The following is a 140,923-nucleotide window of genomic DNA, read 5'->3' on the forward strand; positions in this document are numbered from 1 at the left end:
CTTGGCTGTGCACGAAGGAAATCCTAGAAGAGTGCACAGGAGCTGGAGCAGCTGCAAATCACGCGGTACCCAGCAATGCAGTCTAGCGTGGGGAGGCAAGGACTTACCTCCACCAAACTTGGTCTGAGGAGTCACTGGACTGTGGGAGTCACTTGGACAGAGTTGCTGAGTTCCAGGGACCACGCTTGTCGTGCTGAGAGGGGACCCAGAGGACCGGTGATGCAGTCTTTTGTTGTCTGCGGTTGCAGGGGGAAGATTACGTCGACCCTCAGGAGATTTCTTCAGAGCTCCTGGTGCAAGAAGGAGGCAGGCTACCCCCAGACCATGCACCACCAGGAAACAGGTGAGAAAGCCGGCAGGATGAAGCGATACAAGGTTGCAGTAGTCGTTGTTGCTACTTTGTTGCGGTTTTGCAGACGTCCTGAGCAGTCAGCGGTCGATCCTTTGGCAGAAGGTGAAGAGGGAGATGCAGAGGAACTCTGGTGAGCTCTTGCATTCGCTATCTGAAGAATTCCCCAAAGCAGAGACCCTAAATAGCCAGAAAAGGAGGTTTGGCTACCTAGGAAGGAGGATAGGCTAGTAAGAAAGGTAAGAGCCTATCAGAAGGAGTCTCTGACCTCACCTGCTGGCCCTGGCCACTCAGAGCAGTCCAGTGTGCCAGGAGACCTCTGAATCCAAAGTGGCAGAGGTCTGGGGCACGTTGGAGGAGCTCTGGGCACCTCCCTGTAGGAAAGTACCATCTTGCCTGGCATGTTACCCCCATTTTTCACTGTATATATGTTGTTTTAGTTGTATGTGTCACTGGGACCCTGGTAACCCAGGGCCCCAGTGCTCATAAGTGTGCCTGAATGTGTTACCTGTGTAGTGACTAACTGTCTCACTGAGGCTCTGCTAATCAGAACCTCAGTGGTTATGCTCTCTCATTTCTTTCCAAATTGTCACTAACAGGCTAGTGACCATTTTTACCAATTTACATTGGCTTACTGGAACACCCTTATAATTCCCTAGTATATGGTACTGAGGTACCCAGGGTATTGGGGTTCCAGGAGATCCCTATGGGCTGCAGCATTTCTTTTGCCACCCATAGGGAGCTCTGACAATTCTTACACAGGCCTGCCACTGCAGCCTGAGTGAAATAACGTCCACGTTATTTCACAGCCATTTTACACTGCACTTAAGTAACTTATAAGTCACCTATATGTCTAACCTTTACCTGGTAAAGGTTAGGTGCAAAGTTACTTAGTGTGAGGGCACCCTGGCACTAGCCAAGGTGCCCCCACATTGTTCAGAGCCAATTCCCTGAACTTTGTGAGTGCGGGGACACCATTACACGCGTGCACTACATATAGGTCACTACCTATATGTAGCTTCACCATGGTAACTCCGAATATGGCCATGTAACATGTCTATGATCATGGAATTGCCCCCTCTATACCATCCTGGCATAGTTGGCACAATCCCATGATCCCAGTGGTCTGTAGCACAGACCCTGGTACTGCCAAACTGCCCTTCCTGGGGTTTCACTGCAGCTGCTGCTGCTGCCAACCCCTCAGACAGGCAGCTGCCCTCCTGGGGTCCAGCCAGGCCTGGCCCAGGATGGCAGAACAAAGAACTTCCTCTGAGAGAGGGTGTGACACCCTCTCCCTTTGGAAAATGGTGTGAAGGCAGGGGAGGAGTAGCCTCCCCCAGCCTCTGGAAATGCTTTGTTGGGCACAGAGGTGCCCAATTCTGCATAAGCCAGTCTACACCGGTTCAGGGACCCCTTAGCCCCTGCTCTGGCGCGAAACTGGACAAAGGAAAGGGGAGTGACCACTCCCCTGACCTGCACCTCCCCTGGGAGGTGTCCAGAGCTCCTCCAGTGTGCTCCAGACCTCTGCCATCTTGGAAACAGAGGTGCTGCTGGCACACTGGACTGCTCTGAGTGGCCAGTGCCACCAGGTGACGTCAGAGACTCCTGCTGATAGGCTCCTTCAGGTGTTAGTAGCCTATCCTCTCTCCTAAGTAGCCAAACCCTCTTTTCTGGCTATTTAGGGTCTCTGTCTCTGGGGAAACTTTAGATAACGAATGCAAGAGCTCATCCGAGTTCCTCTGCATCTCTCTCTTCACCTTCTGATAAGGAATCGACTGCTGACCGCGCTGGAAGCCTGCAAACCTGCAACATAGTAGCAAAGACGACTACTGCAACTCTGTAACGCTGATCCTGCCGCCTTCTCGACTGTTTTCCTGCTTGTGCATGCTGTGGGGGTAGCCTGCCTCCTCTCTGCACCAGAAGCTCCGAAGAAATCTCCCGTGGGTCGACGGAATCTTCCCCCTGCAACCGCAGGCACCAAAAAGCTGCATTACCGGTCCCTTGGGTCTCCTCTCAGCACGACGAGCGAGGTCCCTCGAATCCAGCGACTCTGTCCAAGTGACCCCCACAGTCCAGTGACTCTTCAGCCCAAGTTTGGTGGAGGTAAGTCCTTGCCTCACCTCGCTGGGCTGCATTGCTGGGAACCGCGACTTTGCAGCTACTCCGGACCCTGTGCACTTCCGGCGGAAATCCTTTGTGCACAGCCAAGCCTGGGTCCACGGCACTCTAACCTGCATTGCACGACTTTCTAAGTTGGTCTCCGGCGACGTGGGACTCCTTTGTGCAACTTCGGCGAGCACCGTTTCACGCATCCTCGTAGTGCCTGTTTCTGGCACTTCTTTGGGTGCTACCTGCTTCAGCGAGGGCTCTTTGTCTTGCTCGACGTCCCCTCTCTCTTCAGGTCCAATTTGCGACCTCCTGGTCCCTCCTGGGCCCCAGCAGCTTCCAAAAACGCCAAATGCACGATTTGCAGCTAGCAAGGCTTGTTGGCGTTCTTTCGGCGGGAAAACACTTCTGCACGACTCTCCACGGCGAGTCGGATCCGTCCACCAAAGGGGAAGTCTCTAGCCCTTTTCGTTCCTGCAGAAACCTCAGCTTCTTCTGTCCAGTCGAAGCTTCTTTGCACCTGCAGCTGGCATTTCCTGGGCATCTGCCCATCTCCGACTTGCTTGTGACTTTTGGACTTGGTCCCCTTGTTCCACAGGTACCCTAGATTGGAAATCCACAGTTGTTGCATTGCTGGTTTGTGTCTTTCCTGCATTATTCCTCTAACACCACTCTTTTGTCCTTAGGGGAACTTTAGTGCACTTTGCACTCACTTTTCAGGGTCTTGGGGAGAGTTATTTTTCTAACTCTCACTATTTTCTAATAGTCCCAGCGACCCTCTACAAGGTCACATAGGTTTGGGGTCCATTCGTGGTTCGCATTCCACTTTTGGAGTATATGGTTTGTGTTGCCCCTATCCCTATGTTTCCCCATTGCATCCTATTGTAACTATACATTGTTTGCACTGTTTTCTAAGACTATACTGCATATTTTTGCTATTGTGTATATATATCTTGTGTATATTTCCTATCCTCTCACTGAGGGTACACTCTAAGATACTTTGGCATATTGTCATAAAAATAAAGTACCTTTATTTTTAGTATAACTGTGTATTGTGTTTTCTTATGATATTGTGCATATGACACTAAGTGGTACTGTAGTAGCTTCACACGTCTCCTAGTTCAGCCTAAGCTGCTCTGCTAAGCTACCATTATCTATCAGCCTAAGCTGCTAGACACCCTATACACTAATAAGGGATAACTGGGCCTGGTGCAAGATGCAAGTACCCCTTGGTACTCACTACAAGCCAGTCCAGCCTCCTACATTGGTTGTGCAGTGGTGGGATAAGTGCTTGAGACTACTTACCACTCTTGTCATTGTACTTTTCATAAGAGAAAAATATACAAAACAAGGTCAGTGTATATACACATAGCCAAAAAGTTTTGCATTTCCTCTTTTCACTCTTTTCTAAGTGCTGAAAAGTACTTCTAACTTTCTAAAAAGTTCTTAAAAGTTTAAAAAGTTTTTTTTCTGTCTTTCCAAAAAGTTCTGAAAACTTTTTTCTCTTTTTCTATCACTTTAACTCTCTCTAAAAATGTCTGGCACAGGCCAAAATGTTGATCTGTCCAAACTTGCATATGATCACCTTAGCTGGAAAGGAGCAAGGAATCTCTGCATAGAGAGAGGTTTGAGTGTAGGGAAGAATCCTTCCTTAGAACTGTTAATTAACATGCTTAGAGTACAGGATAAGGCCATAAGTGCCCCATCTGTAGAAAAAGTAGCTAATGGTTCTCAATCTGATCCAGGGACTCCCCCAGGAAAAGATTCAGGAAAGAAACTTCATAGCCTGCCCATTACTAGACAGTCTAGCATAGATGGTAATGATGATGAGCCACACCAAATAAATAGTGTTGTCTCACATCATAGCAAAAGCATATATTCTCACCATACTGGTAGTAATGTTTCTGTAAACCAAGCTGTTAGGGTGCCTTCTGTAAGGGACAGGTCTCCTTCTGTTCATTCCCATCATAGCTCTGTTTCTAGAAATGTCCCTCCCACCAACCCTGATGACAGAATGTTAGAGAGGGAACTCAATAAGTTGAGGGTGGAACAAACCAGACTGAAGCTTAAAAAGCAACAGCTGGATTTGGATAGACAGTCTTTTGAATTAGAGAAGGAAAGACAGAAGTTGGGTTTAGATACCCATGGTGGCAGCAGCAGTATTCCCCATAGTCATCCTGCAAAAGAGCATGATTCCAGGAATCTGCACAAGATAGTTCCCCCTTATAAGGAGGGGGATGACATTAACAAGTGGTTTGCTGCACTTGAGAGGGCCTGTGTTGTACAGGATGTCCCTCAAAGGCAGTGGGCTGCTATCCTATGGCTATCATTTAGTGGAAAAGGTAGGGATAGGCTCCTTACTGTGAAAGAAAATGATGCTAATAATTTCCAAGTTCTTAAGAATGCACTCCTGGATGGTTATGGCTTAACCACTGAACAGTACAGGATAAAGTTCAGAGAGACCAAAAAGGAGTCTTCACAAGACTGGGTTGATTTCATTGACCAGGCAGTGAAGGCCTTGGAGGGGTGGTTACATGGCAGTAAAGTTACTGATTATGACAGCCTGTATAACTTGATCCTGAGAGAGCATATTCTTAATAATTGTGTGTCTGATTTGTTGCACCAGTACTTGGTGGACTCTGATCTGACCTCTCCCCAAGAATTGGGAAAGAAGGCAGACAAATGGGTCAGAACAAGAGTGAACAGAAAAGTTCATACAGGGGGTGACAAAGATGGCAACAAAAAGAAGGATGGTAAGTCTTCTGACAAGGGTGGGGACAAATCTAAAAATGAGTCTTCATCAGGCCCACAAAAACACTCTGGTGGGGGTGGTGGGTCCAAATCCTCCTTTAATCAGAACAAGGAAAAGAAACCATGGTGCTATTTATGTAAAATAAAAGGCCATTGGACAACAGATCCCAGTTGTCCAAAGAAAGGCACCACAGCTCCTACCACTACAACCCCTACTGCTACACCTAGTGTCCCTACTAATAGCAGTGGTGGTGGGAGCAAACCTACTAATAGCCAATCCAAGGGAGTAGCTGGGCTCACTTTTGGTAATTTAGTTGGGGTTGGTCGGATTAGGGAGACCACAGAGGCTACTTTAGCCTCTGAAGGGGCTATTGATTTAGCCACTTTGGTTGCTTGCCCCCATAACTTGGAGAAGTACAAGCAACTAACCCTAATAAATGGTGTTGAGGTCCAGGCCTACAGGGACACAGGTGCCAGTGTCACAATGGTGATTGAGAAACTGGTGCACCCTGAACAACACATACTTGGACACCAGTACCAAGTAACCGATGCTCACAACATAACATAAAGCCACCCCATGGCTGTTGTAAATCTCAACTGGGGGGGGGTAACTGGTCCAAAGAAAGTTGTGGTAGCTTCAGATTTACCTGTAGACTGTCTATTAGGGAATGATTTGGAGACATCAGCTTGGTCAGATGTGGAGTTGGAGGCCCATGCAGCAATGCTGGGCATCCCAGGGCATATTTTTGCTTTGACAAGGGCTCAGGCCAAAAAGCAAAAAGGACAGGGAAGCTTGGATCCTGGAACAATGGACCAAGTGCTCCCTAAAGCTAGGGCTAGTAGAAGCAAACCACTTCCTACTATCCCTCCCTCTACAGTGGATTCTACTTCTGAGGAAGAAGAATTCCCTCCCTGTGCAGAACCTACACCAGAGGAGCTGGAAGCAGACACTGCTGAGCTTTTGGGTGAAGGGGGGCCTGCCAGAGAGGAGCTGAGTGTGGCACAGCAAACCTGTCCCACATTAGAGGGTCTCAGACAGCAAGCTGTCAAACAGGCTAATGGGGATGTCAGTGACTCTCACAGAGTTTACTGGGAGGACAACCTCTTGTACACTGAGCATAGGGATCCTAAACCTGGAGCTGCCAGGAGATTAGTGATTCCTCAGGAGTACAGAAAGTTCCTCCTAACACTGGCACATGACATTCCCCTAGCTGGGCACCTGGGTCAAATGAAAACTTGGGACAGATTGGTTCCATTGTTTCATTGGCCTAGGATGTCTGAGGACACAAAGGAATTTTGTAAGTCCTGTGAAACCTGTCAAGCCAGTGGCAAGACAGGTGGCACTCCAAAGGCACCCCTTATCCCACTGCCTGTGGTTGGGGTTCCATTTGAAAGGGTAGGGGTTGACATAGTTGGCCCCCTTGACCCTCCTACTGCTTCAGGCAATAGGTTTATCTTAGTGGTAGTGGACCATGCCACAAGATATCCTGAAGCAATTCCTTTAAGGACCACTACAGCCCCTGCAGTGACAAAGGCCCTCCTGGGAATATTTTCCAGGGTGGGCTTCCCAAAAGAAGTAGTATCAGACAGAGGAAGCAATTTCATGTCTGCATACTTAAAGGCCATGTGGAAGGAGTGTGGTGTAACGTACAAGTTCACAACACCCTATCATCCACAAACAAATGGACTGGTGGAGAGATTTAATAAAACTCTCAAAGGCATGATTATGGGACTCCCTGAAAAACTCCGCAGGAGATGGGATATCCTTCTACCATGCCTCCTTTTTGCCTACAGGGAGGTACCCTAGAAAGGAGTGGGCTTCAGCCCCTTTGAACTTCTTTTTGGACACCCTGTTAGGGGTCCACTCACACTTGTAAAGGAGGGTTGGGAACAACCTTTAAAAGCTCCTAAGCAGGATATTGTGGATTATGTACTTGGCCTCAGATCAAGGATGGCTGAGTACATGAAAAAGGCCAGTAAAAACCTTCAGGCCAGCCAAGAGCTCCAGAAGCAATGGCATGATCAGAAGGCTGTTTTGGTTCAGTACCAACCAGGGCAGAAAGTGTGGGTCTTGGAGCCTGTGGCCCCAAGAGCACTCCAAGATAAATGGAGTGGACCCCACACAATTGTTGAAAAGAAGGGTGAAGTCACCTACTTAGTTGACTTAGGCACTGCCAGGAGTCCCCTTAGGGTACTCCATGTCAACCGCCTGAAACCCTACTATGACAGGGCTGATCTCACCCTGCTCATGGCAACTGATGAGGGACAGGAAGAAGACAGTGATCCTCTACCTGATCTCTTCTCTTCCACAGAACAAGATGCTCTTGTGGAAGGTGTAGTTTTGGCTGATTGTCTTACTGCTGAGCAGAAAGATAATTGCATAAATCTCCTAGGACAATTTTCAGAACTCTTCTCTACTGTGCCAGGCACCACTTCTTGGTGTGAGCACACTATAGATACTGGAGACAGTTTACCTGTCAAAAGTAAGATCTATAGGCAGCCTGACCATGTCAGGGACTGCATAAAGCAAGAAGTTCAGAAAATGTTGGAACTAGGAGTGGTTGAGCACTCTGACAGTCCATGGGCTTCTCCTGTGGTACTGGTACCAAAACCCAATTCTAAAGATGGAAAGAAGGAAATGCGGTTTTGTGTAGACTATAGAGGTCTCAACTTGGTAACCAAAACTGATGCTCACCCTATACCCAGGGCAGATGAGCTTATAGATACACTGGCATCTGCCAAGTATCTAAGCACTTTTGATTTGACTGCAGGGTATTGGCAGATCAAATTATCAGAAGATGCTAAATCTAAGACTGCATTTTCTACCATTGGAGGACATTACCAGTTTACTGTAATGCCTTTTGGTTTGAAAAATGCACCTGCCACTTTTCAGAGGTTGGTGAACACAGTCCTGCAAGGGCTGGAAGCTTTCAGTGCAGCATATTTGGACGATATAGCTGTCTTTAGCTCCAGCTGGGATGATCACCTGGTCCATCTATGGAAAGTTTTGGAGGCCCTGCAAAAGGCAGGCCTCACTATCAAGGCTTCAAAGTGCCAGATAGGGCAGGGTAAGGTGGTTTATCTGGGACACCTTGTTGGTGGGGAACAGATTGCACCACTTCAGGGGAAAATCCAAACTATTATTGATTGGGTTCCCCCTACCACTCAGACTCAGGTGAGAGCCTTCCTAGGCCTCACTGGGTATTACAGGAGGTTCATTAAGAACTATGGCTCCATTGCAGCCCCTCTTAATGACCTCACATCCAAAAAAATGCCTAAAAAGGTATTATGGACAGCAAACTGTCAGAAAGCTTTTGAGGAGCTGAAGCAGGCCATGTGCTCTGCACCTGTCCTGAAGAGCCCTTGTTACTCTAAAAAATTCTATGTCCAAACTGATGCATCTGAATTAGGAGTAGGGGCAGTCCTATCACAACTTAATTCTGAGGGCCAGGATCAACTTGTTGCTTTTATTAGTAGAAGGTTGACCCCTAGAGAAAAGCGTTGGTCTGCCATTGAGAGGGAGGCCTTTGCTGTGGTCTGGGCTCTGAAGAAGTTGAGGCCATACCTGTTTGGCACTCTCTTCATTGTTCAGACAGACCACAAACCTCTACTTTGGCTAAAACAAATGAAAGGTGAAAATCCTAAATTGTTGAGGTGGTCCATATCCCTACAGGGAATGGACTATACAGTGGAACATAGACCTGGGAGTAGCCACTCCAATGCAGATGGACTCTCCAGATATTTCCACTTAGACAATGAAGACTCATCAGGTCATGGCTAGTCTTATTGTCCTTCGTTTGGGGGGGGGTTGTGTAGGAAAGTACCAACTTGCCTGGCATGTTACCCCCATTTTTCACTGTATATATGTTGTTTTAGTTGTATGTGTCACTGGGACCCTGGTAACCCAGGGCCCCAGTGCTCATAAGTGTGCCTGAATGTGTTACCTGTGTAGTGACTAACTGTCTCACTGAGGCTCTGCTAATCAGAACCTCAGTGGTTATGCTCTCTCATTTCTTTCCAAATTGTCACTAACAGGCTAGTGACCATTTTTACCAATTTACATTGGCTTACTGGAACACCCTTATAATTCCCTAGTATATGGTACTGAGGTACCCAGGGTATTGGGGTTCCAGGAGATCCCTATGGGCTGCAGCATTTCTTTTGCCACCCATAGGGAGCTCTGACAATTCTTACACAGGCCTGCCACTGCAGCCTGAGTGAAATAACGTCCACGTTATTTCACAGCCATTTTACACTGCACTTAAGTAACTTATAAGTCACCTATGTGTCTAACCTTTACCTGGTAAAGTTTAGGTGCAAAGTTACTTAGTGTGAGGGCACCCTGGCACTAGCCAAGGTGCCCCCACATTGTTCAGAGCCAATTCCCTGAACTTTGTGAGTGCGGGGACACCATTACACACGTGCACTACATATAGGTCACTACCTATATGTAGCTTCACCATGGTAACTCCGAATATGGCCATGTAACATGTCTATGATCATGGAATTTCCCCCTCTATACCATCCTGGCATAGTTGGCACAATCCCATGATCCCAGTGGTCTGTAGCACAGACCCTGGTACTGCCAAACTGCCCTTCCTGGGGTTTCACTGCAGCTGCTGCTGCTGCCAACCCCTCAGACAGGCAGCTGCCCTCCTGGGGTCCAGCCAGGCCTGGCCCAGGATGGCAGAACAAAGAACTTCCTCTGAGAGAGGGTGTGACACCCTCTCCCTTTGGAAAATGGTGTGAAGGCAGGGGAGGAGTAGCCTCCCCCAGCCTCTGGAAATGCTTTGTTGGGCACAGAGGTGCCCAATTCTGCATAAGCCAGTCTACACCGGTTCAGGGACCCCTTAGCCCCTGCTCTGGCGCGAAACTGGACAAAGGAAAGGGGAGTGACCACTCCCCTGACCTGCACCTCCCCTGGGAGGTGTCCAGAGCTCCTCCAGTGTGCTCCAGACCTCTGCCATCTTGGAAACAGAGGTGCTGCTGGCACACTGGACTGCTCTGAGTGGCCAGTGCCACCAGGTGACGTCAGAGACTCCTGCTGATAGGCTCCTTCAGGTGTTAGTAGCCTATCCTCTCTCCTAAGTAGCCAAACCCTCTTTTCTGGCTATTTAGGGTCTCTGTCTCTGGGGAAACTTTAGATAACGAATGCAAGAGCTCATCCGAGTTCCTCTGCATCTCTCTCTTCACCTTCTGATAAGGAATCGACTGCTGACCGCGCTGGAAGCCTGCAAACCTGCAACATAGTAGCAAAGACGACTACTGCAACTCTGTAACGCTGATCCTGCCGCCTTCTCGACTGTTTTCCTGCTTGTGCATGCTGTGGGGGTAGCCTGCCTCCTCTCTGCACCAGAAGCTCCGAAGAAATCTCCCGTGGGTCGACGGAATCTTCCCCCTGCAACCGCAGGCACCAAAAAGCTGCATTACCGGTCCCTTGGGTCTCCTCTCAGCACGACGAGCGAGGTCCCTCGAATCCAGCGACTCTGTCCAAGTGACCCCCACAGTCCAGTGACTCTTCAGCCCAAGTTTGGTGGAGGTAAGTCCTTGCCTCACCTCGCTGGGCTGCATTGCTGGGAACCGCGACTTTGCAGCTACTCCGGCCCCTGTGCACTTCCGGCGGAAATCCTTTGTGCACAGCCAAGCCTGGGTCCACGGCACTCTAACCTGCATTGCACGACTTTCTAAGTTGGTCTCCGGCGACGTGGGACTCCTTTGTGCAACTTCGGCGAGCACCGTTTCACGCATCCTCGTAGTGCCTGTTTCTGGCACTTCTCTGGGTGCTACCTGCTTCAGCGAGGGCTCTTTGTCTTGCTCGACGTCCCCTCTCTCTTCAGGTCCAATTTGCGACCTCCTGGTCCCTCCTGGGCGCCAGCAGCGTCCAAAAACGCCAAACGCACGATTTGCAGCTAGCAAGGCTTGTTGGCGTTCTTTCGGCGGGAAAACACTTTTGCACGACTCTCCACGGCGAGAGGGATTCGTCCACCAAAGGAGAAGTCTCTAGCCCTTTTCGTTCCTGCAGAAACCTCAGCTTCTTCTGTCCAGTCGAAGCTTCTTTGCACCCGCAGCTGGCATTTCCTGGGCATCTGCCCATCTCCGACTTGCTTGTGACTTTTGGACTTGGTCCCCTTGTTCCACAGGTACCCTAGATTGGAAATCCACAGTTGTTGCATTGCTGGTTTGTGTCTTTCCTGCATTATTCCTCTAACACCACTCTTTTGTCCTTAGGGGAACTTTAGTGCACTTTGCACTCACTTTTCAGGGTCTTGGGGAGGGTTATTTTTCTAACTCTAACTATTTTCTAATAGTCCCAGCGACCCTCTACAAGGTCACATAGGTTTGGGGTCCATTCGTGGTTCGCATTCCACTTTTGGAGTATATGGTTTGTGTTGCCCCTATCCCTATGTTTCCCCATTGCATCCTATTGTAACTATACATTGTTTGCACTGTTTTCTAAGACTATACTGCATATTTTTGCTATTGTGTATATATATCTTGTGTATATTTCCTATCCTCTCACTGAGGGTACACTCTAAGATACTTTGGCATATTGTCATAAAAATAAAGTACCTTTATTTTTAGTATAACTGTGTATTGTGTTTTCTTATGATATTGTGCATATGACACTAAGTGGTACTGTAGTAGCTTCACACGTCTCCTAGTTCAGCCTAAGCTGCTCTGCTAAGCTACCATTATCTATCAGCCTAAGCTGCTAGACACCCTATACACTAATAAGGGATAACTGGGCCTGGTGCAAGGTGCAAGTACCCCTTGGTGCTCACTACAAGCCAGTCCAGCCTCCTACACTCCCCTGGGAGGTGCAGGTCAGGGGAGTGGTCACTCCCCTTTCCTTTGTCCAGTTTCACGCCAGAGCAGGGCTGGGGGGATCCCTGAACCGGTGTAGACTGGCTTATGCAGAGATGGGCAACATCTGTGCCCATGAAAGCATTTCCAGAGGCTGGGGGAGGCTACTCCTCCCCAGCCCTGACACCTTTTTCTAAAGGGAGAGGGTGTAACACCCTCTCTCTGAGGAAGTTCTTTGTTCTGCCTTCCTGGGCCAGGCCTGGCTGGACCCCAGGAGGGCAGAAACCTGTCTGAGAGGTTGGCAGCAGCAGCAGCTGCAGTGAAACCCCGGGAAAGGCAGTCTGGCAGTACCCGGGTACTGTGGTAGAGACCCGGGGGATCATGGAATTGTCTCCCCAATGCCAGAATGGCATTGGGGTGACAATTCCATGATCTTAGACATGTTACATGGCCATGTTCGGAGTTACAATTGTGACGCTATACATAGGTAGTGACCTATGTATAGTGCACGCGTGAAATGGTGTCCCCGTACTCACAAAGTCCAGGGAAATTGCCCTGAACGATGTGGGGGCACCTTGGCTAGTGCCAGGGTGCCCACACACTAAGTAACTTTGCACCCAACCTTCACCAGGTGAAGGTTAGACATATAGGTGACTTATAAGTTACTTAAGTGCAGTGGTAAATGGCTGTGAAATAACGTGGACGTTATTTCACTCAGGCTGCAGTGGCAGGCCTGTGTAAGAATTGTCAGAGCTCCCTATGGGTGGCAAAAGAAATGCTGCAGCCCATATGGATCTCCTGGAACCCCAATACCCTGGGTACCTCAGTACCATATACTAGGGAATTATAAGGGTGTTCCAGTATGCCAATGTGAATTGGTGAAATTGGTCACTAGCCTGTTAGTGACAATTTGGAAAGCAGAGAGAGCATAACCACTGAGGTTCTGGTTAGCAGAGCCTCAGTGAGACAGTTAGTCATCACACAGGGAACACATACAGGGCACACTTATGAGCACTGGGGCCCTGGCTGGCAGGGTCCCAGTGACACATACACTAAAACAACATATATACAGTGAAATATGGGGGTAACATGCCAGGCAAGATGGTACTTTCCTACAGATGCCATCCTTGGTGAGACTAGAGCTCAACCGGAGTTCCGATACCAAAACGCAAAGTTATTGATATTTCTGGACTACTCCCGGGAGGTCCAATCTAAAAGACGCTCTTATGAACAGGCCAAGCAGACACTAAGGGCGCTGCAACTGAAATATATGCTTTTGTTCCCGGCTCGACTTGAAGTGCTGCATGCTGGTAGAAACTATTTCTTCGACACACCAGAGGCGGGGTGGGAATGGGCCATGGAGGGGCGCCCGCTTCGGGGAGATGCGGGGGGGGGGGCGTTCCTCCTCTCTCTGAGCATACAACTGCTAGTCACTCAAGAAGGTGGCGGGGGAGCTGGGCCGTTCTGGGGGCCCATGGGCTGGATCCCGTCGCAGGAGACACAGGTTTCGGAGGGCCTCGCCATCCCTTGGAGGGGGCCTTCCCTCCCTGTCGCCCCCGGGGCAGCAGGACACCTCCTGGGAGTCGGTGGCGTCGGGTGGCAGCCTTTGGAGGAACCGGAGGGGTTGAGCCAAACCCCGCCTATCTGACCATCTGACACGGGGCGAGCGGGCACTGTGTGGACCCACCAGCAGCATATATATGTGATCCGATCCACGGGAGGGGTCCACCACTCCATGACAGAGACTCGTCTTTTGTTTTTTTTTCCTACTCCTTTCCTTTTGGTTCCTTTGGGGATTTTGGGGCGACAGATGCTTTTCAAGTTGGGAGGGGAAGTATAGGGAGGGGAAAGTTGGGAGGGTTATATCGCTGCACTATTGCATTGCTATGTTTGTGTTTGTTTATTGTTCAGCACTAGGTACACACAAGTGTACGAGCGATGGAGTGGAGGCAGCCGGGACCCTGAGAGGTGCTGGACTTAGGCCGTGGCCGGGGCCTGCCCATCTATGTAGGTCCTTTGGGCAAACATCCCAAACCCTCCATGGCACGAACGAGTGTGGGGTTCCCTCTCTCCTTAATGCCACATGGCTCCATTGATAAAATCTCATGGAACGTCAATGGTCTCCTGGTTAAAATTAAACCAGCAGCTGCACTGCGCCGGGGCAACGCCTCCGTCCCTCAGTCCCACTCCTCCAGGAGACACACTTGATGGGAGCCACCTGCCCATTCCTGGCCCGCTATGGTTTTGACCGAGTATACCACTCAGGATACACCAGGGGAGGGGGTGGCGATACTCTTGCACCGCAACTATCCCCTGGTACTGCAACAGAAATGGTCAGACCTGCAAGGAAGGTTCATGCAAGGAAGGTTCATGGCACTGGCAGGCAGGGTAGATGGCCACAACATTAATTTACTCCGACAGAATTAGATGTTTCCACACCATTACCACACTACTGACTCAAATGCCTGTGGGCCCCACTTTCCTCGGCGGGGATATAAATGCTGTCTTAGACCCATCACTAGACACCACGGGCCCTATATCTGATGTGCGCAGGAGACGTTCCTTGTCCCTTGCCAGGTGGATGTCCAGTACTGGTCTCTGCGACGCATGGCGGACTTGGCACCCTCACCACCAGCAGTACACTCATACCTCTGCAGCTCATCACACTCAGGCCCGTATTGACATGATTCTTGCCCCAGCGCCAGATCTGTCCATGGTTGCTCAGGTCCAGATCCTGGCCTGGGGCCTCTCTGATCATGCTCCCGTCTCTCTGACCATTGACCACTCCGACCTTGGTCTAAGGCCCCTGTGGCGGATCAATGCCTGGTTCTTGCAAGATGAGACATACTGCACTGATTTCAGTAACAAGATCAATCATTACTTCCGAGACAATGAGGGCTCGATCCAATCACACATCACACTTTGGTCTGCGGGCAAGGCCGAAATTCGTAGCAATGCCAAGGGTCTACTGAGACAACGAGAGAGAGAGAGAGAGAGAGAGAGAGAGAGAGAGACGGGCCCAGGTAGTGTCCCTGGAGGCCCGGGCGCTTCAGCTAGAGTGGGAGCTGATTAGGACCGGGGGAGGAGTCCGAGCGGGCTCTGGAGATGAGCGCCAAGAAATCAGCACTCACTCCTTGGAAGAGGCAAAGCAGATTTGGCGGGCCTCCCAGGCCCAGATCTATTGCTGAGGGGACAAAACAGTAAACTTCTCTATTGGCTGGTGACTAGAATGCAGATGGGGCGCGTGATCCCGGAAATATTAGACAATCAGGGGTCTATCTGTATGGCCCTGCAGCACATAGCGAATAGGTTTGTCCAGTACTATGCTGCCCTCTACACGGCAGGCCCGCTGTCCACAGGAGTTCTTGATCCTCTGTGATGCAGGCAGTCCTCTGGAGGTTTTTCAGAGGACGCTGGACCTGCAGGACGCGTCGCTTTTCTTCTGCAGGTTCTTTGAAGCAGGAGACAGGCCAGTAGGGCTGGGGTCAAGTCAGTTGTTGTCTCCTTTCCTTCTCTGCTGGGGTTTCCGTTGAGCAGTACTTCTTCTTGTGAGGTCGTCAGGAATCTGACTAGCTTGGTTCAGGGAGCCCTTAAATACAAGATTTTGGGCCATTTTAGGGGTCAGATGGCAGTAGCCAATGGCTACTGTCCCTGAGGGTGGCTACACCCTCTTTGTGCTCACTCCCTTTTGGGGAGGGGAGCACATTGCTATCCCTATTGGCCCTGATCCTCCAAACCAAGATGGAGGATTCTGCAAGGAGGGGGGTCACTTCAGCTCTGGACACCTTAGGGGTGGTCCTGGCTGAAGTGGTGACTCCTCCTTGTTTTTCCTAATTATCCCTCTGGACTTGCCGCCAGATGTGGGGGCTGTGTCCGGGGGTGGGCATCTCCACTAGCTTGAGTGCCCTGGGGCGTTGTAACACGAAGCCTGAGCCTTTGAGGCTCACCGCTAGGTGTTACAGTTCCTGCAGGGGGGAGGTGTGAAGCACCTCCACTCAGAGCAGGCTTTTGTTTCTTGCCCCAGAGAGCACAAAGGCTCTCACCCCAGGGGGTCAGAAACTCGTCTCAGTGGCAGGCTGGCACAGACCAGTCAGTCCTGCACTGAAGGATTGGGTAAACTACAGGAGGCATTTCTAAGATGACATCTGTGTGCATTTTTTAATAAATCCAACACTGGTATCAGTGTGGGTTTACTATTCTGAGAAGTTTGATACCAAACCTCCCAGTATTCAGTGTAGCCATTATGGAACTGTGGAGTTTGTTTTGACAAACTCCAAGACCATACACTTAATATGGCCACACTGTACTTACAATGTCTAAGAATTGACTTAGCCACTGTAGGGGCATATTGCTCATGCAGCTATGCCCTCACCTGTGGTATAGTGCACCCAGCCTTAGGGCTTTAAGGCCTGCTAGAGGGGTGACTTACCTATTACCATGCCCTGAGGGGGATGCCCTGTCGACTTTGCCTTTTTCTCCCCACCAACACACACAATCTGTAATGGCAGTGTGCATGTGTTAGGTGAGGGGTCCCTTAGGGTGGCACAACACATGCTGCAGCCCTTAGGGACCTTCCCTGGTCACAGTGCCCTTGGTACCACTGGTACCTTTTACAAGGGACTTATCTGTGTGCCAGGGGTGTGCCAATTGTGGAAACAATGGTACATTTTTAGTGAAAGAACACTGGTGCTGGGGCCTGGTTAGCAGGATCCCAGCATACTCTCAGTCAAGTCAGCATGAATATCAGGCAAAAAGTGGGAGGCAACTGCAACAAGGGCCATTTTCCTACAGTGGGGGACTGGATGATCCCATAACCCTGGAGGAAATTGGGAAGGCTATCACGAGCCTGAGACCCGCGAAGACCCCAGGTTCGGACAGGTACCCTGCAGAATATAATACAAAATTCAGAGACCTTTTGCTGACGCATCTGCATGGCCTGTATACAGAGGCATTGGAGAGAGGGGCCTTTCCCCCGATTTGGTCCAGGCCACAATAGTGGTGCTGCCCAAGTCTCAGCCCCCCTCTACATCATGTGCAGATTATCGACCGATATCACTTATAAACAGCGAAATTAAGATCTTCGCTCACACATTGGCTGCCCGCCTAAAGAAAACCCTATGACACTTGATCCATCCCGATCAATGCGGCTTCATCCCCGCATGCAGCACCAGACACCATTTACGGAGGCTGCACATGGCCCTGGCACGTAGACACGAGCTCTGCTCCCCACTAGCCCTCCTCCTTATTGATTTCGAGAAGGCGTTTGACAAGGTACATTGGGGTTACCTGGATGGTGTCCTTCAAAGGGTGGGATTAGGAGGCCCCTTTCGACACATGGTCCGCCTGTTATACCAGGTGCCATCTGCCCATGTCTCGGTGAACGGGAGACTTTCTGAGGTGTTCCACATTGGGAGAGGCACGAGGCAAGGTTGTCCTCTGTTCCCTCTCCTCTTCACCCTCGCCATTGAGCCACTTGCACAGATGATCCATAGAGACCCTGTCAAAGAGGGGTGGTGATGGGGGTGGGGGAGGGGAGGATCGCATTGTGCTATATGCAGATGATGTTCTGCTCTATCTGTCACGGCTAGAGCTGAGCGGACCCTGATGCCTTCAGTTGTTGCGCATTTTCAGGGAGGCCTCGGGCCTTGAGGTGAACTTCAAGAAATCCCTCCTGGTCCCACTATCGGAGTCTCGTGACCAAATTGATTGGCAGCAGACCATCCCTATCCGTCGCCTAAGTTTAATGTATTTGGGCTTAAAAGTGGCACTCCAACCGAACTTAACATGGGTCCTTAACCTCACCCCTCTTACCCGGAAAGTGAAGGCGGAGTTGGGTGCTGGTGGACGCTGCCGCTCAATGTGATGGGTTGCATTGCCCTCTACAAATGCTCATTTTACCTCGATTCCTCTATATTCTCCAAATCATTCCTCTCTGGCTCCCTCGCCAATGGTTACGACAGGTGGATACCATGGCTCGCTCCTTCATGCGGCAAGATGGCCGGCGGCATTTAGCAAGGGAAACATGCCAACGAGATGTATATGATGGAGGCCTAGCCATGTCCAACCTCTGCTGGTACTATTTAGCTGCCCGACTGCTCATCATTAATGAGTGGCTTACTGGGGGTGGGATGACCCCAACCTATCGTCTTTAGTTATCCACAATGGGGTTCCCACGCCTCATGAATATGGGATATGGAAGCCCCGTCCCTACGACCATCCCCGAAATCACTAGCCAGGTCTTGCACGGTTGGAGGGTCACCCGGAAACTGACAGGGTGGTGGGGGTCGTATAACACACCTTACTCCCCTGTGGCGTGGTCAGTGGTTACGGGAAGTTGCCAGCTTAGAAGGGTTTTTTCTAAATGGGACAGCATAGGTATAACCACGGTAGGAGATATCTGGCAAAACACGCACATGATGTCCCTCCAGCAACTTCAAGAAACATATGCTCTGGCCCACCTTGTCTCTTACACTCGCCCTTGCCCCTCTGCCTCTTGCAGCTCAGTGTCTTGCTCCACAGCCTGCTCTGTTTTGCTCCCTGCCACCCTGAACCGAGGCACTTACCATCTCTCCTGATCCCTAGCCCTTCTGTCTCTTGCTCCATAGCCTGCTCTGTTTTGCCCACTGCCACCTTGGCTCTTGGCACTTACCATATCTCCAGATCCCTTGCCCTTCTCTCTCTTGCTCCACAGCCTGCTCTTTTTTGCTCCCTGCCACTCTGGCTCTTCGCCCGTAGCGTCTCTCCTGATCCCTTGCCCTTCTGTCTCTTGGCCCAAAGCCTGCTCCCTTTTGCTCCCTGCCACCCTGAACCGAGGCACTTACCATCTCTCCTGCCCCCCTGCCCTTCTGTCTCTTGCTCCATAGCCTGCTTTCTTTTGCTCCCTGCCACCCTGACTCTTGGCGCCTATCATCTCTCTTGATCCTTTGCCCTTCTGTCTCTTGCTCCATAGCCTGCTCTCTTTTGCTCCCTGCCACCCTGACTCTTAGTACCTACCATCTCTCTTGATCCTTTACCCTCTGTCTCTTGCTCCATAGCCTGCTCTCTTTTGATCCCTGCCACCTTGACCCTAGGCACATACTGTCTCTCCTGATCCCTTGCCCTTCTGTCTCTTGCTCCAAATCCTGCTCTATTTTGCTCCCTGCCACCTTGACCCTAGGCACCTACCATCTCTCCTGATCCCTTTCCCTCCTGTCTCTTGCTCCACAGCCTGCTCTCTTTTGCTCCCTGCCACCTTGACCCTAGGCACCTACCATCTCTCCTGATCCTCCATAGCCTGCTCTCTTTTGCTCCCTGCCACCCTGCCACTTGCCACCTACCATCTCTCCTGATCTCTTGCCCTTCTGTCTCTTGCTCAACAGCCTGCTCTCTTTTGCTCCCTGCCACCCTGACTGTTGGCACCTACCATCTCTCCTGATCCCTTGCCCTTCTGTCTCTTGCTCCAGAGCCTGCTCTCTTTTGCTCCCTGCCACCCTGACTCTTGTCACCTACCATCTCTCCTGATCCCTTGTGCTTCTGTTTCTTGCTCCATAGCTTGCTCTGTTTTGCTCTCTGCCACCCTGACCCTAGGCACTTACCATCTCTCCTGATCCATTGCCCTTCTGTCTCTTGCTCCAAAGCCTGCTTTCTTTTGCTCCCTGCCACTCTGACTCTTGGCCTACTATCTCTCCTGATCCCTGCCTTTCTGTCGCTTGCTTCCCATATCTGTCTCCTCCTCTTTACCTGTCTTTTGCTCCATACCCCATCCTTACTCCATACACTTCTGACTCTTGATTCATGTCCATACCTCTCCTGCTCCATATACCTTATCTCTTGGATTCTACCTTCCCCCTCTGCCTCTTGCAGCTCAGTCTCTTGCTCCACAGCCTGCTCTCTTTTGCTCCATGCCACCCTGACTCTTGGCATCTCCCATCTCTCTTGATACCATACCCTTCTGTCTCTTTCTCCGTACATCTGTCTCTTGCCCTGTACCCCTGTCTCTAGCTCCCTACTCTACTCCTCTGTCTCATACCCTCTGCCTCCCACTCCCTGGCGCTGTCCCCTAGTCCCCAAACCTCTGACTCTTGTTCCCATGCAACATTCTTTCCTGATCCCCTCTGTCATGCCCATGCCCTCTGTCTCTTACTGTCCACCCATCTGACATTGACAAAGCCAACAGATGTCACATAGGCGAAACCTATTGGCTTTGCCAATGCTTGTTTAAAAAAAACACTATGATGCAGTCAATGTTGGCCACATCATAGAGCTTTTTTTTACCTTCCTTCACCCTCCCCATCCTGTTTCTTCTTCACCCCTCCCACCCCATCCTGTTTCTTACCTGTCCCTGTTTCTTCTCCCCCTCCTATCCCTGTTTCTTTGCCCCCACACCGCCCGTCCATTCCCCCCCACTTACAAAAGTTAAAAGAAAAAATGCCATGAAGTGCCAGCGCTGGCCACTTCATAGCCGTTGTTTAACTGTCCCGTTACCCAACCCTCCCCCACCAACTGGATAGACCACAGCGCACAGATACCCATAGGGGTGACAGTACTGTGAATACAAATTGAATTAAATTGAGATCATTACTTTTTATAATAATAAGATAGTATAACAATAGGAGAACAGTGAGAAAATGCTGTTTCTTCATGTGCAATGTCTTTTTTTGCTAAAGGAGGGCATAGTTCATCTGTGACAGCAGACAGACTGTCATGCACGCCTTTGTTACTAGTCGCCTCGACCACACCAAAGCTCTTTTCGCTGGAATTTCAACCGAGCTCCTCAAAGGACTCGAGACCATGCAGAATTCAGAAGCCAGACTCATCCTGGACCTCCTCGAAAGGACCAGCATCACCCCTCACCTCTGAACCCACCACTGGCCGTCCTACATCAACCATCGACTGAGCTTGTATGGCCTGCAAGACAACTATACTCCGCCTCCCTGCACCTCGCACACACAAGGGGGAGGCCGCTCCTTCTCCTGCACAGCAGCCAAGTCCTGAACGGCCTCGCCGCAACCTCCGGACAGCTCCCTCCCTGGTGGACTTCAGAAGGAGACTATCCCCTGCATCCATCGCAGCCGCAGCGGAGGCCGCTACTTCTCCTCCACAGCAGCCAAGTCCTGAAGGGCCTCCTGCCACCTCCGTACAGCCCCCTCCCTGGTGGGCTTCAGAAGGAGACTATCCCCCAAATCCATTGCAGCCGCAGTGGAGGCCGCTCCTTCTCCTACACAGCAGCCAAGTCCTGAACAACCTCGTCGCAACCTCCGAACAGCTCCCTCCCTGGTGGGCTTCAGAAGGAGACTATCCCCCGCATCCATCTCAGCCGCAGCGGAGGCCGCTCCTTCTCCTACACATCAGCCAAGTCCTGAACAACCTCGTTGCAACCTCCGAACAGCTCCCTCCCTGGTGGGCTTCAAAAGGAGACTGCCCCCGCATCCATCACAGCGGCAGCGGAGGACGCTCCCTCTCCTACACAGCAGCCAAGTCCTGAACAACCTCGTTCCAACCTCCGAACAGCTCCCTCCCTGGTGGGCTTCAGAAGGAGACTACCCCCGCATCCATCACAGCGGCAGCGGAGGTCGCTCCTTCTCCTACATAGCAGCCAAGTCCTGAATGGCCTCGCCGCCACCTCCGAACAGCTCCCTCCCTGGTGGGCTTCAGAAGGAGACCTCCCCCCGCATCCATCGCAGCGGAGGCCGCTCCTCCTGCACAGCAGCCAAGTCCTGAACGACCTCGCTGCCACCTCTGAACAGCTCCCTCCCTAGTGGGCTTCAGAAGGAGACTATCCCCTGCATCCATCGCAGCCGAAGCGGAGGCCGCTCCTTCTTCTACACAGCAGCCAAGTCCTGAACGACCTCGCCGCGACCTCCGAACAGCTCCCTCCCTGGTGGGCTTCAGAAGGAGACTACCCCTGCATCCATCGCAGCCGCAGCAGAGGCCGCTCCTTCTCCTACACAGCAGCAAAGTCCTGAACGGCCTCGCCGCCATCTACGAACAGCTCCCTCCCAGGTGGGCTTCAGAAGGAGACTACCCCCCGCATCCATCGCAGCGGAGGCCGCTCCATTCTCCTACACAGCAGCCAGGTCCTGAACGGCCTCGCCGCAACCTCTGGACAGCTTCCTCCCTGGTGGGCTTCTAAAGGAGACTACCCCAGCATCCATCGCAGCCGCAGCGGAGGCCGCTCCTTCTCCTACACAGCACCCAAGTCCTGAACGACCTCGCCGCCACCTCCGAACAGCTCCCTCCCTGGTGGGCTTCAGAAGGAGACTACCCCTGCATCCATCGCAGCCGCAGCAGAGGCCGCTCCTTCTCCTACACAGCAGGCAAGTCCTGAATGGCCTCCTGCCACCTCCCAACAGCTTCCTCCCTGGTGGGCTTCAGAAGGAGACTACCCCCGCATCCATCGCAGCCGCAGCAGAGGCCGCTCCTTCTCCTACACAGCAGCCAAGTCCTGAACGGCATCCTGCCACCTCTGAACAGCTCCCTCCCTGGTGGGCTTCAGAAGGAAACTACCCCCCGCATCCATCGCAGCCGCAGCGGAGGCCGCTCCTTCTCCTACACAGCAGCCAAGTCCTGAACGACCTCGCCGCCACCTCCAAACAGCTACTCCCTGGTGGGCTTCAGAAGGAGACTACCCCCGCATCCATCACAGCCGCAGCGGAGGCCGCTCCTTCTCCTACACAGCAGCCAAGTCCTGAACGGCCTCCTGCCACCTCTGAACAGCTCCATCCCTGGTGGGCTTCAGAAGGAGACTACCCCCGCATCCATCGCATCCGCAGCGGAGGCCGCTCCTTCACCTACACAGCAGCCAAGTCCTGAACGCCCTCCTGCCAGCTCCGAACAGCTCCCTCGCTGGTGGGCTTCAGAAGGAGACTACCCCCGCATCCATCGCATCCGCAGCAGAGGCCGCTCCTTCTCCTACACAGCAGCCAAGTCCAGAACGGCCTCCTGCCACCTCCGAACAGCTCCCTCCCTGGTGGGCTTTGGAAGGAGACTACCCCCCGCATCCATCGCAGCAGCAGCGGAGGCCGCTCCTTCTCCTACACAGCAGCCAAGTCCTGAACGACATCGCCACCACCTCCAAACAGCTACTTCCTGGTGGGCTTCAGAAGGAGACTACCCCCGCATCCATCACAGCCGCAGCGGAGGCCGCTCCTTCTCCTACACAGCAGCCAAGTCCTGAACGGCCTCCTGCCACCTCCGAACAGCTCCCTCCCTGGTGGGCTTTAGAAGGAGACTACCCCCGCATCCATTGCAGCCGCAGCGGAGGCCGCTCCTTCTCCTACTCAGCAGCCAAGTCCTGAACGGCCTCCTGCCACCTCCGAACAGCTCCCTTCCTGGTGGGCTTCAGAAGGACACCTCCCCCCGCATCCATCGCAGCGGAGGCCGCTCCTCCTGCACAGCAGCCAAGTCCTGAACGACCTCGCCGCCACCTCTGAACAGCTCCCTCCCTGGTGGGCTTCAGAAGGAGACTATCCCCGCATCCATCGCAGCCGCAGCGGAGGCCGCTCCTTCTCCTACACAGCAGCCAAGTCTTGAACGACCTCGCCGCCACCTCAGAACAGCTCCCTCCCTGGTGGGCTTCAGAAGGAGACTATCCCCTGCATCCATCGCAGCCGCAGCGGAGGCCGCTCCTTCTCCTGCACAGCAGCCAAGTCCTGAACGACCTCGCCGCCACCTCTGAACAGCTCCCTCCCTGGTGGGCTTCAGAAGGAGACTATCCCCGCATCCATCGCAGCCGCAGCGGAGGCCGCTCCTTCTCCTACACAGCAGCCAAGTCCTGAACGACCTCGCCGCCACCTCTGAACAGCTCCCTCCCTGGTGGGCTTCAGAAGGAGACTATCCCCTGCATCCATCGCAGCCGCAGCGGAGGCCGCTCCTTCTCCTACACAGCAGCCAAGTCCTGAACGACCTCGCCGCCACCTCCGAACAGTTCCCTCCCTGGTGGGCTTCAGAAGGAGACTATCCCCTGCATCCATCGCAGCCGCAGCGGAGGCCGCTCCTTCTCCTACACAGCAGCCAGGTCCTGAACGGCCTCGCCGCCACCTCCGAACAGCGCCCTCCCTGGTCGGCTTCAGAAGGAGACTACCCCCGCATCCATCACAGCCGCAGCGGAGGCCGCTCCTTCTCCTACACAGCAGCCAAGTCCTGAACGGCCTCGCCGCCACCTCCGAACAGCTCCCTCCCTAGTGGGCTTCAGAAGGAGACTACCCCCGCATCCATCGCAGCCGCAGCGGAGGCCGCTCCTTCTCCTACACAGCAGCCAAGTCCTGAACGGCCTCGCCGCCACCTCCGAACAGCGCCCTCCTTGGTGGGCTTCAGAAGGAGACTACCCCCGCATCCATCGCAGCTGCAGCGGAGGCCGCTCCTTCTCCTACACAGCAGCCAAGTCCTGAACAGCTTCGCCGCCATCTACGAACAGCTCCCTCCCTGGTGGGCTTCAGAAGGAGGCTACCCCTGCATCCATCGCAGCCGCAGCAGAGACCGCTCCTTCTCCTACACAGCAGCCAAGTCCTGAACGGCCTCGCCGCCACCTCCGAACAGCTCCCTCCCTGGTCGGCTTCAGAAGGAGACTACCCCTGCATCCATCGCAGCCGCAGCGGAGGCCGCTCCTTCTCCTACACAGCAGCCAAGTCCTGAACGGCCTCGCCGCCACCTCAGAACAGCTCCATCCCTGGTGGGCTTCAGATGGAGACTACCCCCGCATCCATCGCAGCCGCGGCGGAGGCCGCTCCTTCTCCTACACAGCAGCCAAGTCCTGAACGGCCTCCTGCCACCTCCGAACAGCTCCCTCCCTGGTGGGCTTCAGAAGGAGACTATCCCCTGCATCCATTGCAGCCGCAGCGGAGGCCGCTCCTTCTCCTACACAGCAGCCAAGTCCTGAATGGCCTCGCCGCCACCTCCGAACAGCTTCCTCCCTGGTGGGCTTCAGAAGAAGACTACCCCCCGCATCTATCGCAGCCGCAGCAGAGGCCGCTCCTTCTCCTACACAGCATCCAAGTCCTGAACGGCCTAGCCGCCATCTCCGAACAGCTCCCTCCCTGGTGGGCTTCAGAAGGAGACTACCCCCCGCATCCATCGCAGCCACAGCGGAGGCCGCTCCTTCTCCTGCACAGCAGCCAAGTCCTGAACGGCCTCGCCGCCACCTCCGAACAGCTCCCTCCCTGGTGGGCTTCAGAAGGAGAGTACCCCCGCATCCATCGCAGCCGCAGCGGAGGCCGCTCCTTCTCCTACACAGCAGCCAAGTCCTGAACGGCCTCGCCGCCACCTCCGAACAGCTCCCTCCCTGGTGGGCTTCAGAAGGAGACTACCCCCGCATCCATCGCAGCCGCAGCGGAGTCCGCTCCTTCTCCTACACAGCAGCCAAGACCTGAACGTCCTCGCCGCAACCTCCGGACAGCTTCCTCCCTGGTGGGCTTCAGAAGGAGACCTCCCCCCTGCATCCATCGCAGCCACAGCGGAGGCCACTCCTTCTCCTGCACAGCAGCCAAGTCCTGAACGGCCTTGCCGCAACCTCCGGACAGCTTCCTCCCTGGTGGGCTTCAGAAGGAGACTACCCCCTGCATCCATCGCAGCCACAGCGGAGGCCGCTCCTCTTGCACAGCAGCCAAGTCCTGAACGACCTCGCCGCCACCTCTGAACAGCTCCCTCCCTGGTGGGCTTCAGAAGGAGACTATCCCCTGCATCCATCGCAGCCGCAGCGGAGGCCGCTCCTTCTCCTACATAGCAGCCAAGTCCTGAACGACCTCGCCGCCACCTCCGAACAGCTCCCTCCATGGTGGGCTTCAGAAGGAGACTACCCCCCGCATCCATTGCAGCCGCAGCGAAGGCCGCTCCTTCTCCTACACAGCAGCCAAGTCCTGAACGGCCTCGCCGCCATCTCCGAACAGCTGCCTCCCTGGTGGGCTTCAGAAGGAGACTACCCCCGCATCCATCGCAGCCGCAGCGGAGGCCGCTCCTTCTCCTACACAGCAGCCAGGTCCTAAACGGCCTCGCCGCCACCTCCAAACACCTCCCTCCCTGGTTGGCTTCAGAAGGAGACTACCCACTGCATCCATCGCAGCCGCAGCGGAGGCCGCTCCTTCTCCTACACAGCAGCCAAGACCTGAACGGCCTCGCCGCAACCTCCGGACAGCATCCTCCCTGGTGGGCTTCAGAAGGAGACTTCCTCCCTGGTGGGCTTCAGAAGGAGACTACCCCCTGCATCCATCGCAGCCACAGCGGAGGCCGCTCCTCTTGCACAGCAGCCAAGTCCTGAACGACCTCGCCGCCACCTCTGAACAGCTCCCTCCCTGGTGGGCTTCAGAAGGAGACTATCCCCTGCATCCATCGCAGCCGCAGCGGAGGCCGCTCCTTCTCCTACATAGCAGCCAAGTCCTGAACGACCTCGCCGCCACCTCCGAACAGCTCCCTCCATGGTGGGCTTCAGAAGGAGACTACCCCCCGCATCCATTCCAGCCGCAGCGGAGGCCGCTCCTTCTCCTACACAGCAGCCAAGTCCTGAACGACCTCGCCGCCACCTCCTAACAGCTCCCTCCCTGGTGGGCTTCAGAAGGAGACCTCCCCCCCGCATCCATCGCAGCCGCAGCAGAGGCCGCTCCTTCTCCTACACAGCAGCCTGGTCCTGAACGGCTTCCCGTCACCTCCAAACAGCTCCCTCCCTGGTGGCCTTCAGAAGGAGACTACCCCTGCATCCATCGCAGCTGCATCGGAGGCCGCTCCTACTACTACATAGCAGCCAGGCCCTGAACGGCCTCGCCGCCACCTCCGAACAGCTCCCTCCCTGGTGGGCTTCAGAAGGAGACTACCCCTGCATCCATCGCAGCCGAAGCGGAGGCCGCTCCTTCTCCTACACAGCAGCCAAGTCCTGAACGGCCTCGCCGCCATCTCCGAACAGCTGCCTCCCTGGTGGGCTTCAGAAGGAGACTACCCCCGCATCCATCGCAGCCGCAGCGGGGGCCGCTCCTTCTCCTACACAGCAGCCAAGTCCTGAACGGCCTCGCCGCCACCTCCGAACAGCTCCCTCCCTGGTGGGCTTCAGAAGGAGAATACCCCCCGCATCCATCGCAGCCGCAGCGGAGGCCGCTCCTTCTCCTACACAGCAGCCAGGTCCTGAACGGCCTCGCCGCCACCTCCAAACACCTCCCTCCCTGGTTGGCTTCAGAAGGAGACTACCCACTGCATCCATCGCAGCCGCAGCGGAGGCCGCTCCTTCTCCTACACAGCAGCCAAGACCTGAACGGCCTCGCCGCAACCTCCGGACAGCATCCTCCCTGGTGGGCTTCAGAAGGAGACTACCCCCCGCATCCATCGCATCCGCAGCCGAGGCCGCTCCTTCTACTACACAGCAGCCAAGTCCTGAACGGCCTCCTGCCACCTCCGAACAGCTCCCTCCCTGGTGGGCTTCAGAAGGAGACCTCCCCCCCGCATCCATCGCAGCGGAGGCCGCTCCTCCTGCACAGCAACCAAGTCCTGAACGGCCTCCTGCCACCTCCGAACAGCTCCCTCCCTGGTGGGCTTCAGAAGGAGACTACCCCTGCATCCATCGCAGCCGCAGCGGAGTCCGCTTCTTCTCCTACAGAGCAGCCAAGTCCTGAACGACCTCGCCGCCACCTCCAATCAGCTACTCCCTGGTGGGCTTCAGAAGGAGACTACCCCCGCATCCATCACAGCCGCAGCGGAGGCCGCTCCTTCTCCTACACAGCAGCCAAGTCGTGAACGGCTTCCTGCCACCTCGAACAGCTCCCTCCCTGGTGGGCTTCAGAAGGAGACTACCCCCGCATCCATCGCAGTCGCAGCGGAGGCCGCTCCTTCTCCTACACAGCAGCCAAGTCCTGAACGGCCTCCTGCCACCTCCGAACAGCTCCCTCCCTGGTGGGCTTCAGAAGGAGACCTCCCCCCTGCATCCATCGCAGCAGAGGCCGCTCCTCCTGCACAGCAGCCAAGTCCTGAACGACCTCGCCGCCACCTCTGAACAGCTCCCTCCCTGGTGGGCTTCAGAAGGAGACTATCCCCTGCATCCATCGCAGCCGCAGCGGAGGCCGCTCCTTCTCCTACACAGCAGCCAAGTCCTGAACGACCTCGCCGCCACCTCCGAACAGCTCCCTCCCTAGTGGGCTTCAGAAGGAGACTACACCTGCATCCATTGCAGCCGCAGCAGAGGCCGCTCCTTCTCCTACACAGCAGCCAAGTCCTGAACGGCCTCCTGCCACCTCTGAACAGCTCCCTACCTGGTGGGCTTCAGAAGGAGACTACCCCCGCATCCATCGCAGCCGCAGCAGAGGCCGCTCCTTCTCCTACACAGCAGCCAAGTCCTGAACGGCCTCCTGCCACCTCCAAACAGCTCCCTCCCTGGTGGGCTTCAGAAGTAGACTACCCCCCGCATCCATCGCAGCCGCAGCGGAGGCCGCTCCTTCTCCTACACAGCAGCCAAGTCCTGAACGACCTCGCCGCCACATCCAAACAGCGACTCCCTGGTGGGCTTCAGAAGGAGACTACCCCCGCATCCATCAGAGCCGCAGTGGAGGCCGCTCCTTCTCCTACACAGCAGCCAAGTCCTGAACGGCCTCGCCGCCACCTCCGAACAGCTCCCTCCCTGGTCGGCTTCAGAAGGAGACTACCCCTGCATGCATCGCAGCCGCAGCGGAGGCCGCTCCTTCTCCTACACAGCAGCCAAGTCCTGAACGGCCTCCTGCCACCTCCGAACAGCTCCCTCCCTGGTGGGGTTCAGAAGGAGACTATCCCCTGCATCCATTGCAGCCGCAGCGGAGGCCGCTCCTTCTCCTACACAGCAGCCAAGTCCTGAATGGCCTCGCCGCCACCTCCGAACAGCTCCCTCCCTGGTGGGCTTCAAAAGGAGACTACCCCTGCATCCATCGCAGCCGCATCGGAGGCCGCTCCTTCTCCTAGAGAGCAGGCAAGTCCTGAACGGCCTCGCCACCATCTCCGAACAGCTCCCTCCCTGGTGGGCTTCAGAAGGAGACTACCCCCCGCATCTATCGCAGCCGCAGCAGAGGCCGCTCCTTCTCCTACACAGCATCCAAGTCCTGAACGGCCTCGCCGCCATCTCCGAACAGCTCCCTCCCTGGTGGGCTTCAGAAGGAGACTACCCCCCGCATCCATCGCAGCCTCAGCGGAGGCCGCTCCTTCTCCTGCACAGCAGCCATGTCCTGAACGGCCTCGCCGCCACCTCCGAACAGCTCCCTCCCTGGTGGGTTTAAGAAGGAGACTACCCCCGCATCCATCGCAGCCGCAGCCGAGGCCGCTCCTTCTCCTACACAGCAGCCAAGTCCTGAACGGCCTTGCCGCCACCTCCGAACAGCTCCCTCCCTGGTGGGCTTCAGAAGGAGACTACCCCCTGCATCCATCGCAGCCGCAGCCGAGGCCGCTCCTTCTCCTACACAGCAGCCAAGTCCTGAACGACCTCGCCGCCACCTCCGAACAGCTGCCTCCCTGGTGGGCTTCAGAAGGAGACTACCCCCGCATCCATCGCAGCCGCAGCGGAGGACGCTCCTCCTCCTACACAGCAGCCAAGTCCTGAACGACCTCGCCGCCACCTCCGAACAGCTCCCTCCCTGGTGGGCTTCAGAAGGAGACTACCCCTGCATCCATTGCAGCCGCAGCAGAGGCCGCTCCTTCTCCTACACAGCAGCCAAGTCCTGAACGGCCTCCTGCCACCTCCGAACAGCTCCCTACCTGGTGGGCTTCAGAAGGAGACTACCCCCGCATCCATCGCAGCCGCAGCAGAGGCCGCTCCTTCTCCTACACAGCAGCCAAGTCCTGAACGGCCTCGCCGCCACCTCCGAACAGCTCCCTCCCTGGTGGGCTTCAGAAGGAGACTACCCCTGCATCCATCGCAGCCGAAGCGGAGGCCGCTCCTTCTCCTACACAGCAGCCAAGTCCTGAACGGCCTCGCCGCCATCTCCGAACAGCTGCCTCCCTGGTGGGCTTCAGAAGGAGACTACCCCCGCATCCATCGCAGCCGCAGCGGGGGCCGCTCCTTCTCCTACACAGCAGCCAAGTCCTGAACGGCCTCGCCGCCACCTCCGAACAGCTCCCTCCCTGGTGGGCTTCAGAAGGAGAATACCCCCCGCATCCATCGCAGCCGCAGCGGAGGCCGCTCCTTCTCCTACACAGCAGCCAGGTCCTGAACGGCCTCGCCGCCACCTCCAAACACCTCCCTCCCTGGTTGGCTTCAGAAGGAGACTACCCACTGCATCCATCGCAGCCGCAGCGGAGGCCGCTCCTTCTCCTACACAGCAGCCAAGACCTGAACGGCCTCGCCGCAACCTCCGGACAGCATCCTCCCTGGTGGGCTTCAGAAGGAGACTACCCCCCGCATCCATCGCATCCGCAGCCGAGGCCGCTCCTTCTCCTACACAGCAGCCAAGTCCTGAACGGCCTCCTGCCACCTCCGAACAGCTCCCTCCCTGGTGGGCTTCAGAAGGAGACCTCCCCCCCGCATCCATCGCAGCGGAGGCCGCTCCTCCTGCACAGCAACCAAGTCCTGAACGGCCTCCTGCCACCTCCGAACAGCTCCCTCCCTGGTGGGCTTCAGAAGGAGACTACCCCTGCATCCATCGCAGCCGCAGCGGAGTCCGCTTCTTCTCCTACAGAGCAGCCAAGTCCTGAACGACCTCGCCGCCACCTCCAATCAGCTACTCCCTGGTGGGCTTCAGAAGGAGACTACCCCCGCATCCATCACAGCCGCAGCGGAGGCCGCTCCTTCTCCTACACAGCAGCCAAGTCGTGAACGGCTTCCTGCCACCTCGAACAGCTCCCTCCCTGGTGGGCTTCAGAAGGAGACTACCCCCGCATCCATCGCAGTCGCAGCGGAGGCCGCTCCTTCTCTTACACAGCAGCCAAGTCCTGAACGGCCTCCTGCCACCTCCGAACAGCTCCCTCCCTGGTGGGCTTCAGAAGGAGACCTCCCCCCCGCATCCATCGCAGCAGAGGCAGCTCCTCCTGCACAGCAGCCAAGTCCTGAACGACCTCGCCGCCACCTCTGAACAGCTCCCTCCCTGGTGGGCTTCAGAAGGAGACTATCCCCTGCATCCATCGCAGCCGCAGCGGAGGCCGCTCCTTCTCCTACACAGCAGCCAAGTCCTGAACGACCTCGCCGCCACCTCCGAACAGCTCCCTCCCTGGTGGGCTTCAGAAGGAGACTACCCCTGCATCCATTGCAGCCGCAGCAGAGGCCGCTCCTTCTCCTACACAGCAGCCAAGTCCTGAACGGCCTCCTGCCACCTCTGAACAGCTCCCTACCTGGTGGGCTTCAGAAGGAGACTACCCCCGCATCCATCGCAGCCGCAGCAGAGGCCGCTCCTTCTCCTACACAGCAGCCAAGTCCTGAACGGCCTCCTGCCACCTCCAAACAGCTCCCTCCCTGGTGGGCTTCAGAAGGAGACTACCCCCCGCATCCATCGCAGCCTCAGCGGAGGCCGCTCCTTCTCCTGCACAGCAGCCATGTCCTGAACGGCCTCGCCGCCACCTCCGAACAGCTCCCTCCCTGGTGGGTTTAAGAAGGAGACTACCCCCGCATCCATCGCAGCCGCAGCCGAGGCCGCTCCTTCTCCTACACAGCAGCCAAGTCCTGAACGGCCTTGCCGCCACCTCCGAACAGCTCCCTCCCTGGTGGGCTTCAGAAGGAGACTACCCCCTGCATCCATCGCAGCCGCAGCCGAGGCCGCTCCTTCTCCTACACAGCAGCCAAGTCCTGAACGACCTCGCCGCCACCTCCGAACAGCTGCCTCCCTGGTGGGCTTCAGAAGGAGACTACCCCCGCATCCATCGCAGCCGCAGCGGAGGCCGCTCCTCCTCCTACACAGCAGCCAAGTCCTGAACGACCTCGCCGCCACCTCCGAACAGCTCCCTCCCTGGTGGGCTTCAGAAGGAGACTACCCCTGCATCCATTGCAGCCGCAGCAGAGGCCGCTCCTTCTCCTACACAGCAGCCAAGTCCTGAACGGCCTCCTGCCACCTCCGAACAGCTCCCTACCTGGTGGGCTTCAGAAGGAGACTACCCCCGCATCCATCGCAGCCGCAGCAGAGGCCGCTCCTTCTCCTACACAGCAGCCAAGTCCTGAACGGCCTCGCCGCCACCTCCGAACAGCTCCCTCCCTGGTGGGCTTCAGAAGGAGACTACCCCTGCATCCATCGCAGCCGAAGCGGAGGCCGCTCCTTCTCCTACACAGCAGCCAAGTCCTGAACGGCCTCGCCGCCATCTCCGAACAGCTGCCTCCCTGGTGGGCTTCAGAAGGAGACTACCCCCGCATCCATCGCAGCCGCAGCGGGGGCCGCTCCTTCTCCTACACAGCAGCCAAGTCCTGAACGGCCTCGCCGCCACCTCCGAACAGCTCCCTCCCTGGTGGGCTTCAGAAGGAGAATACCCCCCGCATCCATCGCAGCCGCAGCGGAGGCCGCTCCTTCTCCTACACAGCAGCCAGGTCCTGAACGGCCTCGCCGCCACCTCCAAACACCTCCCTCCCTGGTTGGCTTCAGAAGGAGACTACCCACTGCATCCATCGCAGCCGCAGCGGAGGCCGCTCCTTCTCCTACACAGCAGCCAAGACCTGAACGGCCTCGCCGCAACCTCCGGACAGCATCCTCCCTGGTGGGCTTCAGAAGGAGACTACCCCCCGCATCCATCGCATCCGCAGCCGAGGCCGCTCCTTCTCCTACACAGCAGCCAAGTCCTGAACGGCCTCCTGCCACCTCCGAACAGCTCCCTCCCTGGTGGGCTTCAGAAGGAGACCTCCCCCCCGCATCCATCGCAGCGGAGGCCGCTCCTCCTGCACAGCAACCAAGTCCTGAACGGCCTCCTGCCACCTCCGAACAGCTCCCTCCCTGGTGGGCTTCAGAAGGAGACTACCCCTGCATCCATCGCAGCCGCAGCGGAGTCCGCTTCTTCTCCTACAGAGCAGCCAAGTCCTGAACGACCTCGCCGCCACCTCCAATCAGCTACTCCCTGGTGGGCTTCAGAAGGAGACTACCCCCGCATCCATCACAGCCGCAGCGGAGGCCGCTCCTTCTCCTACACAGCAGCCAAGTCGTGAACGGCTTCCTGCCACCTCGAACAGCTCCCTCCCTGGTGGGCTTCAGAAGGAGACTACCCCCGCATCCATCGCAGTCGCAGCGGAGGCCGCTCCTTCTCCTACACAGCAGCCAAGTCCTGAACGGCCTCCTGCCACCTCCGAACAGCTCCCTCCCTGGTGGGCTTCAGAAGGAGACCTCCCCCCCGCATCCATCGCAGCAGAGGCAGCTCCTCCTGCACAGCAGCCAAGTCCTGAACGACCTCGCCGCCACCTCTGAACAGCTCCCTCCCTGGTGGGCTTCAGAAGGAGACTATCCCCTGCATCCATCGCAGCCGCAGCGGAGGCCGCTCCTTCTCCTACACAGCAGCCAAGTCCTGAACGACCTCGCCGCCACCTCCGAACAGCTCCCTCCCTGGTGGGCTTCAGAAGGAGACTACCCCTGCATCCATTGCAGCCGCAGCAGAGGCCGCTCCTTCTCCTACACAGCAGCCAAGTCCTGAACGGCCTCCTGCCACCTCTGAACAGCTCCCTACCTGGTGGGCTTCAGAAGGAGACTACCCCCGCATCCATCGCAGCCGCAGCAGAGGCCGCTCCTTCTCCTACACAGCAGCCAAGTCCTGAACGGCCTCCTGCCACCTCCAAACAGCTCCCTCCCTGGTGGGCTTCAGAAGTAGACTACCCCCCGCATCCATCGCAGCCGCAGCGGAGGCCGCTCCTTCTCCTACACAGCAGCCAAGTCCTGAACGACCTCGCCGCCACATCCAAACAGCGACTCCCTGGTGGGCTTCAGAAGGAGACTACCCCCGCATCCATCAGAGCCGCAGCGGAGGCCGCTCCTTCTCCTACACAGCAGCCAAGTCCTGAACGGCCTCGCCGCCACCTCCGAAGAGCTCCCTCCCTGGTCGGCTTCAGAAGGAGACTACCCCTGCATGCATCGCAGCCGCAGCGGAGGCCGCTCCTTCTCCTACACAGCAGCCAAGTCCTGAACGGCCTCCTGCCACCTCCGAACAGCTCCCTCCCTGGTGGGGTTCAGAAGGAGACTATCCCCTGCATCCATTGCAGCCGCAGCGGAGGCCGCTCCTTCTCCTACACAGCAGCCAAGTCCTGAATGGCCTCGCCGCCACCTCCGAACAGCTCCCTCCCTGGTGGGCTTCAGAAGGAGACTACCCCTGCATCCATCGCAGCCGCATCGGAGGCCGCTCCTTCTCCTGCACAGCAGCCAAGTCCTGAACGGCCTCGCCGCCACCTCCGAACAGCTCCCTCCCTGGTGGGTTTAAGAAGGAGACTACCCCCGCATCCATCGCAGCCGCAGCCGAGGCCGCTCCTTCTCCTACACAGCAGCCAAGTCCTGAACGGCCTTGCCGCCACCTCCGAACAGCTCCCTCCCTGGTGGGCTTCAGAAGGAGACTACCCCCTGCATCCATCGCAGCCGCAGCCGAGGCCGCTCCTTCTCCTACACAGCAGCCAAGTCCTGAACGACCTCGCCGCCACCTCCGAACAGCTGCCTCCCTGGTGGGCTTCAGAAGGAGACTACCCCCGCATCCATCGCAGCCGCAGCGGAGGCCGCTCCTCCTCCTACACAGCAGCCAAGTCCTGAACGACCTCGCCGCCACCTCCGAACAGCTCCCTCCCTGGTGGGCTTCAGAAGGAGACTACCCCTGCATCCATTGCAGCCGCAGCAGAGGCCGCTCCTTCTCCTACACAGCAGCCAAGTCCTGAACGGCCTCCTGCCACCTCCGAACAGCTCCCTACCTGGTGGGCTTCAGAAGGAGGCTACCCCCGCATCCATCGCAGCCGCAGCAGAGGCCGCTACTTCTCCTACACAGCAGCCAAGTCCTGAACGGCCTCCTGCCACCTCCAAACAGCTGCCTCCCTGGTGGGCTTCAGAAGTAGACTACCCCCCGCATCCATCGCAGCTGCAGCGTAGGCCACTCCTTCTCCTACACAGCAGCCAAGTCCTGAACGACCTCGCCGCCACATCCAAACAGCTACTCCCTGGTGGGCTTCAGAAGGAGACTACCCCCGCATCCATCAGAGCCGCAGCGGAGGCCGCTCCTTCTCCTACACAGCAGCCAAGTCCTGAACGGCCTCGCCGCCACCTCCGAACAGCTCCCTCCCTGGTCGGCTTCAGAAGGAGACTACCCCTGCATGCATCACAGCCGCAGCGGAGGCCGCTCCTTCTCCTACACAGCAGCCAAGTCCTGAACGGCCTCGCCGCCACCTCCGAACAGCTCCATCTCTGGTGGGCTTCAGAAGGAGACTACCCCCGCATCCATCGCAGCCGCGGCGGATGCAGCTCCTTCTCCTACACAGCAGCCAAGTCCTGAACGGCCTCCTGCCACCTCTGAACAGCTCCCTCCCTGGTGGGCTTCAGAAGGAGACTATCCCCTGCATTCATTGCAGCCGCAGCGGAGGCCGCTCCTTCTCCTACACAGCAGCCAAGTCCTGAATGGCCTCGCCGCCACCTCCGAACAGCTCCCTCCCTGGTGGGCTTCAGAAGGAGACTACCCCTGCATCCATCGCAGCTGCAGCGGAGGCCGCTCCTTCTCCTACACAGCAGCCAAGTCCTGAACGGCCTCGCCACCATCTCCGAACAGCTCCCTCCCTGGTGGGCTTCAGAAGGAGACTACCCCCCGCATCTATCGCAGCCGCAGCAGAGGCCGCTCCTTCTCCTACACAGCATCCAAGTCCTGAACAGCCTCGCCGCCATCTCCGAACAGCTCCCACCCTGGTGGGCTTCAGAAGGAGACTACCCCCCGCATCCATCGCAGTACAGCGGAGGCCGCTCCTTCTCCTGCACAGCAGCCAAGTCCTGAACGGCCTCGCCGCCACCTCCGAACAGCTCCCTCCCTGGTGGGCTTCAGAAGGAGACTACCCCTGCATCCATTGCAGCAGCAGCGGAGGCCGCTCCTTCTCCTACACAGCAGCCAAGTCCTGAACGGCCTCGCCGCCACCTCCGAACAGCTCCCTCCCTGGTGGGCTTCAGAAGGAGACTACCCCCTGCATCCATCGCAGCCGCTCGTTCTCCTACACAGCAGCCAAGTCCTGGACAGCCTCCCGCCACCTCCGAACAGCTCCCTCCTTGGTGGGCTTCAGACGGAGACTACCCCCTGCATCCATCGCAGCGGAGGCCGCTCCTTCTACACAGCAGCCAAGTCCTGAACGGCCTCGCCGCCACCTCCGAACAGCTCCCTCCTTGGTGGGCTTCAGAAGGAGACTACCCCCTGCATCCATCGCAGCCGCAGCGGAGGCCGCTCATTCTCCTACACAGCAGCCAAGTCCTGGACAGCCTCTCGCCACCTCCGAACAGCTCCCTCCCTGGAGGGCTTCAGAAGGAGACTACCCCCGCATCCATCGCAGCGGAGGCCGCTCCTTCTCCTACACAGCAGCCAAGTCCTGAACGGCCTCGCCGCCACCTCCGAACAGCGCCCTCCCTGGTGGGCTTCAGAAGGAGACTACCCCCGCATCCATCGCAGCCGCAGCGGAGGCCGCTCCTTCTCCTACACAGCAGCCAAGTCCTGAAAGGCCTCGCCGCCACCTCCAAACAGCTCCCTCCCTGGTCGGCTTCAGAAGGAGACTACCCCCGCATCCATCGCAGCCGCAGCGGAAGCCGCTCCTTCTCCTACACAGCAGCCAAGTCCTGAACGGCCTCGCCGCCACCTCCGAACAGCTCCCTCCCTGGTGGGCTTCAGAAGGAGACTACCCCCTGCATCCATCGCAGCCGCAACGGAGTCCGCTCCTTCTCCTACACAGCAGCCAGGTCCTGAACGGCCTCGCCGCCACCTCCGAACAGCACCCTCCCTGGTGGGCTTCAGAAGGAGACTACCCCTGCATCCATCGCAACCGCAGCGGAGGCCGCTCCTTCTCCTACACAGCAGCCAAGTCCTGAACAGCTTTGCCGCCATCTACAAACAGCTCCCTCCCTGGTGGGCTTCAGAAGGAGGCTACCCCTGCATCCATCGCAGCCGCAGCAGAGGCCGCTCCTTCTCCTACACAGCAGCCAAGTCCTGAACGGCCTCGCCCCCACCTCCGAATAGCTCCCTCCCTGGTCGCCTTCAGAAGGAGACTACCCCTGCATCCATCGCAGCCGCAGCGGAGGCCGCTCCTTCTCCTACACAGCAGCCAAGTCCTGAACGGCCTCACCGCCACCTCCAAACAGCTCCCTCCCTGGTGGGCTTCAGAAGAAGACTACCCCTGCATCCATCGCAGCCGCAGCGGAGGCCGCTCCTTCTCCTAAACAGCAGCCAAGTCCTGAACAGCTTCGCCGCCATCTACGAACAGCTCCCTCCCTGGTGGGCTTCAGAAGGAGGCTACTCCTGCATCCATCGCAGCCGCAGCAGAGGCCGCTCCTTCTCCTACACAGCAGCCAAGTCCTGAACGGCCTCGCCGCCACCTCCGAACAGCTCCCTCCCTGGTCGGCTTCAGAAGGAGACTACCCCTGCATCCATCGCAGCCGCAGCGGAGGCCACTCCTTCTCCTACACAGCAGCAAAGTCCTGAACAGCCTCACCGCCACCGCCGAACAGCTCCCTCCCTGGTGGGCTTCAGAAGGAGAATATCCCCTGCATCCATTGCAGCCGCAGCGGAGGCCGCTCCTTCTCCTACACAGCAGCCAAGTCCTGAATGGCCTCGCCGCCACCTCCGAACAGCTCCCTCCCTGGTGGGCTTCAGAAGGAGACTACCCCCTCATCCATCGCAGCCGCAGCGGAGGCCGCTCCTTCTCCTACACAGCAGCCAAGTCCTGAACGGCCTCGCCGCCACCTCCGAACAGCTCCCTCCCTGGTGGGCTTCAGAAGGAGACTACCCCTGCATCCATCGCAGCCGCAGCAGAGGCCGCTCCTTCTCCTACACAGCAGCCAAGTCCTGAACGGCCTCGCCGCCATCTCCGAACAGCTCCCTCCCTGGTGGGCTTCAGAAGGAGACTACCCCCTGCATCCATTGCAGCCGCTCCTTCTCCTACACAGCAGCCAAGTCCTGGACAGCCTCCCGCCACCTCCGAACAGCTCCCTCCCTGGAGGGCTTCAGAAGGAGACTATCCCCCGCATCCATCGCAGCGGAGGCCGCTCCTTCTCCTACACAGCAGCCAAGTCCTGAACGGCCTCGCCGCCACCTCCGAACAGCGCCCTCCCTGGTGGGCTTCAGAAGGAGACTACCCCCGCATCCATCGCAGCCGCAGCGGAGGCCGCTCCTTCTCCTACACAGCAGCCAAGTCCTGAACTGCTTCGCCGCCATCTACGAACAGCTCCCTCCCTGGTGGGCTTCAGAAGGAGACTACCCCCGCATCCATCGCAGCCACAGCGGAAGCCGCTCCTCCTACACAGCAGCCAAGACCTGAACGGCCTCGCCGCAACCTCCGGACAGCTTCCTCCCTGGTGGGCTTCAGAAGGAGACCTCCCCCGCATCCATCGCAGCCGCAGCAGAGGCCGCTCCTTCTCCTACACAGCAGCCAAGTCCTGAACGGCCTCGCCGCCACCTCCGAACAGCTACCTCCCTGGTGAGCTTCAGAAGGAGACCTCCCCCCCGCATCCATCGCAGCGGAGGCCGCTCCTCCTGCACAGCAGCCAAGTCCTGAACGACCTCGCCGCCACCTCTGAACAGGTCCCTCCCTTGTGGGCTTCAGAAGGAGACTACCCCTGCATCCATCGCAGCCGCAGCGGTGGCCACTGCTTCTCCTACACAGCAGCCAAGTCCTGAACGGCCTCGCCGCCACCTCCGAACAGCTCCCTCCCTGGTGGGCTTCAGAAGGAGACTACCCCTGCATCCATCGCAGCCGCAGCGGAGGCCGCTCCTTCTCCTACACAGCAGCCAAGTCCTGAACAGCTTCGCCGCCATCTACGAACAGCTCCCTCCCTGGTGGGCTTCAGAAGGAGGCTACCCCTGCATCCATCGCAGCCGCAGCAGAGGCCGCTCCTTCTCCTACACAGCAGCCAAGTCCTGAACGGCCTCGCCGCCACCTCCGAACAGCTCCCTCCCTGGTGGGCTTCAGAAGGAGACTATCCCCTGCATCCATCGCAGCCGTAGCGGAGGCCGCTCCTTCTCCTACACAGCAGCCAAGTCCTGAATGACCTCGCCGCCACCTCCGAACAGCTCCCTCCCTGGTGGGCTTCGGAAGGAGACTACCCCCGCATCTATCGCAGCCGCAGCAGAGGCCGCTCCTTCTCCTACACAGCAGCCAAGTCCTGAACGGCCGAGCCGCCATCTCCGAACAGCTCCCTCCCTGGTGGGCTTCAGAAGGAGACTACCCTCGCATCCATCGCAGCCACAGCGGAGGCCGCTCCTTCTCCTACACAGCAGCCAATGCCTGAACGGCCTCCTGCCACCTCCGAACAGCTCCCTCCCTGGTGGGCTTCAGAAGGAGACCTCCCCCCCGCATCCATCGCAGCAGAGGCAGCTCCTCCTGCACAGCAGCCAAGTCCTGAACGACCTCGCCGCCACCTCTGAACAGCTCCCTCCCTGGTGGGCTTCAGAAGGAGACTATCCCCTGCATCCATCGCAGCCGCAGCGGAGGCCGCTCCTTCTCCTACACAGCAGCCAAGTCCTGAACGACCTCGCCGCCACCTCCGAACAGCTCCCTCCCTGGTGGGCTTCAGAAGGAGACTACCCCTGCATCCATTGCAGCCGCAGCAGAGGCCGCTCCTTCTCCTACACAGCAGCCAAGTCCTGAACGGCCTCCTGCCACCTCTGAACAGCTCCCTACCTGGTGGGCTTCAGAAGGAGACTACCCCCGCATCCATCGCAGCCGCAGCAGAGGCCGCTCCTTCTCCTACACAGCAGCCAAGTCCTGAACGGCCTCCTGCCACCTCCAAACAGCTCCCTCCCTGGTGGGCTTCAGAAGTAGACTACCCCCCGCATCCATCGCAGCCGCAGCGGAGGCCGCTCCTTCTCCTACACAGCAGCCAAGTCCTGAACGACCTCGCCGCCACATCCAAACAGCGACTCCCTGGTGGGCTTCAGAAGGAGACTACCCCCGCATCCATCAGAGCCGCAGCGGAGGCCGCTCCTTCTCCTACACAGCAGCCAAGTCCTGAACGGCCTCGCCGCCACCTCCGAAGAGCTCCCTCCCTGGTCGGCTTCAGAAGGAGACTACCCCTGCATGCATCGCAGCCGCAGCGGAGGCCGCTCCTTCTCCTACACAGCAGCCAAGTCCTGAACGGCCTCCTGCCACCTCCGAACAGCTCCCTCCCTGGTGGGGTTCAGAAGGAGACTATCCCCTGCATCCATTGCAGCCGCAGCGGAGGCCGCTCCTTCTCCTACACAGCAGCCAAGTCCTGAATGGCCTCGCCGCCACCTCCGAACAGCTCCCTCCCTGGTGGGCTTCAGAAGGAGACTACCCCTGCATCCATCGCAGCCGCATCGGAGGCCGCTCCTTCTCCTGCACAGCAGCCAAGTCCTGAACGGCCTCGCCGCCACCTCCGAACAGCTCCCTCCCTGGTGGGTTTAAGAAGGAGACTACCCCCGCATCCATCGCAGCCGCAGCCGAGGCCGCTCCTTCTCCTACACAGCAGCCAAGTCCTGAACGGCCTTGCCGCCACCTCCGAACAGCTCCCTCCCTGGTGGGCTTCAGAAGGAGACTACCCCCTGCATCCATCGCAGCCGCAGCCGAGGCCGCTCCTTCTCCTACACAGCAGCCAAGTCCTGAACGACCTCGCCGCCACCTCCGAACAGCTGCCTCCCTGGTGGGCTTCAGAAGGAGACTACCCCCGCATCCATCGCAGCCGCAGCGGAGGCCGCTCCTCCTCCTACACAGCAGCCAAGTCCTGAACGACCTCGCCGCCACCTCCGAACAGCTCCCTCCCTGGTGGGCTTCAGAAGGAGACTACCCCTGCATCCATTGCAGCCGCAGCAGAGGCCGCTCCTTCTCCTACACAGCAGCCAAGTCCTGAACGGCCTCCTGCCACCTCCGAACAGCTCCCTACCTGGTGGGCTTCAGAAGGAGGCTACCCCCGCATCCATCGCAGCCGCAGCAGAGGCCGCTACTTCTCCTACACAGCAGCCAAGTCCTGAACGGCCTCCTGCCACCTCCAAACAGCTGCCTCCCTGGTGGGCTTCAGAAGTAGACTACCCCCCGCATCCATCGCAGCTGCAGCGTAGGCCACTCCTTCTCCTACACAGCAGCCAAGTCCTGAACGACCTCGCCGCCACATCCAAACAGCTACTCCCTGGTGGGCTTCAGAAGGAGACTACCCCCGCATCCATCAGAGCCGCAGCGGAGGCCGCTCCTTCTCCTACACAGCAGCCAAGTCCTGAACGGCCTCGCCGCCACCTCCGAACAGCTCCCTCCCTGGTCGGCTTCAGAAGGAGACTACCCCTGCATGCATCACAGCCGCAGCGGAGGCCGCTCCTTCTCCTACACAGCAGCCAAGTCCTGAACGGCCTCGCCGCCACCTCCGAACAGCTCCATCTCTGGTGGGCTTCAGAAGGAGACTACCCCCGCATCCATCGCAGCCGCGGCGGATGCAGCTCCTTCTCCTACACAGCAGCCAAGTCCTGAACGGCCTCCTGCCACCTCTGAACAGCTCCCTCCCTGGTGGGCTTCAGAAGGAGACTATCCCCTGCATTCATTGCAGCCGCAGCGGAGGCCGCTCCTTCTCCTACACAGCAGCCAAGTCCTGAATGGCCTCGCCGCCACCTCCGAACAGCTCCCTCCCTGGTGGGCTTCAGAAGGAGACTACCCCTGCATCCATCGCAGCTGCAGCGGAGGCCGCTCCTTCTCCTACACAGCAGCCAAGTCCTGAACGGCCTCGCCACCATCTCCGAACAGCTCCCTCCCTGGTGGGCTTCAGAAGGAGACTACCCCCCGCATCTATCGCAGCCGCAGCAGAGGCCGCTCCTTCTCCTACACAGCATCCAAGTCCTGAACAGCCTCGCCGCCATCTCCGAACAGCTCCCACCCTGGTGGGCTTCAGAAGGAGACTACCCCCCGCATCCATCGCAGTACAGCGGAGGCCGCTCCTTCTCCTGCACAGCAGCCAAGTCCTGAACGGCCTCGCCGCCACCTCCGAACAGCTCCCTCCCTGGTGGGCTTCAGAAGGAGACTACCCCTGCATCCATTGCAGCAGCAGCGGAGGCCGCTCCTTCTCCTACACAGCAGCCAAGTCCTGAACGGCCTCGCCGCCACCTCCGAACAGCTCCCTCCCTGGTGGGCTTCAGAAGGAGACTACCCCCTGCATCCATCGCAGCCGCTCGTTCTCCTACACAGCAGCCAAGTCCTGGACAGCCTCCCGCCACCTCCGAACAGCTCCCTCCTTGGTGGGCTTCAGACGGAGACTACCCCCTGCATCCATCGCAGCGGAGGCCGCTCCTTCTACACAGCAGCCAAGTCCTGAACGGCCTCGCCGCCACCTCCGAACAGCTCCCTCCTTGGTGGGCTTCAGAAGGAGACTACCCCCTGCATCCATCGCAGCCGCAGCGGAGGCCGCTCATTCTCCTACACAGCAGCCAAGTCCTGGACAGCCTCTCGCCACCTCCGAACAGCTCCCTCCCTGGAGGGCTTCAGAAGGAGACTACCCCCGCATCCATCGCAGCGGAGGCCGCTCCTTCTCCTACACAGCAGCCAAGTCCTGAACGGCCTCGCCGCCACCTCCGAACAGCGCCCTCCCTGGTGGGCTTCAGAAGGAGACTACCCCCGCATCCATCGCAGCCGCAGCGGAGGCCGCTCCTTCTCCTACACAGCAGCCAAGTCCTGAAAGGCCTCGCCGCCACCTCCAAACAGCTCCCTCCCTGGTCGGCTTCAGAAGGAGACTACCCCCGCATCCATCGCAGCCGCAGCGGAAGCCGCTCCTTCTCCTACACAGCAGCCAAGTCCTGAACGGCCTCGCCGCCACCTCCGAACAGCTCCCTCCCTGGTGGGCTTCAGAAGGAGACTACCCCCTGCATCCATCGCAGCCGCAACGGAGTCCGCTCCTTCTCCTACACAGCAGCCAGGTCCTGAACGGCCTCGCCGCCACCTCCGAACAGCACCCTCCCTGGTGGGCTTCAGAAGGAGACTACCCCTGCATCCATCGCAACCGCAGCGGAGGCCGCTCCTTCTCCTACACAGCAGCCAAGTCCTGAACAGCTTTGCCGCCATCTACAAACAGCTCCCTCCCTGGTGGGCTTCAGAAGGAGGCTACCCCTGCATCCATCGCAGCCGCAGCAGAGGCCGCTCCTTCTCCTACACAGCAGCCAAGTCCTGAACGGCCTCGCCCCCACCTCCGAATAGCTCCCTCCCTGGTCGCCTTCAGAAGGAGACTACCCCTGCATCCATCGCAGCCGCAGCGGAGGCCGCTCCTTCTCCTACACAGCAGCCAAGTCCTGAACGGCCTCACCGCCACCTCCAAACAGCTCCCTCCCTGGTGGGCTTCAGAAGAAGACTACCCCTGCATCCATCGCAGCCGCAGCGGAGGCCGCTCCTTCTCCTAAACAGCAGCCAAGTCCTGAACAGCTTCGCCGCCATCTACGAACAGCTCCCTCCCTGGTGGGCTTCAGAAGGAGGCTACTCCTGCATCCATCGCAGCCGCAGCAGAGGCCGCTCCTTCTCCTACACAGCAGCCAAGTCCTGAACGGCCTCGCCGCCACCTCCGAACAGCTCCCTCCCTGGTCGGCTTCAGAAGGAGACTACCCCTGCATCCATCGCAGCCGCAGCGGAGGCCACTCCTTCTCCTACACAGCAGCAAAGTCCTGAACAGCCTCACCGCCACCGCCGAACAGCTCCCTCCCTGGTGGGCTTCAGAAGGAGAATATCCCCTGCATCCATTGCAGCCGCAGCGGAGGCCGCTCCTTCTCCTACACAGCAGCCAAGTCCTGAATGGCCTCGCCGCCACCTCCGAACAGCTCCCTCCCTGGTGGGCTTCAGAAGGAGACTACCCCCTCATCCATCGCAGCCGCAGCGGAGGCCGCTCCTTCTCCTACACAGCAGCCAAGTCCTGAACGGCCTCGCCGCCACCTCCGAACAGCTCCCTCCCTGGTGGGCTTCAGAAGGAGACTACCCCTGCATCCATCGCAGCCGCAGCAGAGGCCGCTCCTTCTCCTACACAGCAGCCAAGTCCTGAACGGCCTCGCCGCCATCTCCGAACAGCTCCCTCCCTGGTGGGCTTCAGAAGGAGACTACCCCCTGCATCCATTGCAGCCGCTCCTTCTCCTACACAGCAGCCAAGTCCTGGACAGCCTCCCGCCACCTCCGAACAGCTCCCTCCCTGGAGGGCTTCAGAAGGAGACTATCCCCCGCATCCATCGCAGCGGAGGCCGCTCCTTCTCCTACACAGCAGCCAAGTCCTGAACGGCCTCGCCGCCACCTCCGAACAGCGCCCTCCCTGGTGGGCTTCAGAAGGAGACTACCCCCGCATCCATCGCAGCCGCAGCGGAGGCCGCTCCTTCTCCTACACAGCAGCCAAGTCCTGAACTGCTTCGCCGCCATCTACGAACAGCTCCCTCCCTGGTGGGCTTCAGAAGGAGACTACCCCCGCATCCATCGCAGCCACAGCGGAAGCCGCTCCTCCTACACAGCAGCCAAGACCTGAACGGCCTCGCCGCAACCTCCGGACAGCTTCCTCCCTGGTGGGCTTCAGAAGGAGACCTCCCCCGCATCCATCGCAGCCGCAGCAGAGGCCGCTCCTTCTCCTACACAGCAGCCAAGTCCTGAACGGCCTCGCCGCCACCTCCGAACAGCTACCTCCCTGGTGAGCTTCAGAAGGAGACCTCCCCCCCGCATCCATCGCAGCGGAGGCCGCTCCTCCTGCACAGCAGCCAAGTCCTGAACGACCTCGCCGCCACCTCTGAACAGGTCCCTCCCTTGTGGGCTTCAGAAGGAGACTACCCCTGCATCCATCGCAGCCGCAGCGGTGGCCACTGCTTCTCCTACACAGCAGCCAAGTCCTGAACGGCCTCGCCGCCACCTCCGAACAGCTCCCTCCCTGGTGGGCTTCAGAAGGAGACTACCCCTGCATCCATCGCAGCCGCAGCGGAGGCCGCTCCTTCTCCTACACAGCAGCCAAGTCCTGAACAGCTTCGCCGCCATCTACGAACAGCTCCCTCCCTGGTGGGCTTCAGAAGGAGGCTACCCCTGCATCCATCGCAGCCGCAGCAGAGGCCGCTCCTTCTCCTACACAGCAGCCAAGTCCTGAACGGCCTCGCCGCCACCTCCGAACAGCTCCCTCCCTGGTGGGCTTCAGAAGGAGACTATCCCCTGCATCCATCGCAGCCGTAGCGGAGGCCGCTCCTTCTCCTACACAGCAGCCAAGTCCTGAATGACCTCGCCGCCACCTCCGAACAGCTCCCTCCCTGGTGGGCTTCGGAAGGAGACTACCCCCGCATCTATCGCAGCCGCAGCAGAGGCCGCTCCTTCTCCTACACAGCAGCCAAGTCCTGAACGGCCGAGCCGCCATCTCCGAACAGCTCCCTCCCTGGTGGGCTTCAGAAGGAGACTACCCTCGCATCCATCGCAGCCACAGCGGAGGCCGCTCCTTCTCCTACACAGCAGCCAATGCCTGAACGGCCTCGCCGCCACCTCCGAACAGCTCCCTCCCTGGTGGGCTTCAGAAGGAGACTACCCCCGCATCCATCGCAGCCGCAGCAGAGGCCGCTCCTTCTCCTACACAGCAGCCAATGCCTGAGCGGCCTCGCCGCCACCTCCGAACAGCTCCCTCCCTGGTGGGCTTCAGAAGGAGACTACCCCCGCATCCATCGCAGCCGCAGCAGAGGCCGCTCCTTCTCCTACACAGCAGCCAAGTCCTGAACGGCCTCGCCGCCACCTCCGAACAGCTCCCTCCCTGGTGGGCTTCAGAAGGAGACTACCCCCTGTATCCATCGCAGCCGCTCCTTCTCCTACACAGCAGACAAGTCCTGGACAGCCTCCCGCCACCTCCGAACACCTCCTCCCTGGAGGGCTTCAGAAGGAGACTATCCCCCGCATCCATCGCAGCCATAGCGGAGGCCGCTCCTTCTCCTACACAGCAGCCAAGTCGTGAACGGCCTCGCCGCCACCTCCGAGCAGCTCCCTCCTTGGTGGGCTTCAGAAGGAGACTACCTCCTGCATCCATCGCAGCCGCAGCGGAGGCCGCTCCTTCTCCTACACAGCAGCCAAGTCCTGGACAGCCTCCCGCCACCTCCGAACAGCTCCCTCCCTGGAGGGCTTCAGAAGGAGACTACCCCTGCATCCATCGCAGCGGAGGCCGCTCCTTCTCCTACACAGCAGCCAAGTCCTGAACGGCCTCGCCGCCACCTCCGAACAGCGCCCTCCCTGGTGGGCTTCAGAAGGAGACTACCCCCGCATCCATCGCAGCCGCAGCGGAGGCCGCTCCTTCTCCTACACAGCAGCCAAGTCCTGAACGGCCTCGCCGCCACCTCCGAACAGCTCCCTCCCTAGTGGGCTTCAGAAGGAGACTACCCCCGCATCCATCGCAGCCGCAGCGGAGGCCGCTCCTTCTCCTACACAGCAGCCAGGTCCTGAACGGCCTCGCCGCCACCTCCGAACAGCGCCCTCCCTGGTGGGCTTCAGAAGGAGACTACCCCCGCATCCACCGCAGCCGCAGCGGAGGCCGCTCCTTCTCCTACACAGCAGCCAAGTCCTGAACGGCCTCGCCGCCACCTCCGAACAGCTCCCTCCCTGGTGGGCTTCAGAAGGAGACTACCCCCTGTATCCATCGCAGCCGCTCCTTCTCCTACACAGCAGCCAAGTCCTGGACAGCCTCCCGCCACCTCCAAACACCTCCCTCCCTGGAGGGCTTCAGAAGGAGACTATCCCCCGCATCCATCGCAGCGGAGGCCGCTCCTTCTCCTACACAGCAGCCAAGTCCTGAACGGCCTCGCCGCCACCTCCGAGCAGCTCCCTCCTTGGTGGGCTTCAGAAGGAGACTACCCCCTGCATCCATCGCAGCCGCAGCGGAGGCCGCTCCTTCTCCTACACAGCAGCCAAGTCCTGGACAGCCGCCCGCCACCTCCGAACAGCTCCCTCCCTGGAGGGCTTCAGAAGGAGACTACCCCTGCATCCATCGCAGCGGAGGCCGCTCCTTCTACAACACAGCAGCCAAGTCCTGAACGGCCTCGCCGCCACCTCCGAACAGCGCCCTCCCTGGTGGGCATCAGAAGGAGACTACCCCCGCATCCATCGCAGCCGCAGCGGAGGCCGCTCCTTCTCCTACACAGCAGCCAAGTCCTGAACGGCCTCGCCGCCACCTCCGAACAGCTCCCTCCCTAGTGGGCTTCAGAAGGAGACTACCCCCGCATCCATCGCAGCCGCAGCGGAGGCCGCTCCTTCTCCTACACAGCAGCCAGGTCCTGAACGGCCTCGCCTCCACCTCCGAACAGCGCCCTCCCTGGTGGGCTTCAGAAGGAGACTACCCCCGCATCCATCGCAGCGGAGGCCGCTCCTTCTCCTACACAGCAGCCAATGCCTGAACGGCCTCGCCGCCACCTCCGAACAGCTCCCTCCCTGGTGGGCTTCAGAAGGAGACTACCCCCGCTTCCATCGCAGCCGCAGCAGAGGCCGCTCCTTCTCCTACACAGCAGCCAATGCCTGAACGGCCTCGCCGCCACCTCCGAACAGCTCCCTCCCTGGTGGGCTTCAGAAGGAGACTACCCCCTGTATCCATCGCAGCCGCTCCTTCTCCTACACAGCAGCCAAGTCCTGGACAGCCTCCCGCCACCTCCGAACACCTCCCTCCCTGGAGGGCTTCAGAAGGAGACTTTCCCCCGCATCCATCGCAGCGGAGGCCGCTCCTTCTCCTACACAGCAGCCAAGTCGTGAACGGCCTCGCCGCCACCTCCGAGCAGCTCCCTCCTTGGTGGGCTTCAGAAGGAGACTACCCCCTGCATCCATCGCAGCCGCAGCGGAGGCCGCTCCTTCTCCTACACAGCAGCCAAGTCCTGGAGAGCCTCCCACCACCTCTGAACAGCTCCCTCCCTGGAGGGCTTCAGAAGGAGACTACCCCTGCATCCATTGCAGCGGAGGCCGCTCCTTCTCCTACACAGCAGCCAAGTCCTGAACGGCCTCGCCGCCACCTCCGAACAGCGCCCTCCCTGGTGGGCTTCAGAAGGAGACTACCCCCGCATCCATCGCAGCCGCAGCGGAGGCCGCTCCTTCTCCTACACAGCAGCCAAGTCCTGAACGGCCTCGCTGCCACCTCCGAAGAGCTCCCTCCCTAGTGGGCTTCAGAAGGAGACTACCCCCGCATCCATCGCAGCCGCAGCAGAGGCTGCTCCTTCTCCTACACAGCAGCCAGGTCCTGAACAGCCTCGCCGCCACCTCTGAACAGCGCCCTCCCTGGTGGGCTTCAGAAGGAGACCTCCCCCCCGCATCCATCGCAGCCGCAGCAGAGGCTGCTCCCTCTCCTACACAGCAGTCAAGTCCTGAACGGCCTCACCGCCACCTCCGAACAGCTCCCTCCCTGGAGGGCTTCAGAAGGAGACTACCCCTGCATCCATCGCAGCCGCAGCAGAGGCCGCTCCTTCTCCAACACAGCAGCCAGGTCCTGAACGGCCTCGCCGCCACCCCCGAACAGCTACCTCCCTGGTGGGCTTCAGAAGGAGACCTCCCCCCGCATCCATCGCAGCGGAGGCCGCTCCTCTTGCACAGCAGCCAAGTCCTGAACGACGTCGCCGCCACCTCTGAACAGCTCCCTCCCTGGTGGGCTTCAGAAGGAGACTATCCCCTGCATCCATCGCAGCCGAAGCGGAGGCCGCTCCTTCTCCTACACAGCAGCCAAGTCCTGAACGACCTCGCCGCCACCTCCGAACAGCTCCCTCCCTGGTGGGCTTCAGAAGGAGACTGCCCCCTGCATCCATTGCAGCCGCAGCGGAGGCCGCTCCTTCTCCTACACAGCAGCCAAGACCTGAACGGCCTCGCCGCAACCTCCGGACACCTTCCTCCCTGGTGGGCTTCAGAAGGAGACCTCCACCCCGTATCCATCGCAGCCGCAGCGGAGGCCGCTCCTACTCCTACACAGCAGCCAAGTCCTGAACGGCCTCGCCGCCACCTCCGAACAGCTCCCTCCCTGGTGGGCTTCAGAAGGAGAATACCCCCGCATCCATCGCAGCCGCAGCAGAGGCCGCTCCTTCTCCTACACAGCAGCCAAGTCCTGAACGGCCTCGCCGCCATCTCCGAACAGCTCCCTCCCTGGTGGGCTTCAGAAGGAGACTACCCCCTGCATCCATTGCAGCCGCTCCTTCTCCTACACTGCAGCCAATTCCTGGACAGCCTCCCGCCACCTCCGAACAGCTCCCTCCCTGGAGGGCTTCAGAAGGAGACTATCCCCCGCATCCATCGCAGCGGAGGCCGCTCCTTCTCCTACACAGCAGCCAAGTCCTGAACGGCCTCGCCGCCACCTCCGAACAGTGCCCTCCCTGGTGGGCTTCAGAAGGAGACTACCCCCGCATCCATCGCAGCCGCAGCGGAGGCCGCTCCTTCTCCTACACAGCAGCCAAGTCCTGAACTGCTTCGCCGCCATCTACGAACAGCTCCCTCCCTGGTGGGCTTCAGAAGGAGACTACCCCCGCATCCATCGCAGCCGCAGCGGAAGCCGCTCCTTCTCCTACACAGCAGCCAAGACCTGAACAGCCTTGCCGCAACGTCCGGACAGCTTCCTCCCTGGTGGGCTTCAGAAGGAGACCTCCCCCCGCATCCATCGCAGCCGCGGCAGAGGCCGCTCCTTCTCCTACACAGCAGCCAAGTCCTGAACGGCCTCGCCGCCACCTCCGAACAGCTCCCTCCCTGGTGAGCTTCAGAAGGAGACCTCCCCCCCGCATCCATCGCAGCGGAGGCCGCTCCTCCTGCACAGCAGCCAAGTCCTGAACGACCTTGCCGCCACCTCTGAACAGCTCCCTCCCTGGTGGGCTTCAGAAGGAGACTACCCCTGCATCCATCGCAGCCGCAGCGGTGGCCACTGCTTCTCCTACACAGCAGCCAAGTCCTGAACGGCCTCGCCGCCACCTCCGAACAGCTCCCTCCCTGGTGGGCTTCAGAAGGAGACTACCCCTGCATCCATCGCAGCCGCAGCGGAGGCCGCTCCTTCTCCTACACAGCAGCCAAGTCCTGAACAGCTTCGCCGCCATCTACGAACAGCTCCCTCCCTGGTGGGCTTCAGAAGGAGGCTACCCCTGCATCCATCGCAGCCGCAGCAGAGGCCGCTCCTTCTCCCACACAGCAGCCAAGTCCTGAACGGCCTCGCCGCCACCTCCGAACAGCTCCCTCCCTGGTGGGCTTCAGAAGGAGACTATCCCCTGCATCAATCGCAGCCGCAGCTGAGGCCGCTCCTTCTCCTACACAGCAGCCAAGTCCTGAATGGCCTCGCCGCCACCTCCGAACAGCTCCCTCCCTGGTGGGCTTCGGAAGTAGACTACCCCCCGCATCTATCGCAGCCGCAGCAGAGGCCGCTCCTTCTCCTACACAGCAGCCAAGTCCTGAACGGCCGAGCCGCCATCTCCGAACAGCTCCCTCCCTGGTGGGCTTCAGAAGGAGACTACCCCCGCATCCATCGCAGCCACAGCGGAGGCCGCTCCTTCTCCTGCACAGCAGCCAAGTCCTGAACGGCCTCGACGCCACCTCCGAACAGCTCCCTCCCTGGTGGGCTTCAGAAGGAGACTATCCCCTGCATCCATCGCAGCCGCAGCTGAGGCCGCTCCTTCTCCTACACAGCAGCCAAGTCCTGAATGGCCTCGCCGCCACCTCCGAACAGCTCCCTCCCTGGTGGGCTTCGGAAGGAGACTACCCCCCGCATCTATCGCAGCCGCAGCAGAGGCCGCTCCTTCTCCTACACAGCAGCCAAGTCCTGAACGGCCGAGCCGCCATCTCCGAACAGCTCCCTCCCTGGTGGGCTTCAGAAGGAGACTACCCCCGCATCCATCGCAGCCGCAGCGGAAGCCGCTCCTTCTCCTACACAGCAGCCAAGACCTGAACAGCCTTGCCGCAACCTCCGGACAGCTTCCTCCCTGGTGGGCTTCAGAAGGAGACCTCCCCCCGCATCCATCGCAGCCGCGGCAGAGGCCGCTCCTTCTCCTACACAGCAGCCAAGTCCTGAACGGCCTCGCCGCCACCTCCGAACAGCTCCCTCCCTGGTGAGCTTCAGAAGGAGACCTCCCCCCCGCATCCATCGCAGCGGAGGCCGCTCCTCCTGCACAGCAGCCAAGTCCTGAACGACCTTGCCGCCACCTCTGAACAGCTCCCTCCCTGGTGGGCTTCAGAAGGAGACTACCCCTGCATCCATCGCAGCCGCAGCGGTGGCCACTGCTTCTCCTACACAGCAGCCAAGTCCTGAACGGCCTCGCCGCCACCTCCGAACAGCTCCCTCCCTGGTGGGCTTCAGAAGGAGACTACCCCTGCATCCATCGCAGCCGCAGCGGAGGCCCTCCTTCTCCTACACAGCAGCCAAGTCCTGAACAGCTTCGCCGCCATCTACGAACAGCTCCCTCCCTGGTGGGCTTCAGAAGGAGGCTACCCCTGCATCCATCGCAGCCGCAGCAGAGGCCGCTCCTTCTCCTACACAGCAGCCAAGTCCTGAACGGCCTCGCCGCCACCTCCGAACAGCTCCTCCCTGGTGGGCTTCAGAAGGAGACTATCCCCTGCATCCATCGCAGCCGCAGCTGAGGCCGCTCCTTCTCCTACACAGCAGCCAAGTCCTGAATGGCCTCGCCGCCACCTCCGAACAGCTCCCTCCCTGGTGGGCTTCGGAAGGAGACTACACCCCGCATCTATCGCAGCCGCAGCAGAGGCCGCTCCTTCTCCTACACAGCAGCCAAGTCCTGAACGGCCGAGCCGCCATCTCCGAACAGCTCCCTCCCTGGTGGGCTTCAGAAGGAGACTACCCCCGCATCCATCGCAGCCACAGCGGAGGCCGCTCCTTCTCCTGCACAGCAGCCAAGTCCTGAACGGCCTCGCCGCCACCTCCGAACAGCTACCTCCCTGGTGGGCTTCAGAAGGAGACTAACCCCGCATCCATCGCAGCCGCAGCGGAGGCCGCTCCTTCTCCTACACAGCAGCCAATGCCTGAATGGCCTCGCCGCCACCTCCGAACAGCTCCCTCCCTGGTGGGCTTCAGAAGGAGATTACCCCCGCATCCATCGCAGCCGCAGCAGAGGCCGCTCCTTCTCCTACACAGCAGCCAAGTCCTGAACGGCCTCGCCGCCACCTCCGAACAGCTCCCTCCCTGGTGGGCTTCAGAAGGAGACTACCCCCTGTATCCATCGCAGCCGCTCCTTCTCCTACACAGCAGCCAAGTCCTGGACAGTCTCCCGCCACCTCCGAACACCTCCCTCCCTGGAGGGCTTCAGAAGGAGACTATCCCCCGCATCCATTGCAGCGGAGGCCGCTCCTTCTCCTACACAGCAGCCAAGTCGTGAACGGCCTCGCCGCCACCTCCGAGCAGCTCCCTCCTTGGTGGGCTTCAGAAGGAGACTACCCCTGCATCCATCGCAGCGGGGGCCGCTCCTTCTCCTTCACAGCAGCGAAGTCCTGAATGGCCTCGCCGCAACCTCCAAACAGCGCCCTCCATGGTGGGCTTCAGAAGGAGACTACCCCCGCATCCATCGCAGCCGCAGCGGAGGCCGCTCCTTCTCCTACACAGCAGCGAAGTCCTGAACGGCCTCGCCGCCACCTCCGAACAGCTCCCTCCCTAGTGGGCTTCAGAAGGAGACTACCCCCGCATCCATCGCAGCCGCAGCGGAGGCCGCTCCTTCTCCTACACAGCAGCCAGGTCCTGAATGGCCTCGCCGCCACCTCCGAACAGCGCCCTCCCTGGTGGGCTTCAGAAGGAGACTACCCCCGCATCCATCGCAGCCGCAGCAGAGGCCGCTCCTTCTCCTACACAGCAGCCAATGCCTGAACGGCCTCGCCACCACCTCCGAACAGCTCCCTCCCTGGTGGGCTTCAGAAGGAGACTACCCCTGCATCCATCGCAGCCGCAACGCAGTCCGCTCCTTCTCCTACACAGCAGCCAGGTCCTGAACGGCCTCGCCGCCACCTCCGAACAGCGCCCTCCCTGGTGGGCTTCAGAAGGAGGCTACCCCCGCATCCATCGCAGCCGCGGCGGAGGCCGCTCCTTCTCCTACACAGCAGCCAAGTCCTGAACAGCTTCGCCACCATCTACGAACAGCTCCCTCCCTGGTGGGCTTCAGAAGGAGGCTACCCCTGCATCCATCGCAGCCGTAGCAGAGGCCGCTCCTTCTCCTACACAGCAGCCAAGTCCTGAACGGCCTCGCCGCCATGTCCGAACAGCGCCCTCCCTGGTCGGCTTCAGAAGCAGACTACCCCTGCATCCATCGCAGACGCAGCGGAGGCCGCTCCTTCTCCTACACAGAAGCCAAGTCCTGAACGGCCTCGCCGCCACCTCCGAACAGCTCCCTCCCTGGTGGGCTTCAGAAGGAGACTAGCCCCGCATCCATCGCAGCCGCAGCGGAGGCCGCTCCTTCTCCTACACAGCAGCCAAGTCCTGAACAGCTTCGCCGCCATCTACGAACAGCTCCCTCCCTGGTGGGCTTCAGAAGGAGGCTACCCCTGCATCCATCGCAGCCGCAGCAGAGGCCGCTCCTTCTCCTACACAGCAGCTAAGTCCTGAACGGCCTCGCCGCCACCTCCGAACAGCTCCCTCCCTGGTCGGCTTCAGAAGGAGACTACCCCTGCATCCATCGCAGCCACAGCGGAGGCCGCTCCTTCTCCTACACAGCAGCCAAGTCCTGGACGGCCTCGCCGCCACCTCCGAACAGCTCCCTCCCTGGTGGGCTTCAGGAGACTACCCCCGCATCCATCGCAGCCGCGGCGGAGGCCGCTCCTTCTCCTACACAGCAGCCAAGTCCTGAACGGCCTCCTGCCACCTCCGAACAGCTCCCTCCCTGGGGGGCTTCAGAAGGAGACTACCCCCTGCATCCATCGCAGCCGCGGTGGAGGCCGCTCCTTCTTCTACACAGCAGCCAAGTCCTGAACGGCCTCCTGCCACCTCCGAACAGCTCCCTCCCTGGTGGGCTGCAGAAGGAGACTACCCCCCGCATCTATCGCAGCCGCAGCAGAGACCGCTCCTTCTCCTACACAGCAGAGAGGTCCTGAACGGCCTCGCCGCCACCTCCGAACAGCTCCCTCCCTGGTGGGCTTCAGAAGGAGACTATCCCCTGCATCCATCGCAGCCGCAGCAGAGGCCGCTCCTTCTCCTCCACAGCAGCCAAGTCCTGAATGGCCTCGCCACCACCTCCGAACAGCTCCCTCCCTGGTGGGCTTCAGAAGGAGACTACCCCCCGCATCTATCGCAACCGCAGCAGAGGCCGCTCCTTCTCCTACACAGCAGCCAAGTCCTGAACGGCCTCACCGCCATCTCCGAACAGCTCCCTCCCTGGTGGGCTTCAGAAGGAGACTACCCCCCGCATCCATCGCAGCCACAGCGGAGGCCGCTCCTTCTCCTGCACAGCAGCCAAGACCTGAACGGCCTCGCCGCCACCTCCGAACAGCTCCCTCCCTGGTGGGCTTCAGAAGGAGACTACCCCTGCATCCATTGCAGCCGCAGCGGAGGCCGCTCCTTCTCCTACACAGCAGCCAAGACCTGAACGGCCTCGCCGCAACCTCCGGACAGCTTCCTCCCTGGTGGGCTTCAGAAGGAGACTACCCCCTGCATCCATCGCAGCCGCAGCCGAGGCCGCTCCTTCTCCTACACAGCAGCCAAGTCCTGAACGACCTCGCCGCCACCTCCGAACAGCTCCCTCCCTGGTGGGCTTCAGAAGGAGACTACCCCCGCATCCATCGCAGCCGCAGTGGAGTCCGCTCCTTCTCCTACACAGCAGCCAAGACCTGACCGGCCTCGCCGCAACCTCCGGACAGCTTCCTCCCTGGTGGGCTTCAGAAGGAGACCTCCCCCCGCATCCATCGCAGCCGCAGCAGAGGCCGCTCCTTCTCCTACACAGCAACCAAGTCCTGAATGGCCTCGCCGCCACCTCCGAACAGCTCCCTCCCTGGTGGGCTTCAGAAGGAGACTACCCCTGCATCCATCGCAGCCACAGCAGAGGCCGCTCCTTCTCCTACACAGCAGCCAGGTCCTGAACGGCCTCCCGCCACCTCCGAACAGCTCCCTCCCTGGTGGGCTTCAGAAGGAGACTACCCCCCGCATCCATCGCAGTCGCAGCGGAGGCCGCTCCTTCTCCTACACAGCAGCCAAGACCTGATCGGCCTTGCCGCAACCTCCGGACAGCTTCCTCCCTGGTGGGCTTCAGAAGGCGACCTCCCCCCGCATCCATCGCAGCCGCAGCAGAGGCCGCTCCTTCTCCTACACAGCAGCCAGGTCCTGAACGGCCTCGCCGCCACCTCCGAACAGCGCCCTCCCTGGTGGGCTTCAGAAGGAGACTACCCCGCATCCATCGCAGCCGCAACGGAGTCCGCTCCTTCTCCTACACAGCAGCCAAGTCCTGAACGGCCTCGCCGCCACCTCCGAACAGGTCCCTCCCTGGTGGGCTTCAGAAGGAGACTACCCCCTGCATCCATCGCACCCGCTCCTTCTCCTACACAGCAGCCAAGTCCTGGACAGCCTCCTGCCACCTCCGAACACCTCCCTCCCTGGTGAGCTTCAGAAGGAGACCTCCCCCCCGCATCCATCGCAGCGGAGGCCGCTCCTCCTGCACAGCAGCCAAGTCCTGAACGACCTTGCCGCCACCTCTGAACAGCTCCCTCCCTGGTGGGCTTCAGAAGGAGACTACCCCTGCATCCATCGCAGCCGCAGCGGTGGCCACTGCTTCTCCTACACAGCAGCCAAGTCCTGAACGGCCTCGACGCCACCTCCGAACAGCTCCCTCCCTGGTGGGCTTCAGAAGGAGACTACCCCTGCATCCATCGCAGCCGCAGCGGAGGCCGCTCCTTCTCCTACACAGCAGCCAAGTCCTGAACAGCTTCGCCGCCATCTACGAACAGCTCCCTCCCTGGTGGGCTTCAGAAGGAGGCTACCCCTGCATCCATCGCAGCCGCAGCAGAGGCCGCTCCTTCTCCCACACAGCAGCCAAGTCCTGAACGGCCTCGCCGCCACCTCCGAACAGCTCCCTCCCTGGTGGGCTTCAGAAGGAGACTATCCCCTGCATCCATCGCAGCCGCAGCTGAGGCCGCTCCTTCTCCTACACAGCAGCCAAGTCCTGAATGGCCTCGCCGCCACCTCCGAACAGCTCCCTCCCTGGTGGGCTTCGGAAGGAGACTACCCCCCGCATCTATCGCAGCCGCAGCAGAGGCCGCTCCTTCTCCTACACAGCAGCCAAGTCCTGAACGGCCGAGCCGCCATCTCCGAACAGCTCCCTCCCTGGTGGGCTTCAGAAGGAGACTACCCCCGCATCCATCGCAGCCACAGCGGAGGCCGCTCCTTCTCCTGCACAGCAGCCAAGTCCTGAACGGCCTCGCCGCCACCTCCGAACAGCTCCCTCCCTGGTGGGCTTCAGAAGGAGACTATCCCCTGCATCCATCGCAGCCGCAGCTGAGGCCGCTCCTTCTCCTACACAGCAGCCAAGTCCTGAATGGCCTCGCCGCCACCTCCGAACAGCTCCCTCCCTGGTGGGCTTCGGAAGGAGACTACCCCCCGCATCTATCGCAGCCGCAGCAGAGGCCGCTCCTTCTCCTACACAGCAGCCAAGTCCTGAACGGCCGAGCCGCCATCTCCGAACAGCTCCCTCCCTGGTGGGCTTCAGAAGGAGACTACCCCCGCATCCATCGCAGCCGCAGCGGAAGCCGCTCCTTCTCCTACACAGCAGCCAAGACCTGAACAGCCTTGCCGCAACCTACGGACAGCTTCCTCCCTGGTGGGCTTCAGAAGGAGACCTCCCCCCGCATCCATCGCAGCCGCGGCAGAGGCCGCTCCTTCTCCTACACAGCAGCCAAGTCCTGAACGGCCTCGCCGCCACCTCCGAACAGCTCCCTCCCTGGTGAGCTTCAGAAGGAGACCTCCCCCCCGCATCCATCGCAGCGGAGGCCGCTCCTCCTGCACAGCAGCCAAGTCCTGAACAGCTTCGCCGCCATCTACGAACAGCTCCCTCCCTGGTGGGCTTCAGAAGGAGGCTACCCCTGCATCCATCGCAGCCGCAGCAGAGGCCGCTCCTTCTCCTACACAGCAGCCAAGTCCTGAACGGCCTCGCCGCCACCTCCTAACAGCTCCCTCCCTGGTGGGCTTCAGAAGGAGACTATCCCCTGCATCCATCGCAGCCGCAGCTGAGGCCGCTCCTTCTCCTACACAGCAGCCAAGTCCTGAATGGCCTCGCCGCCACCTCCGAACAGCTCCCTCCCTGGTGGGCTTCGGAAGGAGACTACCCCCCGCATCTATCGCAGCCGCAGCAGAGGCCGCTCCTTCTCCTACACAGCAGCCAAGTCCTGAACGGCCGAGCCGCCATCTCCGAACAGCTCCCTCCCTGGTGGGCTTCAGAAGGAGACTACCCCCGCATCCATCGCAGCCACAGCGGAGGCCGCTCCTTCTCCTGCACAGCAGCCAAGTCCTGAACGGCCTCGCCGCCACCTCCGAACAGCTACCTCCCTGGTGGGCTTCAGAAGGAGACTAACCCCGCATCCATCGCAGCCGCAGCGGAGGCCGCTCCTTCTCCTACACAGCAGCCAATGCCTGAATGGCCTCGCCGCCACCTCCGAACAGCTCCCTCCCTGGTGGGCTTCAGAAGGAGACTACCCCCGCATCCATCGCAGCCGCAGCAGAGGCCGCTCCTTCTCCTACACAGCAGCCAAGTCCTGAACGGCCTCGCCGCCACCTCCGAACAGCTCCCTCCCTGGTGGGCTTCAGAAGGAGACTACCCCCTGTATCCATCGCAGCCGCTCCTTCTCCTACACAGCAGCCAAGTCCTGGACAGTCTCCCGCCACCTCCGAACACCTCCCTCCCTGGAGGGCTTCAGAAGGAGACTATCCCCCGCATCCATTGCAGCGGAGGCCGCTCCTTCTCCTACACAGCAGCCAAGTCGTGAACGGCCTCGCCGCCACCTCCGAGCAGCTCCCTCCTTGGTGGGCTTCAGAAGGAGACTACCCCTGCATCCATCGCAGCGGGGGCCGCTCCTTCTCCTTCACAGCAGCGAAGTCCTGAATGGCCTCGCCGCAACCTCCAAACAGCGCCCTCCATGGTGGGCTTCAGAAGGAGACTACCCCCGCATCCATCGCAGCCGCAGCGGAGGCCGCTCCTTCTCCTACACAGCAGCCAAGTCCTGAACGGCCTCGCCGCCACCTCCGAACAGGTCCCTCCCTAGTGGGCTTCAGAAGGAGACTACCCCCGCATCCATCGCAGCCGCAGCGGAGGCCGCTCCTTCTCCTACACAGCAGCCAGGTCCTGAATGGCCTCGCCGCCACCTCCGAACAGCGCCCTCCCTGGTGGGCTTCAGAAGGAGACTACCCCCGCATCCATCGCAGCCGCAGCAGAGGCCGCTCCTTCTCCTACACAGCAGCCAATGCCTGAACGGCCTCGCCACCACCTCCGAACAGCTCCCTCCCTGGTGGGCTTCAGAAGGAGACTACCCCTGCATCCATCGCAGCCGCAACGGAGTCCGCTCCTTCTCCTACACAGCAGCCAGGTCCTGAACGGCCTCGCCGCCACCTCCGAACAGCGCCCTCCCTGGTGGGCTTCAGAAGGAGGCTACCCCCGCATCCATCGCAGCCGCGGCGGAGGCCGCTCCTTCTCCTACACAGCAGCCAAGTCCTGAACAGCTTCGCCACCATCTACGAACAGCTCCCTCCCTGGTGGGCTTCAGAAGGAGGCTACCCCTGCATCCATCGCAGCCGTAGCAGAGGCCGCTCCTTCTCCTACACAGCAGCCAAGTCCTGAACGGCCTCGCCGCCATGTCCGAACAGTCCCCTCCCTGGTCGGCTTCAGGAGACTACCCCCGCATCCATCGCAGCCGCGGCGGAGGCCGCTCCTTCTCCTACACAGCAGCCAAGTCCTGAACGGCCTCCTGCCACCTCCGAACAGCTCCCTCCCTGGGGGGCTTCAGAAGGAGACTACCCCCTGCATCCATCGCAGCCGCGGTGGAGGCCGCTCCTTCTCCTACACAGCAGCCAAGTCCTGAACGGCCTCCTGCCACCTCCGAACAGCTCCCTCCCTGGTGGGCTGCAGAAGGAGACTACCCCCCGCATCTATCGCAGCCGCAGCAGAGACCGCTCCTTCTCCTACACAGCAGAGAGGTCCTGAACGGCCTCGCCGCCACCTCCGAACAGCTCCCTCCCTGGTGGGCTTCAGAAGGAGACTATCCCCTGCATCCATCGCAGCCGCAGCAGAGGCCGCTCCTTCTCCTCCACAGCAGCCAAGTCCTGAATGGCCTCGCCACCACCTCCGAACAGCTCCCTCCCTGGTGGGCTTCAGAAGGAGACTACCCCCCGCATCTATCGCAACCGCAGCAGAGGCCGCTCCTTCTCCTACACAGCAGCCAAGTCCTGAACGGCCTCACCGCCATCTCCGAACAGCTCCCTCCCTGGTGGGCTTCAGAAGGAGACTACCCCCCGCATCCATCGCAGCCACAGCGGAGGCCGCTCCTTCTCCTGCACAGCAGCCAAGACCTGAACGGCCTCGCCGCCACCTCCGAACAGCTCCCTCCCTGGTGGGCTTCAGAAGGAGACTACCCCTGCATCCATTGCAGCCGCAGCGGAGGCCGCTCCTTCTCCTACACAGCAGCCAAGACCTGAACGGCATCGCCGCAACCTCCGGACAGCTTCCTCCCTGGTGGGCTTCAGAAGGAGACTACCCCCTGCATCCATCGCAGCCGCAGCCGAGGCCGCTCCTTCTCCTACACAGCAGCCAAGTCCTGAACGACCTCGCCGCCACCTCCGAACAGCTCCCTCCCTGGTGGGCTTCAGAAGGAGACTACCCCCGCATCCATCGCAGCCGCAGTGGAGTCCGCTCCTTCTCCTACACAGCAGCCAAGACCTGACCGGCCTCGCCGCAACCTCCGGACAGCTTCCTCCCTGGTGGGCTTCAGAAGGAGACCTCCCCCCGCATCCATCGCAGCCGCAGCAGAGGCCGCTCCTTCTCCTACACAGCAACCAAGTCCTGAATGGCCTCGCCGCCACCTCCGAACAGCTCCCTCCCTGGTGGGCTTCAGAAGGAGACTACCCCTGCATCCATCGCAGCCACAGCAGAGGCCGCTCCTTCTCCTACACAGCAGCCAGGTCCTGAACGGCCTCCCGCCACCTCCGAACAGCTCCCTCCCTGGTGGGCTTCAGAAGGAGACTACCCCCCGCATCCATCGCAGTCGCAGCGGAGGCCGCTCCTTCTCCTACACAGCAGCCAAGACCTGATCGGCCTTGCCGCAACCTCCGGACAGCTTCCTCCCTGGTGGGCTTCAGAAGGAGACCTCCCCCCGCATCCATCGCAGCCGCAGCAGAGGCCGCTCCTTCTCCTACACAGCAGCCAGGTCCTGAACGGCCTCGCCGCCACCTCCGAACAGCGCCCTCCCTGGTGGGCTTCAGAAGGAGACTACCCCGCATCCATCGCAGCCGCAACGGAGTCCGCTCCTTCTCCTACACAGCAGCCAAGTCCTGAACGGCCTCGCCGCCACCTCCGAACAGGTCCCTCCCTGGTGGGCTTCAGAAGGAGACTACCCCCTGCATCCATCGCACCCGCTCCTTCTCCTACACAGCAGCCAAGTCCTGGACAGCCTCCTGCCACCTCCGAACACCTCCCTCCCTGGTGAGCTTCAGAAGGAGACCTCCCCCCCGCATCCATCGCAGCGGAGGCCGCTCCTCCTGCACAGCAGCCAAGTCCTGAACGACCTCGCCGCCACCTCTGAACAGCTCCCTCCCTGGTGGGCTTCAGAAGGAGACTACCCCTGCATCCATCGCAGCCGCAGCGGTGGCCACTGCTTCTCCTACACAGCAGCCAAGTCCTGAACGGCCTCGCCGCCACCTCCGAACAGCTCCCTCCCTGGTGGGCTTCAGAAGGAGACTACCCCTGCATCCATCGCAGCCGCAGCGGAGGCCGCTCCTTCTCCTACACAGCAGCCAAGTCCTGAACAGCTTCGCCGCCATCTACGAACAGCTCCCTCCCTGGTGGGCTTCAGAAGGAGGCTACCCCTGCATCCATCGCAGCCGCAGCAGAGGCCGCTCCTTCTCCCACACAGCAGCCAAGTCCTGAACGGCCTCGCCGCCACCTCCGAACAGCTCCCTCCCTGGTGGGCTTCAGAAGGAGACTATCCCCTGCATCCATCGCAGCCGCAGCTGAGGCCGCTCCTTCTCCTACACAGCAGCCAAGTCCTGAATGGCCTCGCCGCCACCTCCGAACAGCTCCCTCCCTGGTGGGCTTCGGAAGGAGACTACCCCCCGCATCTATCGCAGCCGCAGCAGAGGCCGCTCCTTCTCCTACACAGCAGCCAAGTCCTGAACGGCCGAGCCGCCATCTCCGAACAGCTCCCTCCCTGGTGGGCTTCAGAAGGAGACTACCCCCGCATCCATCGCAGCCACAGCGGAGGCCGCTCCTTCTCCTGCACAGCAGCCAAGTCCTGAACGGCCTCGCCGCCACCTCCGAACAGCTCCCTCCCTGGTGGGCTTCAGAAGGAGACTATCCCCTGCATCCATCGCAGCCGCAGCTGAGGCCTCTCCTTCTCCTACACAGCAGCCAAGTCCTGAATGGCCTCGCCGCCACCTCCGAACAGCTCCCTCCCTGGTGGGCTTCGGAAGGAGACTACCCCCCGCATCTATCGCAGCCGCAGCAGAGGCCGCTCCTTCTCCTACACAGCAGCCAAGTCCTGAACGGCCGAGCCGCCATCTCCGAACAGCTCCCTCCCTGGTGGGCTTCAGAAGGAGACTACCCCCGCATCCATCGCAGCCGCAGCGGAAGCCGCTCCTTCTCCTACACAGCAGCCAAGACCTGAACAGCCTTGCCGCAACCTCCGGACAGCTTCCTCCCTGGTGGGCTTCAGAAGGAGACCTCCCCCCGCATCCATCGCAGCCGCGGCAGAGGCCGCTCCTTCTCCTACACAGCAGCCAAGTCCTGAACGGCCTCGCCGCCACCTCCGAACAGCTCCCTCCCTGGTGAGCTTCAGAAGGAGACCTCCCCCCCGCATCCATCGCAGCGGAGGCCGCTCCTCCTGCACAGCAGCCAAGTCCTGAACGACCTTGCCGCCACCTCTGAACAGCTCCCTCCCTGGTGGGCTTCAGAAGGAGACTACCCCTGCATCCATCGCAGCCGCAGCGGTGGCCACTGCTTCTCCTACACAGCAGCCAAGTCCTGAACGGCCTCGCCGCCACCTCCGAACAGCTCCCTCCCTGGTGGGCTTCAGAAGGAGACTACCCCTGCATCCATCGCAGCCGCAGCGGAGGCCCTCCTTCTCCTACACAGCAGCCAAGTCCTGAACAGCTTCGCCGCCATCTACGAACAGCTCCCTCCCTGGTGGGCTTCAGAAGGAGGCTACCCCTGCATCCATCGCAGCCGCAGCAGAGGCCGCTCCTTCTCCTACACAGCAGCCAAGTCCTGAACGGCCTCGCCGCCACCTCCGAACAGCTCCCTCCCTGGTGGGCTTCAGAAGGAGACTATCCCCTGCATCCATCGCAGCCGCAGCTGAGGCCGCTCCTTCTCCTACACAGCAGCCAAGTCCTGAATGGCCTCGCCGCCACCTCCGAACAGCTCCCTCCCTGGTGGGCTTCGGAAGGAGACTACCCCCCGCATCTATCGCAGCCGCAGCAGAGGCCGCTCCTTCTCCTACACAGCAGCCAAGTCCTGAACGGCCGAGCCGCCATCTCCGAACAGCTCCCTCCCTGGTGGGCTTCAGAAGGAGACTACCCCCGCATCCATCGCAGCCACAGCGGAGGCCGCTCCTTCTCCTGCACAGCAGCCAAGTCCTGAACGGCCTCGCCGCCACCTCCGAACAGCTACCTCCCTGGTGGGCTTCAGAAGGAGACTAACCCCGCATCCATCGCAGCCGCAGCGGAGGCCGCTCCTTCTCCTACACAGCAGCCAATGCCTGAATGGCCTCGCCGCCACCTCCGAACAGCTCCCTCCCTGGTGGGCTTCAGAAGGAGACTACCCCCGCATCCATCGCAGCCGCAGCAGAGGCCGCTCCTTCTCCTACACAGCAGCCAAGTCCTGAACGGCCTCGCCGCCACCTCCGAACAGCTCCCTCCCTGGTGGGCTTCAGAAGGAGACTACCCCCTGTATCCATCGCAGCCGCTCCTTCTCCTACACAGCAGCCAAGTCCTGGACAGTCTCCCGCCACCTCCGAACACCTCCCTCCCTGGAGGGCTTCAGAAGGAGACTATCCCCCACATCCATTGCAGCGGAGGCCGCTCCTTCTCCTACACAGCAGCCAAGTCGTGAACGGCCTCGCCGCCACCTCCGAGCAGCTCCCTTCTTGGTGGGCTTCAGAAGGAGACTACCCCTGCATCCATCGCAGCGGGTGCCGCTCCTTCTCCTTCACAGCAGCGAAGTCCTGAATGGCCTCGTCGCAACCTCCAAACAGCGCCCTCCATGGTGGGCTTCAGAAGGAGACTACCCCCGCATCCATCGCAGCCGCAGCGGAGGCCGCTCCTTCTCCTACACAGCAGCCAAGTCCTGAACGGCCTCGCCGCCACCTCCGAACAGCTCCCTCCCTAGTGGGCTTCAGAAGGAGACTACCCCCGCATCCATCGCAGCCGCAGCGGAGGCCGCTCCTTCTCCTACACAGCAGCCAGGTCCTGAACGGCCTCGCCGCCACCTCCGAACAGCGCCCTCCCTGGTGGGCTTCAGAAGGAGACTACCCCCGCATCCATCGCAGCCGCAGCAGAGGCCGCTCCTTCTCCTACACAGCAGCCAATGCCTGAACGGCCTCGCCACCACCTCCGAACAGCTCCCTCCCTGGTGGGCTTCAGAAGGAGACTACCCCTGCATCCATCGCAGCCGCAACGGAGTCCGCTCCTTCTCCTACACAGCAGCCAGGTCCTGAACGGCCTCGCCGCCACCTCCGAACAGCGCCCTCCCTGGTGGGCTTCAGAAGGAGGCTACCCCCGCATCCATCGCAGCCGCGGCGGAGGCCGCTCCTTCTCCTACACAGCAGCCAAGTCCTGAACAGCTTCGCCACCATCTACGAACAGCTCCCTCCCTGGTGGGCTTCAGAAGGAGGCTACCCCTGCATCCATCGCAGCCGTAGCAGAGGCCGCTCCTTCTCCTACACAGCAGCCAAGTCCTGAACGGCCTCGCCGCCATGTCCGAACAGCGCCCTCCCTGGTCGGCTTCAGAAGCAGACTACCCCTGCATCCATCGCAGACGCAGCGGAGGCCGCTCCTTCTCCTACACAGAAGCCAAGTCCTGAACGGCCTCGCCGCCACCTCCGAACAGTTCCCTCCCTGGTGGGCTTCAGAAGGAGACTAGCCCCGCATCCATCGCAGCCGCAGCGGAGGCCGCTCCTTCTCCTACACAGCAGCCAAGTCCTGAACAGCTTCGCCGCCATCTACGAACAGCTCCCTCCCTGGTGGGCTTCAGAAGAAGGCTACCCCTGCATCCATCGCAGCCGCAGCAGAGGCCGCTCCTTCTCCTACACAGCAGCCAAGTCCTGAACGGCCTCGCCGCCACCTCCGAACAGCTCCCTCCCTGGTCGGCTTCAGAAGGAGACTACCCCTGCATCCATCGCAGCCACAGCGGAAGCCGCTCCTTCTCCTACACAGCAGCCAAGTCCTGGACGGCCTCGCCGCCACCTCCGAACAGCTCCCTCCCTAGTGGGCTTCAGGAGACTACCCCCGCATCCATCGCAGCCGCGGCGGAGGCCGCTCCTTCTCCTACACAGCAGCCAAGTCCTGAACGGCCTCCTGCCACCTCCGAACAGCTCCCTCCCTGGGGGGCTTCAGAAGGAGACTACCCCCTGCATCCATCGCAGCCGCGGTGGAGGCCGCTCCTTCTCCTACACAGCAGCCAAGTCCTGAATGGCCTCCTGCCACCTCCGAACAGCTCCCTCCCTGGTGGGCTGCAGAAGGAGACTACCCCCCGCATCTATCGCAGCCGCAGCAGAGACCGCTCCTTCTCCTACACAGCAGAGAGGTCCTGAACGGCCTCGCCGCCACCTCCGAACAGCTCCCTCCCTGGTGGGCTTCAGAAGGAGACTATCCCCTGCATCCATCGCAGCCGCAGCAGAGGCCGGTCCTTCTCCTCCACAGCAGCCAAGTCCTGAATGGCCTCGCCACCACCTCCGAACAGCTCCCTCCCTGGTGGGCTTCAGAAGGAGACTACCCCCCGCATCTATCGCAACCGCAGCAGAGGCCGCTCCTTCTCCTACACAGCAGCCCAGTCCTGAACGGCCTCACCGCCATCTCCGAACAGCTCCCTCCCTGGTGGGCTTCAGAAGGAGACTACCCCCCGCATCCATCGCAGCCACAGCGGAGGCCGCTCCTTCTCCTGCACAGCAGCCAAGTCCTGAACGGCCTCGCCGCCACCTCCGAACAGCTCCCTCCCTGGTGGGCTTCAGAAGGAGACTACCCCTGCATCCATTGCAGCCGCAGCGGAGGCCGCTCCTTCTCCTACACAGCAGCCAAGACCTGAACGGCCTCGCCGCAACCTCCGGACAGCTTCCTCCCTGGTGGGCTTCAGAAGGAGACTACCCCCTGCATCCATCGCAGCCGCAGCCGAGGCCGCTCCTTCTCCTACACAGCAGCCAAGTCCTGAACGACCTCGCCGCCACCTCCGAACAGCTCCCTCCCTGGTGGGCTTCAGAAGGAGACTACCCCCGCATCCATCGCAGCCGCAGTGGAGTCCGCTCCTTCTCCTACACAGCAGCCAAGACCTGACCGGCCTCGCCGCAACCTCCGGACAGCTTCCTCCCTGGTGGGCTTCAGAAGGAGACCTCCCCCCGCATCCATCGCAGCCGCAGCAGAGGCCGCTCCTTCTCCTACACAGCAACCAAGTCCTGAATGGCCTCGCCGCCACCTCCGAACAGCTCCCTCCCTGGTGGGCTTCAGAAGGAGACTACCCCTGCATCCATCGCAGCCACAGCAGATGCCGCTCCTTCTCCTACACAGCAGCCAGGTCCTGAACGGCCTCCCGCCACCTCCGAACAGCTCCCTCCCTGGTGGGCTTCAGAAGGAGACTACCCCCCGCATCCATCGCAGTCGCAGCGGAGGCCGCTCCTTCTCCTACACAGCAGCCAAGACCTGATCGGCCTTGCCGCAACCTCCGGACAGCTTCCTCCCTGGTGGGCTTCAGAAGGAGACCTCCCCCCGCATCCATCGCAGCCGCAGCAGAGGCCGCTCCTTCTCCTACACAGCAGCCAGGTCCTGAACGGCCTCGCCGCCACCTCCGAACAGCGCCCTCCCTGGTGGGCTTCAGAAGGAGACTACCCCTGCATCCATTGCAGCCGCAACGGAGTCCGCTCCTTCTCCTACACAGCAGCCAAGTCCTGAACGGCCTCGCCGCCACCTCCGAACAGGTCCCTCCCTGGTGGGCTTCAGAAGGAGACTACCCCCTGCATCCATCGCACCCGCTCCTTCTCCTACACAGCAGCCAAGTCCTGGACAGCCTCCTGCCACCTCCGAACACCTCCCTCCCTGGAGAGCTTCAGAAGGAGACTATCCCCCGCATCCATCGCAGCGGAGGCCGCTCCTTCTCCTACACAGCAGCCAAGTCCTGAACGACCTCGCCGCCACCTCCGAACAGCTCTCTCCCTGGTGGGCTTCAGAAGGAGACTACCCCCGCATCCATCGCAGCCGCAGCGGAGTCCGCTCCTTCTCCTACACAGCAGCCAAGACCTGAACGGCCTTGCCGCAACCTCCGGACAGCTTCCTCCCTGGTGGGCTTCAGAAGGAGACCTCCCCCCCGCATCCATCGCAGCCGCAGCAGAGGCCGCTCCCTCTCCTACACAGCAGCCAAGTCCTGAACGGCCTCGCCGCCACCTCCCAACAGCTCCCTCCCTGGTGGGCTTCAGAAGGAGACTACCCCTGCATCCATCTCAGCCGCAGCAGAGGCCGCTCCTTCTCCTACACAGCAGCCAGGTCCTGAACGGCCTCCCGCCACCTCCGAACAGCTCCCTCCCTGGTGGGCTTCAGAAGGAGACTACCCCCCGCATCCATCGCAGCCGCAGCGGAGGCCGCTCCTTCTCCTACACAGCAGCCAAGTCCTGAACAGCTTCGCCGCCATCTACGAACAGCTCCCTCCCTGGTGGGCTTCAGAAGGCGGCTACCACTGCATCCATCGCAGCCGCAGCAGAGGCCGCTCCTTCTCCTACACAGCAGCCAAGTCCTGAACGGCCTCGCCGCCACCTCCGAACAGCTCCCTCCCTGGTCGGCTTCAGAAGCAGACTACCCCTGCATCCATCGCAGCCGCAGCGGAGGCCGCTCCTTCTCCTACACAGCAGCCAAGTCCTGAACGGCCTCGCCGCCACCTCCGAACAGCTCCCTCCCTGGTGGGCTTCAGAAGGAGACTACCCCCGCATCCATCGCAGCCGCAGCGGAGGCCGCTCCTTCTCCTACACAGCAGCCAAGTCCTGAACAGCTTCGCCGCCATCTACGAACAGCTCCCTCCCTGGTGGGCTTCAGAAGGAGGCTACCCCTGCATCCATCGCAGCCGCAGCAGAGGCCGCTCCTTCTCCTACACAGCAGCAAAGTCCTGAACGGCCTCGCCGCCACCTCCGAACAGCTCCCTCCCTGGTCGGCTTCAGAAGGAGACTACCCCTGCATCCATCGCAGCCACAGCGGAGGCCGCTCCTTCTCCTACACAGCAGCCAAGTCCTGAACGGCCTCGCCGCCACCTCCGAACAGCTCCCTCCCTGGTGGGCTTCAGAAGGAGACTACCCCCGCATCCATCGCAGCCGCGGCGGAGGCCGCTCCTTCTCCTACACAGCAGCCAAGTCCTGAATGGCCTCCTGCCACCTCTGAACAGCTCCCTCCCTGGGGGGCTTCAGAAGGAGACTACCCCCTGCATCCATCGCAGCCGCAGCGGAGGCCGCTCTTTCTCCTACACAGCAGCCAAGTCCTGAACGGCCTCGCCACCACCTCCGAACAGCTCCCTCCCTGGTGGGCTGCAGAAGGAGACTACCCCCCGCATCTATCGCAGCCGCAGCAGAGGCCGCTCCTTCTCCTACACAGCAGCCAGGTCCTGAACGGCCTCGCCGCCACCTCCGAACAGCTCCCTCCCTGGTGGGCTTTAGAAGGAGACTATCCCCTGCATCCATCGCAGCCGCAGCGGAGGCCGCTCCTTCTCCTACACAGCAGCCAAGTCCTGAATGGCCTCGCCACCACCTCCGAACAGCTCTCTCCCTGGTGGGCTTCAGAAGGAGAATACCCCCCGCATCTTTCGCAGCCGCAGCAGAGGCCGCTCCTTCTCCGACACAGCAGCCAAGTCCTCAACTGCCTCGCCGCCATCTCCGAACAGCTCCCTCCCTGGTGGGTTTCAGAAGGGGACTACCCCCTGCATCCATCGCAGCCATAGCGGAGGCCGCTCCTTCTCCTGCACAGCAGCCAAGTCTTGAACGGCCTCGCCGCCACCTCCGAACAGCTCCCTCCCTGGTGGGCTTCAGAAGGAGACTACCCCTGCATCCATTGCAGCCGCAGCGGAGGCCGCTCCTTCTCCTACACAGCAGCCAAGACCTGAACGGCCTCGCCGCAACCTCCGGACAGCTTCTGCCTGGTGGGCTTCAGAAGGAGACTTCCCCCTGCATCCATCGCAGCCGCAGCCGAGGCCGCTCCTTCTCCTACACAGAAGCCAAGTCCTGAACGACCTCGCCGCCACCTCCGAATAGCTGCCTCCCTGGTGGGCTTCAGAAGTAGACTACCCCCGCATCCATCGCAGCCGAAGCGGAGGCCGCTCCTCCTCCTACACAGCAGCCAAGTCCTGAACGACCTCGCCGCCACCTCCGAATAGCTGCCTCCCTGGTGGGCTTCAGACGGAGACTACCCCCGCATCCATCGCAGCCGCAGCGGAGTCCGCTCCTTCTCCTACACAGCAGCCAAGACCTGAACGGCCTCGCCGCAACCTCCGGACAGCTTCCTCCCTGGTGGGCTTCAGAAGGAGACCTCCCCCCTGCATCCATCGCAGCCGCAGCAGAGGCCGCTCCCTCTCCTACACAGCAGCCAAGTCCTGAACGGCCTCGCCGCCACCTCTGAACAGCTCCCTCCCTGGTGGGCTTCAGAAGGAGACTACCCCTGCATCCATCGCAGCCGCAGCAGAGGCCGCTCCTTCTCCTACACAGCAGCCAGGTCCTGAACGGCCTCCCGCCACCTCCGAACAGCTCCTTCCCTGGTGGGCTTCAGAAGGAGACTACCCCCCGCATCCATCGCAGGCGCAGCGGAGGCCGCTCCTTCTCCTACACAGCAGCCAAGACCTGAACGGCCTTGCCGCAACCTCCGGACAGCTTCCTCCCTGGTGGGCTTCAGAAGGAGACCTCCCCCCGCATCCATCACAGCCGCAGCAGAGGCCGCTCCTTCTCCTACACAGCAGCCAAGTCCTGAACGGCCTTGCCGCCACCTCCGAACAGCTCCCTCCCTGGTGGGCTTCAGAAGGAGACCTCCCCCCCGCATCCATCGCAGCGGAGGCCGTTCCTCCTGCACAGCAGCCAAGTCCTGAACGACCTCGCCGCCACCTCTGAACAGCTCCCTCCCTGGTGGGCTTCAGAAGGAGACTATCCCCTGCATCCATCGCAGCCGCAGCGGAGGCCGCTCCTTCTCCTACACAGCAGCCAAGTCCTGAACGACCTCGCCGCCACCTCCGAACAGCTCCCTCCCTGGTGGGCTTCAGAAGGAGACTACCCCCCGTATCCATTGCAGCCGCAGCGGAGGCCGCTCCTTCTCCTACACAGCAGCCAAGACCTGAACGGCCTCGCCGCAACCTCTGGACACCTTCCTCCCTGGTGGGCTTCAGAAGGAGACCTCCACCCCGCATCCATCGCAGCCGCAGCGGAGGCCGCTCCTTCTCCTACACAGCAGCCAAGTCCTGAACGGCCTCGCCGCCACCTCCGAACAGATCCCTCCCTGGTGGGCTTCGAAGGAGACTACCCCGCGCATCCATCGCAGCCGCAGCGGAGGCCGCTCCTTCTCCTACACAGTAGCCAAGTCCTGAATGACCTCGCCGCCACCTCCGAACAGCTCCCTCCCTGGTGGGCTTCAGAAGGAGACTACCCCCCGCATCTATCGCAGCCGCAGCAGAGGCCGCTCCTTCTCCTACACAGCAGCCAAGTCCTGAACAACCTCGCCGCCACCTCCGAACAGCTCCCTCCCTGGTGGGCTTCAGAAGGAGACTACCCCCGCATCCATCGCAGCCACAGCGGAGGCTGCTCCTTCTCCTGCGCAGCAGCCAAGTCCTGATCGGCCTCGCCGCCACCTCCGAACAGCTCCCTCCCTGGTGGGCTTCAGAAGGAGACTACCCCTGCATCCATCGCAGCCGCAGCGGAGGCCGCTCCTTCTCCTACACAGCAGCCAAGACCTGAACGGCCTTGCCGCAACCTCCGGACAGCTTCCTCCCTGGTGGGCTTCAGAAGGAGACTACCCCCTGCATCCATCGCAGCCGCAGCCGAGGCCGCTCCTTCTCCTACACAGCAGCCAAGTCCTGAACGACCTCGCCGCTACCTCCGAACAGCTGCCTCCCTGGTGGGCTTCAGAAGGAGACTACCCCCGCATCCATCGCAGCCGAAGCGGAGGCCGCTCCTCCTCCTACACAGCAGCCAAGTCCTGAATGACCTCGCCGCCACCTCCGAACAGCTCCCTCCCTGGTGGGCTTCAGAAGGAGACTACCCCCGCATCCATCGCAGCCGCAGCGGAGTCCGCTCCTTCTCCTACACAGCAGCCAAGACCTGAACGGCCTCGCCGCAACCTCCGGACAGCTTCCTCCCTGGTGGGCTTCAGAAGGAGACCTCCCCCCCGCATCCATCGCAGCCGCAGCAGAGGCCGCTCCCTCTCCTACACAGCAGCCAAGTCCTGAACAGCTTCGCCGCCATCTACGAACAGCTCCCTCCCTGGTGGGCTTCAGAAGGCGGCTACCACTGCATCCATCGCAGCCGCAGCAGAGGCCGCTCCTTCTCCTACACAGCAGCCAAGTCCTGAACGGCCTCGCCGCCACCTCCGAACAGCTCCCTCCCTGGTCGGCTTCAGAAGCAGGCTACCCCTGCATCCATCGCAGCCGCAGCGGAGGCCGCTCCTTCTCCTACACAGCAGCCAAGTCCTGAACGGCCTCGCCGCCACCTCCGAACAGCTCCCTCCCTGGTGGGCTTCAGAAGGAGACTACCCCCGCATCCATCGCAGCCGCAGCGGAGGCCGCTCCTTCTCCTACACAGCAGCCAAGTCCTGAACAGCTTCGCCGCCATCTACGAACAGCTCCCTCCCTGGTGGGCTTCAGAAGGAGGCTACCCCTGCATCCATCGCAGCCGCAGCAGAGGCCGCTCCTTCTCCTACACAGCAGCAAAGTCCTGAACGGCCTCGCCGCCACCTCCGAACAGCTCCCTCCCTGGTCGGCTTCAGAAGGAGACTACCCCTGCATCCATCGCAGCCACAGCGGAGGCCGCTCCTTCTCCTACACAGCAGCCAAGTCCTGAACGGCCTCGCCGCCACCTCCGAACAGCTCCCTCCCTGGTGGGCTTCAGAAGGAGACTACCCCCGCATCCATCGCAGCCGCGGTGGAGGCCGCTCCTTCTCCTACACAGCAGCCAAGTCCTGAATGGCCTCCTGCCACCTCTGAACAGCTCCCTCCCTGGGGGGCTTCAGAAGGAGACTACCCCCTGCATCCATCGCAGCCGCAGCGGAGGCCGCTCTTTCTCCTACACAGCAGCCAAGTCCTGAACGGCCTCGCCACCACCTCCGAACAGCTCCCTCCCTGGTGGGCTGCAGAAGGAGACTACCCCCCGCATCTATTGCAGCCGCAGCAGAGGCCGCTCCTTCTCCTACACAGCAGCCAGGTCCTGAACGGCCTCGCCGCCACCTCCGAACAGCTCCCTCCCTGGTGGGCTTTAGAAGGAGACTATCCCCTGCATCCATCGCAGCCGCAGCGGAGGCCGCTCCTTCTCCTACACAGCAGCCAAGTCCTGAATGGCCTCGCCACCACCTCCGAACAGCTCTCTCCCTGGTGGGCTTCAGAAGGAGAATACCCCCCGCATCTTTCGCAGCCGCAGCAGAGGCCGCTCCTTCTCCGACACAGCAGCCAAGTCCTCAACTGCCTCGCCGCCATCTCCGAACAGCTCCCTCCCTGGTGGGTTTCAGAAGGAGACTACCCCCTGCATCCATCGCAGCCATAGCGGAGGCCGCTCCTTCTCCTGCACAGCAGCCAAGTCTTGAACGGCCTCGCCGCCACCTCTGAACAGCTCCCTCCCTGGTGGGCTTCAGAAGGAGACTACCCCTGCATCCATTGCAGCCGCAGCGGAGGCCGCTCCTTCTCCTACACAGCAGCCAAGACCTGAACGGCCTCGCCGCAACCTCCGGACAGCTTCTCCCTGGTGGGCTTCAGAAGGAGACTTCCCCCTGCATCCATCGCAGCCGCAGCCGAGGCCGCTCCTTCTCCTACACAGAAGCCAAGTCCTGAACGACCTCGCCGCCACCTCCGAATAGCTGCCTCCCTGGTGGGCTTCAGAAGTAGACTACCCCCGCATCCATCGCAGCCGAAGCGGAGGCCGCTCCTCCTCCTACACAGCAGCCAAGTCCTGAACGACCTCGCCGCCACCTCCGAATAGCTGCCTCCCTGGTGGGCTTCAGACGGAGACTACCCCCGCATCCATCGCAGCCGCAGCGGAGTCCGCTCCTTCTCCTACACAGCAGCCAAGACCTGAACGGCCTCGCCGCAACCTCCGGACAGCTTCCTCCCTGGTGGGCTTCAGAAGGAGACCTCCCCCCTGCATCCATCGCAGCCGCAGCAGAGGCCGCTCCCTCTCCTACACAGCAGCCAAGTCCTGAACGGCCTCGCCGCCACCTCCGAACAGCTCCCTCCCTGGTGGGCTTCAGAAGGAGACTACCCCTGCATCCATCGCAGCCGCAGCAGAGGCCGCTCCTTCTCCTACACAGCAGCCAGGTCCTGAACGGCCTCCCGCCACCTCCGAACAGCTCCTTCCCTGGTGGGCTTCAGAAGGAGACTACCCCCCGCATCCATCGCAGGCGCAGCGGAGGCCGCTCCTTCTCCTACACAGCAGCCAAGACCTGAACGGCCTTGCCGCAACCTCCGGACAGCTTCCTCCCTGGTGGGCTTCAGAAGGAGACCTCCCCCCGCATCCATCACAGCCGCAGCAGAGGCCGCTCCTTCTCCTACACAGCAGCCAAGTCCTGAACGGCCTTGCCGCCACCTCCGAACAGCTCCCTCCCTGGTGGGCTTCAGAAGGAGACCTCCCCCCCGCATCCATCGCAGCGGAGGCCGTTCCTCCTGCACAGCAGCCAAGTCCTGAACGACCTCGCCGCCACCTCTGAACAGCTCCCTCCCTGGTGGGCTTCAGAAGGAGCCTATCCCCTGCATCCATCGCAGCCGCAGCGGAGGCCGCTCCTTCTCCTACACAGCAGCCAAGTCCTGAACGACCTCGCCGCCACCTCCGAACAGCTCCCTCCCTGGTGGGCTTCAGAAGGAGACTACCCCCCGTATCCATTGCAGCCGCAGCGGAGGCCGCTCCTTCTCCTACACAGCAGCCAAGTCCTGAACGGCCTCGCCGCCACCTCCGAACAGATCCCTCCCTGGTGGGCTTCGAAGGAGACTACCCCGCGCATCCATCGCAGCCGCAGCGGAGGCCGCTCCTTCTCCTACACAGCAGCCAGGTCCTGAACGGCCTCCCGCCACCTCCGAACAGCTCCTTCCCTGGTGGGCTTCAGAAGGAGACTACCCCCCGCATCCATCGCAGGCGCAGCGGAGGCCGCTCCTTCTCCTACACAGCAGCCAAGACCTGAACGGCCTTGCCGCAACCTCCGGACAGCTTCCTCCCTGGTGGGCTTCAGAAGGAGACCTCCCCCCGCATCCATCACAGCCGCAGCAGAGGCCGCTCCTTCTCCTACACAGCAGCCAAGTCCTGAACAACCTCGCCGCCACCTCCGAACAGCTCCCTCCCTGGTGGGCTTCAGAAGGAGACTACCCCCGCATCCATCGCAGCCACAGCGGAGGCTGCTCTTTCTCCTGCGCAGCAGCCAAGTCCTGATCGGCCTCGCCGCCACCTCCGAACAGCTCCCTCCCTGGTGGGCTTCAGAAGGAGACTACCCCTGCATCCATCGCAGCCGCAGCGGAGGCCGCTCCTTCTCCTACACAGCAGCCAAGACCTGAACGGCCTTGCCGCAACCTCCGGACAGCTTCCTCCCTGGTGGGCTTCAGAAGGAGACTACCCCCTGCATCCATCGCAGCCGCAGCCGAGGCCGCTCCTTCTCCTACACAGCAGCCAAGTCCTGAACGACCTCGCCGCTACCTCCGAACAGCTGCCTCCCTGGTGGGCTTCAGAAGGAGACTACCCCCGCATCCATCGCAGCCGAAGCGGAGGCCGCTCCTCCTCCTACACAGCAGCCAAGTCCTGAATGACCTCGCCGCCACCTCTGAACAGCTCCCTCCCTGGTGGGCTTCAGAAGGAGACTACCCCCGCATCCATCGCAGCCGCAGCGGAGTCCGCTCCTTCTCCTACACAGCAGCCAAGACCTGAACGGCCTCGCCGCAACCTCCGGACAGCTTCCTCCCTGGTGGGCTTCAGAAGGAGACCTCCCCCCCGCATCCATCGCAGCCGCAGCAGAGGCCGCTCCCTCTCCTACACAGCAGCCAAGTCCTTAACGGCCTCGCCGCCACCTCCCAACAGCTCCCTCCCTGGTGGGCTTCAGAAGGAGACTACCCCTGCATCCATCGCAGCCGCAGCAGAGGCCGCTCCTTCTCCTACACAGCAGCCAGGTCCTGAACGGCCTCGCCGCCACCCCCGAACAGCTACCTCCCTGGTGGGCTTCAGAAGGAGACCTCCCCCCCGCATCCATCGCAGCGGAGGCCGCTCCTCTTGCACAGCAGCCAAGTCCTGAACGACCTCGCCGCCACCTCTGAACAGCTCCCTCCCTGGTGGGCTTCAGAAGGAGACTATCCCCTGCATCCATCGCAGCCGCAGCGGAGGCCGCTCCTTCTCCTACACAGCAGCCAAGTCCTGAACGACCTCGCCGCCACCTCCGAACAGCTCCCTCCCTGGTGGGCTTCAGAAGGAGACTACCCCCCGCATCCATTGCAGCCGCAGCGGAGGCCGCTCCTTCTCCTACACAGCAGCCAAGACCTGAACGGCCTCGCCGCCACCTCCGAACAGCTCCCTCCCTGGTGGGCTTCAGAAGGAGACTACCCCCCGCATCCATCGCAGCCGCAGCAGAGGCCGCTCCTTCTCCTACACAGCAGCCAAGTCCTGAACGACCTCGCCGCCACCTCCGAACAGCTCCCTCCCTGGTGGGCTTCAGAAGGAGACTACCCCTGCATCCATCGCAGCCGCAAAGGAGTCCGCTCCTTCTCCTACACAGCAGCCAAGACCTGAACGGCCTCGCCGCAACCTCAGGACAGCTTCCTCCCTGGTGGGCTTCAGAAGGAGACCTCCCCCCTGCATCCATCGCAGCCACAGCGGAGGCCACTCCTTCTCCTGCACAGCAGCCAAGTCCTGAACGGCCTTGCCGCAACCTCCGGACAGCTTCCTCCCTGGTGGGCTTCGAAGGAGACTACCCCGCGCATCCATCGCAGCCGCAGCGGAGGCCGCTCCTTCTCCTACACAGCAGCCAAGTCCTGAATGACTTCGCCGCCACCTCCGAACAGCTCCCTCCCTGGTGGGCTTCAGAAGGAGACTACCCCCGCATCTATCGCAGCCGCAGCAGAGGCCGCTCCTTCTCCTACACAGCAGCCAAGTCCTGAACGACCTCGCCGCCACCTCCGAACAGCTCCCTCCCTGGTTGGCTTCAGAAGGAGACTACCCCCGCATCCATCGCAGCCACAGCGGAGGCTGCTCCTTCTCCTGCGCAGCAGCCAAGTCCTGATCGGCCTCGCCGCCACCTCCGAACAGCTCCCTCCCTGGTGGGCTTCAGAAGGAGACTACCCCTGCATCCATCGCAGCCGCAGCGGAGGCCGCTCCTTCTCCTACACAGCAGCCAAGACCTGAACGGTCTTGCCGCAACCTCCGGACAGCTTCCTCCCTGGTGGGCTTCAGAAGGAGACTACCCCCTGCATCCATCGCAGCCGCAGCCGAGGCCGCTCCTTCTCCTACACAGCAGCCAAGTCCTGAACGACCTCGCCGCCACCTCCGAACAGCTGCCTCCCTGGTGGGCTTCAGAAGGAGACTACCCCCGCATCCATCGCAGCCGAAGCAGAGGCCGCTCCTCCTCCTACACAGCAGCCAAGTCCTGAACGACCTCGCCGCCACCTCCGAACAGCTCCCTCCCTGGTGGGCTTCAGAAGGAGACTACCCCCGCATCCATCGCAGCCGCAGCGGAGTCCGCTCCTTCTCCTACACAGCAGCCAAGACCTGAACGGCCTCGCCGCAACCTCCGGACAGCTTCCTCCCTGGTGGGCTTCAGAAGGAGACCTCCCCCCCGCATCCATCGCAGCCGCAGCAGAGGCCGCTCCCTCTCCTACACAGCAGCCAAGTCCTGAACGGCCTCGCCGCCACCTCCGAACAGCTCCCTCCCTGGTGGGCTTCAGAAGGAGACTACCCCTGCATCCATCGCAGCCGCAGCTGAGGCCGCTCCTTCTCCTACACAGCACCCAGGTCCTGAACGGCCTCGCCGCCACCCCCGAACAGCTACCTCCCTGGTGGGCTTCAGAAGGAGACCTCCCCCCGGCATCCATCGCAGCGGAGGCCGCTCCTCTTGCACAGCAGCCAAGTCCTGAACGACCTCGCCGCCACCTCTGAACAGCTCCCTCCCTGGTGGGCTTCAGAAGGAGACTATCCCCTGCATCCATCGCAGCCGCAGCGGAGGCCGCTCCTTCTCCTACACAGCAGCCAAGTCCTGAACGACCTCGCCGCCACCTCCGAACAGCTCCCTCCCTGGTGGGCTTCAGAAGGAGACTACCCCCTGCATCCATTGCAGCCGCAGCGGAGGCCGCTCCTTCTCCTACACAGCAGCCAAGACCTGAACGGCCTCGCCGCCACCTCCGAACAACTCCCTCCCTGGTGGGCTTCAGAAGGAGACTACCCCCCGCATCCATCGCAGCCGCAGCAGAGGCCCCTCCTTCTCCTACACAGCAGCCAAGTCCTGAACGACCTCGCCGCCACCTCCGAACAGCTCCCTCCCTGGTGGGCTTCAGAAGGAGACTACCCCTGCATCCATCGCAGACGCAGCGGAGTCCGCTCCTTCTCCTACACAGCAGCCAAGACCTGAACGGCCTCGCCGCAACCTCCGGACAGCTTCCTCCCTGGTGGGCTTCAGAAGGAGACCTCCCCCCTGCATCCATCGCAGCCACAGCGGAGGCCACTCCTTCTCCTGCACAGCAGCCAAGTCCTGAACGGCCTTGCCGCAACCTCCGGACAGCTTCCTCCCTGGTGGGCTTCAGAAGGAGACTACCCCCTGCATCCATCGCAGCCACAGCGGAGGCCGCTCCTCTTGCACAGCAGCCAAGTCCTGAACGACCTCGCCGCCACCTCTGAACAGCTCCCTCCCTGGTGGGCTTCAGAAGGAGACTATCCCCTGCATCCATCGCAGCCGCAGCGGAGGCCGCTCCTTCTCCTACATAGCAGCCAAGTCCTGAACGACCTCGCCGCCACCTCCGAACAGCTGCCTCCATGGTGGGCTTCAGAAGGAGACTACCCCCCGCATCCATTGCAGCCGCAGCGAAGGCGGCTCCTTCTCCTACACAGCAGCCAAGTCCTGAACGACCTCGCCGCCACCTCCTAACAGCTCCCTCCCTGGTGGGCTTCAGAAGGAGACCTCCCCCCCGCATCCATCGCAGCCGCAGCAGAGGCCACTCCTTCTCCTACACAGCAGCCTGGTCCTGAACGGCCTCCCGTCACCTCCAAACAGCTCCCTCCCTGGTGGCCTTCAGAAGGAGACTACCCCTGCATCCATCGCAGCTGCATCGGAGGCCGCTCCTACTACTACATAGCAGCCAGGCCCTGAACGGCCTCGCCGCCTCCTCCGAACAGCTCCCTCCCTGGTGGGCTTCAGAAGGAGACTACCCCTGCATCCATCGCAGCCGAAGCGGAGGCCGCTCCTTCTCCTACACAGCAGCCAAGTCCTGAACGGCCTCGCCGCCATCTCCGAACAGCTGCCTCCCTGGTGGGCTTCAGAAGGAGACTACCCCCGCATCCATCGCAGCCGCAGCGGGGGCCGCTCCCTCTCCTACACAGCAGCCAAGTCCTGAACGGCCTCGCCGCCACCTCCGAACAGCTCCCTCCCTGGTGGGCTTCAGAAGGAGAATACCCCCCGCATCCACCGCAGCCGCAGCGGAGGCCGCTCCTTCTCCTACACAGCAGCCAGGTCCTAAACGGCTTCGCCGCCACCTCCAAACACCTCCCTCCCTGGTTGGCTTCAGAAGGAGACTACCCACTGCATCCATCGCAGCCGCAGCGGAGGCCGCTCCTTCTCCTACACAGCAGCCAAGACCTGAACGGCCTCGCCGCAACCTCCGGACAGCATCCTCCCTGGTGGGCTTCAGAAGGAGACTACCCCCTGCATCCATCGCAGCCACAGCGGAGGCAGCTCCTCTTGCACAGCAGCCAAGTCCTGAACGACCTCGCCGCCACCTCTGAACAGCTCCCTCCCTGGTGGGCTTCAGAAGGAGACTATCCCCTGCATCCATCGCAGCCGCAGCGGAGTCCGCTCCTTCTCCTACATAGCAGCCAAGTCCTGAACGACCTCGCCGCCACCTCCGAACAGCTCCCTCCATGGTGGGCTTCAGAAGGAGACTACCCCCCGCATCCATTGCAGCCGCAGCGGAGGCCGCTCCTTCTCCTACACAGCAGCCAAGTCCTGAACGACCTCGCCGCCACCTCCTAACAGCTCCCTCCCTGGTGGGCTTCAGAAGGAGACCTCCCCCCCGCATCCATCGCAGCCGCAGCAGAGGCCGCTCCTTCTCCTGCACAGCAGCCTGGTCCTGAACGGCCTCCCGTCACCTCCAAACAGCTCCCTCCCTGGTGGCCTTCAGAAGGAGACTACCCCTGCATCCATCGCAGCTGCATCGGAGGCCGCTCCTACTACTACATAGCAGCCAGGCCCTGAACGGCCTCGCCGCCACCTCCGAACAGCTCCCTCCCTGGTGGGCTTCAGAAGGAGACTACCCCTGCATCCATCGCAGCCGCAGCGGAGGCCGCTCCTTCTCCTACACAGCAGCCAAGACCTGAACGGCCTTGCCGCAACCTCCGGACAGCTTCCTCCCTGGTGGGCTTCAGAAGGAGACTACCCCCTGCATCCATCGCAGCCGCAGCCGAGGCCGCTCCTTCTCCTACACAGCAGCCAAGTCCTGAACGACCTCGCCGCTACCTCCGAACAGCTGCCTCCCTGGTGGGCTTCAGAAGGAGACTACCCCCGCATCCATCGCAGCCGCAGCGGAGTCCGCTCCTTCTCCTACACAGCAGCCAAGACCTGAACGGCCTCGCCGCAACCTCCGGACAGCTTCCTCCCTGGTGGGCTTCAGAAGGAGACCTCCCCCCCGCATCCATCGCAGCCGCAGCAGAGGCCGCTCCCTCTCCTACACAGCAGCCAAGTCCTTAACGGCCTCGCCGCCACCTCCGAACAGCTCCCTCCCTGGTGGGCTTCAGAAGGAGACTACCCCTGCATCCATCGCAGCCGCAGCAGAGGCCGCTCCTTCTCCTACACAGCAGCCAGGTCCTGAACGGCCTCGCCGCCACCCCCGAACAGCTACCTCCCTGGTGGGCTTCAGAAGGAGACCTCCCCCCGCATCCATCGCAGCAGAGGCCGCTCCTCTTGCACAGCAGCCAAGTCCTGAACGACCTCGCCGCCACCTCTGAACAGCTCCCTCCCTGGTGGGCTTCAGAAGGAGACTATCCCCTGCATCCATCGCAGCCGCAGCGGAGGCCGCTCCTTCTCCTACACAGCAGCCAAGTCCTGAACGACCTCGCCGCCACCTCCGAACAGCTCCCTCCCTGGTGGGCTTCAGAAGGAGACTACCCCCCGCATCCATTGCAGCCGCAGCGGAGGCCGCTCCTTCTCCTACACAGCAGCCAAGACCTGAACGGCCTCGCCGCCACCTCCGAACAGCTCCCTCCCTGGTGGGCTTCAGAAGGAGACTACCCCCCGCATCCATCGCAGCCGCAGCAGAGGCCGCTCCTTCTCCTACACAGCAGCCAAGTCCTGAACGACCTCGCCGCCACCTCCGAACAGCTCCCTCCCTGGTGGGCTTCAGAAGGAGACTACCCCTGCATCCATCGCAGCCGCAGCGGAGTCCGCTCCTTCTCCTACACAGCAGCCAAGACCTGAACAGCCTCGCCGCAACCTCAGGACAGCTTCCTCCCTGGTGGGCTTCAGAAGGAGACCTCCCCCCTGCATCCATCGCAGCCACAGCGGAGGCCACTCCTTCTCCTGCACAGCAGCCAAGTCCTGAACGGCCTTGCCGCAACCTCCGGACAGCTTCCTCCCTGGTGGGCTTCGAAGGAGACTACCCCGCGCATCCATCGCAGCCGCAGCGGAGGCCGCTCCTTCTCCTACACAGCAGCCAAGTCCTGAATGACTTCGCCGCCACCTCCGAACAGCTCCCTCCCTGGTGGGCGTCAGAAGGAGACTACCCCCTGCATCTATCGCAGCCGCAGCAGAGGCCGCTCCTTCTCCTACACAGCAGCCAAGTCCTGAACGACCTCGCCGCCACCTCCGAACAGCTCCCTCCCTGGTGGGCTTCAGGAGACTACCCCCGCATCCATCGCAGCCACAGCGGAGGCTGCTCCTTCTCCTGCGCAGCAGCCAAGTCCTGATCGGCCTCGCCGCCACCTCCGAACAGCTCCCTCCCTGGTGGGCTTCAGAAGGAGACTACCCCTGCATCCATCGCAGCCGCAGCGGAGGCCGCTCCTTCTCCTACACAGCAGCCAAGACCTGAACGGTCTTGCCGCAACCTCCGGACAGCTTCCTCCCTGGTGGGCTTCAGAAGGAGACTACCCCCTGCATCCATCGCAGCCGCAGCCGAGGCCGCTCATTCTCCTACACAGCAGCCAAGTCCTGAACGACCTCGCCGCCACCTCCGAACAGCTGCCTCCCTGGTGGGCTTCAGAAGGAGACTACCCCCGCATCCATCGCAGCCGAAGCGGAGGCCGCTCCTCCTCCTACACAGCAGCCAAGTCCTGAACGACCTCGCCGCCACCTCCGAACACCTCCCTCCCTGGTGGGCTTCAGAAGGAGACTACCCCCGCATCCATCGCAGCCGCAGCGGAGTCCGCTCCTTCTCCTACACAGCAGCCAAGACCTGAACGGCCTCGCCGCAACCTCCGGACAGCTTCCTCCCTGGTGGGCTTCAGAAGGAGACCTCCCCCCCGCATCCATCGCAGCCGCAGCAGAGGCCGCTCCCTCTCCTACACAGCAGCCAAGTCCTGAACGGCCTCGCCGCCACCTCTGAACAGCTCCCTCCCTGGTGGGCTTCAGAAGGAGACTACCCCTGCATCCATCGCAGCCGCAGCAGAGGCCTCTCCTTCTCCTACACAGCAGCCAGGTCCTGAACGGCCTCGCCGCCACCACCGAACAGCTACCTCCCTGGTGGGCTTCAGAAGGAGACCTCCCCCCGGCATCCATCGCAGCGGAGGCCGCTCCTCTTGCACAGCAGCCAAGTCCTGAACGACCTCGCCGCCACCTCTGAACAGCTCCCTCCCTGGTGGGCTTCAGAAGGAGACTATCCCCTGCATCCATCGCAGCCGCAGCGGAGGCCGCTCCTTCTCCTACACAGCAGCCAAGTCCTGAACGACCTCGCCGCCACCTCCTAACAGCTCCCTCCCTGGTGGGCTTCAGAAGGAGACTACCCCATGCATCCATTGCAGCCGCAGCGGAGGCCGCTCCTTCTCCTACACAGCAGCCAAGACCTGAACAGCCTCGCCGCCACCTCCGAACAGCTCCCTCCCTGGTGGGCTTCAGAAGGAGACTACCCCCCGCATCCATCGCAGCCGCAGCAGAGGCCCCTCCTTCTCCTACACAGCAGCCAAGTCCTGAACGACCTCGCCGCCACCTCCGAACAGCTCCCTCCCTGGTGGGCTTCAGAAGGAGACTACCCCTGCATCCATCGCAGACGCAGCGGAGTCCGCTCCTTCTCCTACACAGCAGCCAAGACCTGAACGGCCTCACCGCAACCTCCGGACAGCTTCCTCCCTGGTGGGCTTCAGAAGGAGACCTCCCCCCTGCATCCATCGCAGCCACAGCGGAGGCCACTCCTTCTCCTGCACAGCAGCCAAGTCCTGAACGGCCTTGCCGCAACCTCCGGACAGCTTCCTCCCTGGTGGGCTTCAGAAGGAGACTACCCCCTGCATCCATCGCAGCCACAGCGGAGGCCGCTCCTCTTGCACAGCAGCCAAGTCCTGAACGACCTCGCCGCCACCTCTGAACAGCTCCCTCCCTGGTGGGCTTCAGAAGGAGACTATCCCCTGCATCCATCGCAGCCGCAGCGGAGGCCGCTCCTTCTCCTACATAGCAGCCAAGTCCTGAACGACCTCGCCGCCACCTCCGAACAGCTCCCTCCATGGTGGGCTTCAGAAGGAGACTACCCCCCGCATCCATTGCAGCCGCAGCGAAGGCCGCTCCTTCTCCTACACAGCAGCCAAGTCCTGAACGGCCTCGCCGCCATCTCCGAACAGCTGCCTCCCTGGTGGGCTTCAGAAGGAGACTACCCCCGCATCCATCGCAGCCGCAGCGGAGGCCGCTCCTTCTCCTACACAGCAGCCAGGTCCTAAACGGCCTCGCCGCCACCTCCAAACACCTCCCTCCCTGGTTGGCTTCAGAAGGAGACTACCCACTGCATCCATCGCAGCCGCAGTGGAGGCCGCTCCTTCTCCTACACAGCAGCCAAGACCTGAACGGCCTCGCCGCAACCTCCGGACAGCATCCTCCCTGGTGGGCTTCAGAAGGAGACTTCCTCCCTGGTGGGCTTCAGAAGGAGACTACCCACTGCATCCATCGCAGCCACAGCGGAGGCCGCTCCTCTTGCACAGCAGCCAAGTCCTGAACGACCTCGCCGCCACCTCTGAACAGCTCCCTCCCTGGTGGGCTTCAGAAGGAGACTATCCCCTGCATCCATCGCAGCCGCAGCGGAGGCCGCTCCTTCTCCTACATAGCAGCCAAGTCCTGAACGACCTCGCCGCCACCTCCGAACAGCTCCCTCCATGGTGGGCTTCAGAAGGAGACTACCCCCCGCATCCATTGCAGCCGCAGCGGAGGCCGCTCCTTCTCCTACACAGCAGCCAAGTCCTGAACGACCTCGCCGCCACCTCCTAACAGCTCCCTCCCTGGTGGGCTTCAGAAGGAGACCTCCCCCCCGCATCCATCGCAGCCGCAGCAGAGGCCGCTCCTTCTCCTACACAGCAGCCTGGTCCTGAACGGCCTCCCGTCACCTCCAAACAGCTCCCTCCCTGGTGGCCTTCAGAAGGAGACTACCCCTGCATCCATCGCAGCTGCATCGGAGGCCGCTCCTACTACTACATAGCAGCCAGGCCCTGAACGGCCTCGCCGCCACCTCCGAACAGCTCCCTCCCTGGTGGGCTTCAGAAGGAGACTACCCCTGCATCCATCGCAGCCGAAGCGGAGGCCGCTCCTTCTCCTACACAGCAGCCAAGTCCTGAACGGCCTCGCCGCCATCTCCGAACAGCTGCCTCCCTGGTGGGCTTCAGAAGGAGACTACCCCCGCATCCATCGCAGCCGCAGCGGGGGCCGCTCCTTCTCCTACACAGCAGCCAAGTCCTGAACGGCCTCGCCGCCACCTCCGAACAGCTCCCTCCCTGGTGGGCTTCAGAAGGAGAATACCCCCCGCATCCATCGCAGCCGCAGCGGAGGCCGCTCCTTCTCCTACACAGCAGCCAGGTCCTGAACGGCCTCGCCGCCACCTCCAAACACCTCCCTCCCTGGTTGGCTTCAGAAGGAGACTACCCACTGCATCCATCGCAGCCGCAGCGGAGGCCGCTCCTTCTCCTACACAGCAGCCAAGACCTGAACGGCCTCGCCGCAACCTCCGGACAGCATCCTCCCTGGTGGGCTTCAGAAGGAGACTACCCCCCGCATCCATCGCATCCGCAGCCGAGGCCGCTCCTTCTCCTACACAGCAGCCAAGTCCTGAACGGCCTCCTGCCACCTCCGAACAGCTCCCTCCCTGGTGGGCTTCAGAAGGAGACCTCCCCCCCGCATCCATCGCAGCGGAGGCCGCTCCTCCTGCACAGCAACCAAGTCCTGAACGGCCTCCTGCCACCTCCGAACAGCTCCCTCCCTGGTGGGCTTCAGAAGGAGACTACCCCTGCATCCATCGCAGCCGCAGCGGAGTCCGCTTCTTCTCCTACAGAGCAGCCAAGTCCTGAACGACCTCGCCGCCACCTCCAATCAGCTACTCCCTGGTGGGCTTCAGAAGGAGACTACCCCCGCATCCATCACAGCCGCAGCGGAGGCCGCTCCTTCTCCTACACAGCAGCCAAGTCCTGAACGGCCTCCTGCCACCTCCGAACAGCTCCCTCCCTGGTGGGCTTCAGAAGGAGACCTCCCCCCTGCATCCATCGCAGCAGAGGCCGCTCCTCCTGCACAGCAGCCAAGTCCTGAACGGCCTCCTGCCACCTCCAAACAGCTCCTTCCCTGGTGGGCTTCAGAAGTAGACTACCCCCCGCATCCATCGCAGCCGCAGCCGCTCCTTCTCCTACACAGCAGCCAAGTCCTGAACGACCTCGCCGCCACCTCCGAACAGCTCCCTCCCTGGTGGGCTTCAGAAGGAGACTACCCCTGCATCCATTGCAGCCGCAGCAGAGGCCGCTCCTTCTCCTACACTGCAGCCAAGTCCTGAACGGCCTCCTGCCACCTCTGAACAGCTCCCTACCTGGTGGGCTTCAGAAGGAGACTACCCCCGCATCCATCGCAGCCGCAGCAGAGGCCGCTCCTTCTCCTACACAGCAGCCAAGTCCTGAACGGCCTCCTGCCACCTCCAAACAGCTCCTTCCCTGGTGGGCTTCAGAAGTAGACTACCCCCCGCATCCATCGCAGCCGCAGCCGCTCCTTCTCCTACACAGCAGCCAAGTCCTGAACGACCTCGCCGCCACATCCAAACAGCGACTCCCTGGTGGGCTTCAGAAGGAGACTACCCCCGCATCCATCAGAGCCGCAGCGGAGGCCGCTCCTTCTCCTACACAGCAGCCAAGTCCTGAACGGCCTCGCCGCCACCTCCGAACAGCTCCCTCCCTGGTCGGCTTCAGAAGGAGACTACCCCTGCATGCATCGCAGCCGCAGCGGAGGCCGCTCCTTCTCCTACACAGCAGCCAAGTCCTGAACGGCCTCCTGCCACCTCCGAACAGCTCCCTCCCTGGTGGGGTTCAGAAGGAGACTATCCCCTGCATCCATTGCAGCCGCAGCGGAGGCCGCTCCTTCTCCTACACAGCAGCCAAGTCCTGAATGGCCTCGCCGCCATCTCCGAACAGCTCCCTCCCTGGTGGGCTTCAGAAGGAGACTACCCCTGCATCCATCGCAGCCGCATCGGAGGCCGCTCCTTCTCCTACAGAGCAGCCAAGTCCTGAACGGCCTCGCCACCATCTCCGAACAGCTCCCACCCTGGTGGGCTTCAGAAGGACACTACCCCCCGCATCTATCGCAGCCGCAGCAGAGGCCGCTCCTTCTCCTACACAGCATCCAAGTCCTGAACGGCCTCGCCGCCATCTCCGAACAGCTCCCTCCCTGGTGGGCTTCAGAAGGAGACTACCCCCCGCATCCATCGCAGCCTCAGCGGAGGCCGCTCCTTCTCCTGCACAGCAGCCAAGTCCTGAACGGCCTCGCCGCCACCTCCGAACAGCTCCCTCCCTGGTGGGTTTAAGAAGGAGACTACCCCCGCATCCATCGCAGCCGCAGCCGAGGCCGCTCCTTCTCCTACACAGCAGCCAAGTCCTGAACGGCCTTGCCGCCACCTCCGAACAGCTCCCTCCCTGGTGGGCTTCAGAAGGAGACTACCCCCTGCATCCATCGCAGCCGCAGCCGAGGCCGCTCCTTCTCCTACACAGCAGCCAAGTCCTGAACGACCTCGCCGCCACCTCCGAACAGCTGCCTCCCTGGTGGGCTTCAGAAGGAGACTACCCCCGCATCCATCGCAGCCGCAGCGGAGGCCGCTCCTCCTCCTACACAGCAGCCAAGTCCTGAACGACCTCGCCGCCACCTCCGAACAGCTCCCTCCCTGGTGGGCTTCAGAAGGAGACTACCCCTGCATCCATTGCAGCCGCAGCAGAGGCCCCTCCTTCTCCTACACAGCAGCCAAGTCCTGAACGGCCTCCTGCCACCTCCGAACAGCTCCCTACCTGGTGGGCTTCAGAAGGAGACTACCCCCGCATCCATCGCAGCCGCAGCAGAGGCCGCTCCTTCTCCTACACAGCAGCCAAGTCCTGAACGGCCTCCTGCCACCTCCAAACAGCTGCCTCCCTGGTGGGCTTCAGAAGTAGACTACCCCCCGCATCCATTGCAGCTGCAGCGCAGGCCGCTCCTTCTCCTACACAGCAGCCAAGTCCTGAACGACCTCGCCGCCACATCCAAACAGCTACTCCCTGGTGGGCTTCAGAAGGAGACTACCCCCGCATCCATCAGAGCCGCAGCGGAGGCCGCTCCTTCTCCTACACAGCAGCCAAGTCCTGAACGGCCTCGCCGCCACCTCCGAACAGCTCCCTCCCTGGTCGGCTTCAGAAGGAGACTACCCCTGCATGCATCGCAGCCGCAGCGGAGGCCGCTCCTTCTCCTACACAGCAGCCATGTCCTGAACGGCCTCGCCGCCACCTCCGAACAGCTCCATCCCTGGTGGGCTTCAGAAGGAGACTACCCCCGCATCCATCGCAGCCGCGGCGGATGCAGCTCCTTCTCCTACACAGCAGCCAAGTCCTGAACGGCCTCCTGCCACCTCTGAACAGCTCCCTCCCTGGTGGGCTTCAGAAGGAGACTATCCCCTGCATCCATTGCAGCCGCAGCGGAGGCCGCTCCTTCTCCTACACAGCAGCCAAGTCCTGAATGGCCTCGCCGCCACCTCCGAACAGCTCCCTCCCTGGTGGGCTTCAGAAGGAGACTACCCCTGCATCCATCGCAGCCGCAGCGGAGGCCGCTCCTTCTCCTACACAGCAGCCAAGTCCTGAACGGCCTCGCCACCATCTCCGAACAGCTCCCTCCCTGGTGGGCTTCAGAAGGAGACTACCCCCCGCATCTATCGCAGCCGCAGCAGAGGCCGCTCCTTCTCCTACACAGCATCCAAGTCCTGAACAGCCTCGCCGCCATCTCCGAACAGCTCCCACCCTGGTGGGCTTCAGAAGGAGACTACCCCCTGCATCCATCGCAGTACAGCGGAGGCCGCTCCTTCTCCTGCACAGCAGCCAAGTCCTGAACGGCCTCGCCGCCACCTCCGAACAGCTCCCTCCCTGGTGGGCTTCAGAAGGAGACTACCCCCGCATCCATCGCAGCCGCAGCGGAGGCCGCTCCTTCTCCTACACAGCAGCCAAGTCCTGAACGGCCTCGCCGCCACCTCCGAACAGCTCCCTCCCTGGTGGGCTTCAGAAGGAGACTACCCCCTGCATCCATCGCAGCCGCTCGTTCTCCTACACAGCAGCCAAGTCCTGGACAGCCTCCCGCCACCTCCGAACAGCTCCCTCCCTGGAGGGCTTCAGAAGGAGACTATCCCCTGCATCCATCGCAGCGGTGGCCGCTCCTTCTACACAGCAGCCAAGTCCTGAACGGCCTCGCCGCCACCTCCGAACAGCTCCCTCCTTGGTGGGCTTCAGAAGGAGACTACCCCCTGCATCCATCGCAGCCGCAGCGGAGGCCGCTCATTCTCCTACACAGCAGCCAAGTCCTGGACAGCCTCTCGCCACCTCCGAACAGCTCCCTCCCTGGAGGGCTTCAGAAGGAGACTACCCCCGCATCCATCGCAGCGGAGGCCGCTCCTTCTCCTACACAGCAGCCAAGTCCTGAACGGCCTCGCCGCCACCTCCGAACAGCGCCCTCCCTGGTGGGCTTCAGAAGGAGACTACCCCCGCATCCATCGCAGCCGCAGCGGAGGCCGCTCCTTCTCCTACACAGCAGCCAAGTCCTGAAAGGCCTCGCCGCCACCTCCAAACAGCTCCCTCCCTGGTCGGCTTCAGAAGGAGACTACCCCCGCATCCATCGCAGCCGCAGCGGAAGCCGCTCCTTCTCCTACACAGCAGCCAAGTCCTGAACGGCCTCGCCGCCACCTCCGAACAGCTCCCTCCCTGGTGGGCTTCAGAAGGAGACTACCCCCTGCATCCATCGCAGCCGCAACGGAGTCCGCTCCTTCTCCTACACAGCAGCCAGGTCCTGAACGGCCTCACCGCCACCTCCGAACAGCACCCTCCCTGGTGGGCTTCAGAAGGAGACTACCCCTGCATCCATCGCAACCGCAGCGGAGGCCGCTCCTTCTCCTACACAGCAGCCAAGTCCTGAACAGCTTTGCCGCCATCTACGAACAGCTCCGTCCCTGGTGGGCTTCAGAAGGAGGCTACCCCTGCATCCATCGCAGCCGCAGCAGAGGCCGCTCCTTCTCCTACACAGCAGCCAAGTCCTGAATGGCCTCGCCCCCACCTCCGAACAGCTGCCTCCCTGGTGGGCTTCAGAAGGAGACTACCCACGCATCCATCGCAGCCGAAGCGGAGGCCGCTCCTCCTCCTACACAGCAGCCAAGTCCTGAACGACCTCACCGCCACCTCCGAACAGCTCCCTCCCTGGTGGGCTTCAGAAGGAGACTACCCCCGCATCCTTCGCAGCCGCAGCGGAGTCCGCTCCTTCTCCTACAGAGCAGCCAAGTCCTGATCGACCTCGCCGCCACCTCCAATCAGCTACTCCCTGGTGGGCTTCAGAAGGAGACTACCCCCGCATCCATCAGAGCCGCAGCGGAGTCCGCTCCTTCTCCTACACAGCAGCCAAGACCTGAACGGCCTCACCGCAACCTCCGGACAGCTCCCTCCCTGGTGGGCTTCAGAAGGAGACCTCCCCCCTGCATCCATCGCAGCCACAGCGGAGGCCACTCCTTCTCCTGCACAGCAGCCAAGTCCTGAACGGCCTTGCCGCAACCTCCGGACAGCTTCCTCCCTGGTGGGCTTCAGAAGGAGACTACCCCCTGCATCCATCGCAGCCACAGCGGAGGCCGCTCCTCTTGCACAGCAGCCAAGTCCTGAACGACCTCGCCGCCACCTCTGAACAGCTCCCTCCCTGGTGGGCTTCAGAAGGAGACTATCCCCTGCATCCATCGCAGCCGCAGCGGAGGCCGCTCCTTCTCCTACATAGCAGCCAAGTCCTGAACGACCTCGCCGCCACCTCCGAACAGCTCCCTCCATGGTGGGCTTCAGAAGGAGACTACCCCCCGCATCCATTGCAGCCGCAGCGAAGGCCGCTCCTTCTCCTACACAGCAGCCAAGTCCTGAACGGCCTCGCCGCCATCTCCGAACAGCTGCCTCCCTGGTGGGCTTCAGAAGGAGACTACCCCCGCATCCATCGCAGCCGCAGCGGAGGCCGCTCCTTCTCCTACACAGCAGCCAGGTCCTAAACGGCCTCGCCGCCACCTCCAAACACCTCCCTCCCTGGTTGGCTTCAGAAGGAGACTACCCACTGCATCCATCGCAGCCGCAGCGGAGGCCGCTCCTTCTCCTACACAGCAGCCAAGACCTGAACGGCCTCGCCGCAACCTCCGGACAGCATCCTCCCTGGTGGGCTTCAGAAGGAGACTTCCTCCCTGGTGGGCTTCAGAAGGAGACTACCCCCTGCATCCATCGCAGCCACAGCGGAGGCCGCTCCTCTTGCACAGCAGCCAAGTCCTGAACGACCTCGCCGCCACCTCTGAACAGCTCCCTCCCTGGTGGGCTTCAGAAGGAGACTATCCCCTGCATCCATCGCAGCCGCAGCGGAGGCCGCTCCTTCTCCTACATAGCAGCCAAGTCCTGAACGACCTCGCCGCCACCTCCGAACAGCTCCCTCCATGGTGGGCTTCAGAAGGAGACTACCCCCCGCATCCATTGCAGCCGCAGCGGAGGCCGCTCCTTCTCCTACACAGCAGCCAAGTCCTGAACGACCTCGCCGCCACCTCCTAACAGCTCCCTCCCTGGTGGGCTTCAGAAGGAGACCTCCCCCCCGCATCCATCGCAGCCGCAGCAGAGGCCGCTCCTTCTCCTACACAGCAGCCTGGTCCTGAACGGCCTCCCGTCACCTCCAAACAGCTCCCTCCCTGGTGGCCTTCAGAAGGAGACTACCCCTGCATCCATCGCAGCTGCATCGGAGGCCGCTCCTACTACTACATAGCAGCCAGGCCCTGAACGGCCTCGCCGCCACCTCCGAACAGCTCCCTCCCTGGTGGGCTTCAGAAGGAGACTACCCCTGCATCCATCGCAGCCGAAGCGGAGGCCGCTCCTTCTCCTACACAGCAGCCAAGTCCTGAACGGCCTCGCCGCCATCTCCGAACAGCTGCCTCCCTGGTGGGCTTCAGAAGGAGACTACCCCCGCATCCATCGCAGCCGCAGCGGGGGCCGCTCCTTCTCCTACACAGCAGCCAAGTCCTGAACGGCCTCGCCGCCACCTCCGAACAGCTCCCTCCCTGGTGGGCTTCAGAAGGAGAATACCCCCCGCATCCATCGCAGCCGCAGCGGAGGCCGCTCCTTCTCCTACACAGCAGCCAGGTCCTGAACGGCCTCGCCGCCACCTCCAAACACCTCCCTCCCTGGTTGGCTTCAGAAGGAGACTACCCACTGCATCCATCGCAGCCGCAGCGGAGGCCGCTCCTTCTCCTACACAGCAGCCAAGACCTGAACGGCCTCGCCGCAACCTCCGGACAGCATCCTCCCTGGTGGGCTTCAGAAGGAGACTACCCCCCGCATCCATCGCATCCGCAGCCGAGGCTGCTCCTTCTCCTACACAGCAGCCAAGTCCTGAACGGCCTCCTGCCACCTCCGAACAGCTCCCTCCCTGGTGGGCTTCAGAAGGAGACCTCCCCCCTGCATCCATCGCAGCGGAGGCCGCTCCTCCTGCACAGCAACCAAGTCCTGAACGGCCTCCTGCCACCTCCGAACAGCTCCCTCCCTGGTGGGCTTCAGAAGGAGACTACCCCTGCATCCATCGCAGCCGCAGCGGAGTCCGCTTCTTCTCCTACAGAGCAGCCAAGTCCTGAACGACCTCGCCGCCACCTCCAATCAGCTACTCCCTGGTGGGCTTCAGAAGGAGACTACCCCCGCATCCATCACAGCCGCAGCGGAGGCCGCTCCTTCTCCTACACAGCAGCCAAGTCGTGAACGGCTTCCTGCCACCTCGAACAGCTCCCTCCCTGGTGGGCTTCAGAAGGAGACTACCCCCGCATCCATCGCAGTCGCAGCGGAGGCCGCTCCTTCTCCTACACAGCAGCCAAGTCCTGAACGGCCTCCTGCCACCTCCGAACAGCTCCCTCCCTGGTGGGCTTCAGAAGGAGACCTCCCCCCTGCATCCATCGCAGCAGAGGCCGCTCCTCCTGCACAGCAGCCAAGTCCTGAACGACCTCGCCACCACCTCTGAACAGCTCCCTCCCTGGTGGGCTTCAGAAGGAGACTATCCCCTGCATCCATCGCAGCCGCAGCGGAGGCCGCTCCTTCTCCTACACAGCAGCCAAGTCCTGAACGACCTCGCCGCCACCTCCGAACAGCTCCCTCCCTGGTGGGCTTCAGAAGGAGACTACCCCTGCATCCATTGCAGCCGCAGCAGAGGCCGCTCCTTCTCCTACACTGCAGCCAAGTCCTGAACGGCCTCCTGCCACCTCTGAACAGCTCCCTACCTGGTGGGCTTCAGAAGGAGACTACCCCCGCATCCATCGCAGCCGCAGCAGAGGCCGCTCCTTCTCCTACACAGCAGCCAAGTCCTGAACGGCCTCCTGCCACCTCCAAACAGCTCCCTCCCTGGTGGGCTTCAGAAGTAGACTACCCCCCGCATCCATCGCAGCCGCAGCCGCTCCTTTTCCTACACAGCAGCCAAGTCCTGAACGACCTCGCCGCCACATCCAAACAGCGACTCCCTGGTGGGCTTCAGAAGGAGACTACCCCCGCATCCATCAGAGCCGCAGCGGAGGCCGCTCCTTCTCCTACACAGCAGCCAAGTCCTGAACGGCCTCGCCGCCACCTCCGAACAGCTCCCTCCCTGGTCGGCTTCAGAAGGAGACTACCCCTGCATGCATCGCAGCCGCAGCGGAGGCCGCTCCTTCTCCTACACAGCAGCCAAGTCCTGAACGGCCTCCTGCCACCTCCGAACAGCTCCCTCCCTGGTGGGGTTCAGAAGGAGACTATCCCCTGCATCCATTGCAGCCGCAGCGGAGGCCGCTCCTTCTCCTACACAGCAGCCAAGTCCTGAATGGCCTCGCCACCACCTCCGAACAGCTCCCTCCCTGGTGGGCTTCAGAAGGAGACTACCCCTGCATCCATCGCAGCCGCATCGGAGGCCGCTCCTTCTCCTACAGAGCAGCCAAGTCCTGAACGGCCTCGCCACCATCTCCGAACAGCTCCCTCCCTGGTGGGCTTCAGAAGGACACTACCCCCCGCATCTATCGCAGCCGCAGCAGAGGCCGCTCCTTCTCCTACACAGCATCCAAGTCCTGAACGGCCTCGCCGCCATCTCCGAACAGCTCCCTCCCTGGTGGGCTTCAGAAGGAGACTACCCCCCGCATCCATCGCAGCCTCAGCGGAGGCCGCTCCTTCTCCTGCACAGCAGCCAAGTCCTGAACGGCCTCGCCGCCACCTCCGAACAGCTCCCTCCCTGGTGGGTTTAAGAAGGAGACTACCCCCGCATCCATCGCAGCCGCAGCCGAGGCCGCTCCTTCTCCTACACAGCAGCCAAGTCCTGAACGGCCTTGCCTCCACCTCCGAACAGCTCCCTCCCTGGTGGGCTTCAGAAGGAGACTACCCCCTGCATCCATCGCAGCCGCAGCCGAGGCCGCTCCTTCTCCTACACAGCAGCCAAGTCCTGAACGACCTCGCCGCCACCTCCGAACAGCTGCCTCCCTGGTGGGCTTCAGAAGGAGACTACCCCCGCATCCATCGCAGCCGCAGCGGAGGCCGCTCCTCCTCCTACACAGCAGCCAAGTCCTGAACGACCTCGCCGCCACCTCCGAACAGCTCCCTCCCTGGTGGGCTTCAGAAGGAGACTACCCCTGCATCCATTGCAGCCGCAGCAGAGGCCGCTCCTTCTCCTACACAGCAGCCAAGTCCTGAACGGCCTCCTGCCACCTCCGAACAGCTCCCTACCTGGTGGGCTTCAGAAGGAGACTACCCCCGCATCCATCGCAGCCGCAGCAGAGGCCGCTCCTTCTCCTACACAGCAGCCAAGTCCTGAACGGTCTCCTGCCACCTCCAAACAGCTGCCTCCCTGGTGGGCTTCAGAAGTAGACTACCCCCCGCATCCATCGCAGCTGCAGCGCAGGCCGCTCCTTCTCCTACACAGCAGCCAAGTCCTGAACGACCTCGCCGCCACATCCAAACAGCTACTCCCTGGTGGGCTTCAGAAGGAGACTACCCCCGCATCCATCAGAGCCGCAGCGGAGGCCGCTCCTTCTCCTACACAGCAGCCAAGTCCTGAACGGCCTCGCCGCCACCTCCGAACAGCTCCCTCCCTGGTCGGCTTCAGAAGGAGACTACCCCTGCATGCATCGCAGCCGCAGCGGAGGCCGCTCCTTCTCCTACACAGCAGCCAAGTCCTGAACGGCCTCGCCGCCACCTCCGAACAGCTCCATCCCTGGTGGGCTTCAGAAGGAGACTACCCCCGCATCCATCGCAGCCGCGGCGGATGCAGCTCCTTCTCCTACACAGCAGCCAAGTCCTGAACGGCCTCCTGCCACCTCTGAACAGCTCCCTCCCTGGTGGGCTTCAGAAGGAGACTATCCCCTGCATCCATTGCAGCCGCAGCGGAGGCCGCTCCTTCTCCTACACAGCAGCCAAGTCCTGAATGGCCTCGCCGCCACCTCCGAACAGCTCCCTCCCTGGTGGGCTTCAGAAGGAGACTACCCCTGCATCCATCGCAGCCGCAGCGGAGGCCGCTCCTTCTCCTACACAGCAGCCAAGTCCTGAACGGCCTCGCCACCATCTCCGAACAGCTCCCTCCCTGGTGGGCTTCAGAAGGAGACTACCCCCCGCATCTATCGCAGCCGCAGCAGAGGCCGCTCCTTCTCCTACACAGCATCCAAGTCCTGAACAGCCTCGCTGCCATCTCCGAACAGCTCCCACCCTGGTGGGCTTCAGAAGGAGACTACCCCCTGCATCCATCGCAGTACAGCGGAGGCCGCTCCTTCTCCTGCACAGCAGCCAAGTCCTGAACGGCCTCGCCGCCACCTCCGAACAGCTTCCTCCCTGGTGGGCTTCAGAAGGAGACTACCCCCGCATCCATCGCAGCCGCAGCGGAGGCCGCTCCTTCTCCTACACAGCAGCCAAGTCCTGAACGGCCTCGCCGCCACCTCCGAACAGCTCCCTCCCTGGTGGGCTTCAGAAGGAGACTACCCCCTGCATCCATCGCAGCCGCTCGTTCTCCTACACAGCAGCCAAGTCCTGGACAGCCTCCCGCCACCTCCGAACAGCTCCCTCCCTGGAGGGCTTCAGAAGGAGACTATCCCCTGCATCCATCGCAGCGGAGGCCGCTCCTTCTACACAGCAGCCAAGTCCTGAACGGCCTCGCCGCCACCTCCGAACAGCTCCCTCCTTGGTGGGCTTCAGAAGGAGACTACCCCCTGCATCCATCGCAGCCGCAGCGGAGGCCGCTCATTCTCCTACACAGCAGCCAAGTCCTGGACAGCCTCTCGCCACCTCCGAACAGCTCCCTCCCTGGAGGGCTTCAGAAGGAGACTACCCCCGCATCCATCGCAGCGGAGGCCGCTCCTTCTCCTACACAGCAGCCAAGTCCTGAACGGCCTCGCCGCCACCTCCGAACAGCGCCCTCCCTGGTGGGCTTCAGAAGGAGACTACCCCCGCATCCATCGCAGCCGCAGCGGAGGCCGCTCCTTCTCCTACACAGCAGCCAAGTCCTGAAAGGCCTCGCCGCCACCTCCAAACAGCTCCCTCCCTGGTCGGCTTCAGAAGGAGACTACCCCCGCATCCATCGCAGCCGCAGCGGAAGCCGCTCCTTCTCCTACACAGCAGCCAAGTACTGAACGGCCTCGCCGCCACCTCCGAACAGCTCCCTCCCTGGTGGGCTTCAGAAGGAGACTACCCCCTGCATCCATCGCAGCCGCAACGGAGTCCGCTCCTTCTCCTACACAGCAGCCAGGTCCTGAACGGCCTCGCCGCCACCTCCGAACAGCACCCTCCCTGGTGGGCTTCAGAAGGAGACTACCCCTGCATCCATCGCAACCGCAGCGGAGGCCGCTCCTTCTCCTACACAGCAGCCAAGTCCTGAACAGCTTTGCCGCCATCTACGAACAGCTCCGTCCCTGGTGGGCTTCAGAAGGAGGCTACCCCTGCATCCATCGCAGCCGCAGCAGAGGCCGCTCCTTCTCCTACACAGCAGCCAAGTCCTGAACGGCCTCGCCCCCACCTCCGAATAGCTCCCTCCCTGGTCGGCTTCAGAAGGAGACTACCCCTGCATCCATCGCAGCCGCAGCGGAGGCCGCTCCTTCTCCTACACAGCAGCCAAGTCCTGAACGGCCTCACCGCCACCTCCGAACAGCTCCCTCCCTGGTGGGCTTCAGAAGAAGACTACCCCTGCATCCATCGCAGCCGCAGCGGAGGCCGCTCCTTCTCCTAAACAGCAGCCAAGTCCTGAACAGCTTCGCCGTCATCTACGAACAGCTCCCTCCCTGGTGGGCTTCAGAAGGAGGCTACTCCTGCATCCATCGCAGCCGCAGCAGAGGCCGCTCCTTCTCCTACACAGCAGCCAAGTCCTGAACGGCCTCGCCGCCACCTCCGAACAGCTCCCTCCCTGGTCGGCTTCAGAAGGAGACTACCCCTGCATCCATTGCAGCCGCAGCGGAGGCCGCTCCTTCTCCTACACAGCAGCAAAGTCGTGAATGGCCTCGCCGCCACCTCCGAACAGCTCCCTTCCTGAACGGCCTCGCCGCCACCTCCGAACAGCTCCCTCCTTGGTGGGCTTCAGAAGGAGACTACCCCCTGCATCCATCGCAGCCGCAGCCGAGGCCGCTCCTTCTCCTACACAGCAGCCAAGTCCTGAACGACCTCGCCGCCACCTCCGAACAGCTGCCTCCCTGGTGGGCTTCAAAAGGAGACTACCCCCGCATCCATCGCAGCCGCAGCGGAGGCCGCTCCTCCTCCTACACAGCAGCCAAGTCCTGAACGACCTCGCCGCCACCTCCGAACAGCTCCCTCCCTGGTGGGCTTCAGAAGGAGACTACCCCTGCATCCATTGCAGCCGCAGCAGAGGCCGCTCCTTCTCCTACACAGCAGCCAAGTCCTGAACGGCCTCCTGCCACCTCCGAACAGCTCCCTACCTGGTGGGCTTCAGAAGGAGACTACCCCCGCATCCATCGCAGCCGCAGCAGAGGCCGCTCCTTCTCCTACACAGCAGCCAAGTCCTGAACGGCCTCCTGCCACCTCCAAACAGCTGCCTCCCTGGTGGGCTTCAGAAGTAGACTACCCCCCGCATCCATCGCAGCTGCAGCGCAGGCCGCTCCTTCTCCTACACAGCAGCCAAGTCCTGAACGACCTCGCCGCCACATCCAAACAGCTACTCCCTGGTGGGCTTCAGAAGGAGACTACCCCCGCATCCATCAGAGCCGCAGCGGAGGCCGCTCCTTCTCCTACACAGCAGCCAAGTCCTGAACGGCCTCGCCGCCACCTCCGAACAGCTCCCTCCCTGGTCGGCTTCAGAAGGAGACTACCCCTGCATGCATCGCAGCCGCAGCGGAGGCCGCTCCTTCTCCTACACAGCAGCCAAGTCCTGAACGGCCTCGCCGCCACCTCCGAACAGCTCCATCCCTGGTGGGCTTCAGAAGGAGACTACCCCCGCATCCATCGCAGCCGCGGCGGATGCAGCTCCTTCTCCTACACAGCAGCCAAGTCCTGAACGGCCTCCTGCCACCTCTGAACAGCTCCCTCCCTGGTGGGCTTCAGAAGGAGACTATCCCCTGCATCCATTGCAGCCGCAGCGGAGGCCGCTCCTTCTCCTACACAGCAGCCAAGTCCTGAATGGCCTCGCCGCCACCTCCGAACAGCTCCCTCCCTGGTGGGCTTCAGAAGGAGACTACCCCTGCATCCATCGCAGCCGCAGCGGAGGCCGCTCCTTCTCCTACACAGCAGCCAAGTCCTGAACGGCCTCGCCACCATCTCCGAACAGCTCCCTCCCTGGTGGGCTTCAGAAGGAGACTACCCCCCGCATCTATCGCAGCCGCAGCAGAGGCCGCTCCTTCTCCTACACAGCATCCAAGTCCTGAACAGCCTCGCCGCCATCTCCGAACAGCTCCCACCCTGGTGGGCTTCAGAAGGAGACTACCCCCTGCATCCATCGCAGTACAGCGGAGGCTGCTCCTTCTCCTGCACAGCAGCCAAGTCCTGAACGGCCTCGCCGCCACCTCCGAACAGCTCCCTCCCTGGTGGGCTTCAGAAGGAGACTACCCCCGCATCCATCGCAGCCGCAGCGGAGGCCGCTCCTTCTCCTACACAGCAGCCAAGTCCTGAACGGCCTCGCCGCCACCTCCGAACAGCTCCCTCCCTGGTGGGCTTCAGAAGGAGACTACCCCCTGCATCCATCGCAGCCGCTCGTTCTCCTACACAGCAGCCAAGTCCTGGACAGCCTCCCGCCACCTCCGAACAGCTCCCTCCCTGGAGGGCTTCAGAAGGAGACTATCCCCTGCATCCATCGCAGCGGAGGCCGCTCCTTCTACACAGCAGCCAAGTCCTGAACGGCCTCGCCGCCACCTCCGAACAGCTCCCTCCTTGGTGGGCTTCAGAAGGAGACTACCCCCTGCATCCATCGCAGCCGCAGCGGAGGCCGCTCATTCTCCTACACAGCAGCCAAGTCCTGGACAGCCTCTCGCCACCTCCGAACAGCTCCCTCCCTGGAGGGCTTCAGAAGGAGACTACCCCCGCATCCATCGCAGCGGAGGCCGCTCCTTCTCCTACACAGCAGCCAAGTCCTGAACGGCCTCGCCGCCACCTCCGAACAGCGCCCTCCCTGGTGGGCTTCAGAAGGAGACTACCCCCGCATCCATCGCAGCCGCAGCGGAGGCCGCTCCTTCTCCTACACAGCAGCCAAGTCCTGAAAGGCCTCGCCGCCACCTCCAAACAGCTCCCTCCCTGGTCGGCTTCAGAAGGAGACTACCCCCGCATCCATCGCAGCCGCAGCGGAAGCCGCTCCTTCTCCTACACAGCAGCCAAGTCCTGAACGGCCTCGCCGCCACCTCCGAACAGCTCCCTCCCTGGTGGGCTTCAGAAGGAGACTACCCCCTGCATCCATCGCAGCCGCAACGGAGTCCGCTCCTTCTCCTACACAGCAGCCAGGTCCTGAACGGCCTCGCCGCCACCTCCGAACAGCACCCTCCCTGGTGGGCTTCAGAAGGAGACTACCCCTGCATCCATCGCAACCGCAGCGGAGGCCGCTCCTTCTCCTACACAGCAGCCAAGTCCTGAACAGCTTTGCCGCCATCTACGAACAGCTCCGTCCCTGGTGGGCTTCAGAAGGAGGCTACCCCTGCATCCATCGCAGCCGCAGCAGAGGCCGCTCCTTCTCCTACACAGCAGCCAAGTCCTGAACGGCCTCGCCCCCACCTCCGAATAGCTCCCTCCCTGGTCGGCTTCAGAAGGAGACTACCCCTGCATCCATCGCAGCCGCAGCGGAGGCCGCTCCTTCTCCTACACAGCAGCCAAGTCCTGAACGGCCTCACCGCCACCTCCGAACAGCTCCCTCCCTGGTGGGCTTCAGAAGAAGACTACCCCTGCATCCATCGCAGCCGCAGCGGAGGCCGCTCCTTCTCCTAAACAGCAGCCAAGTCCTGAACAGCTTCGCCGCCATCTACGAACAGCTCCCTCCCTGGTGGGCTTCAGAAGGAGGCTACTCCTGCATCCATCGCAGCCGCAGCAGAGGCCGCTCCTTCTCCTACACAGCAGCCAAGTCCTGAACGGCCTCGCCGCCACCTCCGAACAGCTCCCTCCCTGGTCGGCTTCAGAAGGAGACTACCCCTGCATCCATCGCAGCCGCAGCGGAGGCCGCTCCTTCTCCTACACAGCAGCAAAGTCGTGAATGGCCTCGCCGCCACCTCCGAACAGCTCCCTCCCTGGTGGGCTTCAGAAGGAGAATATCCCCTGCATCCATTGCAGCCGCAGCGGAGGCCGCTCCTTCTCCTACACAGCAGCCAAGTCCTGAATGGCCTCGCCGCCACCTCCGAACAGCTCCCTCCCTGGTGGGCTTCAGAAGGAGACTACCCCCTCATCCATCGCAGCCGCAGCGGAGGCCGCTCCTTCTCCTACACAGCAGCCAAGTCCTGAACGGCCTCGCCGCCACCTCCGAACAGCTCCCTCCCTGGTGGGCTTCAGAAGGAGACTACCCCTGCATCCATCGCAGCCGCAGCAGAGGCAGCTCCTTCTCCTACACAGCAGCCAAGTCCTGAACGGCCTCGCCGCCATCTCCGAACAGCTCCCTCCCTGGTGGGCTTCAGAAGGAGACTACCCCCTGCATCCATTGCAGCCGCTCCTTCTCCTACACAGCAGCCAAGTCCTGGACAGCCTCCCGCCACCTCCGAACAGCTCCCTCCCTGGAGGGCTTCAGAAGGAGACTATCCCCCGCATCCATCGCAGCGGAGGCCGCTCCTTCTCCTACACAGCAGCCAAGTCCTGAACGGCCTCGCCGCCACCTCCGAACAGCGCCCTCCCTGGTGGGCTTCAGAAGGAGACTACCCCCGCATCCATCGCAGCCGCAGCGGAGGCCGCTCCTTCTCCTACACAGCAGCCAAGTCCTGAACTGCTTCGCCGCCATCTACGAACAGCTCCCTCCCTGGTGGGCTTCAGAAGGAGACTACCCCCGCATCCATCGCAGCCGCAGCGGAAGCCGCTCCTCCTACACAGCAGCCAAGACCTGAACGGCCTCGCCGCAACCTCCGGACAGCTTCCTCCCTGGTGGGCTTCAGAAGGAGACCTCCCCCGCATCCATCGCAGCCGCAGCAGAGGCCGCTCCTTCTCCTACACAGCAGCCAAGTCCTGAACGGCCTCGCCGCCACCTCCGAACAGCTACCTCCCTGGTGAGCTTCAGAAGGAGACCTCCCCCCCGCATCCATCGCAGCGGAGGCCGCTCCTCCTGCACAGCAGCCAAGTCCTGAACGACCTCGCCGCCACCTCTGAACAGGTCCCTCCCTGGTGGGCTTCAGAAGGAGACTACCCCTGCATCCATCGCAGCCGCAGCGGTGGCCACTGCTTCTCCTACACAGCAGCCAAGTCCTGAACGGCCTCGCCGCCACCTCCGAACAGCTCCCTCCCTGGTGGGCTTCAGAAGGAGACTACCCCTGCAACCATCGCAGCCGCAGCGGAGGCCGCTCCTTCTCCTACACAGCAGCCAAGTCCTGAACAGCTTCGCCGCCATCTACGAACAGCTCCCTCCCTGGTGGGCTTCAGAAGGAGGCTACCCCTGCATCCATCGCAGCCGCAGCAGAGGCCGCTCCTTCTCCTACACAGCAGCCAAGTCCTGAACGGCCTCGCCGCCACCTCCGAACAGCTCCCTCCCTGGTGGGCTTCAGAAGGAGACTATCCCCTGCATCCATCGCAGCCGTAGCGGAGGCCGCTCCTTCTCCTACACAGCAGCCAAGTCCTGAATGACCTCGCCGCCACCTCCGAACAGCTCCCTCCCTGGTGGGCTTCGGAAGGAGACTACCCCCCGCATCTATCGCAGCCGCAGCAGAGGCCGCTCCTTCTCCTACACAGCAGCCAAGTCCTGAACGGCCGAGCCGCCATCTCCGAACAGCTCCCTCCCTGGTGGGCTTCAGAAGGAGACTACCCCCGCATCCATCGCAGCCACAGCGGAGGCCGCTCCTTCTCCTACACAGCAGCCAATGCCTGAACGGCCTCGCCGCCACCTCCGAACAGCTCCCTCCCTGGTGGGCTTCAGAAGGAGACTACCCCCGCATCCATCGCAGCCGCAGCAGAGGCCGCTCCTTCTCCTACACAGCAGCCAATGCCTGAGCGGCCTCGCCGCCACCTCCGAACAGCTCCCTCCCTGGTGGGCTTCAGAAGGAGACTACCCCCGCATCCATCGCAGCCGCAGCAGAGGCCGCTCCTTCTCCTACACAGCAGCCAAGTCCTGAACGGCCTCGCCTCCACCTCCGAACAGCTCCCTCCCTGGTGGGCTTCAGAAGGAGACTACCCCCTGTATCCATCGCAGCCGCTCCTTCTCCTACACAGCAGACAAGTCCTGGACAGCCTCCCGCCACCTCCGAACACCTCCCTCCCTGGAGGGCTTCAGAAGGAGACTATCCCCTGCATCCATCGCAGCCGTAGCGGAGGCCGCTCCTTCTCCTACACAGCAGCCAAGTCGTGAACGGCCTCGCCGCCACCTCCGAGCAGCTCCCACCTTGGTGGGCTTCAGAAGGAGACTACCTCCTGCATCCATCGCAGCCGCAGCGGAGGCCGCTCCTTCTCCTACACAGCAGCCAAGTCCTGGACAGCCTCCCGCCACCTCCGAACAGCTCCCTCCCTGGAGGGCTTCAGAAGGAGACTACCCCTGCATCCATCGCAGCGGAGGCCGCTCCTTCTCCTACACAGCAGCCAAGTCCTGAACGGCCTCGCCGCCACCTCCGAACAGCGCCCTCCCTGGTGGGCTTCAGAAGGAGACTACCCCCGCATCCATCGCAGCCGCAGCGGAGGCCGCTCCTTCTCCTACACAGCAGCCAAGTCCTGAACGGCCTCGCCGCCACCTCTGAACAGCTCCCTCCCTAGTGGGCTTCAGAAGGAGACTACCCCCGCATCCATCGCAGCCGCAGCGGAGGCCGCTCCTTCTCCTACACAGCAGCCAGGTCCTGAACGGCCTCGCCGCCACCTCCGAACAGCGCCCTCCCTGGTGGGCTTCAGAAGGAGACTACCCCCGCATCCATCGCAGCCGCAGCAGAGGCCGCTCCTTCTCCTACACAGCAGCCAAGTCCTGGACAGCCTCCCGCCACCTCCGAACACCTCCCTCCCTGGAGGGCTTCAGAAGGAGACTATCCCCCGCATCCATCGCAGCGGAGGCCGCTCCTTCTCCTACACAGCAGCCAAGTCGTGAACGGCCTCGCCGCCACCTCCGAGCAGCTCCCTCCTTGGTGGGCTTCAGAAGGAGACTACCCCCTGCATCCATCGCAGCCGCAGCGGTGGCCACTGCTTCTCCTACACAGCAGCCAAGTCCTGAACGGCCTCGCCGCCACCTCCGAACAGCTCCCTCCCTGGTGGGCTTCAGAAGGAGACTACCCCTGCATCCATCGCAGCCGCAGCAGAGGCCGCTCCTTCTCCTACACAGCAGCCAAGTCCTGAACGGCCTCGCCGCCATCTCCGAACAGCTCCCTCCCTGGTGGGCTTCAGAAGGAGACTACCCCCTGCATCCATTGCAGCCGCTCCTTCTCCTACACAGCAGCCAAGTCCTGGACAGCCTCCCGCCACCTCCGAACAGCTCCCTCCCTGGTGCGCTTCAGAAGGAGACTATCCCCTGCATCCATCGCAGCCGAAGCGGAGGCTGCTCCTTCTCCTGCACAGCAGCCAAGTCCTGAACGACCTCGCCGCCACCTCCGAACAGCTCCCTCCCTGGTGGGCTTCAGAAGGAGACTACCCCCTGCATCCATTGCAGCCGCAGCGGAGGCTGCTCCTTCTCCTACACAGCAGCCAAGACCTGAACGGCCTCGCCGCAACCTCCGGACACCTTCCTCCCTGGTGGGCTTCAGAAGGAGACCTCCACCCCGCATCCATCGCAGCCGCAGCGGAGGCCGCTCCTTCTCCTACACAGCAGCCAAGTCCTGAATGGCCTCGCCGCCACCTCCGAACAGCTCCCTCCCTGGTGGGCTTCAGAAGGAGACTACCCCCCGCATCCAGCGCAGCCGCAGCAGAGGCCGCTCCTTCTCCTACACAGCAGCCAAGTCCTGAACGACCTCGCCGCCACCTCCGAACAGCTCCCTCCCTGGTGGGCTTCAGAAGGAGACTACCCCCGCATCCATCGCAGCCGCAGCGGAGTCCGCTCCTTCTCCTACACAGCAGCCAAGACCTGAACGGCCTCGCCGCAACCTCCGGACAGCTTCCTCCCTGGTGGGCTTCAGAAGGAGACTACCCCCTGCATCCATCGCAGCCGCAGCCGAGGCCGCTCCTTCTCCTACACAGGAGCCAAGTCCTGAACGACCTCGCCGCCACCTCCGAACAGCTGCCTCCCTGGTGGGCTTCAGAAGGAGACTACCCACGCATCCATCGCAGCCGAAGCGGAGGCCGCTCCTCCTCCTACACAGCAGCCAAGTCCTGAACGACCTCACCGCCACCTCCGAACAGCTCCCTCCCTGGTGGGCTTCAGAAGGAGACTACCCCCGCATCCATCGCAGCCGCAGCGGAGTCCGCTCCTTCTCCTACACAGCAGCCAAGACCTGAACGGCCTCGCCGCAACCTCCGCACACCTTCCTCCCTGGTGGGCTTCAGAAGGAGACCTCCACCCCGCATCCATCGCAGCCGCAGCGGAGGCCGCTCCTTCTCCTACACAGCAGCCAAGTCCTGAACGGCCTCGCCGCCACCTCCGAACAGCTCCCTCCCTGGTAGCTTCAGAAGGAGACTACCCCCCGCATCCATCGCAGCCGCAGCAGAGGCCGCTCCTTCTCCTACACAGCAGCCAAGTCCTGAACGACCTCGCCGCCACCTCCGAACAGCTCCCTCCCTGGTGGGCTTCAGAAGGAGACTACCCCCGCATCCATCGCAGCCGCAGCGGAGTCCGCTCCTTCTCCTACACAGCAGCCAAGACCTGAACGGCCTCACCGCAACCTCCGGACAGCTTCCTCCCTGGTGGGCTTCAGAAGGAGACCTCCCCCCTGCATCCATCGCAGCCACAGCGGAGGCCACTCCTTCTCCTGCACAGCAGCCAAGTCCTGAACGGCCTTGCCGCAACCTCCGGACAGCTTCCTCCCTGGTGGGCTTCAGAAGGAGACTACCCCCTGCATCCATCGCAGCCACAGCAGAGACCGCTCCTCTTGCACAGCAGCCAAGTCCTGAACGGCCTCGCCGCCACCTCCAAACAGATCCCTCCCTGGTGGGCTTCAGAAGGATACTACCCCGCGCATCCATCGCAGCCGCAGCGGAGGCCGCTCCTTCTCCTACACAGCAGCCAAGTCCTGAACGACCTCGCCGCCACCTCCGAACAGCTCCCTCCCTGGTGGGCTTCAGAAGGAGACTACCCCCGCATCCATCGCAGCCGCAGCGGAGTCCGCTCCTTCTCCTAAACAGCAGCCAAGACCTGAACGGCCTCGCCGCAACCTCCGGACAGCTTCCTCCCTGGTGGGCTTCAGAAGGAGACCTCCCCCCCGCATCCATCGCAGACGCAGCAGAGGCCACTCCTTCTCCTACACAGCAGCCTGGTCCTGAACGGCCTCCCGTCACCTCCAAACAGCTCCCTCCCTGGTGGCCTTCAGAAGGAGACTACCCCTGCATCCATCGCAGCTGCATCGGAGGCTGCTCCTACTACTACATAGCAGCCAGGCCCTGAACGGCCTCGCCGCCACCTCCGAACAGCTCCCTCCCTGGTGGGCTTCAGAAGGAGACTACCCCCGCATCCTTCGCAGCCGCAGCAGAGGCCGCTCCTTCTCCTACACAGCAGCCAAGTCCTGAACGGCCGAGCCGCCATCTCCGAACAGCTCCCTCCCTGGTGGGCTTCAGAAGGAGACTACCCCCGCATCCATCGCAGCCACAGCGGAGGCCGCTCCTTCTCCTACACAGCAGCCAAGTCGTGAACGGCCTCCTGCCACCTCCGAACAGCTCCCTCCCTGGTGGGCTTCAGAAGGAGACTACCCCCGCATCCATTGCAGTCGCAGCGGAGGCCGCTCCTTCTCCTACACAGCAGCCAAGTCCTGAACGGCCTCCTGCCACCTCCGAACAGCTCCCTCCCTGGTGGGCTTCAGAAGGAGACCTCCCTCCCGCATCCATCGCAGCGGAGGCCGCTCCTCCTGCACAGCAGCCAAGTCCTGAACGACCTCGCCGCCACCTCTGAACAGCTCCCTCCCTGGTGGGCTTCAGAAGGAGACTATCCCCTGCATCCATCGCAGCCCCAGCAGAGGCCGCTCCTTCTCCTACACAGCAGCCAAGTCCTGAACGACCTCGCCGCCACCTCCGAACAGCTCCCTCCCTGGTGGGCTTCAGAAGGAGACTACCCCCGCATCCATCGCAGCCGCAGCAGAGGCCGCTCCTTCTCCTACACAGCAGCCAAGTCCTGAACGGCCTCCTGCCACCTCCGAACAGCTCCCTCCCTGGTGGGCTTCAGAAGGAGACTACCCCCCGCATCCATCGCAGCCGCAGCGGAGGCCGCTCCTTCTCCTACACAGCAGCCAAGTACTTAACGACCTCGCCGCCACATCCAAACAGCTACTCCCTGGTGGGCTTCAGAAGGAGACTACCCCCGCATCCATCAGAGCCGCAGCGGAGGCCGCTCCTTCTCCTTCACAGCAGCCAAGTCCTGAACGGCCTCGCCGCCACCTCCGAACAGCTCCCTCCCTGGTGGGCTTCAGAAGGAGACTACCCCTGCATCCATCACAGCTGCAGCAGAGGCCGCTCCTTTTCCTACACAGCAGCCAAGTCCTGAACGGCCTTGCCGCCACCTCCAAACAGCTCCCTCCCTGGTGGGCTTCAGAAGGAGACTACCCCCCGCATCCATCGCGGCCGTAGCGGAGGGCGCTCCTTCTCCTACACAGCAGCCAAGTCCTGGACATCCTCCCGCCACCTCCGAACAGCTCCCTCCCTGGAGGGCTTCAGAAGGAGACTATCCCCCGCATCCATCGCAGCGGAGGCCGCTCCTTCTCCTACACAGCAGTCAAGTCCTGAACGGCCTCGCCACCACCTCCGAACAGCTCCCTCCCTGGTGGGCTTCAGAAGGAGACTACCCCCCGCATCCATCGCAGCCGCAGCGGAGGCCGCTCCTTCTCCTACACAGCAGCCAAGTCCTGAACGACCTCGCCGCAACCTCCGAACAGCTCCCTCCCTGGTGGGCTTCAGAAGGAGACTACCCCTGCATCCATCGCAGCCGCAGCGGAGTCCGCTCCTTCTCCTACACAGCAGCCAAGACCTGAACGGCCTCGCCGCAACCTCCGAACAGCTCCCTCCCTGGTGGGCTTCAGAAGGAGACTACCCCTGCATCCATCGCAGCCGCAGCGGAGGCCGCTCCTTCTACTGCATAGCAGCCAGGCCCTGAACGGCCTCGCCGCCACCTCCGAACAGCTCCCTCCCTGGTGGGCTTCAGAAGGAGACTACCACCCGCATCCATCGCAGCCGCAGCAGAGGCTGCTCCTTCTCCTACACAGCAGACAAGTCCTGAACGGCCTCGCCGCCACCTCCGAACAGTTCCCTCCCTGGTGGGCTCCAGAAGGAGACTACCCCCGCATCCATCGCAGCCGCAGTGGAGGCCGCTCCTTCTCCTACACAGCAGCCAAGACCTGAACGGCCTCGCCGCAACCTCCGGACAGCTTCCTCCCTGGTGGGCTTCAGAAGGAGACCTCCCCCCCCGCATCCATCGAAGCCGCAGCAGAGGCCGCTCCCTCTCCTACACAGCAGCCAAGTCCTGAACGGCCTCACCGCCACCTCCGAACAGCTCCCTCCCTGGTGGGCTTCAGAAGGAGACTACCCCTGCATCCATCGCAGCCGCAGCAGAGGCCGCTCCTTCTCCTACACAGCAGCCAGGTCCTGAACGGCCTCGCCGCCACCCCCGAACAGCTACCTCCCTGGTGGGCTTCAGAAGGAGACCTCCCCCCCGCATCCATCGCAGAGGAGGCCGCTCCTCTTGCACAGCAGCCAAGTCCTGAACGAACTCGCCGCCACCTCTGAACAGCTCCCTCCCTGGTGGGCTTCAGAAGGAGACTATCCCCTGCATCCATCGCAGCCGCAGCGGAGGCCGCTCCTTCTCCTACACAGCAGCCAAGTCCTGAACGACCTCGCCGCCACCTCCGAACAGCTCCCTCCCTGGTAGGCTTCAGAAGGAGACTACCCCCCGCATCCATTGCAGCCGCAGCGGAGGCCGCTCCTTCTCCTACACAGCAGCCAAGACCTGAACGGCCTCACCGCAACCTCCGGACACCTTCCTCCCTGGTGGGCTTCAGAAGGAGACCTCCACCCCGCATCCATCGCAGCCGCAGCGGAGGCCGCTCCTTCTCCTACACAGCAGCCAAGTCCTGAATGGCCTCGCCGCCACCTCCAAACAGCTCCCTCCCTGGTGGGCTTCAGAAGGAGACTACCCCCCGCATCCATCGCAGCCGCAGCGGAGGCCGCTCCTTCTCCTACACAGCAGCCAAGTCCTGAACGACCTCGCCGCCACATCCAAACAGCTACTCCCTGGTGGGCTTCAGAAGGAGACTACCCCCGCATCCATCAGAGCCGCAGCGGAGGCCGCTCCTTCTCCTACACAGCAGCCAAGTCCTGAACGGCCTCGCCGCCACCTCCGAACAGCTCCCTCCCTGGTGGGCTTCAGAAGGAGACTACCCCTGCATCCATCGCAGCTGCAGCAGAGGCCGCTCCTTTTCCTACACAGCAGCCAAGTCCTGAACAGCCTTGCCGCCACCTCCGAACAGCTCCCTCCCTCGTGGGCTTCAGAAGGAGAATACCCCCCACATCCATCGCAGCCGTAGCGGAGGGCGCTCCTTCTCCTACACAGCAGCCAAGTCCTGGACATCCTCCCGCCACCTCCGAACAGCTCCCTCCCTGGAGGGCTTCAGAAGGAGACTATCCCCCGCATCCATCGCAGCGGAGTCCGCTCCTTCTACTACACAGCAGCCAAGACCTGAACGGCCTCGCCGCAACCTCCGGACAGCTTCCTCCTGGTGGGCTTCAGAAGGAGACCTCCCCCCCGCATCCATCGCAGCCGCGGCAGAGGCCGCTCCTTCTCCTACACAGCAGCCACGTCCTGAACGGCCTCGCCGCCACCTCCGAACAGCTCCCTCCATGGTGGGCTTCAGAAGGAGACTACCCCTGCATCCATCGCAGCCGCAGCAGAGGCCGCTCCTTCTCCTACACAGCAGCCAGGTCCTGAACGGCCTCCCGCCACCTCCGAACAGCTCCCTCCCTGGTGGGCTTCAGAAGGAGACTACCCCTGCATCCATCGCAGCTGCAGCGGAGGCCGCTCCTTCTACTGCATAGCAGCCAGGCCCTGAACGGCCTCGCCGCCACCTCCGAACAGCTCCCTCCCTGGTGGGCTTCAGAAGGAGACTACCCCCCGCATCCATCGCAGCCGCAGCAGAGGCTGCTCCTTCTCCTACACAGCAGACAAGTCCTGAACGGCCTCGCCGCCACCTCCGAACAGCTCCCTCCCTGGTGGGCTCCAGAAGGAGACTACCCCCGCATCCATCGCAGCCGCAGCGGAGGCCGCTCCTTCTCCTACACAGCAGCCAAGACCTGAACGGCCTCGCCGCAACCTCCGGACAGCTTCCTCCCTGGTGGGCTTCAGAAGGAGACCTCCCCCCCGCATCCATCGAAGCCGCAGCAGAGGCCGCTCCGTCTCCTACACAGCAGCCAAGTCCTGAACGGCCTCGCCGCCACCTCCGAACAGCTCCCTCCCTGGTGGGCTTCAGAAGGAGACTACCCCTGCATCCATCGCAGCCGCAGCAGAGGCCGCTCCTTCTCCTACACAGCAGCCAGGTCCTGAACGGCCTCGCCGCCACCCCCGAACAGCTACCTCCCTGGTGGGCTTCAGAAGGAGACTACCCCCGCATCCATCGCAGCCGCAGCGGAGTCCGCTCCTTCTCCTACACAGCAGCCGAAACCTGAACGGCCTCGCCGCCACCTCCGAACAGCTGCCTCCCTGGTGGGCTTCAGAAGGAGACTACCCCCGCATCCATCGCAGCCGCAGCGGGGGCCGCTCCTTCTCCTACACAGCAGCCAAGTCCTGAACGGCCTCGCCGCCACCTCCGAACAGCTCCCTCCCTGGTGGGCTTCAGAAGGAGAATACCCCCCGCATCCATCGCAGCCGCAGCGGAGGCCGCTCCTTCTCCTACACAGCAGCAAGGTCCTGAACGGCCTCCCTCCACCTCCAAACACCTCCCTCCCTGGTCGGCTTCAGAAGGAGACTACCCACTGCATCCATCGCAGCCGCAGCGGAGGCCGCTCCTTCTCCTACACAGCAGCCAAGACCTGAACGGCCTCGCCGCAACCTCCGGACAGCATCCTCCCTGGTGGGCTTCACAAGTCCTGAACGACCTCGCCGCCACCTCCGAACAGCTCCCTCCCTGGTGGGCTTCAGAAGGAGACTACCCCCGCATCCATCGCAGCCGCAGCGGAGTCCGCTCCTTCTCCTACACAGCAGCCAAGTCCTGAACGGCCTCCTGCCACCTCCGAACAGCTCCCTCCCTGGTGGGCTTCAGAAGGAGACTACCCCCGCATCCATCGCAGTCGCAGCGGAGGCCGCTCCTTCTCCTACACAGCAGCCAAGTCCTGAATGGCCTCCTGCCACCTCCGAACAGCTCCCTCCCTGGTGGGCTTCAGAAGGAGACCTCCCCCCGCATCCATCGCAGCGGAGGCCGCTCCTCCTGCACAGCAGCCAAGTCCTGAACGACCTCGCCGCCAACTCTGAACAGCTCCCTCCCTGGTGGGCTTCAGAAGGAGACTATCCCCTGCATCCATCGCAGCCGCAGCGGAGGCCGCTCCTTCTCCTACACAGCAGCCAAGTCCTGAACGACCTCACCGTCACCTCCGAACAACTCCCTCCCTGGTGGGCTTCAGAAGGAGACTACCCCTGCATCCATTGCAGCCGCAGCAGAGGCCGCTCCTTCTACACAGCAGCCAAGTCCTGAACGGCCTCCTGCCACCTCCGAACAGCTCCCTCCCTGGTGGGCTTCAGAAGGAGACTACCCCCGCATCCATCGCAGCCGCAGCAGAGGCCGCTCCTTCTCCTACACAGCAGCCAAGTCCTGAACGGCCTCCTGCCACCTCCGAACAGCTCCCTCCCTGGTGGGCTTCAGAAGGAGACTACCCCCCGCATCCATCGCAGCCGCAGCGGAGGCCGCTCCTTCTCCTACACAGCAGCCAAGTCCTGAACGACCTCGCCGCCACATCCAAACAGCTACTCCCTGGTGGGCTTCAGAAGGAGACTACCCCCGCATCCATCAGAGCCGCAGCGGAGGCCGCTCCTTCTCCTACACAGCAGCCAAGTCCTGAACGGCCTCGCTGCCACCTCCGAACAGCTCCCTCCCTGGTAGGCTTCAGAAGGAGACTACCCCTGCATCCATCGCAGCCGCAGCAGAGGCCGCTCCTTCTCCTACACAGCAGCCAAGTCCTGAACGGCCTCGCCGCCACCTCCGAACAGCTCCCTCCCTGGTGGGCTTCAGAAGGAGACTACCCCCCGCATCCATCGCAGCCGCAGCCGAGGCCTCTCCTTCTCCTACACAGCAGCCAAGTCCTGGACAGCCTCCCGCCACCTCCGAACAGCTCCCTCCCTGGAGGGCTTCAGAAGGAGACTACCCCTGCATCCATCGCAGCCGCAGCAGAGGCCGCTCCTTCTCCTACACAGCAGCCAGGTCCTGAACGGCCTCGCCGCCACCCCCGAACAGCTACCTCCCTGGTGGGCTTCAGAAGGAGACCTCCCCCCCGCATCCATCGCAGCGGAGGCCGCTCCTCTTGCACAGCAGCCAAGTCCTGAACGACCTCGCCGCCATCTCTGAACAGCTCCCTCCCTGGTGGGCTTCAGAAGGAGACTATCCCCTGCATCCATCGCAGCAGCAGCGGAGGCCGCTCCTTCTCCTACACAGCAGCCAAGTCCTGAACGACCTCGCCGCCACCTCCGAACAGCTCCCTCCCTGGTGGGCTTCAGAAGGAGACTACCCCCCGCATCCATTGCAGCCGCAGCGGAGGCCGCTCCTTCTCCTACACAGCAGCCAAGACCTGAACGGCCTCACCGCAACCTCCGGACACCTTCCTCCCTGGTGGGCTTCAGAAGGAGACCTCCACCCCGCATCCATCGCAGCCGCAGCGGAGGCCGCTCCTTCTCCTACACAGCAGCCAAGTCCTGAACGGCCTCGCCGCCACCTCCAAACAGCTCCCTCCCTGGTGGGCTTCAGAAGGAGACTACCCCCCGCATCCATCGCAGCCGCAGCAGAGGCCGCTCCTTCTCCTACACAGCAGCCAAGTCCTGAACGACCTCGCCGCCACCTCCTAACAGCTCCCTCCCTGGTGGGCTTCAGAAGGAGACTACCTCCGCATCCATCGCAGCCGCAGCGGAGTCCGCTCCTTCTCCTACACAGCAGCCAAGACCTGAACGGCCTCGCCGCAACCTCCGGACAGCTTCCTCCCTGGTGGGCTTCAGAAGGAGACCTCCCCCCTGCATCCATCGCAGCCACAGCGGAGGCCACTCCTTCTCCTGCACAGCAGCCAAGTCCTGAACGGCCTTGCCGCAACCTCCGGACAGCTTCCTCCCTGGTGGGCTTCAGAAGGAGACTACCCCCGCAGCCATCGCAGAGGAGGCCGCTCCTTCTTCTACACAGCAGCCAAGTCCTGAACGGCCTCGCCGTCACCTCCGAACAGCTCTCTCCATGGTGGGCTTCAGAAGGAGACTACCCCTGCATCCATCGCAGCCGCAGCAGAGGCCGCTCCTTCTCCTACACAGCAGCCAGGTCCTGAACGGCCTCCCGCCACCTCCGAACAGCTCCCTCCCTGGTGGGCTTCAGAAGGAGACTACCCCTGCATCCATCGCAGCCGCAGCAGAGGCCGCTCCTTCTCCCACACAGCAGCCAAGTCCTGAACGACCTCGCCGCCACCTCCAAACAGCTACTCCCTGGTGGGATTCAGAAGGAGACTACTCCTGCATCCATCACAGCCGCAGCGGAGGCCACTCCTTCTCCTACACAGTAGCCAAGTCCTGAACGGCCTCCTGCCACCTCCGAACAGCTCCCTCCCTGGTGGGCTTCAGAAGGAGACTACCCCCGCATCCATCGCAGCCGAAGCGGAGGCCGCTCCTTCTCCTACACAGCAGCCAAGTCCTGAAGGGCCTCCTGCCACCTCTGAACAGCTCCCTCCCTGGTGGGCTTCAGAAGGAGACTACCCCCGCATCCATCGCAGCCGCAGCGGAGGCCGCTCCTTCTCCTACACAGCAGCCAAGTCCTGAACGACCTCGCCGCCACCTCCAAACAGCTACTCCCTGGTGGGATTCAGAAGGAGACTACTCCTGCATCCATCACAGCCGCAGCGGAGGCCACTCCTTCTCCTACACAGTAGCCAAGTCCTGAACGGCCTCCTGCCACCTCCGAACAGCTCCCTCCCTGGTGGGCTTCAGAAGGAGACTACCCCCGCATCCATCGCAGCCGAAGCGGAGGCCGCTCCTTCTCCTACACAGCAGCCAAGTCCTGAACGGCCTCCTGCCACCTCCGAACAGCTCCCTCCCTGGTGGGCTTCAGAAGGAGACCTACCCCCCGCATCCATCGCAGCGGAGGCCGCTCCTCCTGCACAGCAGCCAAGTCCTGAACGACCTCGCCGCCACCTCTGAACAGCTCCCTCCCTGGTGGGCTTCAGAAGGAGACTATCCCCTGCATCCATCGCAGCCGCAGCGGAGGCCGCTCCTTCTCCTACACAGCAGCCAAGTCCTGAACGACCTCGCCGCCACCTCCGAACAGCTCCCTCCCTGGTGGGCTTCAGAAGGAGACTACCCCTGCATCCATCGCAGCCGCAGCAGAGTTCGCTCCTTCTCCTACACAGCAGCCAAGTCCTGAACGGCCTCCTGCCACCTCTGAACAGCTCCCTCCCTGGTGGGCTTCAGAAGGAGACTACCCCCGCATCCATCGCAGCAGAGGCCGCTCCTTCTCCTACACAGCAGCCAAGTCCTGAACGGCCTCCTGCCACCTCCGAACAGCTCCCTCCCTGGTGGGCTTCAGAAGGAGACTGTCCGCCGCATCCATTGCAGCCGCAGCGGAGGTCGCTCCTTCTCCTACACAGCAGCCAAGTCCTGAACGACCTCGCCGCCACCTCCAAACAGCTACTCCCTGGTGGGCTTCAGAAGGAGACTACCCCTGCATCCATCGCAGCCGCAGCAGAGGCCGCTTCTTCTCCTACACAGCAGCAAAGTCTTGAACGGCCTCGCCGCCACCTCCGAACAGCTCCCTCCCTGGTGGGCTTCAGAAGGAGACTACCGCCAGCATCCATCGCAGCCGCAGCGGAGGCCGCTCCTTCTCCTACACAGCAGCCAAGTCCTGAACGGCCTCGCCGCCACCTCCGAACAGCTCCCTCCCTGGTGGGCTTCAGAAGGAGACTACCCACTGCATCCATAGCAGCCGCAGCGGAGGCCGCTCCTTCTCCTACACAGCAGCCAAGTCCTGAATGGCCTCGCCGCCACCTCCGAACAGCGCCCTCCCTGGTGGGCTTCAGAAGGAGAATACCCCCGCATCCATGGCAGCCGCAGCGGAGGCCGCTCCTTCTCCTACACAGCAGCCAAGTCCTGAACGGCCTCCTGCCACCTCCGAACAGCTCCCTCCCTGGTGGGCTTGAGAAGGAGACTACCCCCCGCATCCATCGCAGCCGCAGCAGAGGCCGCTCCTTCTCCTACACAGCAGCCAAGTCCTGAACGACCTCGCCGCCACCTCCGAACAGCTCCCTCCCTGGTGGGCTTCAGAAGGAGACTACCCCCGCAGCCATCGCAGAGGAGGCCGCTCCTTCTCCTACACAGCAGCCAAGTCCTGAACGGCCTCGCCGCCACCTCCGAACAGCTCCCTCCCTGGTGGGCTTCAGAAGGAGACTACCCCCTGCATCCATCGCAGCCGCAGCAGAGGCCGCTCCTTCTCCTACACAGCAGCCAGGTCCTGAACGGCCTCGCCGCCACCTCCGAACAGCTCCCTCCCTGGTGGGCTTCAGAAGACTACCCCCCGCATCCATCGCAGCCGCAGCGGACGCCGCTCCTTCTCCTACACAGCAGCGAAGTCCTGAACGGCCTCGCCGCAATCTCCGGACAGCTTCCTCCCTGGTGGGATTCAGAAGGAGACCCCCCCGCATCCATCGCAGCTGCAGCGGAGGCCACTCCTTCTACTACATAGCAGCCAGGCCCTGAACGGCCTCGCCGCCACCTCCGAACAGCTCCCTCCCTGGTGGGCTTCAGAAGGAAACTACCCCCGCATCCATCGCAGCCGCAGCGGAGGCCGCTCCTTCTCCTACACAGCAGCCAAGTCCTGAACGGCCTCGTCGCCATCTCCGAACAGCTGCCTCCCTGGTGGGCTTCAGAAGGAGACTACCCCCGCATCCATCGCAGCCGAAGCGGAGGCCGCTCCTTCTCCTACACAGCAGCCAAGTCCTGAACGGTCTCGCCGCCATCTCCAAACAGATGCCTCCCTGGTGGGCTTCAGAAGGAGACTACCCCCGCATCCATCGCAGCCGCAGCGGGGGCCGCTCCTTCTCCTACACAGCAGCCAAGTCCTGAACGGCCTCGCTGCCACCTCCGAACAGCTCCCTCCCTGGTGGGCTCCAGAAGGAGACTACCCCCGCATCCATCGCAGCCGCAGCGGAGGCCGCTCCTTCTCCTACACAGCAGCCAAGACCTGAACGGCCTCGCCGCAACCTCTGGACAGCTTCCTCCCTGGTGGGCTTCAGAAGGAGACCTCCCCCCGCATCCATCGCAGCCGCAGCAGAGGCCGCTCCTTCTCCTACACAGCAGCCAAGTCCTGAACGCCTCGCCGCCACCTCCGAACAGCTCCCTCCCTGGTGGGCTTCAGAAGGAGACTACCCCCCGCATCTATCGCAGCCGCAGCAGAGGCCGCTCCTTCTCCTACACAGCAGCCAAGTCCTGAACGGCCTCGCCGCCACCTCCGAACAGCTCCCTCCCTGGTGGGCTTCAGAAGGAGACTACCCCCCGCATCCATCTCAGCCACAGCAGAGGCCGCTCCTTCTCCTGCACAGCAGCCAAGTCCTGAATGGCCTCGCCGCCACCTCTGAACAGCTCCCTCCCTGGTGGGCTTCAGAAGGAGACTACCCCCGCATCCATCGCAGAGGAGGCCGCTCCTTCTCTTACACAGCAGCCAAGTCCTGAACGGCCTCGCCGCCACCTCCGAACAGCTCCCTCCCTGGTGGGCTTCAGAAGGAGACTATCCCCTGCTTCCATCGCAGCCGCAGCGGAGGCCGCTCCTTCTCCTACACAGCATCCAAATCCTGAACGGCCTCCTGCCACCTCCGAACAGCTCCCTCCCTGGTGGGCTTCAGAAGGAGACTACCCCCCGCATCCATCGCAGCCACAGCGGAGGCCGCTCCTTCTCCAACACAGCAGCCAAGTCCTGAACGACCTCGCCGCCACCTCCCAACAGCTCCCTCCCTGGTGGGCTTCAGAAGGAGACTATCCCCGCATCTATCGCAGCCGCAGCGGAGGCCGCTCCTTCTCCTACACAGCAGCCAAGACCTGAACGGCCTCGCCGCCACCTCCGAACCGCTCCCTCCCTGGTGGGCTTCAGAAGGAGACTACCCCCGCATCCATCACAGACGCAGCAGAGGCCACTCCTTCTCCTACACAGCAGCCAGGTCCTGAACGGCCTCCCGCCACCTCTGAACAGCTCCCTCCCTGGTGGGCTTCAGAAGGAGACTACCCCTGCATCCATCGCAGCCGCAGCAGAGGCCGCTCCTTCTCCTACACAGCAGCCAAGTCCTGAACGGCCTCCTGCCACCTCCGAACAGCTCCCTCCCTGGTGGGCTTCAGAAGGAGACTACCCCCGCATCCATCGCAGCCGCAGCAGAGGACGCTCCTTCTCCTACACAGCAGCCAAGTCCTGAACGGCCTCGCCGCCACCTCCAAACAGCTCCCTCCCTGGTCGGCTTCAGAAGGAGACTACCCCCGCATCCATCGCAGCCGCAGCGGAGGCCGCTCCTTCTCCATCACAGCAGCCAAGTCCTGAACGGCCTCGCCGCCACCTTCGAACAGCTCCCTCCCTGGTGGGCTTCAGAAGGAGACTACCCCCGCATCCATTGCAGCCGCAGCGAAGGCCGCTCCTTCTCCTACACAGCAGCCAGGTCCTGAACGGCTTCGCCGCCACCTCTGAACAGCGCCCTCCCTGGTGGGCTTCAGAAGGAGACTACCCCCGCATCCATCGCAGCCGCAGCGGAGGCCGCTCCTTCTCCTACACAGCAGCCAAGTCCTGAACGGCCTCGCCGCCACCTCCGAACAGCTCCCTCCCTGGTGGGCTTCAGAAGGAGACTACCCCCTGCATCCATTGCAGCCGCAGCGGAGGCCGCTCCTTCTCCTACACAGCAGCCAGGTCCTGAACGGCCTCGCCGCCACCTCCGAACAGCGCCCTCCCTGGTGGGCTTCAGAAGGAGACTACCCCCGCATCCATCGCAGCCGCAGCGGAGGCCGTTCCTTCTCCTACACAGCAGCCAAGTCCTGAACGGCCTCGCCGCCATCTACTAACACCTCCCTCCCTGGTGGGCTTCAGAAGGAGGCTACCCCTGCATCCATCGCAGCCGCAGCAGAGGCCGCTCCTTCTCCTACACAGCAGCCAAGTCCTGAACGGCCTCGCCGCCACCTCCGAACGGCTCCCTCCCTGGTGGGCTTCAGAAGGAGACTACCCCCGCATCCATCGCAGCCGCGGCGGAGGCCGCTCCTTCTCCTACACAGCAGCCAAGTCCTGAACGGCCTCGCCGCCACCTCCGAACAGCTCCCTTCGTGGTGGGCTTCAGAAGGAGACTACCCCCTGCATCCATCGCAGCCGCAGCGGAGGCCGCTCCTTCTCCTACACAGCAGCCAGGTCCTGAACGGCCTCACCGCCACCTCTGAACAGCGCCCTCCCTGGTGGGCTTCAGAAGGAGACTACCCCCGCATCCATCGCAGCCGCAGCGGAGGCCGCTCCTTCTCCTACACAGCAGCCAAGTCCTGAACGGCCTCGCCGCCACCTCCAAACAGCTCCCTCCCTGGTCGGCTTCAGAAGGAGACTACCCCCGCATCCATCGCAGCCGCAGCGGAGGCCGCTCCTTCTCCTACACAGCAGCCAAGTCCTGAACGGCCTCGCCGCCACCTCCGAACAGCTCCCTCCCTGGTGGGCTTCAGAAGGAGACTACCCCCGCATCCATCGCAGCCTCAGCGAAGGCCGCTCCTTCTCCTACACAGGAGCCAGGTCCTGAACGGCCTCGCCGCCACCTCTGAACAGCGCCCTCCCTGGTGGGCTTCAGAAGGAGACTACCCCCGCATCCATCGCAGCCACAGCGGAGGCCGCTCCTTCTCCTACACAGCAGCCAAGTCCTGAACGGCCTCGCCGCCACCTCCGAATAGCTCCCTCCCTGGTGGGCTTCAGAAGGAGACTACCCCCTGCATCCATCGCAGCCGCAGCGGAGGCCGCTCCTTCTCCTACACAGCAGCCAGGTCCTGAACGGCCTCGCCGCCACCTCCGAACAGCGCCCTCCCTGGTGGGCTTCAGAAGGAGACTACCCCCGCATCCATCGCAGCCGCAGCGGAGGCCGCTTCTTCTCCTACACAGCAGCCAAGTCCTGAACGGCCTCGCCGCCATCTACTAACAGCTCCCTCCCTGGTGGGCTTCAGAAGGAGACTACCCCTGCATCCATCGCAGCCGCAGCAAAGGCCGCTCCTTCTCCTACACAGCAGCCAAGTCCTGAGCGGCCTCGCCGCCACCTCCGAACGGCTCCCTCCCTGGTGGGCTTCAGAAGGAGACTACCCCCGCATCCATCGCAGCCGCGGCGGAGGCCGCTTCTTCTCCTACACAGCAGCCAAGTCCTGAACGGCCTCCTGCCACCTCCGAACTGCTCCCTCCCTTGGGGGCTTCAGAAGGAGACTACCCCCGCATCCATCACAGCCGCAGCGGAGGCCGCTACTTCTCCTACACAGCAGCCAAGTCCTGAACGGCCTCGCCGTCACCTCCGAACAGCTCCCTCCATGGTGGGCTTCAGAAGGAGACTACCCCTGCATCCATCGCAGCCGCAGCAGAGGCCGCTCCTTCTCCTACACAGCAGCCAGGTCCTGAACGGCCTCCCGCCACCTCCGAACAGCTCCCTCCCTGGTGGGCTTCAGAAGGAGACTACCCCTGCATCCATCGCAGCCGCAGCAGAGGCCGCTCCTTCTCCCACACAGCAGCCAAGTCCTGAACGACCTCGCCGCAACCTCCAAACAGCTACTCCCTGGTGGGATTCAGAAGGAGACTACTCCTGCATCCATCACAGCCGCAGCGGAGGCCACTCCTTCTCCTACACAGTAGCCAAGTCCTGAACGGCCTCCTGCCACCTCCGAACAGCTCCCATCCTGGTGGGCTTCAGAAGGAGACTACCCCCGCATCCATCGCAGCCGAAGCGGAGGCCGCTCCTTCTCCTACACAGCAGCCAAGTCCTGAAGGGCCTCCTGCCACCTCTGAACAGCTCCCTCCCTGGTGGGCTTCAGAAGGAGACTACCCCCGCATCCATCGCAGCCGCAGCGGAGGCCGCTCCTTCTCCTACACAGCAGCCAAGTCCTGAACGACCTCGCCGCCACCTCCAAACAGCTACTCCCTGGTGGGATTCAGAAGGAGACTACTCCTGCATCCATCACAGCCGCAGCGGAGGCCACTCCTTCTCCTACACAGTAGCCAAGTCCTGAACGGCCTCCTGCCACCTCCGAACAGCTCCCTCCCTGGTGGGCTTCAGAAGGAGACTACCCCCGCATCCATCGCAGCCGAAGCGGAGGCCGCTCCTTCTCCTACACAGCAGCCAAGCCCTGAACGGCCTCCTGCCACCTCCGAACAGCTCCCTCCCTGGTGGGCTTCAGAAGGAGACCTACCCCCCGCATCCATCGCAGCGGAGGCCGCTCCTCCTGCACAGCAGCCAAGTCCTGAACGACCTCGCCGCCACCTCTGAACAGCTCCCTCCCTGGTGGGCTTCAGAAGGAGACTATCCCCTGCATCCATCGCAGCCGCAGCGGAGGCCGCTCCTTCTCCTACACAGCAGCCAAGTCCTGAACGACCTCGCCGCCACCTCCGAACAGCTCCCTCCCTGGTGGGCTTCAGAAGGAGACTACCCCTGCATCCATCGCAGCCGCAGCAGAGTTCGCTCCTTCTCCTACACAGCAGCCAAGTCCTGAACGGCCTCCTGCCACCTCTGAACAGCTCCCTCCCTGGTGGGCTTCAGAAGGAGACTACCCCCGCATCCATCGCAGCAGAGGCCGCTCCTTCTCCTACACAGCAGCCAAGTCCTGAACGGCCTCCTGCCACCTCCGAACAGCTCCCTCCCTGGTGGGCTTCAGAAGGAGACTGTCCGCCGCATCCATTGCAGCCGCAGCGGAGGTCGCTCCTTCTCCTACACAGCAGCCAAGTCCTGAACGACCTCGCTGCCACCTCCAAACAGCTACTCCCTGGTGGGCTTCAGAAGGAGACTACCCCTGCATCCATCGCAGCCGCAGCAGAGGCCGCTTCTTCTCCTACACAGCAGCAAAGTCTTGAACGGCCTCGCCGCCACCTCCGAACAGCTCCCTCCCTGGTGGGCTTCAGAAGGAGACTACCGCCAGCATCCATCGCAGCCGCAGCGGAGGCCGCTCCTTCTCCTACACAGCAGCCAAGTCCTGAACGGCCTCGCCGCCACCTCCGAACAGCTCCCTCCCTGGTGGGCTTCAGAAGGAGACTACCCACTGCATCCATAGCAGCCGCAGCGGAGGCCGCTCCTTCTCCTACACAGCAGCCAAGTCCTGAATGGCCTCGCCGCCACCTCCGAACAGCGCCCTCCCTGGTGGGCTTCAGAAGGAGAATACCCCCGCATCCATGGCAGCCGCAGCGGAGGCCGCTCCTTCTCCTACACAGCAGCCAAGTCCTTAACGGCCTCCTGCCACCTCCGAACAGCTCCCTCCCTGGTGGGCTTCAGAAGGAGACTACCCCCCGCATCCATCGCAGCCGCAGCAGAGGCCGCTCCTTCTCCTACACAGCAGCCAAGTCCTGAACGACCTCGCCGCCACCTCCGAACAGCTCCCTCCCTGGTGGGCTTCAGAAGGAGACTACCCCCGCAGCCATCGCAGAGGAGGCCGCTCCTTCTCCTACACAGCAGCCAAGTCCTGAACGGCCTCGCCGCCACCTCCGAACAGCTCCCTCCCTGGTGGGCTTCAGAAGGAGACTACCCCCTGCATCCATCGCAGCCGCAGCAGAGGCCGCTCCTTCTCCTACACAGCAGCCAGGTCCTGAACGGCCTCGCCGCCACCTCCGAACAGCTCCCTCCCTGGTGGGCTTCAGAAGACTACCCCCCGCATCCATCGCAGCCGCAGCGGAGGCCGCTCCTTCTCCTACACAGCAGCGAAGTCCTGAACGGCCTCGCCGCAATCTCCGGACAGCTTCCTCCCTGGTGGGATTCAGAAGGAGACCCCCCCGCATCCATCGCAGCTGCAGCGGAGGCCACTCCTTCTACTACATAGCAGCCAGGCCCTGAACGGCCTCGCCGCCACCTCCGAACAGCTCCCTCCCTGGTGGGCTTCAGAAGGAAACTACCCCCGCATCCATCGCAGCCGCAGCGGAGGCCGCTCCTTCTCCTACACAGCAGCCAAGTCCTGAACGGCCTCGTCGCCAGCTCCGAACAGCTGCCTCCCTGGTGGGCTTCAGAAGGAGACTACCCCCGCATCCATCGCAGCCGAAGCGGAGGCCGCTCCTTCTCCTACACAGCAGCCAAGTCCTGAACGGTTTCGCCGCCATCTCCAAACAGATGCCTCCCTGGTGGGCTTCAGAAGGAGACTACCCCCGCATCCATCGCAGCCGCAGCGGGGGCCGCTCCTTCTCCTACACAGCAGCCAAGTCCTGAACGGCCTCGCTGCCACCTCCGAACAGCTCCCTCCCTGGTGGGCTCCAGAAGGAGACTACCCCCGCATCCATCGCAGCCGCAGCGGAGGCCGCTCCTTCTCCTACACAGCAGCCAAGACCTGAACGGCCTCGCCGCAACCTCTGGACAGCTTCCTCCCTGGTGGGCTTCAGAAGGAGACCTCCCCCCGCATCCATCGCAGCCGCAGCAGAGGCCGCTCCTTCTCCTACACAGCAGCCAAGTCCTGAACGCCTCGCCGCCACCTCCGAACAGCTCCCTCCCTGGTGGGCTTCAGAAGGAGACTACCCCCCGCATCTATCGCAGCCGCAGCAGAGGCCGCTCCTTCTCCTACACAGCAGCCAAGTCCTGAACGGCCTCGCCGCCACCTCCGAACAGCTCCCTCCCTGGTGGGCTTCAGAAGGAGACTACCCCCCGCATCCATCTCAGCCACAGCAGAGGCCGCTCCTTCTCCTGCACAGCAGCCAAGTCCTGAATGGCCTCGCCGCCACCTCTGAACAGCTCCCTCCCTGGTGGGCTTCAGAAGGAGACTACCCCCGCATCCATCGCAGAGGAGGCCGCTCCTTCTCTTACACAGCAGCCAAGTCCTGAACGGCCTCGCCGCCACCTCCGAACAGCTCCCTCCCTGGTGGGCTTCAGAAGGAGACTATCCCCTGCTTCCATCGCAGCCGCAGCGGAGGCCGCTCCTTCTCCTACACAGCATCCAAATCCTGAACGGCCTCCTGCCACCTCCGAACAGCTCCCTCCCTGGTGGGCTTCAGAAGGAGACTACCCCCCGCATCCATCGCAGCCACAGCGGAGGCCGCTCCTTCTCCAACACAGCAGCCAAGTCCTGAACGACCTCGCCGCCACCTCCCAACAGCTCCCTCCCTGGTGGGCTTCAGAAGGAGACTATCCCCGCATCTATCGCAGCCGCAGCGGAGGCCGCTCCTTCTCCTACACAGCAGCCAAGACCTGAACGGCCTCGCCGCCACCTCCGAACCGCTCCCTCCCTGGTGGGCTTCAGAAGGAGACTACCCCCGCATCCATCACAGACGCAGCAGAGGCCGCTCCTTCTCCTACACAGCAGCCAGGTCCTGAACGGCCTCCCGCCACCTCTGAACAGCTCCCTCCCTGGTGGGCTTCAGAAGGAGACTACCCCTGCATCCATCGCAGCCGCAGCAGAGGCCGCTCCTTCTCCTACACAGCAGCCAAGTCCTGAACGGCCTCCTGCCACCTCCGAACAGCTCCCTGCCTGGTGGGTTTCAGAAGGAGACTACCCCCCGCATCTATCGCAGCCGCAGCGGAGGCCGCTCCTTCTCCTACACAGCAGCAAGGTCCTGAACGGCCTCGACATCACCTCCGAACAGCTCCCTCCCTGGTGGGCTTCAGAAGGAGACTATCCCCCGCATCCATTGCAGCCGCAGCAGAGGCCGCTCCTTTTCCTACACAGCAGCCAGGTCCTGAACGGCCTCCCGCCACCTCTGAACAGCTCCCTCCCTGGTGGGCTTCAGAAGGAGACTACCCCTGCATCCATCGCAGCTGCAGCAGAGGCCGCTCCTTCTCCTACACAGCAGCCAAGTCCTGAACGGCCTCGCCACCACCTCTGAACAGCGCCCTCCCTGGTGAGCTTGAGAAGGAGACCACCCCCGCATCCATCGCAGCCGCAGCGGAGGCCGCTCCTTCTCCTACACAGCAGCCAAGTCCTGAACGGCCTCGCCGCCACCTCCGAATAGCTCCCTCCCTGGTGGGCTTCAGAAGGAGACTACCCTCTGCATCCATCGCAGCCGCAGCGGAGGCCTCTCCTTCTCCTACACAGCAGCCAGGTCCTGAACGGCCTCGCCGCCACCTCCGAACAGCGCCCTCCCTGGTGGGCTTCAGAAGGAGACTACCCCCGCATCCATCGCAGCCGCAGCGGAGGCCGCTCCTTCTCCTACACAGCAGCCAAGTCCTGGACGGCCTCGCCGCCATCTACTAACAGCTCCCTCCCTGGTGGGCTTCAGAAGGAGACTACCCCTGCATCCATCGCAGCCGCAGCAAAGGCCGCTCCTTCTCCTACACAGCAGCCAAGTCCTGAACGGCCTCGCCGCCACCTCCGAACGGCTCCCTCCCTGGTGGGCTTCAGAAGGAGACTACCCCCGCATCCATCGCAGCCGCGGCGGAGGCCGCTTCTTCTCCTACACAGCAGCCAAGTCCTGAACGGCCTCCTGCCACCTCCGAACAGCTCCCTCCCTCGGGGGCTTCAGAAGGAGACTACCCCCGCATCCATCGCAGCCGCGGCGGAGGCCGCTTCTTCTCCTACACAGCAGCCAAGTCCTGAACGGCCTCCTGCCACCTCCGAACAGCTCCCTCCCTTGGGGGCTTCAGAAGGAGACTACCCCCGCATCCATCACAGCCGCAGCGGAGGCCGCTACTTCTCCTACACAGCAGCCAAGTCCTGAACGGCCTCGTCACCACCTCCGAACAGCTCCCTCCCTGGTGGGCTTCAGAAGGAGACTACCCCCCGCATCTATCGCAGCCGCAGCGGAGGCCGCTGCTTCTCCTACACAGCAGCAAGGTCCTGAACGGCCTCGCCGCCACCTCCGAACAGCTCCCTCCCTGGTGGGCTTCAGAAGAAGACTACCCCCGCATCCATCGCAGCTGGAGCGGAGGCCGCTCCTTCTCCTACACAGCAGCCAAGTCCTGAACGACCTCGCCGCCACCTCCGAACAGCTCCCTCCCTGGTGGGCTTCAGAAGGAGACTACCCCTGCATCCATCGCAGCCGCAGCAGAGGCCGCTCCTTCTCCTACACAGCAGCCAAGTCCTGAACGGTCTCCTGCCACCTCCGAACAGCTCCCTCCCTGGTGGGCTTCAGAAGGAGATTACCCCCGCATCCATCGCAGCCGCAGCGGAGGCCGCTCCTTCTCCTACACAGCAGCCAAGTCCTGAACGGCCACGTCACCACCTCCGAACAGCTCCCTCCCTGGTGGGTTTCAGAAGGAGACTACCCCCCGCATCTATCGCAGCCGCAGCGGAGGCCGCTCCTTCTCCTACACAGCAGCAAGGTCCTGAACGGCCTCAACATCACCTCCGAACAGCTCCCTCCCTGGTGGGCTTCAGAAGGAGACTATCCCCCGCATCCATCGCAGCCGCAGCAGAGGCCGCTCCTTTTCCTACACAGCAGCCAGGTCCTGAACGGCCTCCCGCCACCTCTGAACAGCTCCCTCCCTGGTGGGCTTCAGAAGGAGACTACCCCTGCATCCATCGCAGCTGCAGCAGAGGCCGCTCCTTCTCCTACACAGCAGCAAAGTCCTGAACGGCCTCGCCGCCACCTCTGAACAGCGCCCTCCCTGGTGAGCTTGAGAAGGAGACTACCCCCGCATCCATCGCAGCCGCAGCGGAGGCCGCTCCTTCTCCTACACAGCAGCCAAGTCCTGAACGGCCTCGCCGCCACCTCCGAATAGCTCCCTCCCTGGTGGGCTTCAGAAGGAGACTACCCCCTGCATCCATCGCAGCCGCAGCGGAGGCCGCTCCTTCTCCTACACAGCAGCCAGGTCCTGAACGGCCTCGCCGTCACCTCCGAACAGCGCCCTCCCTGGTGGGCTTCAGAAGGAGACTACACCCGCATCCATCGCAGCCGCAGCGGAGGCCGCTCCTTCTCCTACACAGCAGCCAAGTCCTGGACGGCCTCGCCGCCATCTACTAACAGCTCCCTCCCTGGTGGGCTTCAGAAGGAGACTACCCCTGCATCCATCGCAGCCGCAGCAAAGGCCGCTCCTTCTCCTACACAGCAGCCAAGTCCTGAACGGCCTCGCCGCCACCTCCGAACGGCTCCCTCCCTGGTGGGCTTCAGAAGGAGACTACCCCCGCATCCATCGCAGCCGCGGCGGAGGCCGCTTCTTCTCCTACACAGCAGCCAAGTCAGTCCTGAACGGCCTCCTGCCACCTCCGAACAGCTCCCTCCCTTGGGGGCTTCAGAAGGAGACTACCCCCGCATCCATCGCAGCCGCGGCGGAGGCCGCTTCTTCTCCTACACAGCAGCCAAGTCCTGAACGGCCTCCTGCCACCTCCGAACAGCTCCCTCCCTTGGGGGCTTCAGAAGGAGACTACCCCCGCATCCATCACAGCCGCAGCGGAGGCCGCTACTTCTCCTACACAGCAGCCAAGTCCTGAACAGCCTCGTCACCACCTCCGAACAGCTCCCTCCCTGGTGGGCTTCAGAAGGAGACTACCCCCCGCATCTATCGCTGCCGCAGCGGAGGCCGCTGCTTCTCCTACACAGCAGCAAGGTCCTGAACGGCCTCGCCGCCACCTCCGAACAGCTCCCTCCCTGGTGGGCTTCAGAAGAAGACTACCCCCGCATCCATCGCAGCTGCAGCGGAGGCCGCTCCTTCTCCTACACAGCAGCCAAGTCCTGAACGACCTCGCCGCCACCTCCGAACAGCTCCCTCCCTGGTGGGCTTCAGAAGGAGACTACCCCTGCATCCATCGCAGCCGCAGTAGAGGCCGCTCCTTCTCCTACACAGCAGCCAAGTCCTGAACGGTCTCCTGCCACCTCCGAACAGCTCCCTCCCTGGTGGGCTTCAGAAGGAGATTACCCCCGCATCCATCGCAGCCGCAGCGGAGGCAGCTCCTTCTCCTACACAGCAGCCAAGTCCTGAACGGCCACGTCACCACCTCCGAACAGCTCCCTCCCTGGTGGGTTTCAGAAGGAGACTACCCCCCGCATCTATCGCAGCCGCAGCGGAGGCCGCTCCTTCTCCTACACAGCAGCAAGGTCCTGAACGGCCTCGACATCACCTCCGAACAGCTCCCTCCCTGGTGGGCTTCAGAAGGAGACTATCCCCGCATCCATCGCAGCCGCAGCAGAGGCCGCTCCTTTTCCTACACAGCAACCAGGTCCTGAACGGCCTCCCGCCACCTCTGAACAGCTCCCTCCCTGGTGGGCTTCAGAAGGAGACTACCCCTGCATCCATCGCAGCTGCAGCAGAGGCCGCTCCTTCTCCTACACAGCAGCCAAGTCCTGAACGGCCTCGCCGCCACCTCTGAACAGCGCCCTCCCTGGTGAGCTTCAGAAGGAGACTACCCCCGCATCCATCGCAGCCGCAGCGGAGGCCGCTCCTTCTCCTACACAGCAGCCAAGTCCTGAACGGCCTCGCCGCCACCTCCGAATAGCTCCCTCCCTGGTGGGCTTCAGAAGGAGACTACCCCCTGCATCCATCGCAGCCGCAGCGGAGGCCACTCCTTCTCCTACACAGCAGCCAGGTCCTGAACGGCCTCGCCGCCACCTCCGAACAGCGCCCTCCCTGGTGGGCTTCAGAAGGAGACTACCCCCGCATCCATCGCAGCCGCAGCGGAGGCCGCTCCTTCTCCTACACAGCAGCCAAGTCCTGGACGGCCTCGCCGCCATCTACTAACAGCTCCCTCCCTGGTGGGCTTCAGAAGGAGACTACCCCTGCATCCATCGCAGCCGCAGCAAAGGCCGCTCCTTCTCCTACACAGCAGCCAAGTCCTGAACGGCCTCGCCGCCACCTCCGAACGGCTCCCTCCCTGGTGGGCTTCAGAAGGAGACTACCCCCGCATCCATCGCAGCCGCGGCGGAGGCCGCTTCTTCTCCTACACAGCAGCCAAGTCCTGAACGGCCTCCTGCCACCTCCGAACAGCTCCCTCCCTTGGGGGCTTCAGAAGGAGACTACCCCCGCATCCATCACAGCCGCAGCGGAGGCCGCTACTTCTCCTACACAGCAGCCAAGTCCTGAAAGGCCTCCTCACCACCTCCGAACAGCTCCCTCCCTGGTGGGCTTCAGAAGGAGACTAACCCCCGCATCTATCGCAGCCGCAGCGGAGGCCGCTGCTTCTCCTACACAGCAGCAAGGTCCTGAACGGCCTCGCCGCCACCTCCGAACAGCTCCCTCCCTGGTGGGCTTCAGAAGGAGACTACCCCCGCATCCATCGCAGCTGCAGCGGAGGCCGCTCCTTCTCCTACACAGCAGCCAAGTCCTGAACGACCTCGCCGCCACCTCCGAACAGCTCCCTCCCTGGTGGGCTTCAGAAGGAGACTACCCCTGCATCCATCGCAGCCGCAGCAGAGGCCGCTCCTTCTCCTACACAGCAGCCAAGTCCTGAACGGTCTCCTGCCACCTCCGAACAGCTCCCTCCCTGGTGGGCTTCAGAAGGAGATTACCCCCGCATCCATCGCAGCCGCAGCGGAGGCCGCTCCTTCTCCTACACAGCAGCCAAGTCCTGAACGGCCACGTCACCACCTCGGAACAGCTCCCTCCCTGGTGGGCTTCAGAAGGAGACTACCCCCGCATCTATCGCAGCAGCAGCGGAGGCCGCTCCTTCTCCTACACAGCAGCAAGGTCCTGAACGGCCTCGACGTCACCTCGGAACAGCTCCCTCCCTGGTGGGCTTCAGAAGGAGACTATCCCCCGCATCCATCGCAGCCGCAGCAGAGGCCGCTCCTTCTCCTACACAGCAGCCAAGTCCTGAACGGCCTCCTGCCACCTCCGAACAGCTCCCTCCCTTGGGGGCTTCAGAAGGAGACTACCCCCGCATCCATCACAGCCGCAGCGGAGGCCGCTACTTCTCCTACACAGCAGCCAAGTCCTGAACGGCCTCGTCACCACCTCCGAACAGCTCCCTCCCTGGTGGGCTTCAGAAGGAGACTACCCCCCGCATCTATCGCTGCCGCAGCGGAGGCCGCTGCTTCTCCTACACAGCAGCAAGGTCCTGAACGGCCTCGCCGCCACCTCCGAACAGCTCCCTCCCTGGTGGGCTTCAGAAGAAGACTACCCCCGCATCCATCGCAGCTGCAGCGGAGGCCGCTCCTTCTCCTACACAGCAGCCAAGTCCTGAACGACCTCGCCGCCACCTCCGAACAGCTCCCTCCCTGGTGGGCTTCAGAAGGAGACTACCCCTGCATCCATCGCAGCCGCAGTAGAGGCCGCTCCTTCTCCTACACAGCAGCCAAGTCCTGAACGGTCTCCTGCCACCTCCGAACAGCTCCCTCCCTGGTGGGCTTCAGAAGGAGATTACCCCCGCATCCATCGCAGCCGCAGCGGAGGCAGCTCCTTCTCCTACACAGCAGCCAAGTCCTGAACGGCCACGTCACCACCTCCGAACAGCTCCCTCCCTGGTGGGTTTCAGAAGGAGACTACCCCCCGCATCTATCGCAGCCGCAGCGGATGCCGCTCCTTCTCCTACACAGCAGCAAGGTCCTGAACGGCCTCGACATCACCTCCGAACAGCTCCCTCCCTGGTGGGCTTCAGAAGGAGACTATCCCCCGCATCCATCGCAGCCGCAGCAGAGGCCGCTCCTTTTCCTACACAGCAACCAGGTCCTGAACGGCCTCCCGCCACCTCTGAACAGCTCCCTCCCTGGTGGGCTTCAGAAGGAGACTACCCCTGCATCCATCGCAGCTGCAGCAGAGGCCGCTCCTTCTCCTACACAGCAGCCAAGTCCTGAACGGCCTCGCCGCCACCTCTGAACAGCGCCCTCCCTGGTGAGCTTCAGAAGGAGACTACCCCCGCATCCATCGCAGCCGCAGCGGAGGCCGCTCCTTCTCCTACACAGCAGCCAAGTCCTGAACGGCCTCGCCGCCACCTCCGAATAGCTCCCTCCCTGGTGGGCTTCAGAAGGAGACTACCCCCTGCATCCATCGCAGCCGCAGCGGAGGCCGCTCCTTCTCCTACACAGCAGCCAGGTCCTGAACGGCCTCGCCGCCACCTCCGAACAGCGCCCTCCCTGGTGGGCTTCAGAAGGAGAGTACCCCCGCATCCATCGCAGCCGCAGCGGAGGCCGCTCCTTCTCCTACACAGCAGCCAAGTCCTGGACGGCCTCGCCGCCATCTACTAACAGCTCCCTCCCTGGTGGGCTTCAGAAGGAGACTACCCCTGCATCCATCGCAGCCGCAGCAAAGGCCGCTCCTTCTCCTACACAGCAGCCAAGTCCTGAACGGCCTCGCCGCCACCTCCGAACGGCTCCCTCCCTGGTGGGCTTCAGAAGGAGACTACCCCCGCATCCATCGCAGCCGCGGCGGAGGCCGCTTCTTCTCCTACACAGCAGCCAAGTCCTGAACGGCCTCCTGCCACCTCCGAACAGCTCCCTCCCTTGGGGGCTTCAGAAGGAGACTACCCCCGCATCCATCACAGCCGCAGCGGAGGCCGCTACTTCTCCTACACAGCAGCCAAGTCCTGAACGGCCTCCTCACCACCTCCGAACAGCTCCCTCCCTGGTGGGCTTCAGAAGGAGACTAACCCCCGCATCTATCGCAGCCGCAGCGGAGGCCGCTGCTTCTCCTACACAGCAGCAAGGTCCTGAACGGCCTCGCCGCCACCTCCGAACAGCTCCCTCCCTGGTGGGCTTCAGAAGGAGACTACCCCCGCATCCATCGCAGCTGCAGCGGAGGCCGCTCCTTCTCCTACACAGCAGCCAAGTCCTGAACGACCTCGCCGCCACCTCCGAACAGCTCCCTCCCTGGTGGGCTTCAGAAGGAGACTACCCCTGCATCCATCGCAGCCGCAGCAGAGGCCGCTCCTTCTCCTACACAGCAGCCAAGTCCTGAACGGTCTCCTGCCACCTCCGAACAGCTCCCTCCCTGGTGGGCTTCAGAAGGAGATTACCCCCGCATCCATCGCAGCCGCAGCGGAGGCCGCTCCTTCTCCTACACAGCAGCCAAGTCCTGAACGGCCACGTCACCACCTCGGAACAGCTCCCTCCCTGGTGGGCTTCAGAAGGAGACTACCCCCGCATCTATCGCAGCCGCAGCGGAGGCCGCTCCTTCTCCTACACAGCAGCAAGGTCCTGAACGGCCTCGACGTCACCTCGGAACAGCTCCCTCCCTGGTGGGCTTCAGAAGGAGACTATCCCCCGCATCCATCGCAGCCGCAGCAGAGGCCGCTCCTTCTCCTACACAGCAGCCAGGTCCTGAACGGCCTCCCGCCACCTCTGAACAGCTCCCTCCCTGGTGGGCTTCAGAAGGAGACTACCCCTGCATCCATCGCAGCTGCAGCAGAGGCCGCTCCTTCTCCTACACAGCAGCCAAGTCCTGAACGGCCTCCTGCCACCTCCGAACAGCTCCCTCCCTGGTGGGCTTCAGAAGGAGACTACCCCCGCATCCATCGCAGCCGCAGCAGAGGCCGCTCCTTCTCCTACACAGAAGCCAGGTCCTGAATGGCCTCGCCGCTATCTACGAACATCTCCCTCCCTGGTGGGCTTCAGAAGGAGACTACCCCAGCATCCATTGCAGCCGCAGCAAAGGACGCTCCTTCTCCTACACAGCAGCCAAGTCCTGAACGGCCTCGCCGCCACCTCCGAACAGCTCCCTCCCTGGTGGGCTTCAGAAGGAGACTACCCCCTGCATCCATCGCAGCCGCAGCGGAGGCCGCTCCTTCTCCTACACAGCAGCCAGGTCCTGAACGGCCTTGCCGCCACCTCAGAACAGCGCCCTCCCTGGTGGGCTTCAGAAGGAAACTACCCCCGCATACATCGCAGCCGCAGCGGAGGCCGCTCCTTCTCCTACACAGCAGCCAAGTCCTGAAATGCCTCGCCGCCACCTCCAAACAGCTCCCTCCCTGGTCGGCTTCAGAAGGAGACTACCCCCGCATCTATCGCAGCCCCAGCGGAGGCCGCTCTTTCTCCTACACAGCAGCCAAGTCCTGAACGGCCTCGCCGCCACCTCCAAACAGCTCCCTCCATGGTGGGCTTCAGAAGGAGACTACCCCCGCATCCATCGCAGCCGCAGCAGAGGCCGCTCCTTCTCCTACACAGCAGCCAGGTCCTGAACGGCCTCGCCGCCACCTCTGAGCAGCGCCCTCCCTGGTGGGCTTCAGAAGGAGACTACCCCCACATCCATCACAGCCGCAGCGGAGGCCGCTCCTTCTCCTACACAGCAGCCAAGTCCTGAACGGCCTCGCCGCCACCTCCGAACAGCTCCCTCCCTGGTGGGCTTCAGACGGAGACTTACCCCTGCATCCATCGCAGCCGCAGCAGAGGCCGCTCCTTCTCCTACACAGCAGCCAGGTCCTGAACGGCCTCGCCGCCACCTCCGAACAGCTCCCTCCCTGGTGGGCTTCAGAAGACTACCCCCCGCATCCATCGCAGCCGCAGCGGAGGCCGCTCCTTCTCCTACACAGCAGCGAATTCCTGAACGGCCTCGCCGCAATCTCCGGACAGCTTCCTCCCTGGGGGGATTCAGAAGGAGACCCCCCCGCATCCATCGCAGCCGCAGCGGAGGCCCTCCTTCTCCTACACAGCAGCCAAGTCCTGAACAGCTTCGCCGCCATCTACGAACAGCTCCCTCCCTGGTGGGCTTCAGAAGGAGGCTACCCCTGCATCCATCGCAGCCGCAGCAGAGGCCGCTCCTTCTCCTACACAGCAGCCAAGTCCTGAACGGCCTCGCCGCCACCTCCGAACAGCTCCCTCCCTGGTGGGCTTCAGAAGGAGACTATCCCCTGCATCCATCGCAGCCGCAGCTGAGGCCGCTCCTTCTCCTACACAGCAGCCAAGTCCTGAATGGCCTCGCCGCCACCTCCGAACAGCTCCCTCCCTGGTGGGCTTCGGAAGGAGACTACCCCCCGCATCTATCGCAGCCGCAGCAGAGGCCGCTCCTTCTCCTACACAGCAGCCAAGTCCTGAACGGCCGAGCCGCCATCTCCGAACAGCTCCCTCCCTGGTGGGCTTCAGAAGGAGACTACCCCCGCATCCATCGCAGCCACAGCGGAGGCCGCTCCTTCTCCTGCACAGCAGCCAAGTCCTGAACGGCCTCGCCGCCACCTCCGAACAGCTACCTCCCTGGTGGGCTTCAGAAGGAGACTAACCCCGCATCCATCGCAGCCGCAGCGGAGGCCGCTCCTTCTCCTACACAGCAGCCAATGCCTGAATGGCCTCGCCGCCACCTCCGAACAGCTCCCTCCCTGGTGGGCTTCAGAAGGAGACTACCCCCGCATCCATCGCAGCCGCAGCAGAGGCCGCTCCTTCTCCTACACAGCAGCCAAGTCCTGAACGGCCTCGCCGCCACCTCCGAACAGCTCCCTCCCTGGTGGGCTTCAGAAGGAGACTACCCCCTGTATCCATCGCAGCCGCTCCTTCTCCTACACAGCAGCCAAGTCCTGGACAGTCTCCCGCCACCTCCGAACACCTCCCTCCCTGGAGGGCTTCAGAAGGAGACTATCCCCCGCATCCATTGCAGCGGAGGCCGCTCCTTCTCCTACACAGCAGCCAAGTCGTGAACGGCCTCGCCGCCACCTCCGAGCAGCTCCCTCCTTGGTGGGCTTCAGAAGGAGACTACCCCTGCATCCATCGCAGCGGGTGCCGCTCCTTCTCCTTCACAGCAGCGAAGTCCTGAATGGCCTCGCCGCAACCTCCAAACAGCGCCCTCCATGGTGGGCTTCAGAAGGAGACTACCCCCGCATCCATCGCAGCCGCAGCGGAGGCCGCTCCTTCTCCTACACAGCAGCCAAGTCCTGAACGGCCTCGCCGCCACCTCCGAACAGCTCCCTCCCTAGTGGGCTTCAGAAGGAGACTACCCCCGCATCCATCGCAGCCGCAGCGGAGGCCGCTCCTTCTCCTACACAGCAGCCAGGTCCTGAACGGCCTCGCCGCCACCTCCGAACAGCGCCCTCCCTGGTGGGCTTCAGAAGGAGACTACCCCCGCATCCATCGCAGCCGCAGCAGAGGCCGCTCCTTCTCCTACACAGCAGCCAATGCCTGAACGGCCTCGCCACCACCTCCGAACAGCTCCCTCCCTGGTGGGCTTCAGAAGGAGACTACCCCTGCATCCATCGCAGCCGCAACGGAGTCCGCTCCTTCTCCTACACAGCAGCCAGGTCCTGAACGGCCTCGCCGCCACCTCCGAACAGCGCCCTCCCTGGTGGGCTTCAGAAGGAGGCTACCCCCGCATCCATCGCAGCCGCGGCGGAGGCCGCTCCTTCTCCTACACAGCAGCCAAGTCCTGAACAGCTTCGCCACCATCTACGAACAGCTCCCTCCCTGGTGGGCTTCAGAAGGAGGCTACCCCTGCATCCATCGCAGCCGTAGCAGAGGCCGCTCCTTCTCCTACACAGCAGCCAAGTCCTGAACGGCCTCGCCGCCATGTCCGAACAGCGCCCTCCCTGGTCGGCTTCAGAAGCAGACTACCCCTGCATCCATCGCAGACGCAGCGGAGGCCGCTCCTTCTCCTACACAGAAGCCAAGTCCTGAACGGCCTCGCCGCCACCTCCGAACAGTTCCCTCCCTGGTGGGCTTCAGAAGGAGACTAGCCCCGCATCCATCGCAGCCGCAGCGGAGGCCGCTCCTTCTCCTACACAGCAGCCAAGTCCTGAACAGCTTCGCCGCCATCTACGAACAGCTCCCTCCCTGGTGGGCTTCAGAAGAAGGCTACCCCTGCATCCATCGCAGCCGCAGCAGAGGCCGCTCCTTCTCCTACACAGCAGCCAAGTCCTGAACGGCCTCGCCGCCACCTCCGAACAGCTCCCTCCCTGGTCGGCTTCAGAAGGAGACTACCCCTGCATCCATCGCAGCCACAGCGGAAGCCGCTCCTTCTCCTACACAGCAGCCAAGTCCTGGACGGCCTCGCCGCCACCTCCGAACAGCTCCCTCCCTGGTGGGCTTCAGGAGACTACCCCCGCATCCATCGCAGCCGCGGCGGAGGCCGCTCCTTCTCCTACACAGCAGCCAAGTCCTGAACGGCCTCCTGCCACCTCCGAACAGCTCCCTCCCTGGGGGGCTTCAGAAGGAGACTACCCCCTGCATCCATCGCAGCCGCGGTGGAGGCCGCTCCTTCTCCTACACAGCAGCCAAGTCCTGAATGGCCTCCTGCCACCTCCGAACAGCTCCCTCCCTGGTGGGCTGCAGAAGGAGACTACCCCCCGCATCTATCGCAGCCGCAGCAGAGACCGCTCCTTCTCCTACACAGCAGAGAGGTCCTGAACGGCCTCGCCGCCACCTCCGAACAGCTCCCTCCCTGGTGGGCTTCAGAAGGAGACTATCCCCTGCATCCATCGCAGCCGCAGCAGAGGCCGCTCCTTCTCCTCCACAGCAGCCAAGTCCTGAATGGCCTCGCCACCACCTCCGAACAGCTCCCTCCCTGGTGGGCTTCAGAAGGAGACTACCCCCCGCATCTATCGCAACCGCAGCAGAGGCCGCTCCTTCTCCTACACAGCAGCCCAGTCCTGAACGGCCTCACCGCCATCTCCGAACAGCTCCCTCCCTGGTGGGCTTCAGAAGGAGACTACCCCTGCATCCATTGCAGCCGCAGCGGAGGCCGCTCCTTCTCCTACACAGCAGCCAAGACCTGAACGGCCTCGCCGCAACCTTCGGACAGCTTCCTCCCTGGTGGGCTTCAGAAGGAGACTACCCCCTGCATCCATCGCAGCCGCAGCCGAGGCCGCTCCTTCTCCTACACAGCAGCCAAGTCCTGAACGACCTCGCCGCCACCTCCGAACAGCTCCCTCCCTGGTGGGCTTCAGAAGGAGACTACCCCCGCATCCATCGCAGCCGCAGTGGAGTCCGCTCCTTCTCCTACACAGCAGCCAAGACCTGACCGGCCTCGCCGCAACCTCCGGACAGCTTCCTCCCTGGTGGGCTTCAGAAGGAGACCTCCCCCCGCATCCATCGCAGCCGCAGCAGAGGCCGCTCCTTCTCCTACACAGCAACCAAGTCCTGAATGGCCTCGCCGCCACCTCCGAACAGCTCCCTCCCTGGTGGGCTTCAGAAGGAGACTACCCCTGCATCCATCGCAGCCACAGCAGATGCCGCTCCTTCTGCTACACAGCAGCCAGGTCCTGAACGGCCTCCCGCCACCTCCGAACAGCTCCCTCCCTGGTGGGCTTCAGAAGGAGACTACCCCCCGCATCCATCGCAGTCGCAGCGGAGGCCGCTCCTTCTCCTACACAGCAGCCAAGACCTGATCGGCCTTGCCGCAACCTCCGAACAGCGCCCTCCCTGGTGGGCTTCAGAAGGAGACTACCCCCGCATCCATTGCAGCCGCAACGGAGTCCGCTCCTTCTCCTACACAGCAGCCAAGTCCTGAACGGCCTCGCCGCCACCTCCGAACAGGTCCCTCCCTGGTGGGCTTCAGAAGGAGACTACCCCCTGCATCCATCGCACCCGCTCCTTCTCCTACACAGCAGCCAAGTCCTGGACAGCCTCCTGCCACCTCCGAACACCTCCCTCCCTGGAGAGCTTCAGAAGGAGACTATCCCCCGCATCCATCGCAGCGGAGGCCGCTCCTTCTCCTACACAGCAGCCAAGTCCTGAACGACCTCGCCGCCACCTCCGAACAGCTCTCTCCCTGGTGGGCTTCAGAAGGAGACTACCCCCGCATCCATCGCAGCCGCAGCGGAGTCCGCTCCTTCTCCTACACAGCAGCCAAGACCTGAACGGCCTTGCCGCAACCTCCGGACAGCTTCCTCCCTGGTGGGCTTCAGAAGGAGACCTCCCCCCCGCATCCATCGCAGCCGCAGCAGAGGCCGCTCCCTCTCCTACACAGCAGCCAAGTCCTGAACGGCCTCGCCGCCACCTCCCAACAGCTCCCTCCCTGGTGGGCTTCAGAAGGAGACTACCCCTGCATCCATCTCAGCCGCAGCAGAGGCCGCTCCTTCTCCTACACAGCAGCCAGGTCCTGAACGGCCTCCCGCCACCTCCGAACAGCTCCCTCCCTGGTGGGCTTCAGAAGGAGACTACCCCCCGCATCCATCGCAGCCGCAGCGGAGGCCGCTCCTTCTCCTACACAGCAGCCAAGTCCTGAACAGCTTCGCCACCATCTACGAACAGCTCCCTCCCTGGTGGGCTTCAGAAGGCGGCTACCACTGCATCCATCGCAGCCGCAGCAGAGGCCGCTCCTTCTCCTACACAGCAGCCAAGTCCTGAACGGCCTCGCCGCCACCTCCGAACAGCTCCCTCCCTGGTCGGCTTCAGAAGCAGACTACCCCTGCATCCATCGCAGCCGCAGCGGAGGCCGCTCCTTCTCCTACACAGCAGCCAAGTCCTGAACGGCCTCGCCGCCACCTCCGAACAGCTCCCTCCCTGGTGGGCTTCAGAAGGAGACTACCCCCGCATCCATCGCAGCCGCAGCGGAGGCCGCTCCTTCTCCTACACAGCAGCCAAGTCCTGAACAGCTTCGCCGCCATCTACGAACAGCTCCCTCCCTGGTGGGCTTCAGAAGGAGGCTACCCCTGCATCCATCGCAGCCGCAGCAGAGGCCGCTCCTTCTCCTACACAGCAGCAAAGTCCTGAACGGCCTCGCCGCCACCTCCGAACAGCTCCCTCCCTGGTCGGCTTCAGAAGGAGACTACCCCTGCATCCATCGCAGCCACAGCGGAGGCCGCTCCTTCTCCTACACAGCAGCCAAGTCCTGAACGGCCTCGCCGCCACCTCCGAACAGCTCCCTCCCTGGTGGGCTTCAGAAGGAGACTACCCCCGCATCCATCGCAGCCGCGGCGGAGGCCGCTCCTTCTCCTACACAGCAGCCAAGTCCTGAATGGCCTCCTGCCACCTCTGAACAGCTCCCTCCCTGGGGGGCTTCAGAAGGAGACTACCCCCTGCATCCATCGCAGCCGCAGCGGAGGCCGCTCTTTCTCCTACACAGCAGCCAAGTCCTGAACGGCCTCGCCACCACCTCCGAACAGCTCCCTCCCTGGTGGGCTGCAGAAGGAGACTACCCCCCGCATCTATCGCAGCCGCAGCAGAGGCCGCTCCTTCTCCTACACAGCAGCCAGGTCCTGAACGGCCTCGCCGCCACCTCCGAACAGCTCCCTCCCTGGTGGGCTTTAGAAGGAGACTATCCCCTGCATCCATCGCAGCCGCAGCGGAGGCCGCTCCTTCTCCTACACAGCAGCCAAGTCCTGAATGGCCTCGCCACCACCTCCGAACAGCTCTCTCCCTGGTGGGCTTCAGAAGGAGAATACCCCCCGCATCTTTCGCAGCCGCAGCAGAGGCCGCTCCTTCTCCGACACAGCAGCCAAGTCCTCAACTGCCTCGCCGCCATCTCCGAACAGCTCCCTCCCTGGTGGGTTTCAGAAGGGGACTACCCCCTGCATCCATCGCAGCCATAGCGGAGGCCGCTCCTTCTCCTGCACAGCAGCCAAGTCTTGAACGGCCTCGCCGCCACCTCCGAACAGCTCCCTCCCTGGTGGGCTTCAGAAGGAGACTACCCCTGCATCCATTGCAGCCGCAGCGGAGGCCGCTCCTTCTCCTACACAGCAGCCAAGACCTGAACGGCCTCGCCGCAACCTCCGGACAGCTTCTGCCTGGTGGGCTTCAGAAGGAGACTTCCCCCTGCATCCATCGCAGCCGCAGCCGAGGCCGCTCCTTCTCCTACACAGAAGCCAAGTCCTGAACGACCTCGCCGCCACCTCCGAATAGCTGCCTCCCTGGTGGGCTTCAGAAGTAGACTACCCCCGCATCCATCGCAGCCGAAGCGGAGGCCGCTCCTCCTCCTACACAGCAGCCAAGTCCTGAACGACCTCGCCGCCACCTCCGAATAGCTGCCTCCCTGGTGGGCTTCAGACAGAGACTACCCCCGCATCCATCGCAGCCGCAGCGGAGTCCGCTCCTTCTCCTACACAGCAGCCAAGACCTGAACGGCCTCGCCGCAACCTCCGGACAGCTTCCTCCCTGGTGGGCTTCAGAAGGAGACCTCCCCCCTGCATCCATCGCAGCCGCAGCAGAGGCCGCTCCCTCTCCTACACAGCAGCCAAGTCCTGAACGGCCTCGCCGCCACCTCTGAACAGCTCCCTCCCTGGTGGGCTTCAGAAGGAGACTACCCCTGCATCCATCGCAGCCGCAGCAGAGGCCGCTCCTTCTCCTACACAGCAGCCAGGTCCTGAACGGCCTCCCGCCACCTCCGAACAGCTCCTTCCCTGGTGGGCTTCAGAAGGAGACTACCCCCCGCATCCATCGCAGGCGCAGCGGAGGCCGCTCCTTCTCCTACACAGCAGCCAAGACCTGAACGGCCTTGCCGCAACCTCCGGACAGCTTCCTCCCTGGTGGGCTTCAGAAGGAGACCTCCCCCCGCATCCATCACAGCCGCAGCAGAGGCCGCTCCTTCTCCTACACAGCAGCCAAGTCCTGAACGGCCTTGCAGCCACCTCCGAACAGCTCCCTCCCTGGTGGACTTCAGAAGGAGACTACCCCCCGTATCCATTGCAGCCTCAGCGGAGGCCGCTCCTTCTCCTACACAGCAGCCAAGACCTGAACGGCCTCGCCGCAACCTCTGGACACCTTCCTCCCTGGTGGGCTTCAGAAGGAGACCTCCACCCCGCATCCATCGCAGCCGCAGCGGAGGCCGCTCCTTCTCCTACACAGCAGCCAAGTCCTGAACGGCCTCGCCGCCACCTCCGAACAGATCCCTCCCTGGTGGGCTTCGAAGGAGACTACCCCGCGCATCCATCGCAGCCGCAGCGGAGGCCGCTCCTTCTCCTACACAGCAGCCAAGTCCTGAATGACCTCGCCGCCACCTCCGAACAGCTCCCTCCCTGGTGGGCTTCAGAAGGAGACTACCCCCCGCATCTATCGCAGCCGCAGCAGAGGCCGCTCCTTCTCCTACACAGCAGCCAAGTCCTGAACAACCTCGCCGCCACCTCCGAACAGCTCCCTCCCTGGTGGGCTTCAGAAGGAGACTACCCCCGCATCCATCGCAGCCACAGCGGAGGCTGCTCCTTCTCCTGCGCAGCAGCCAAGTCCTGATCGGCCTCGCCGCCACCTCCGAACAGCTCCCTCCCTGGTGGGCTTCAGAAGGAGACTACCCCTGCATCCATCGCAGCCGCAGCGGAGGCCGCTCCTTCTCCTACACAGCAGCCAAGACCTGAACGGCCTTGCCGCAACCTCCGGACAGCTTCCTCCCTGGTGGGCTTCAGAAGGAGACTACCCCCTGCATCCATCGCAGCCGCAGCCGAGGCCGCTCCTTCTCCTACACAGCAGCCAAGTCCTGAACGACCTCGCCGCTACCTCCGAACAGCTGCCTCCCTGGTGGGCTTCAGAAGGAGACTACCCCCGCATCCATCGCAGCCAAAGCGGAGGCCGCTCCTCCTCCTACACAGCAGCCAAGTCCTGAATGACCTCGCCGCCACCTCCGAACAGCTCCCTCCCTGGTGGGCTTCAGAAGGAGACTACCCCCGCATCCATCGCAGCTGCAGCGGAGTCCGCTCCTTCTCCTACACAGCAGCCAAGACCTGAACGGCCTCGCCGCAACCTCCGGACAGCTTCCTCCCTGGTGGGCTTCAGAAGGAGACCTCCCCCCCGCATCCATCGCAGCCGCAGCAGAGGCCGCTCCCTCTCCTACACAGCAGCCAAGTCCTGAACAGCTTCGCCGCCATCTACGAACAGCTCCCTCCCTGGTGGGCTTCAGAAGGCGGCTACCACTGCATCCATCGCAGCCGCAGCAGAGGCCGCTCCTTCTCCTACACAGCAGCCAAGTCCTGAACGGCCTCGCCGCCACCTCCGAACAGCTCCCTCCCTGGTCGGCTTCAGAAGCAGGCTACCCCTGCATCCATCGCAGCCGCAGCGGAGGCCGCTCCTTCTCCTACACAGCAGCCAAGTCCTGAACGGCCTCGCCGCCACCTCCGAACAGCTCCCTCCCTGGTGGGCTTCAGAAGGAGGCTACCCCTGCATCCATCGCAGCCGCAGCAGAGGCCGCTCCTTCTCCTACACAGCAGCAAAGTCCTGAACGGCCTCGCCGCCACCTCCGAACAGCTCCCTCCCTGGTCGGCTTCAGAAGGAGACTACCCCTGCATCCATCGCAGCCACAGCGGAGGCCGCTCCTTCTCCTACACAGCAGCCAAGTCCTGAACGGCCTCGCCGCCACCTCCGAACAGCTCCCTCCCTGGTGGGCTTCAGAAGGAGACTACCCCCGCATCCATCGCAGCCGCGGTGGAGGCCGCTCCTTCTCCTACACAGCAGCCAAGTCCTGAATGGCCTCCTGCCACCTCTGAACAGCTCCCTCCCTGGGGGGCTTCAGAAGGAGACTACCCCCTGCATCCATCGCAGCCGCAGCGGACGCCGCTCTTTCTCCTACACAGCAGCCAAGTCCTGAACGGCCTCGCCACCACCTCCGAACAGCTCCCTCCCTGGTGGGCTGCAGAAGGAGACTACCCCCCGCATCTATCGCAGCCGCAGCAGAGGCCGCTCCTTCTCCTACACAGCAGCCAGGTCCTGAACGGCCTCGCCGCCACCTCCGAACAGCTCCCTCCCTGGTGGGCTTTAGAAGGAGACTATCCCCTGCATCCATCGCAGCCGCAGCGGAGGCCGCTCCTTCTCCTACACAGCAGCCAAGTCCTGAATGGCCTCGCCACCACCTCCGAACAGCTCTCTCCCTGGTGGGCTTCAGAAGGAGAATACCCCCCGCATCTTTCGCAGCCGCAGCAGAGGCCGCTCCTTCTCCGACACAGCAGCCAAGTCCTCAACTGCCTCGCCGCCATCTCCGAACAGCTCCCTCCCTGGTGGGTTTCAGAAGGAGACTACCCCCTGCATCCATCGCAGCCATAGCGGAGGCCGCTCCTTCTCCTGCACAGCAGCCAAGTCTTGAACGGCCTCGCCGCCACCTCCGAACAGCTCCCTCCCTGGTGGGCTTCAGAAGGAGACTACCCCTGCATCCATTGCAGCCGCAGCGGAGGCCGCTCCTTCTCCTACACAGCAGCCAAGACCTGAACGGCCTCGCCGCAACCTCCGGACAGCTTCTCCCTGGTGGGCTTCAGAAGGAGACTTCCCCCTGCATCCATCGCAGCCGCAGCCGAGGCCGCTCCTTCTCCTACACAGAAGCCAAGTCCTGAACGACCTCGCCGCCACCTCCGAATAGCTGCCTCCCTGGTGGGCTTCAGAAGTAGACTACCCCGCATCCATCGCAGCCGAAGCGGAGGCCGCTCCTCCTCCTACACAGCAGCCAAGTCCTGAACGACCTCGCCGCCACCTACGAATAGCTGCCTCCCTGGTGGGCTTCAGACGGAGACTACCCCCGCATCCATCGCAGCCGCAGCGGAGTCCGCTCCTTCTCCTACACAGCAGCCAAGACCTGAACGGCCTCGCCGCAACCTCCGGACAGCTTCCTCCCTGGTGGGCTTCAGAAGGAGACCTCCCCCCTGCATCCATCGCAGCCGCAGCAGAGGCCGCTCCCTCTCCTACACAGCAGCCAAGTCCTGAACGGCCTCGCCGCCACCTCCGAACAGCTCCCTCCCTGGTGGGCTTCAGAAGGAGACTACCCCTGCATCCATCGCAGCCGCAGCAGAGGCCGCTCCTTCTCCTACACAGCAGCCA

This window comes from Pleurodeles waltl, chromosome 3_1, assembly GCF_031143425.1.
Source record: "Pleurodeles waltl isolate 20211129_DDA chromosome 3_1, aPleWal1.hap1.20221129, whole genome shotgun sequence".
Lineage (NCBI taxonomy): Eukaryota > Metazoa > Chordata > Amphibia > Caudata > Salamandridae > Pleurodeles > Pleurodeles waltl.